Source organism: Mobula hypostoma, chromosome 21, assembly GCF_963921235.1.
Source record: "Mobula hypostoma chromosome 21, sMobHyp1.1, whole genome shotgun sequence".
Lineage (NCBI taxonomy): Eukaryota > Metazoa > Chordata > Chondrichthyes > Myliobatiformes > Myliobatidae > Mobula > Mobula hypostoma.
The window spans coordinates 51,148,641-51,292,819 of NC_086117.1; the positions used below are offsets into that span (position 1 = coordinate 51,148,641).

At 45.2% G+C, this 144,179-nt stretch overlaps 2 protein-coding genes, 1 long non-coding RNA gene and 1 other non-coding gene across 6 annotated transcripts; 3 read left to right on the forward strand and 1 right to left on the reverse strand.

Annotated features, from left to right (window-relative positions):
- Window positions 1–17,213: 17,213 nt before the first annotated feature.
- On the reverse strand, window positions 17,214–65,736 carry cops6 (COP9 signalosome subunit 6). 2 transcript variants are annotated; one of them, XM_063073199.1, is made up of 10 exons: window positions 65,585–65,736; window positions 64,486–64,611; window positions 47,560–47,691; window positions 46,140–46,228; window positions 37,631–37,693; window positions 31,880–31,927; window positions 27,728–27,842; window positions 26,533–26,625; window positions 20,000–20,100; window positions 17,214–17,692 (listed from the first exon to the last, which is right to left on the reverse strand). In XM_063073199.1, the coding sequence occupies exons 1-10, from the start codon at window positions 65,616–65,618 to the stop codon at window positions 17,552–17,554; spliced, it is 942 nt and encodes a 313-aa protein (XP_062929269.1). In that variant the 5' UTR covers window positions 65,619–65,736; the 3' UTR covers window positions 17,214–17,551. The 2 variants fall into 2 exon arrangements, with proteins under 2 accessions (XP_062929269.1, XP_062929270.1); XM_063073200.1 differs by lacking the exon at window positions 64,486–64,611 and having other exon boundaries at window positions 65,585–65,647.
- A 4,611-nt stretch (window positions 65,737–70,347) lies between these two features.
- Window positions 70,348–70,419, forward strand: trnae-cuc (transfer RNA glutamic acid (anticodon CUC)). Its single transcript has one exon. It is a non-coding gene; the product is annotated as a tRNA-Glu (tRNA).
- Window positions 70,420–95,322: 24,903 nt separating this feature from the next.
- LOC134359712 (uncharacterized) lies at window positions 95,323–138,865 on the forward strand. 2 transcript variants are annotated; one of them, XR_010021183.1, is made up of 4 exons: window positions 95,326–95,461; window positions 118,911–119,014; window positions 130,630–130,769; window positions 138,843–138,865. It is a non-coding gene; the product is annotated as an uncharacterized LOC134359712 (long non-coding RNA). The 2 variants fall into 2 exon arrangements; XR_010021182.1 differs by lacking the exon at window positions 118,911–119,014 and having other exon boundaries at window positions 95,323–95,461.
- Window positions 95,586–95,981, forward strand: LOC134359694 (syncollin-like). The gene has a single exon (XM_063073201.1). It carries the CDS (start codon window positions 95,586–95,588, stop codon window positions 95,979–95,981), a length of 396 nt encoding a protein of 131 aa, XP_062929271.1.
- Window positions 138,866–144,179: the final 5,314 nt, after the last annotated feature.

The following is a 144,179-nucleotide window of genomic DNA, read 5'->3' on the forward strand; positions in this document are numbered from 1 at the left end:
CAGAGGGAGAATGTGCAGACACAGACAGTGCTGGAGGTCGGGATTGAACCTGCGGATCTGATGCTAGAAAGGAGTGGCATTGCCTTCTGCTCTGCTGTGGTGCTTGAAACTTTGGGGCATTAGTCTACATTCCAACATGGAAACTTGTGTAGAGTCTCCCCCTCCCCCCACCAAACCCAGACCCGCATAGTGCAGCCTGTCCCCTCTCCCTCCCCACCCCAAACCACTGGGGGATGGTGTCCCTCGGCACCTTGCTAAAGTCCATCTCAGCAACTTCTCCCACCTTGTCCTCATCCAGTCTCTACTTCAGGATACTTTGTCAAATTCTTTGACAGGGTTCCTCATGCACGATGCCACGCTGAGTGTCCCTGATCCATCCTGGCCTTTTGAGGGTTATATTTTGCCCTCCTGATTTCCCTTTGGTCTGCTCCTACATTTATAACACTCCTCATAACACTCACTTGACCCAAGCTACCTGTAGCTGACCACTACCTCCTTCACCCTGATCAGGATCTCAGTATCCCTCATCAGTCCAGGTTCCCCAGCCCTGCCATCCTTGCCCCTCACTCTAACAAGTCATGGAGAAACTGTCAGAAGTGGGGATCTGCTGGACCTCAACGTTGGACCAGTGTCAGGGGCTCGGTGGCAACAATCTCTCAGCCTTGGGACTAACCCCATGCATGGAAGACATGTCTGGGATGCCCAGGGAATTGTGCCCCTGCAGATCAGGAACTATACCTCTGAAATTTACATAACATCCAACCACATTATTTGGGAGCAGGTCATCAACTAGTGATAGACTCTGACCCTTCTGTGTAGACGTATGAGGTGGAGCTTTGAGAGAAGCAGCACAAACAGTGGTTGATGGAAGTGTGGAAGCGGAAGTTCCTCGGATTGGAAGTACTGATATTTAGGTTTGTGGAGTTGAGCTCAAATGTTACAAGTTACTGGTTTACATTGTGGAGATTTAAGCACGAGTCGGTTCAGAGTCTCTGGATGCAAATATCACTTTGGCACTAAATCACACACCACAGCCGACTCTGAAAGTTACTAACGAGGCCAAGAGTTTCTAGTGTGAGTTTGGGAAAACCTTGTCCCTGACAGAGATGAGCTGATCCTTATGGACATCTTCAATGATTGATCAGGTTGGATTTATCCCTCCAGAATTGCCTAATTGACAAAGAGGAGAGCAGGAAAAGTAACTCATCCATAAGACATGCAGTAGTTGAAGAATTAAGCTATTCAGCCCATCGTCTGTCTGCCACTCAATCATACTGATTTATTATCCCTCTCAACCCCACTCTCCTGCCTTCTCCCCATAACCTTTGATGCACTTACTAATCAAAAAACTATCAACTTCTACTTTAAATATATCTGCAGTTGTATGTGCCACTGACTTCCTCTGGCTAAGAAACTTTTCCTCATCGCTGTTCTAAAGGAACATCCTTGTATTCTGCGCCTGTGTCCTCTGGTCCAAGACTCCCCCACTATTTGAAATATCCTGTCTATGTCCACTCTATCTAGACCTTTGAATATTCAGTAAGTTTCAATGAAGCATCCCTCATTCTTTTAAACTCAGCGAGTACTAGCCCAGGGCCATCAAATGCAAGTCATAGATTTCATTTCCAAGATTATTTTCACGAACCTTCTCCAATGCCAGCACTTTCCCAAACCAACTAGATGGAGGAGGATCTTTTCAGAACCAAGAGCTTGTTTCATCAGAGAGACAGGCACAGATTCTCATGGTTCTGGCATTCCACCTATCAGACAGTGTTAGTGTCCAGACAGACAACATTGTGTCAGGATGGAAGGTTAAACCATAGGACACAGGAGCAGAATTAGACCACTGGCTATTGTGTCTGTCTTGGCCTTCCATCCTGGCTGGTTTATTATCCCTCTCAACACTATTCTCCTGCCCTCTTCCCCTAATCTTTGACACCTTGCTAATCAAGAAACTATCAAACACTCTCAGACATTAATGTTTTTATTCCCACAATTATCCTTTTGAGCCTCCTCCAATGCCAGAACATTTTTTTCATAGATAAGGGGCCCAAAACTGCTCACAATATTCCAAATGTGGTCTGACCAATGCCTTATAAAGCCTCAGAATTACATTCTTGCTTTTCTATTCTAGTCCTTTCAAAATGAATGCTAACATTGTATTTATCTTCCTTACCACCAACTCAACTTGCAAGATAGCCTTTAGAGAATCCTGCACAAAGACTCCTAAATTCTCTTTGCTTCTCTGATTTCTGAATTTTCTCCCTGATTAGAAAATAGTCTATGTCTTTATTCCTTCCAGTAAAGTGCATGACCATTCACTTCTCATAATCCTGATCGATAAGTTGCAGAATCTGGGCCTCTGTACCTCCTTCTGCAATTGGATCCTCGACTTCCTAACTGGAAAACCACAATCTGTGCAGATTGGTGATAATATCTCCTCCTCACTGACGATCAACATTTGTGCACCTCAGGGGTGTGTGCTTATCCTACTGCTCTACTCTCTCTCTACCCATGACTGTGTGGCTAGGCATAGCTCAAATAGCATCTATAAATTTACTGATGATACAACCATTGTTGGTAGAATCTCAGATGGAAATTAGAGGGCGTACCGGAGTGAGATATATCAACTAGTGGTGTGGTGTCACAGCAACAATCATGCACTCAATGTCATTAAGATGAAAGAGCTGATTGTGGACTTCAGGAAGGGTAAGACGAAGGAACACATACCAATCCTCTTAGAGGGATCAGAAGTGGAGAGAGTGAGCAGTTTCAAGTTCCTGTGTGTCAAGATCTCTGAGGACCTAACCTGGTCCCAACATATCGATGCAGCTATAAAGAAGGCAAGATAGTGGCTATACTTCAATAGGAGTTTGAAGAGATTTGGTATGTCACAAAAAACACTCCAAATCTTCTACAGATGTACTGTGGAGAGCATTCTGACAGGCTGTAGCAGTATCTGGTATGGAGAGGCTACTGCACAGGACTGAAAGAAGCTGTAGAAGGTTGCCAATTTAGTCAGCTCCATCTTGGGTACTAGCCTACAAAGTACCCAGGACATCTTCGGGGAACGGTGTCTCGGAAAGGCAGCGTCCATTATTAAGGACCTCCAGCACACAGGGCATGTCCTTTTCTCACTGTTACCATCAGGTAGGAGGTACAGAAGCCTGAAGGCACACACTCCGCGATTCAGGAACAGCTTCTTCCCCTCTGCCAACTGATTCCTAAATGGACATTGAACCCATGAACACTACCTCACTTTTTAAAATATATATTATCTATGTTTTTGCACAATTTTTAATCTATTCAATATACAGATACTGTTTATTTATTTATTTCTATATTATCATATATTGCATTGAACTGTTGTTGCTAAGTTAACAAATTTCACGACACATGCCGGTGATAATAAACCTGATTCTGATTCTGACTTCCCTACGCAGTATTTCATCTGCCACCTCTTTGCCCATTTTCCTAATCTGTTTATGTCCTTGGCCAAAAAGCCATCAATTCTGCCATCTAAATCACTGCAGGAAATATGGAAATCAAAATATGGAAAGAAGCAGTCCTAACACAGACCCCTGCACAACACCACTAATCACAGGCAGCCATCCAGAAAAGTCCTTTTTTATTCCCACTCTTTGCCTTCTGCCAGTCCAGCCAATCTTCTGTCCATGTTAATACCTTTCCTGTAATACCATGGTCTCTTATCTTGTTAAGCAGCCTTGTGTAACACCTTGTCAAAGGCCTTCTGAAAATCCAAGTAAGCAACATACACTCCTTTGTCTATCCTGCTTGTTATTTTCTCAAAGAATTCCAACAGATTTCAGGTAAGATTTCCCCTTAAGAAAACAATGTTGACTTTGGCCTACTTTATCATGCGCCTCCAAGTACCCCAAAACCTCATCCTTAACAATGGATTCCAACATCTTCCCAGTCAGGCTAACTGGTCTATTTCCTTTCTTTTGCCTCCCTCCTTTCTTAAAGAGTGGAGTGACATTTGCACTTTTCCAGTTCTCAGTGATTCTAGAATCTAGTGATTCTTGAAAGATCATTACTTATGTCTCCACAATCTCTGCAGCTTCCTCTTTCAGAACCCTGGGGTGTAGTCCATCTGGTCAAGGTAATTTTTCTACCTTCAGACCTTTCAGTTACCCAACCAACTTCTCCTTAGTACCAGTATCTACACTCCTGACACTCTTGAATTTCTAACATACTGTTGGGGTCTCCCCGTGAAAACTCATGCAAAATGCTTATTAAGTTTCATCTGTCATATCTTTGTCCCCAATTACAAACTCTCCAATCTGCAATAATCATTCCAAGCTGGGACTGAGGACCCTCACTACTCCCTACAGTCAATGGCTTGGCAAGCCTCTCTGCTCAGGGCAGTAAGGGATGGTTAGTAAACACCAGCCTCACAAACAATACCTGTCCCACATGAAATGGAATAAATTAAGAATAGCTGACCATTGAGTCAGCTTCTTAGCCCCAAAACAACGTGGTCAACAGGGTCATTGCCTCCAGAAGAGTGCCAATACTGCCGATGCTCTCCTCATTTGGTAACCATCAGGGAAATCCCAGAGTCACAGAATTCCCACCACAACCTGAATCTGTGAAGGAAGCCTCAGCTTCTCTCCTGGGAAACACCAGTACCATTTGATGAGAATGACCAGGGAGTTTTATCAAGGACAAAGGAGAGGTGTCCTTGGATTGGAAACTCCCCTACACTGCAGGGGAAGAGAACAGCTCGACTGGCACCTGAAGGTTGATGTCCAATGAAAACCCAAGACTAGAAGAGCAAATCTGGATAGAATGGGCAGGTTGTCCAGTGTCTCACTAACAACACGACTTGTGCAGACTCTTTGCCTCAACCTCCTAAGGATACAGACCAGTGAAAGAGGGGGCCCCTTCATGTGAGCATTCTTCACTCCCAGCAGAGAATCAATGATCCAATCAACAAGGAGCTGAAAAGACCACACATCAATTAGATGGCTGGTGTTCTGGCTGAGATCTTTAAACCTATCAAGTGAGGTACCTGATGACTGGAGGACAGCAAATGTGGTCTCCCTTCCAAGAAGTGCACCAGGAAAAAGTTAGGTAATTACTGACAAGTGAGCCTCACATTAGGAGTAGGCAAATTACTTTTTAAAGATGAGGAACAGAATTAACAATCACTTGGAAGAGAAAGGCTGATTAGAGCTAGCCAGCATAGCTTTGTCAAAGGCTGACCTATATGATTTAATTTTTGAGGATGTAACAAAGTGTACTGATGAGGGCAGTGCAGGAGCTTTGACTTAGGAGGACTTCAAAGTGATTTTCAACAAGGTGCTACATGGTCAAAAAGATTAGGTTAGCATGGGATTCAAGGTAAGTTGGCAAACTGGATGCAGTAGGAGACAAGGTGATGGTAGAGATTTACTTTAGTGATTGGATGCCTGTGTCTGGTGGTGTTCTACAGGCATTGCTGCTGGGATCCTCAGTGTTTGGAAATGGATTTGGGAGGCAAGATAAATAAGCTGATAGATAACACGAAGATTGTGGAGTTGTTCACAGTATGGAGGATAGTCTTGGGTCATGGTGATATTGATGTGTTCGTGAAATAGGCTGAGAAATGGCAGATGGAGTTTAATACTGCTAAGTCTCTCCAGCATTAATGGATTTCCCCCATTTCCAGTCACCTACCCATGCTTCCTCTACCCTGCACACCCAGGGTTCCCTTTACTCACCACACTTGTCCTCCCCATAATGGGAACACCTCCATCCTGAACTCTTTCACTTTTAGGGTATCCTCCATCCCAAATGAAGATTTTCTGCATTACTACCTGTGTTTGTCAGGTTGTGTCTAATGACACTGACATCATCCTTCCCCCGATTCTGATACTTGCAATGTCGAACAGTACAACACAGGAACAAGCCCTTCGACCCATCATGTTGTGCTGATCATCATACCAAATTAAATTAGCTCCATGAACCTTCACATGGTGTACATCTTTCCCCCTTTCACCTATTCTCTACTACCCTCTACTATTTGACATTTCTACCCTGGGAAAAAGACTGCCCCATCTCTGCCTCTCATAATTTTATAAACTACTATCAGGTCTCCCTTCAGCATTTAATACTCTGCTGAAAACAACCAAAGTTTGCAGCTGACACACTCTAATCCAGGGCACATCCTAGTGAATCTCTTCTGTGCCCTGGATTAGAGAGTGTTAGCTTCACATCTTTCCTGTAACAGGGCAATCAGGATTGCACGCAATATTCCAAACTGTGACCTATCCAAATTTTTTACACATTTGCATCATGATTTGCTAACTCGGTGCAACATACACAAAATGGTGGAAGGACTCATCAGGTTCCGGGCTGAGACCCTTCATCAGTAATGGAAAGGAAGGGGAAGGTGTCATGGCCTCTCTTTTGCCATAATGAAGCCACTCTCAGGGTGGAGGAACAACCACCTCATATTCCATCTAGGTAGCCTCCAACCTGATGGCATGAATATCAATTTCTCTTTCCAGTAATGTTTCTCCCTCCCCTTCCCTCTTCTTCTATTCCTCACTCTGGCCTCTCACCTCTTCTCTTCTGCCAATCTCCTCTACTTCTTCTCTTTCTCCCATGGCTCACACTCCTCTCCTATCGGATTCCTTCTTCTCCAGCCCTTCGCCTTTCCCACCCACCTGGCTTCACATTACCTTTTGGCAAGTCCTTCTTCCCCTCCACCCACTCTTTATTCAGGCATCTTACCAACCCCCCCCCCCACCTCCCCTTCCAGTCCAGCAGAAGGGTCTTGGCCCAAAACATCAACTGTTTATTCATTTCTATAGATGCTGCAGAACCTACTGAGTTTCTCCAACATTTTGTGTGTGTTGCTCTGGATTTCCTGCTTAGAATCTTAGAAAATTACAGCACCAAAACAGCCCTGTGGCACATCTAGTCTGTGCCAAAACCATTTAAAATGCTTACTCCCATGTACCTGAAGCAGAACCGTAGCCCTCCACGTACCTATCCGAACTTTGCTTAAATGTTGAAATCGAGCTTGCAAGCACCATTTGTGCTGGCAACTCGCTCCACACTCTCATGACCCTCATGCTCCTCTTAAACCTTCCACCTTTCACTCTTAACCCATGACCTCTGGTTGTTGTCCCACCCAACCTTACTAGAAAAAGCCTGCTTGCATCTACCCATCTATACCCCTCTTAATTTATATACCTATATAAAATCTCCCCTCAGTCTTCTACATTCTAAGGAGTAAAGTCCTAACCTATTCAATCTTTCCTTATAATTCAGGTCCTCCAGACCCAGCAACATCCTTGTAAATTTTCTCTGTACCCTATCAACCTTGTTTACACCTTTCCTGTAGGTAGGTGGCCAAAACTGCATATAATACTCCAAATTAAGCCTCAGCAACATCTTAGACAACTTCAACATAACATCCCATCTCCTGTACTCAATACCTTGAGAAGGCCAATGTGCCAAAAACTTTCTTACAACCCTATCTCCCCCCGATGCCACTTTCAATAAACTATAGCCCTGTATTCCCAGATCCCTTTGTTCTACCACACTCTCCAGTGCCCTACCTTTACCTGTGAAAGACCTACCCTGGTTGGTCTGACCAAAGTGAAACACTTTGCACTTGTCTGCATTAAATTCCATCTGCCATTTTTCAGCCCATTTTTTCCAGCTGATCCAGATCTCTCTGCGAGCCATGATAGCCTTCCTCACTGTCCACTACAACCCACAAACTTGGTGTCATCCACAAATTTGCTGATCCAGTTAACCATATTATCATCCAGATCATTTATATAGATGACAAACAATGGACCCAGCATAGATCCCTGGGGCACTTCACTAGTCACAGGCCTGCAGTCAGAGAGGCAGCCATCTACTACCACTCTCTGGCTTCTCCCACAAAGCCAATATCTAATCCAATTTACTATCTCATCTTAAATGCCAAGCAACTGAAACTTCTTGATCAACCTTGTCAAATGCATTGCTAAAGTCCATATAGACAATATCCACTGCCTTACCTTCATCGACTTTCCTGGTAAATTCCTCAAAAATCTCTGTAAGATTGGTTAGACACGACCTACCACATACAAAGCCATGTTGACTATCCCTATCAGTCCCTGTCTATCCAAATACTCATATATCCAGTCCCTTAGAATATCTTCGATAAATTTCAGATATCAGGCTCAAAGGTTTATAATTTCCTGGTTTATTCTTAGAGTCTTTCTTAAACAACAGAACAACTTCGGTTATCCTCCAGACCTCTGGTACCTATCCTGTCGTTAAGAATGATTTAAATATCTCTGCTAGGGCCCCAGCAATGTCTGCACTTGCCTCCCGCAGTGTCCGAGGGGACACCTTGTCAAGCTCTGGAGATCTATCCACCCTGATTTGCTTCAGGATAGCAAGCACCTCCTCCTCTGGAATCTGTACAGGGTCCATGAAGTTGATGCCACTTTGCCTCAGTTCTATACACTCTATGTCTGTCTCCTGAGTAAATACAGATGCAAAAAAAAAAAAATCTTAAGATCTCCCCCATCTATCTTGGCTCCACACATGAATTACTGATTAAGGAAACTTTCCTGAACACATTTGACAAACTCTATCCCATCTAGTCCTTTTATAGTCCCAGTCAATGTGGAAAGTTAAAATCACCTACTATAACAACTATATGTTTCTTGCAGCAATCTATGATCTCTCTACAAATCTGTTCCTTTTAAATTCCTGCAGACTGCTGGGTGGTTTGTAATATAGCCCCATTAATGTGGTCGTACCTTTCTTATTCCTCAGTTCCACCCATAACACCCCACTAGATGAGTTCTCCAGTCTGTCCTGATGGTGCACTGCCGTGACATTTTCCCTGACTAGTAACACCACCCCTCCTCCTTTAATACCCCACCCACTCTGTTACATCTAAAGCAACAGAACCTTGCAATATTGAGTTGCCAGTCCTGCCCCTCCTGCAACCAAGTCTCACCAATGGCTACAATATCATAATTCCAGATGTTGATCCATGCCCTGAGTTCATCTGCCTTTCCTACGATACTTCTTGCATTGAAATATATAACAGCTCAGGTCCCTAGTTGTACCATGCTCAACCTTTTGATTCCTGACTTTGTCTGAGGTCTTATCAACATCTGTCTCCATAACCTTGGCACCAACTGTTCTCATCACTCAGCCTACACACGTCATTGGTACCTACATGGACCACACCTCTGACTGTTCACTCTCCTACTTAAGAATGCTGAGGACTCGATATGAGATCTCCTGGACCCTGGCACCCGGGAGGCAACATACCATCCTGGAATCTCGTTCTCATCCACAGAATCTCCTTTCTATACCCCTAATTAAGAAATCCCCTATCCCTACAGCTTGCCCCTTCCCTTCTGAATCGCAGTCAGATTCTGTGCCAGAGACTTTCCTCTGCTACGTTAAACCCCCCAGAACCGTATCCAAAGTGGTTGTTGGGGAGGATGGCCATAGGGGTACCCTGCATTGAATTTCCCCTTCCTGACGGTCACCCAGTTTCCTTTGTGCAACTACCTCTCTCTGTGTCCTGTCTATTACCTCCTCAGCCTCCCGAATGATCCGCAGTTCATCCAGTTCCAGCTCCAACTCCTTAACACTCAGCTGCAGCTGCACTTCTCTCAGATGTAGTTGTCAGGGACACTGGAGGTCTCTCTGCCTTCCCACACCCCACAAGAGGAGGATTCCACTATCTCTACTGTTCAAGGGGGAGGTTACTCTATTTTTTTTGCCTTCTCTGCCTGAAGCCTTTCCTGGTCGAAGTGTTAAAGAAATGAAGTCTGAAAATCTCTTCTCTAACTCTGGTCGTTCTGCCTGGCCTTACTTTCCATTGTCCTTGTCAATCAATCCCGAATGCTGACTGCAGAACCTCTTGTGTTTTGTACTCTCTATCCTGACCAATGAAGGCAAGAATGCTCTGTCTCTATAGAATAGGTTTTAATGGGAATAAGGGGAAATGTGAGGGAGATCTAGCCCGTGGGCTGGGAGAAGGGAACCTGAGATGCCGAGACCTGTGCTGAGGAAGCTTCAGCTTTCAATGTGAACCCTTCCCCCTTGCACAACCGCTACCCGACCCACTGAGCCTTTCCGGAATTCTCCTAAAGATTCTGCGGATTTTGCTGAACGGAAGGTGTCATCTTTGTTACAAGACCCTGAGCGCCCTGACCTTGTCATCAGAGGGAATGCTGAAGAAGGGAGGACAGAATGATTCAGGAAGATGGCTGTAGTGGAGGAGAGAAGAGGAGGGACACGGGCAGGACAGGGTGCAGCTGAGGAAAGGCAGCGAAGTGGGGGGGCAGGGGTGATTGGGAAGGTGAAAAGTACAATTCTAACGGCGGATTTTCCCTGTTATGGTGAGGGTAAAGGGAACCCTTAGGTGTACCGAAAAAAGTGCAGAGCGTGTGGACAATAAGGGCTACGACAGGTAGATTGGGAGAGCAAGAGTAAATCGGAGATATGGTGGGGCAGATGCGCGGATGGAGAGGATGGTTCTCTAACTGTTCCCCGGCCCCCGGTCTTCCCTTCATCTCCCCAGCTGTATGAAATCGATCGGATTCGGTTGACGTACCTGCAGATGCGGCAGCTGGAGAGTGTGTATGGGAAGGATGCGCCCTATCAGTACACCACCGGCATGGCCCCAGCGCCCGTCAAAGCCAAAACCTCATGTGACCCAGAGAAAGATGGAAGCTGTAAACCTCGGCCTTCGGTCCCGATGGTTCCCGTGGCTCAGCCGACCCCTGCTTCCCCCGAATGCCCCTCCCCAGCTCTCCTGTAACCCGCAGGATCCAGCGTGTCTTCTACGCTACTTCTGTGTCTTCCTGGAAAGGTTTTAGGGAGACTGTGATCCCAAAACTGACCCCAAGTGCTCTCGACGGGGAATCCTGCCCTGTGACCCCAAATACGACCCAGCTTGTGTTCCGTCCGCATTAGCACCGCACCCCTACACTCCAGCGGAGCACCGATGTAACCCCGTGTACGGCCCGGACTGTAATGAAGGTGACCACAGAGAGAATCAGCGACATAATCCGACTTACCACGAAGATGATGGTGACTCCGAGGCAGACGACGATGAAGTTGATCCATACGATCTAAATTATCATGGTTACTATAGGGATCCGAATTATTATCATCGTCATACTAATCCGCATAGATCGTCCTCAAATCCGAATCATTACAATTCCCCAAGTCCAAATCCATACAACTCTCCGAACCCCAATCCGTATGATTCTCCGAACCCGAATTCTCACTATTCCCCAAATCCTTATAACTCCCCGTACGGATCTCCCTATGGCCCTTATTATGGACGTGAAGATGATGACGACTATTAACTCTGCCTTTGTTACCGGACTCCAAGACGACAGGACAAGGGACCAGGAATTGGCTCCCATCTTACTTCTCACCAGCATGTGGGAATTTTAGTAGTTTAACAAGAGCAGGCTCCTGTCCAAGATAGAAATCAGTAAAAGTTCAGAATTAGTTGGAACGGAGGGAAGTGTGACCAGAGGACGAAGGGGTGCAGGTGAAAGAGCAGCCGGATTTTACTGAATGGCAGAGCGATCATGACCTATCCTACTACTTTGGAACAGAAAAATCGGGTTCCACTCCCATGCAGAGTCAAATTATCACCTTGAGATCAACAGTGTTACGTCCTCTGCTCATGGGCTTGATCTGGGATTGCAAGACAGAAAAAAAGTCCTCTTTCCATATTTCCTCGCAACATAGGACACTTCGGCCCAGCTAACTCGTAAAGCAATTTCGTTCCCCACTAGCCTCCCCTGTGATCTCTCCACCTCACCTACGTATTAGGGGTGGGTACAGTGGCTGATTAACCAGTAACACTACTTTCTCTGGAGGAAACCGGAACACCCTGTCTAATCCCATGCTAACTTTGCACAGCACAGTAGCGTCAGGACTGTACTCGCTGCACAGACCTAGTTTAAATAAATCTAAATTTAAATTGGCACTGACCGAAGGAGAGGTATGCCACGAACAATTGGCTCCTATAATGTTAAACAGACCAAACGGGACAGTGGAAGGCGAAAAGGCTCCAGAACAAGGCAGCTATAGACACAATAGAAAGGTGCGATGATTCAATTAAATGGGGAACTTAACTAAAGCACAGTGAGCACATAAGCGGGAGGCCAACTGCCCGAGTTAACGGCAGTGTTCGCGCCTCGGACCCGAGGCGTTCCAGTCTTTGAACGGACAGTGAATTTGTCGGAGCTTCCGGGAAATCCGAAGCCGAACACTCGCAGCCCGGAATGGGTTATCGCATAAGAAGCTGTGATCTGCCATCCCAATCCAACAGATCCATTTCCCAGGTCTGACAGATCCTGTCTGTACAAGTGTTGACACGGGCGCTCGCTGCAGAAGTGTGGCCTGTTGAACGTTTCCTATCGGTTCCGTTTTATTGCTTCGGTCTCCGGCCGCCTGATTTTGTCCAAGCGATGCAGCTCAGAAACTGAGAACATTTCATACCTGGAAAGTCCTCCTGACATTCTGGTGTGTATACGGAGACAGGTGAGAGGATAGAATTAATGGACACTGCCAGTGCACCACTAACGGGAAACCCCGGAAACACCGAAGATGTCGCCCTCCGGGTCCGTGCCTCCCTCCGGGGTCAGTGCCACATCCGCCTTCCTACCGTCCCAGCCCCCTCAACGCCCTGTCGGCTAGTGAAGAATACGTCTACCTCCCAACCTCATGGGTTCCCCACAGCGGGAAGAGGGAGGAGTCAACCTGAGCAAAAATCGCGGGGATTAATGGATGTGACCAGGGTTGAAGAATTAATTTCCTGTCTGCCGTCCATAAAACGCTCGAGTAGAATTAGGCCATTCGGCCCGTAGAGTCTGCTCCGCCATTTGGTCATGGCTGATCCATTTCCCTCTCAACCCCATTCTTCTGCCTTCTCACCGTAACCTTTCACGCACTTATTTTTCAAGAATTCATCAACCACCGCTTTAAACACACTTAATGGCCTGGCCTCCACAACCGCCTGTGGCACCGAATTCCCCAGATTCAACACCGGGTGGCGAAAGAAATTCCGCCTCATCTCCGTTCCATATAGCCGTGCCTTTATTCCGAGGTTGTGCCCTCTGGTCCTACATTCCCCACTACAGGAAACCTCTTATCCACATCCACTCTATAGGTCTTTCAACATCCGATAGATTTCAATGAGATCCCCCTCCCCCATTCTTCTCAGTAGTAGGCAGCCGTGATCCCAGGGGATCATGGGTTTGCGCCTCTGCTGGACTGTGTCCTCTCCAGGGCCGGAAGATTTGAAGAACCGTCTGTTGCCCCTGCAGCGAGTTACCCCTCTCCACGTCACTGATGTAGTCCAAGGGAAGGGCAAGCAACGATGCAACTCGGCACCGGTGTCGTCGCAGAGGCTGCCAGAGTGAGGTTGTAAACAACATCAAACTGCCTTAGGGACCCCGGCTCGGAATTTCTTCCTCGGGGTTTATTCCCGAAGCCTCTCCCATGAGTGGGTATGGCCCCAAGGCAGCGGAGGTTTAAAATCAGAGTTTTCCTTCCCCAAGGCAGGATGCCGAGCCCCACCCGCCCGAAGCAACTGGGTTTGAGGAGCCAGTGGTCCGCCTTTGCTCCTTCTCTGCAAGTACAGCAGGCAGTGAAGAAAGCTAATGGCATGCTGGCCTTCATAACAAGGGGAATTGAGTATAAGAGCAAAGAGGTCCTTCTGCAGCTGTACAGGGCCCTGGTGAGACCACACCTGGAGTACTGTGTGCAGTTTTGGTCTCCAAATTTGAGGAAGGACATTCTTGCTATTGAGGGAGTGCAGCGTAGGTTCACAAGGTTAATTCCCGGGATGGCAGGACTGTCATATGTCGAAAGATTGGAGTGACTGGGCTTGTATACTCTGGAACTTAGAAGGCTGAGAGGGGATCTTATTGAAACATATAAGATTATTAAGGGATTGGACATGCTGCAGGCAGGAAGCATGTTCCCGTTGATGGGTGAGTCCAGAACCGGAGGCCACAGTTTAAGAATTAGGGGTAGGCCATATAGAACGGCGTTGAGGAAAAACTTTTTCACCCAGAGAGTGGTGGATATATGGAATGCTCTACTCCAGAAGGCTGTGGAGGATAAGTCTCTGGATGCTTTCAAAAAAGAGATGGATAGAGCTCTTAAAGATAGCGAAATCAAAGGTTATGGGGATAGGGCAGGAACTGGATACTGATAGTGGATGATCAGCCATGATCACAGTGAATGGCGGTGCTGGCTCGAATGGCCTACTCCTGCACCTATTGTCTATTCTCGTGTCAGTAGAAATAGTCCCGCCGAACCTAAACCACACTTGAAGGACTTGGTTGTCAGAGGCTGTTAGAGACGTATGCCATTTGGAGCACTTTATAGTGTGACGAAAGAGGGTTACAAAAAGTACACATAGACTAAGATGTTAACTGTCCTCTGCTGGCACCAGTGGGATCAGCAGTTGATCTGCCACCTGTCTTCAGGAGAAAGAGAGATAAGGAAGACAATGGAGCAGCATTTGGAAATGTTAATGAAGAGACGGGAGAGTTTAACGAAAGGAGACACGGTCTGAGAGCTGTCAAGATCGGCTCCTTTTTGAACCCTGAACTGTTTGAAGTGATGGACAGGCGATACCCCAGCAGGGGGATAAAAAGGGACAGGTTCGCTAAGGCAGGACACACACGACACCCCGAGGTAACGAGACCCTGGAAGCGGTGCGTCTCCCACAAGTCGGTGGGGGTTTTTGGAGGGCTGGTCGCGGGACCAAGCCGTAGACGCACAGGGTGGAAAGGTACGATCGGCGGGAACCTGGTGTGTGTCCGCCCTTGCCTGGGTGCCAGGTTCACTGCAGAGGAACGATTGTATCTAAAACGGAGGGGGTCACAGTTGGTGACCTCAGAAGATATTACAAAGGGCTCGCCCGAAAGCTGACTGCGAATAATATCGAAGGTCTGTGTGGAAGCCGTTTTGAATATTCATTCGCTTTCGCTCTCTCTCTCCGCCCCCCCGCGTCCACCGCCACGGCAGTGATTACGGTGAACTGAACTGAACTCAATTGAACTGAACTTTGTGTCACTTTGAAACTGGTCATTTACCCCTAGACGACGATAGAGCTTGATTGATCCTGTTATCCTAGTTCTGTGTACATGTGTGTTTATCATTGCTGAACTGTTGCATTTATTATCTTTTTGATTAGAGTACTGTGTTGCTTATTTCTTTAATAAAACTTTCTTAGTTCCAGTAATCCAGACTCCAACTGAGTGATCCATTTCTGCTGGTTTGGCAACCCAGTTACGGGGTACGTAACAATAGGTAGTGGAACCACTACCACCCCCGGCTATGACAACCTTAGGCACCCATTCTTCTAAACTCCACTGAATGTAGGCCCAGAGCCATCAAATATTCCTCATATGGTAAACCTTTCATTCTTGTAATTAATCTCGTGAGCCCCTTCTGAACCCTCTCCGATGTCAGCACATCCTTTCTTAGATAAGGGGCCCAAAACTGCTCACAAGCGAGGCCGCACCAGTGCTTCAGCATTCAATCCTTGCTTTCATATTTTAATCCTCTCGAAATGAATGCTAACACTGCATTTGCCTTCCTTGCCAACGAATCAAACCTGCAAGTTAACCTTTAGGGAATCATGTACGAGGACTCCCAAGTCCCTTTGCACCTCAGATTTTTAAATTGTCTCCCGTTTAGAAAATAGTTACGCTTTTACTCCTTCTGCCAAAGTGCATGACCATACACTTCCCGACACTGTATTTCATCGGCCACCTCTTTGCCCATCTCCCAATCTGTCTAAGTCCCTCTTCAGGCTGCCTGCTTTCTCAAAGCCAAACAATTCCCTCATCCAAATAATTGACAAACGTTAGAAGCGGCTGCGATGCAGACCCTCTGCGGAACACCAATAGTCACCAGCAGCCAATCAGAAAACACTCTTTATTCCTAGAGTTCGGTTAGTTTTATATTCCCCTGATGTTAAAATGTCACAATAAACAGCAAATACTGGCTGTTTAGAAGTTGATTTACTCTCTTCGTGGGAAGTACAAAGCATTCTGTCTCAGTTCAGTTTGATCAACAACTCTGCTGCACCACAACTAACTGCTCTACCGCCCCCAGATCAGGTCTTCTGACAGATGCCCGAGTCAGAATGCTGTTTACTCGATGGTAGAAGCAGCCCGCTTCGCTGCTGCCTGTCGTTGCTGTATCTGTACCTGACTTTTGTTGAAATCAATAATAATTCTGCTGCACATTAGCACTGCCTGTCTGCTTGGGACTGAGTCCTTCCCGGTGGTGCCTCCTGCCCAGTAAGGTGGTAGGACAGAAGGTGCTGCCAGATACCCTGGGGAGAAGGGACAGTTGTGAAACTTGGGAACCTTTTTAAAAAATCCTCTATATACCCGGTACCAAACACTTCAAAAACAATGGAACACTTTTGAAGGGGGGAGTTTGAAAGTAGTGAAGAAGCCCACACCAACACCAGCTCCCCGTTCTGAGGGGTCCCAGAATGTCGCCGCGTCTCCTAACTGACATCTCTTCCCAAACATCACTCACTGACCACGTTTAACACGTTTTAAATGCTGCAGACTGCAGATGCTGGAAAATTTTAAACACAGAGAAAAAAAACCCTGGAGCATCTTCAGCCTGGCCTCAGAGTTCCTGCAGCATCTTGCGCGGGTTTTAAAATCTCGTTCTTGTCAAATGTTCCAGTCTCGTCCATGACTAACTTTACAACTATCCTGGGATGTCTGGTTCATCCTTGTACACATCAAACATTGGGTCAAACACGAGAAAATCTGCAGATACTGGAAATCAGAGCAACACACAAGATGCTGGAGGAACTCAGCAGGCCAGGCAGCGTCTAGGAAAACGGACCGAAACCCTTCGGCAGGACACGGGGTCAAGCAGTGTGGGCACAGGGACACTAACGGCTTTGATCTTATGTGGAGAGAAAAGGGACTGCAGATGCTAGAATCTGGAGCGACAATCGGTCTGCTAAAGGAACTCAGCACGCCGAGCAACACAGATGGGCTGGACACTCGGCAGTTCGAGGCGTCATTCCACCCCCTTCCCATCCACAGACGCTGACCCAGGCGTTGAGCTCCCTCGGGGGGGGGGGGGGCGGTAGTTTCAGGTGAAACTGGTCTGAGCTGAAGGGATTGTCAACACATCCAGAGCAGATACATACAACTTGTTGAAACTTTATTTCTCCTGCATGGGGCCTGGCTCTGTCACACTTGTCTGCAATCCTGCTTTCCAGGGGTAACATCAGACACACAGGCTCACAGTACAAACACAATGTCAGGTTTCACTAACCACTGACAGGAAAGCAGTAAACCCAGAGAGGGCGAAACCTGGCAAATAACATCAGGCAGTCAGGAGCACAATCCCGACTCTAACATCCCGGAAGGGGCGGGAATACAGGAGGGGCTTGGAGACACGGCGGAGAATCTCCACTGGGTACAGTCATGTTCAGCTGTCAAACAATCCCAACAACAGTTCTGGGGGTCCAGCCCTGCTCAGCAAATCAAAAGAAGAGACCTCGCATTCGGCGGCCAATGCCCTGGCGGTCGTACAGGATGTTGAACTTGTTCACAAACTGGTTCATGGTGTTGCAGGTTTTGGTAATGGTACCCAGGTAAGCCATCAATCCCACGTCATTACATTGCTGAGGGAGAAAGCAAATGTTAACCTTGTAAGGGTGAATTTGAAGGCAGAATAGGTTATTGGCAGGAATCATAGCAATGTGAAGGAATGGAGGGATCTTGAGGTCCACGTCCATAAACCCCTTAAAGTTGCAGCATAAGTTGATAGGTTATTAAGAAGGCGTATGGTGCGTTAGCCTTCATTAGTTGGGGGATTCAGTTCAAGAACTACAAGGCAATGTTAAAGCTCTATAAAACCCTGGTTAGTCCACATTTGGAATATTGTGGTCACCTCATTATAGGAAGGACGTGGAAGCTTTAGAGAGGATGCAAATTTTTATCTGGATGCTCCCCAGATTAGGGGGCATGTCTTATGACGGTAGGCTGAGCAAGCTAGTGCTTTTCTCTCTGGAGCAAAGGAGGACGAGAGGTGACTTGATAGAGGTGTACAAGATAGAGGCATAGATTGAGTAGATAGCCAGAGACTTTTTTCCAGGATGGAACAAGGTGACTGGAGGGAAGTATGGGGGGAGGGGAATATCAGTTGTTTTTTTTTTAATATACATAGTATGGTGGGGGTATGGAATGTGCTGTCAGGCTTGGTGGTAGAGGAGATACAATAGGGGCACTTAAGAAACACTAGGCACATGGATGATAGAGAAATGGAGGGCTATGTAGGAGGGAAGGGTTAAGTTGATCTTAGAGTAGGTGAAAAGGTTGGCACAACATTGTGGGCTGAGGGGCCTGTACTATGCTGTAATGGTCTATGTTAACCAGGGAGGCATACTTGGGGAACGGTGCATACCTATCTGCCTGCCACCACTATTGCTTTCCCGAAACAAAAGCACAACTTGGTGCTAGCTTCACAAGTGACTCAGTTAGCCACTGAGACACAGGGTAGAGAACCAAACATTTGACACAAGGTAAAAATAGGCAGAGAAGAGGATGCTAGGTACAAAGGAAATATTTGAAAACAAGTATTTAATCCTTTTGAACTGGGGAACTGCAAGTCACAGAGCAGCAGGGCTGATGTAATGACAGCAGGGCTTTGGAGTGTCAGCAGGCACAGAGGATAGAGGGAGGGAGTGTTTGGAAATCACAGGGCCATGGATGGTTTTCCTTGGGATGAAATGATTCAACACTGGAATCAGCAATGTTATAGAGGCTCCTGAGAATGCTGGTGGCAGCATCAGTAAGTTTGCTGATGACACCAAAATAGGTGGTGTGATGTACATTGAAGATGCTTGTCTCTGGTTACAACAGGATCTAGATCACTGGGATAACGGGTTAAGGAATAGCTGGTGGGATTAATTCGAGCAAATATGAAGAATGCATTTTGGGATGTTAAACCAAATCAGGATTTAGAAAGTGAGTGGAAGGATTCTGTGAGTGTTATGCTGTTAGATCTCTGTCTTGCATCTACATAGTTTCCTGGGAGTGTCAACACAGGTAGACAGGGTGAAGGCAGCATTTGGCATGCTGGCCTTCATCAGTTGGGGCCTTGAATACAGGAGCTGGGATGTCATATTACAGCTACGCAAGATATTGGTGAGACCCCACCTGGAGTATTGTGTACAGTTCTGGTTGTCATATAGCGAAGGATATAGTTAGGATGTAGAGAGGGTCCAGAAAAAATTCACAAGAATGTTGCCAAGACTGGAGGGCTGAGTTAGGAGGAGTGACTGGGTCGGCTGGATCATGACAGGCATGGATAAGATGGTCAGTTTATTTCCTCGGGTGGATCAGACCAGAGGTTTAAGGGGAAAAATTTGGTGGACCTGAGATTCCTCTGTTACCACCACCCCTCCCCCCCCACCTCTCAGAGTGTGGTGGGAATGTAGAGCAGGCAGCCACAGGAAATGGTAGGAGGGGTAACAGTCATAACATATAAAAGACATTTGGACAGGTTGATGGGAAGGATGTTCAGAGGGATGTGGTTCAAATGCAGCCAAACAGGACGAGCTCAGGAATGCATCTTGGTTGGTATGAATGAGTTGGGCTGAAAGGCCTGTTTCTGAGCTGTATAATTCTGACTCTATAAATCTGGACAGTTGGGGAGTTAAGGATTACAAAAAACAGGCAGGAAAGTAGCTGGGATCACAACAGAGCAAACTGGAGGAGTCATTAGTTTACCATTTCTGTATAGCCTAAAACTTTGGGTGAGCAACTGACAGCAGCTAGGAGTTCCCCGCCTTCCAGCCTCCCAGGAAATTCTCCAGTGTCGTGGGTAAAATTGTGAGTGTCACTTTGTGAAGTGGAGCTGCAAATGGTTGAGACATGAAGCAGTCAGGTTCCCCGGGCAGTGAGCTGAACAACCAACTTTGACTTACATCATAGAAGTCTGTCTTGAATTTGTCCGTGCTGAGGACTGGCAGCCGGTGACACAAAGCATAGGCCTCTCGCAGAATTTCATGGTTAAATGGCACTTCACCTGTCAACAACATGGAAAGAGTCACTGACAAACAAACAGCCAACCATCCGAGGCTGTAGCCTGCACACATGTCTCTATACCCGTCCTGGGCTAACTACTAACCCAAAGCCACAAGCACGTTTTAAGCCCATGGAGAGTTTATGGTCCATATTTCCCTGTTTGATACTCCCTCACACATTTCCACCCACACCAAGGGAAGTGCCAGAGGCGACGAGTGTGGCTGCAGCTGTGAGCTGTCAAGGGGGAAGTATAAATGGAGCGCTGGGTAGAGTCAGGGGCGGCCATTCTGAGAGGGGCCACAAGGCTGAAGAGTTGCTGATAAGTTCAAAGTCTGGGTTTTGGTGAGGAGAGAGAATGGGAATCAAATGAGGCTTTAGCAAGAAAATGCAGATGTTGGAATCTAGAGCAAAATACTAACTGTTGGAGAAACTGCATCTGTGAGTGACTTTTCAGAACATTCTGTGCTGTACTTCTCTATCACTATCTGGGATGCAGAGTGTGTGGTAGGTCATACAGCAAGTTGATCATCCTGCAGGTGTAAGGAAACGGGCGACCACTGAAAAGGGCAGTTAAGGTAGGTAGGTAGTGCAGGACTCCTGTGGTCATTTCATGAACAAATACTTGTTGGATCTGACTGTTTAATTCTTAGATTAGACTGCTTAATTGTTATTTTTTTTTGCAATTTAACAATTAATTATCTGCTTATATTTTAGGTGGCTCTTATTTGCATATAAAAGTTTAATATGCCTCAATACAAAGTATAATCCTGGAAAGCTCCGGGAGCTTCTTTGCTCTGCATTATTTGAATAAGTGTTTTCTAATTGATTAACTTGGTACTGCAGTATTTGAACAATAGCTAATTGGTTAATTCTTATCTATATATTAGAATGGAATTTTCCTTATCTTTGTGGTATAAAAATATCCGTTCTGTGCTAGCATTTTGATCTTAGCTTCCTCTTCACTTAGTACACCTCTGTCACGGCCTGTTCAACTTTCCTTTGTTCTATCAACACTTAATAAAGTGATTTGGAAGCAACAAGTTTTATGCCTCAAAAATATCAGGATCCTGTATGTACAAGACAAGCTTTTCACTGTATCTTGGTACATGTGACAATCATAAGCCAACACAAAAAACAACCCTATACCCTTCTCAAATGGGCATATAGATTTGATACTGTTGGGGGGGATGGGTGGAAAGAGCCTCAGAGGAAAGCAGCAGCAACCTGTCTGCCATCAGGGTTTGGTCTGATGGGGACAGGAGGGAAAAGTCTAGACGAGCTGTAGTTGGGAAGGGGAACACACAGACTTTTTGTGGCAAAGAGCAGCAAAACTGAAGAATTGTGTGTTGTCTCCTTGGTGCCAGTATCAGGGATGTTTTGGAGCAGATATCAAATATTCTGAAGGGGCAGGGAGAACAGCTGTAGGTCTCAGTACTGGTCCTTGTGGAACATCACTGGTCACCTTCAGTCAAAATAATGACCCCCACCACTAACTTCAGTCTACGATGATAAGATCAATGTTGAACCCAATCCACCAAGTTTCAAATGAAAGGTCTTGACCCAAAATGATGATGTCCATTGCCCTTCACATATGCCATTAACCCATGTCCTTCTCTGTGAATAGTGAAGAAATACTAATATCCTAGGGCACATTGATATCAAAAAGGAGGCAGTATTGGGGTTCTTCTATATCACTGAGCTGGATAAGTTCACAAGACCAGATGGGATCTACATCAGGTTATTGAGAGAGGCAAGGGTTTCTCCAGCATCTTATTTGTTGCTATCAAGTCTCCATAGATCCCATGCACCCTAATCTCTGGGTTCGTCTGCATGAGAGACCTTGTTGGAAGCTTTACTACGATGCACGTAGACAACATCCACTGCCCTATCTTTATCAATCACCTTCGTCACCTCAAAAAAAAATTGTTTATGAGACATGACCATGCTGACTGTCTCTAGTAAGTTCACGCTTTCCCAAATACAATTAGATCCTATTCCCAAGGGTCTTCAATAATTTCCCAAACAAAGATGTAAAATTTCCTGCTTTGTCTCTAGTGCTCTCCTTAAACAGCGGAACTATTGGGTATTATCCAGTCCTCTGGAACCTCGCCAGTACTATAGGGTATACAGATCTTTATCAAAGCCCCAGCGATCTCCTCTCCCATTAACCTGATGTAAATTCCATTTGGCCCCCCGTGCACGCAATGGCCAAAGCATCAGATCCTTGGTCTGCATGGCAGCAATGCCACCTGGCCTACATTTTGGACTTCACAACTGACATACAGCACACATGGATGGGAAAAATAATGTTGTGGTTGATTGCCTCTCATGGCCCACCACTGATGCCATACACATCGGAGTTGACAATGCCGGCATGGCAGCCGGTATGAGAGGCTGACCCCGTGTGAGTCAGCACACCCCCAGACGAGCCTGCTGTTACTCCAACCAAGGAACAGAGCAGCCGAACTGGGTGGCGTCTACGAGCTCCGGACAGACTCTCAGTGTCATTTTTGGTGAATTCTGTGTATGGCAATGTAATGGGTGACAGATGACACATATTGTTCTTAACAGAAACTGTTCTACAAAATTCACAAACACCAGTTGTAGTGTTCACCTTAAGAGACTGTGTCTGATGTAATGACGTCTATGTAAGGCCTGAAGAGAGGTCCTGGCATGAAACACCGACTGTTTACTCTTTTCCATAGATGCTGCCTTGTCTGCTGAGTTCCTCAAGCACCTTGTGTGTGTTACTTTGATTTCCAGCATCTGCAGATTTTCTTTTGTCAGTGTAAGGCGACTGCTTTTGTTTTGGTTGTAAGGGAAGTAAAGAGCTGCGACATGTTTTATTCTCAAAATCCTACATTGGTAGGACTATCCACCTTAGTGACCTAGAACAGCCCAATACTGTCTCTTTTTTGATATCAACATGCCCTAGAATATTAGTATTCCCTTCACTATTCACACGGAGAACATGAAGAATATCACTGTTCTCCATGTGCTTCGCCTTGGTGAATACCAAGGCAAGATTAACCCTGGCATTCTACAAGTACAGCAGGAGCAAGAGAATCAATAGGAAAGAGCCCAAAAGGGGGAAATCTGGGCATGTTGCTGGGGACATGGGTGAGGTCTTAAATAAATACATCTTGCTGCATTCATTAAGAGAAGGAAGTAGAAGAGAAAGAGTTGATGGAGAAGGATTTTGATTGTTTGGAGCGTGCCAGCATTAAGAAAGCATTCAATGTCAGAATGCTTAAGGAAGGATAAATCCCTGGGTCTGCACGAGATTGATCCCAGAATGCTGTGGGAGGAAATCGCTGGGTCCTGATAGAGATTTCTGCTTCATTAGCCATAGGTGAGGTATCAGAAATCTGGATAGCTGACCTTGTTCCTTTATTTAAGAAAAGCAGCAGATACACCAGACAGCAAAAGGCAGTCAGCTTTACATCAGCGATAGGGAAATTATTAGAGAAAATCCTAAGGGGTAGGATATATATATATATATATATATATATATATACCTGAAAAGGCAGGAGCTGACCAGGGATACTCAGCATGGCTCTGTGGGAGAAAAGCTGTCCCACTAATTTAATAGGAACACACATAAAATGCTGGAAGAATTCAGGTCAGGCAGCATTTATGGAAATAAACAAACAGCCAATGTTTCAGGTCGAGACCCTTCTTCAGGACTGGAAAGAAAGGGGGAAGGGGACAGAATAAATAGGTTGGGTGTGGGGAAGGAGGATAGCTAGAAGGTGATAGGTGAAGCCAGGAGAGTAGGAAAAATAAAGGGCCAGAGAGGAAGGAATCTGATGGGAGAGGAGAAAGGGAAGGGGGATGGGACCAATGGGGAGGTGATAGACAGGTGGGAAGAGTTAAGGAGACAGAGTGGGGAATACAAGAAGAGGAGATGGGGAGAGAATTTTCTTTTGCTGGAAGGAGAAATCGATATTTATGCCATCAGATTGGAGGCTACCCAGATGGAATATAACAGGAAATGGAATTAAAATGTTTGGCCACCAAGAAGTTCTGCTTTTGGCAGATGAAGCTTGATGAAGCGGTCCCCCAGTTTACAATAGATCTCACCAATGTAGAGGAGGCCGCATTGGGTGCACTGGATACAGCAGACAACCCCGACAGATTCGCAGGTGAAGTGTTGCCTCAGCTAGAAGGACTGTTTGGAGCCCTGAATGGAGGTGAATGGGTAGGTGTAGCACTTTGGCCACATGCAGGGATAAGTGCCAGAAGGGAGATTAGTGGGGCAGGATGAATGGACAAGGAAATCACGGAGGGAATGATTCCTGCAGAAAGCAAAGGAGTAAAGGTATGTTTGGTGATGGGATCCCTTTGGAGTTGTGGAGAATGATGTGTTTGATGTGGAGACTCATGGGGTGGTAAGGAAGGACAAGAGGAACTCCATCACTGTTGAGACAGTGGGAAGATGGGATGAACACGGATGTTCAAGAAATGGAGGAGATGTGGATGATGCATCAATGGTGAAGGAAGGGAAACCCGTTCTTTGAAGGAGGAAGACTTCTTGATGTCCTGGAAAGGAAAGCCACATTCTGGGAACAGATGCAGTGGAAACAGAGGAACTGAGAAAAGTGAACAGCATTTTTACAGGAGACAGGGTGGAAAAGAGGTATAGTCAAGATAACCAGGGGCATTTGTAGGTTTATAAAAGAAGTTGGTCGACAGTTTGTCTTTAGAGATGGAGACAGATCAGGGGGGTTGGGGGGGGGGCGGTGTTAGAAATGGACCAAGTGAATTGAAGGGCAGGGTAGAGTTTGGAGGCAATGTTGATAAAATCGACGAGCTCAGTTTTGGTGCATGAAGCAGCACCATTGTAGTCGTCAATGTAGTGGAAGAAGAGTTGGGGAGAATTACCTGGAAAAACATGGACTGTTCTATGTAGCCAACGAAAAGGCAGGCATGCCTGGGACCCATGTGGGTGCCTTGAGTCTGGAGAAAGTGGCAGGAGCTGAAGGGAAAAATTGTGGAGGACGAGGACCAGTTCTACCAGACAGAGGAGGGTGGTGGAGGAGGGGAACTGGTTGGTGAAAGAAATGGAGAGCTTTAAGACCTTCTTTATGGAGAATAGAGTGTATAGAGATTGGACATCCATGGTGAAAATGAGGTGGTCAGGGCCAGGGAACTGAAAGTTGTGAGGAGATTGATAGCATGAAAAGTGTCGCAGATATAGATGGGAAGGGACTGAACCAAGGCATGGTAAGCTGGTGCAGAAGATGGGATCCAAGGCGAGCTGCCTAAATGGATCCAAACGGCAAGGATGTTGGCGATTCAAGGCAGGGTGTATTGGTACTGGTTTATTATTGTCACATTTACCAAGATACAGTGAAAGGATTGTCTTGCATACCGTTTATACAGATCAAATCATTCCACAGTGCATTGAGCTAGGATAAGGTAAAACAATAACAATGCAAAATAAAGTGTATTACTAGGGACAGAGAAATTAGATTTAAAACCATAGAATGATTATAATAGAAGTAATGAGTAATGAGAAGTAATAGAAGTAAGGAGTCGATATACTCCGGTGCCAGATACGGCTTCTCCAGATTGGAAGTCTGAGACTAATGGTGCATGTTGCTACATCGGTTTGGCAGATTGGATTACGTTGGGACTCTGCTGTTTATGATACATAAATGATTTGGATATGAACGCAGGATGCATGATTAGTAAGTCTGCAGATGACATAAATACTGGTGTTGTGGATAGTGTGCAAGGTTGTCTAAGGCTACATAGGAGATGGATCAGATGACAGTAAACTAGGTGGAGTGTTGGGAGACAATGCAGAGGAGAGTCATTGGGATGTTGCCTGGATTGGGGAATCTTAGTTGTGGGAACAGACTGAATAGGTTGGGTTTGTTTACTGGATTAAAGGAAGTCGAAGGATAATAAGTGCATAAAATTATGAGGTAGAATTATGGTGTAGTCGAGGTAGAGATATGAAAAACATAGGTTTACTCTGAGAAGGAGGAGATTCAAAGAGGATCTGATTTTATTTAAAACACATACTGGTAGATACCTGGAACATATCACAAAAGGAGATGGTGGAATCAGGTCTAATCGCCACCTTTAATATGTATTTAGACACTAAATAGGCAAGGCATAGAGGATAAGGACCTGATGTGGGGAAATAGGATTCATGTAAATGGGAAACAGGTCAACACGTAAGATGTGGGCTAAAGGGTCTGTCTCTGACAGATCTCAACTCTTGCCCCCCAGTGACACATAAGGGCTTTGACAATAACCAGTTAACCTCAGTGCCCTTACGTGGGATATAGGTGGTCAACGGGAGGACATGAGAACTCCATGCAGATAGCATGGCAGGTCAGGACTGAAACTAGTTTCTAAAGTTCCCCTGTCTGTTGTTTTCAGTCCCTAGAGAGTGGCAGTTGGGAGCTCCGTCTCCTACCTGACTCCACAGCTTTGACGTACTCCAGGATGACACGGACTCGACTATGCAGCATTTTGATGGCACTGTGCTGAGCAATGAGATGTTCAGCCACTGTAACAGGAAGAGGACAGGGAATTCAGACAGGTAGAGTCTAGGTGGAGGGCTCAATCAGACACAGGGTGGATGCTACATGATATGTGGGACTGGGGCCAGGAGGAGATGACATTGACTTCCCAAAAGCTCCATTCGACACAAAGAACATTAAACCAATAATTACGTAGTGAGTGCTCAAGGCATCAGGGCCAATGGGCAGAATGTAGAACAACTGACAAAGATATTCCTAGGAACGCCCAGAACCTGGGATTCATCTGCCGAGGAAAGGTCTGAGGAAGGTGGGGAGCCAGACAGATGGGACAGGGCTAGAGGTGTTACACTATCTCTGCTCCCTCCCCACGGTGGGGGTCTGTGTCTTCAGCGGGGAGACAATTCCTTCACTCACCATGAAGGGAGTTCCGCAGATTTAGCTAGGGGGTGAGAAATGAGCTATCAGTGAATGAGGGGTGAATTTGATGGGGCGAGGGCAAAGGTCAAGGTGAGGGGATCAGTGTCCTTGTAGCCAAACGTTTTACAAACAGGAGTTCGATAGCAGCGCCCCCGCCCCACTGAACTGTCACTCATACTCACAGGCACTATCCTCAAACCACCTCACCCACCCTACCTCCCCTCACACAAGACACCTTCCTTTCACCACCCATCCCGGAGATCATCCCTCTCCCCGCTTCATCATCCAGCCATCCCAGAAACCACCCCCCCTCCATCTCCCCTCACCCTGGGGACTCCCAAACCTACATCCCCACTCATCACAGGTCCCCCCACTCCATCCACCCCTGTTCCCTGTGGACTCCTCACCCTCCATCTCACCTGCATCCCCCGGGAACTCACCATCCTATATCCTACTCACATAACTTGGGGCATCCACTGCTTTATCACCCCCTCGATCCACTTCCATCCAACAGGTGTCACCCTCTCCATCCTGGAGATTACACCCCGCACCCCCAGCTCCCAGGAGACTCCCCCAAACAAACCACCCACCCTAGAAACACCTCCCACTCCATTCCCCCCCCCCACCAAACACTACAGGGATCTGAAGCCCTTCATCCCAACCCCCGAGGACTGCCCTCAACGCCTGTTGGAAATGCGGGCTGGTCCTTGCCTGTGGAGCTCTCCCCTGTGCCGGTTGCTGTCATTCGTGCTACGTGATCCACCCCGATGCGTTCGGCTTCCTCGGTGGCTAGCGTGTAAGTCAGCTCTGCAAACAGCACCGTGGCCTGGTGAACAGAGAGAGCGGTGAGTACAGGGAATCGTTGGCAGTGTAGCCAGAGGGAGCCCGGTCACGCCATCACCCAGGGGGAGGGGGGAATCGGCAGGGTGAAAGAGAGGGCAGTGAGCACGGGGAACAGTCGGCAGCGTGGACGGGGAGGAGTCTGGTCTCTTTCCCCATAGAAAGGAATAAAACTGGAAATGTTAGTAATATAATGTTGTACATTATCCCACTGTTGTAAGACTATCAAATATTGCCCTGCTATGGTAAGATGAACTCTTGACCTACAATCTATCTTATGATTTTGCACCTTATTGTTTACCTGCACTGCATTTTCTTTGCAGCTGTTATACTTTATTCTGCATTGTTATTGCTTTTACCTTGTTCAACCTGAACAATGATCTGTGTAATGGTCTGATCTGTATGAACATTATGCAAAACAAGTCCCAGTACATGTGACAAAAATAAACCAGTTCCAATAACATTGTCAATGTACGTGGCATACAGACTGGATAGGGATGTTGGGGAAACAGGTCAGTAGTGGACATGGTTTAAAGGGCTTTAGATAAAACAAGCATTAAATACTGTACAAAAAAGCAGATGAGCGGTGAATTATTATGAAATCATAAAATCCACATGTACCTATTTATCACAAATACTATAAGTTGGTGGAGGATGTTTGAATCAGTAGAGTACCTTTGAGTTGCCACTTGAAGTGCACCCCACTGTAACAGGCCTGAATCAACAGAGTTGTTTAAGATGTCCACCATTGCTGTACGAGGAGTTTTCTTCTTGTGAGCCATAACTAACATGATGACTGTGTCCTTGGTGTAAGCCAGATTCTGGGTGCAGGTCAAACACACAAACCCCGTCCACCAGCAGGCAAATACTGCTTTAGCTCTCCACACACAGGTGGAGGGGTACTGAGGTTGCAGATGATACACTGACAATGGGACTAGATGAGATTGTCCAGGACTATGGGAAGATATTAGCTTTGGATATACAAACCCCATTTCCAGAAAAGTTGGGATATTTTCCAAAATGCAATAAAAACAAAAATCTGTGATACTTTAATTCACGTGAACCTTTATTTAACTGAGAAAAGTACAAAGAAAAGATTTTCAATAGTTTTACTGACCAACTTAATTGTATTTTGTAAACATACACAAATTTAGAATTTGATGGCTGCAACACACTCAACAAAAGTTGGGACAGAGGCATGTTTACCATTGTGTTACATCACCTTTCCTTTTAATAACACTTTTTAATTGTTTTGGAACTGAGGATACTAATTGTAGATTTGCAATTGGAAATTTTGTCCATTCTGGCTTGATATAAGACTTCAGCTGCTCAATAGTCCGTGGTCTCCGTTGTCTGATTCTCCTCTTCATGATGCGCCATACATTTTCAATAGGAGATAGATCTGGACTGGCAGCAGGCCAGTCAAGAACACGCACTCTGTGTCTACAAAACCACACTGTTGTAACCCGTGCAGGATGTGGTCTGGCATTGTCCTGCTGAAATGAGCATGGACGTCCCGGGAAGAGATGTCGCCTTGATGGCAACATATGTCTCTCTAAAATCCTAATATACGCCTCAGAGTCAATGGTACCTTCACATACATGCGACTCACCCATGCCGTGGGCACTGATGCACCCTCATACCATCACAGATGCTGGCTTTTGCACCTTTCGCTGATAACAATCTGGATGGTTGTTTTCATCTTTGGCACGGACAACGTGACGCCCGTTTTTTCCGAAAACTAGCTGAAATGTGGACTCATCTGACCACAGCACACGGTTCCACAGTCTTTCGGTCCATCCGAGATGAGCTCGGGCCCAGAGAACTCGCCGGCATTTCTGCATAGAGTTGATGTATGGCTTCCTCCTTGCGTAATATAGTTTCAAGTTGCATTTCTGGATGCAGCGACGGACTGTGTTGAGTGGCAATGGTTTTCCGAAGTACTCCCGAGCCCAGGTGGCTATAATTGTGACAGTAGCATGACGGTTTCTTAGGCAGTGCCACCTGAGGGCTCGAAGATCACGCGCATTCAACAGTGGTTTCCGACCTTAACCTTTACGCACTGAGATGTCTCTGAATTCTCTGAATCTTTTCACAATATTATGTACTGTAGATGTTGAAAGACCTAAATTCTCTGCAATCTTGCGTTGAGAAATGTTCCTTTTGAACTGACTAACAATTCTCTCACGAATTTTGGCTCAAAGGGGTGAGCCACGACCCATCCTTGCTTGCAAAGACTGAGCCTTTGATGGACGCTACTTTTATACCCAGTCGTGATACCTCACCTGCTACCAATTAGCCTGCTTAATGTGGAATCTTCCAAACCAGTGTTATTTGAATATTCTGTGCACTTTTCAATCTTATTTTAACTCTGTCCCAACTTTGGTTGAGTGTGTTGCAGCCATCAAATTCTAAATTTGTGTATATTTACAAAATACAATTAAGTTGGTCAGTAAAACTATTGAAAATCTTTTCTTTGTACCTTTGTCAGTTAAATAAAGGTTCACGTGAATTAACATATCACAGATTTTTGTTTTTATTGCATTTTGGAAAATACCCCAACTTTTCTGGAAATGGGGTTTGTACATAGTCCTACAGGGAGGAGTGTGGCAGTTACACTAGTGCAGAGCAATGGAGAAACAGTGGATATGGGGAAAGGGGAGGGTGATGGAGAGTTGTTCACTTTCCATCTGCAAATAAGTGGTTTAGGCTCAAGGCTAAAAAGCCCTCTTCTGCAATAAACACCGAATGAGTAGAGGCTGCCTCAACATACTGGAGCTCTTCTCTTCATATCATATCAATGATAGAATGGATGGTTAGGTGTAGATTTCATTATTATACAAAGGTCTATAGCACACGACAGGGAAGGGGTGAAATAGGTACCTTAGGGGAATCAAAGCAAACACACAGGCAGATGGGAATCGAACTGTACTGCATAAAAGCTTGGGATGGCTAATCAGTGATGAAGTGGTTGCTCCTGACCTAAAAATATGCAACAGTCTTGGTGGCTTGTGTTTCCTATTTTCAGATGTCTAAAGCAGAGACTGAACTCTCACTTTGAAAACTTATTAAGTATTTTACAGAATTCAAAATAATTGGGTGCAAATGTCTAACCCACCAGTGGAAGGTGGAGGAGTATTTAACTGCTTTTTTTCCCAGTAAGAAGACAAAGGTCTGCACTGATTGGCAACTCTCCACATCTCTGACTGCACAGTATGAGTTAACAGGTCTGCTGCATTACAAGGCTCCAGAGCGGCTCAGAATCTTGGCACCTGTGTGCCAACAGACAATCTGTGTTGCCCCCAATCAGGGCAACGTCCGGGTTTTTCAGACAGATGGTCCCTGGCTCAGGGAGACCCCGTGAGCAGTCCTCTGCTCAGTCTGGCTGGGGTGGGGGCTGAGCCCATTCACCAGTTCCCTTCTCTCCACTAAAGGGAAAAGCTTCACCAATGACTAAGCTTCCTCTTTATGTAAAAATCAACCATTTCCCACTCCTCCCAATATCTGGAGGGATCACGGCCATGCCTTTCACTCTGCTGAGGTGTTTCCCAGCACTTGTGCATACTAATCCACTGCTCAACCCTGGAATGTCACCAGCATAACACTTGAGGAACTCAGTGGGTCAGGCAGCATCTGTAGGGAAGGGAAATGGATAGTCATCATTTTGGATCAAGACACACTCTGCACGGATCCCAATCTGGAATGTTGACTGTCCATTTCCCTTCCACAGATGCTGCCTGACCTGCTGAGTTCCTCCAGCAGTGTCTTTTTGCTCCAGATTCCAGCGTTTGTCGTCTTTTAGGTCTCCAGTGTAAAAGTAATCGCAACATCAAATCACTGATTTTATGCTGATTGCATAAAGTCGACAACAGCACCCCACGGAGGTATCTTGTAGTGTGGAGCACGGAAATGCACTACCAGGAGGAGACTTTACACCGGGTGACAGAATCAGACAGACCAGACCGGCCACGTCACAGCATCCAGAAACACAGAATGAAAACTGAAGCCAGTTAACTTACATACCTCTCCAGCGATGATATCGATGACCGACTCATAAACACTAACTGGAAGCTGTAAGATAAGACAAAATGTCAGATGTCAGAAATTTGTTATTAGTCTTTCTTCTGCAGCCAAATATTTCCCAATTAAGTGTTACAGGGCAAGATCAAACTGTGGCCCCCTTATAACAGACACGTTTCCAATTTTCAATCTGGTGTGTTTTATACTTCCTGCAATTAAACTGCTGTAATATCAAATGTAGCTTCCTGCTGGGTTCACTGGAATCAAACATTCACTACTTTTAATTTTGTTTTCCAAAACCCCCTTCACTTCATTCCTTTCCAATCCTTCCATGAGCTTCAAGTTTTTTAAAGAAATATATCCCCATCTAATCACTGCTGATGTATCTCATCCCACTCTTTGCTGGGGTGCTGGGCTGACGACCTTCCTTGGGTGTAGGCAGTGCAAACCCAAGTCAGTGGCTGTCTGGTATGTCTGCGTGACAGGACAAGAATGTTGGTGCCTTACACAATTTGAACACACACAGAACTATGAAGAGAATGCTCGTGGAAGATCCTCTGCACACTCAGGTTGTTGGATTTGTCTCTATTTCAAAAACAATTATGAATTGTAAAATGGTTGTAAAATGTTTTGAAATACAAAACTGAAACAGGGTTATTATGCCATCTCTATATAGATGTAATTCTTGCTTTGCTGCAATATACCTCATTTGGTAATATATTAAAAACCATGCATCAACTATGAATTGTTCAGCCCATTTACCATCACGTTTGCTATTGGGTTTCAAACCAGAAACAGAGGTGCAACACATCAAATCTCTCCCTCCCAGCTCTGACTGCCAAGACTGTCTGCATGAAGTCCACACATTCTTTGAGTGTCCCTGACGTTTCCAGCCACCAGGTGCTCTGGTTTATTCCCACATTCCAAATACACATGCACTGGTCACCATAAATTGTCGCTAGTGTATAGATGAGTGGTGGAATCTGTTGGGAATATGGGAAGAATAAAACGGAAGAGAACAGGATTGGTGTAAATGGGTTGTTTGATGGGTTCAGTGGACTGAAGGGCCTGTTCCCATGCTGTAGCTCTTCATGAATCTGACCCAAAGACCCAGACAGTAGCGTAGAGGGCTTCAAAAATAAGGCAATCTGTATATCAGAAATAACCAAAGTAACCAGTCCAGAGAGACAGAAAATTGAATTAATGACTGTTTATTGAACTATTTCAAGAAATCAGAATGGTTTCTTACTGAGTTCTCTTTCAAGTTCAAAGTAAAATTTATTATCCGAGTACATACACGTCACCACACACAACCCTCAGATTCTTTTTCTGCAGGCATACTTAGCAAATCTATAGAACAGTAACTGTAAACAGGATCAACGGACAACCAACGGTGCAAATGCAGATATAAATAAATAGCAATAAATAATAAGCATGAAATAACAAGATACAGAATTTATAAAAATAAGAGTATAAACAAAATAAAGTCAAGGACCTATCTTACTTCACATTAACCTGATTGAATTTGCTTTGAGAATTCTTTTATGCATTTTAGTAATTTAACTAACTTTCCCTGCTCAAAGCCTCAGTTCACTCCCAGACAACATACATCAAAGTTGCTGGTGAACGCAGCAGGCCAAGCAGCATCTGTAGGAAGAGGTGCAGTCGACGGTTCAGGCCGAGACCCTTCGTCAGGACAGTTCACTCCCAGAGCCTGGGCTAAAACTGCAAACAGATTACCAATCACATTTTCATTGTCACCATTTCTATAAATTCCCAACAAGTCATACTAACTTCTTCGCCAAGAAAAGATGAGCATAATAACACATCGTGCCCTGAAACAAGCTGGAGGTGGAATGCCTATCGTTCTACTCCAGGCAAATTTCAGATATAAAATATTAACAAGGGTTCTGTTTCTCTTTCAAACAGCTGTAATGAGCAGCATCTGCGGTTACATATATCCACATTTAAATGGAAGAGATTAACTTTGTTTGTCACATGTAAATCAAAATATTGAAACCGTTTGTGTCAACGACCAAGACTGAGGTAGTGCTGGGGGAGCTCACAAGTGTCGCCAAGCTTCCAGTGCCAACACAGCATGTCGACAACTCATTAACCCAAACCTGTACTAGCTTGGAATGTGGGGAGAAGCAGAAGGACCTGAAGGAAATACACACAGTCACAGAGGGAACGTACAAACTCCTTACAGACAGTGGCAGGAACTGAACCAATCACCAGCGCTGTAAAACGATATGCTGACCATCCCGCTACCATGCTGGCCTCAGCAGAAGAGCAAGGGTGATGTGTTATGAAGAGATTTACTTTTCCCCGGCTGAGAAGTTCAATGACATTTCACTATTCTAAGTCAGCTTGAAAATGAAGGCAAATATTTGGTTTCTTTCTTATTTGTGGCTAGTTGTGTTCTGTGTTGTTCTGCCAAGCACTGTGGGGCATGCTGCATGCTACGTTGGCACTGGAATGTGTAGAGACACTTGCGAGTGGTGTTCTGGTTGTTAATGCAAACAACGCATTTCGCTATATGTTTTAATGTACATGTGTCAAATAAACTTGAATCTTCAAGGCATCTCAGGTTGCTAGTATGGTGAAAAAAACTGCTTTAGCCTTCATCAGTGCAGTACTTTGTACAGGAGTTGGGACGTTATGATGCAATTGTACAAGTTGCTTGGAGTACTGTGTACAGTTTTGGTCCCTCTGTTATTGGAATAACATGATTAAACTGGAAAGGATGTAGCTAAGATTTACAAGGATGTTTCCAGGATGAGAGGGAAAGGTTGGCTAGGCCCTATATTCCTTGGAGTAAGAAAATTAAGAAGCATGATCATTTTTAACATCTTACAGAAATATTTAAAATTATGAGAGGCATTAAATAAGGATGGCAGCAGCCTTTTCCCCAGGGAAGAGGATTCCAAAACTAGGAGGTATAAGTTTAGAGTGCAAGGGCAAGATATAAAAGGGACCTGAGGGGCTAGTTTTCTACGCAGAGGGTGGTGAGTATACGGAAGGAGATATCAGAGGAAGTAGTTGAGGTAGGTACAATAGTATCATTTAAGAAGCACTTGGATAGATACAACGGGGAAGGCCTCAGAGGGATATGGGCAGAACACAAATTAAGACTAGCTGGGTGGGCTGGAGGGTCAGCTTCTGTGCTACGACTACATAAAACTACTCTATGTTGTGTTTTGTGTGGAGGAGGAGGTTTTTTTAGGGGGGTCAGCATTCTTGTTGCATTTTTTGAGGGGGAGGGGTGTTGGAGTTGATGATCACGTTGCTGTTCTTTTTTTGTGCAGGAAGGGGGTGGGTTTGATGTTTTTCTCCTGAACTACTTTCATGCTCTTGCTTTGTTTCATGGCTATCTGGAGAAGACTAATCTCTGAGTTGTATATGGATGCATACTTTGATAATAAATGAACCTTTGAAATGGAGGAAAGAGATGTACGATGTAAGGGGAATGAGGTTACAGAGATGGGGAAGGCCACAGCCAGAGAAGAATGTGCAAGTCTTAAAATTGAAATATCGCAATGTAGTAGCATTTGCTGCCTGAATAGAGATGAACCTGCAGGTTTTGGTAGAGGAGACCAGCCAGCAAAGTGCTGGAACACTTGCATTCAGGAGGTGGCAGAAGCACTAGTACCCACTGCCATGGATAAACCGTGGTTGTACAACAATACTAGTGGACTTTGTGTCAGGGAGCTATCAGGACCTCAGGAGGGACCAAACAGAACAGGTCTTTGCATTCAACACACATCAAAGTTGCTGGTGAACGCAGCAGGCCAGGCAGCATCTGTAGGAAGAGGTGCAGTCGGCGTTTCAGGCCGAGACCCTTCGTCAGGTCTTTGCATTCACTCAAGACAATAAGACTAGAGGTAATTGGTGGCAAGAGCATGAAATTTGTGATCAGTGTAGAGAAGCTTTGATTTTCCCAGTGCATAACTGAAGGAAACTGATAAATGCTCAGAAATAATGGAGGGCTAGAGAGAGATGATGGCAGGGTAGGGCTCAATGCACATGTAGAAGCACAGGCCCAAGATAGTACGGATGAAGAAAGGATGAGGGTGGTCAGGGTTTAAAGCAAAACATCTAATTTAAATATTAACTCATCTATTAGTTTTACAAAAAGGGCAAGGTGAAAGGCCACAAAGCTAATGTTAAGCCAATTCTTCTGTTTCATCTGATTGCAAAAGCAATGACTATTCTTTTATTTCATCTAATTTACTGCTTGTGGGAACTGCTGACTTCAGAATTCTGCATTTATAGCTATATCTCCCTGAATTCACAACTAAAGAAGGAACTAAGACATTAATAAGCACACGTTAAAACAATGTGTTTGTTCAAGGCAGCTTGGCCAAATCTCAAACTTAAATTAATGCAAGATTTTGATAGCAGGTTTTCAAACTAATTTATGCATTGTGATTAATTTATAGGGACAGCATCAGCTGAAAGAAAAGGTTACAGATTCTACTAGAAGAAACATCCTGTCCACATCTTGACAAGAACCCCTCCAGATATTGTGCATTTCAATGAAGTTCTCTCTCACTTTCCTGAACTCCAGTGGATGCAAACCTCATCATTCAATGTTTCCTCATCAGACAACTAGTCTGGAAAACTTTCTCTGAGCTGCTTCCAACACATTTATAACTTTTGATAAACATGTCACCCAATACTTGAGATGTGGTACCATCAATGCTCCATATAACAAGTAGAACAAAGGAAGATGGAATTAATAAATAAATAAGGCATCCATTAGTCTTGTGAGACCTTGGATCTGTGCCTGGAAAGTCTTCACTCTCCAGGGCACAGGCCTGGGCAAGGTTGTATGGAAGACCAGCAGTTGCCCATGCTGCAAGTTTCCCCTCTCCACGACACCAGTGTTGTCCAAGGGAAGGGCATTAGGACCCATACAGCTTGGCACCAGTGTCGTCGTGTGATTAAGTGCCTTGCTCAAGGTCACAACACGTTGCCTCGGCTGGAGCTTGAACTCACGACCTTCAGGTCGCTAGTCCAATGCCTTAACCACTTGGCCACATGCCCACTACATGGAATTAATAGGAGTCTGTATAACTGACCAATGGGATTTAACCAATAAAATGGCACAATTTGATTTTATAATGCTTGGTATAACAATACAACTGAACTGGAAAACTGTACAGAGGAACTTAATAAAGAACAGACTGTACAGTTGAAAGTAAAGATGTTGAAACAGGAGAGGGTTCAAAGGAGGTTCACGAAAATGATTCCACGATCGATTGGTTTGTCATATGAAGAGTGTTTGATAGCTCTGGGCCTGTAGTCACTAGAATTCAGAAGAATGAGGGGTGACCTCATTAAAATCGATCAAATGGTAAAAGGCCATGATAGAGTGGATGTGGAGAGGATGTTTCCTATGGTGGGAGAGTCTAAGACCACAGGACACAGCCTCATAATAGAGTGGTGTACTTTTAGAATGAAGATGAGGAGGAATTTCTTTAGCCAGAGAGAAGTGAATCTGAGGAATATGTTGCCACAGGCAGCTGTGGAGGCCAAGTCTTTATGTATATCTAAGGCAGAGGTTGATAAATTCTTGATTGGTCATGGCATGAAGGGATGGGGGATGGTGGGGATAGGCAGGACTTTGGAGTCGAGAGGAAAACTAGATCAGCCATGATGAAATGGCACAGCAGACTCGATGGGCCAAACGGCATAATTCTGCTCTTATATCTTATGGTCTTATCAAGTCCAGTAATGCTGCTTACTTACATCAGTGTGTTTTGTCATGGGGTTTAACTTCAGGAAGAGAGGGCTTTCAATAATTTCACACACCTGCAAATGAGAAAAGTAAGGATTAGTGGGATGTTGGTCAATACCCAATGAAGAAATCCCAGAAACAGTAGCCATCCATGTTGCTGCTGTACTGTAGCACACACAGAGCCAACAGTGCCATCAACACAGGAGACTAAAGCACTCAACGACGCTCTCATATTACTGGGGCACTGCCTATCTATCCTACCCAAAACCCCACTCCAAATCCTAACACAACATTGTACTATCTTCTGAATGAGGCACTCTCAGTGGGCACATTAACTACTCAGTCTAACGTGGGAAAGTACTCTGAGCATCCTGGCCAGATATCTATTTTGGACCAACCCTCAGTAAAGAGAATTATTTAATCAGCTTCTCATCTACAGTGGATTCTGGTTTAATTGTACCATCGGCTATTCGGGCAGCCGGTTATTCGGGACAACTCTTAAAGAACAAAATCAAATTGAGAAAATAGCCGTGATTCCTGTCATTTATCTGAGACACTGAGACAGGAGACTGTTGCTGAACAGTTTCTAACTAGTGTCACATGCAAGTACTTGTGCAGCCGTTAGACATTACACAGTGCTTAGAGAGAAGTTTTTTAAAATAGCATCAGTTGTGTGTGCTTGTGTTCAAAAAGACGTGTTTTTTGTTATTGGCAGCTGGCAAGAAATAAGCAGAAAGACAATTCAGAACTGTTTTGCTTACTATGGTTCAAGCATTCAGCCTTGGAGATGCCAGAAATGGCTGGGAGTGAAAATGAAACAATTTCACTTCTTTAACAAGTTAGGACCTATGAAGAATTCGAAGGTTCGACAATCATCTTGAACATTACAATGGAAATGAAGATTTGAAGCAACCAATCGTCAGTAGCATTATACGAAGGCAGTCCATTATTTATACTAGGTGTCTGCATTGATTTTGTTCATTTACAGCCAGTCAAAAGTACATAGCAGCAAACAGGTACACTGGATGAATTCCTCCATCAAAAACAATTAGGAACTATTGGTCTATCGTACTGTAGTAGTATTGATAGTATTCAAAGTTGTTCTGTATTTCATTTAAATACATAATTTGTTACTCAGTTAAATGGTAGTTTGTCTTTTTATACCTTTTAAACTATTTCCAGGAAACTTCGGCTAATTGGGGCAGCTACTTAATTGGGCCAAAGTGTACTGGTCCCAATGTGTCCCAATTAATCAGAATCCACTGTGCTTGTTTACTGTAACTCACTAAATTACCACAGGTCGCCATGGATGAATTGGGCTGAAAGGCCGGTTTCTGTGCTGTACAACTCTATACCAAAGTAATGGAAGCTGTCATCACCACTGACTCACCAATGCAGACTGACGCCAATCTGAGCTTCAACAGGATGATTTGGCCCCAGACTTCGTGGTTTTGGTCCAAATATGGAGGTGAGAGTAACTGTCCATGATAATCAAGGCAACATCTGACTGAGGACAGAATCAAACAGTCCTGGCAATACTGAAATCAGGCTACAAAATGCACTGCAGTGACTTGACTAGAAACCCAATACTTCCCACACCTGTCACCTCTACCACCAAGAAGGGCAAGGGTAGTAAAGAGCATGGGACACAGCCATCTGTAAACTCCCCTGTAGATTTAGAACTGTCAGCCATTTGACATTACAGAGTGTAAATCCTGGGACTGACTCTCCAACAGTGGTGTGGGAATCCCTACAACACAGGGACCCCAGGTTTGAGGTTGCTGCAGTTCACCACCTGACAACCTGTGACCCAGAGCACTTAAGGAAATGGCCTGAGATGTATTGGATATGTTGCCGGTCATTTCCCAACATTCATTAACCTTCAATTAGTTCCAATAACAGCAGTTAAATTTAACCCAACATTTTATAACAGATTTTCAGATAAAAGGAAGTAACAGGCCAGTCAACCTACATGACAAGATGCAATAGCAAATCACTAGGAGGAGGAGGAGCTACGAATGGAGAAACCATAGTTGACCAGACTTGAAGTGGAGAATGAAACAGGAGTGATGAAGGAGAACCAGTGGATGTGTGGATGCTTAGATTTCCAGAAGGCTAAGAATTCAATGTGAAAAATTAGAACACATGGAACTGGGGGAGAAGATACTGGCAGCTGGTTAGCTAAAACAAAATGAACAGTTGGAATCAGTGAAGCTCCAAGAGTATGATCTCCAAATGCAAACCATGATGGCTCAGCAGCTGGCACAGAGGGCCCCATTTCCTGTACTTCCCCCGGACCCACCAGGGCCCCATTTCCTATACTCCCCCGGACCCACCAGGGCCCCATTTCCTATACTCCCCCGGACCCACCAGGCCCCATTTCCTATACTCCCCCGGACCCACCAGGGCCCCATTTCCTATACTCCCCCGGACCCACCAGGGCCCCATTTCCTATACTCCCCCGGACCCACCAGGGCCCCATTTCCTATACTCCCCCAAAACCCACCAGGGCCCCATTTCCTGTACTCCCCACCAGGCCTCCATTTCCTATACTCCCCCGAAACCCACCAGGGCCCCATTTCCTGTACTCCCCCGAACCCACCAGGGCCCCATTTCCTATACTCCCCCGAAACCCACCAGGGCCCCATTTCCTATACTCCCCCGAAACCCACCAGGGTCCCATTTCCACATTCCCCTGAAACCCACCAGGGTCCCATTTCCTGTACTTCCCCCGAAACACACCAGGGTCCCATTTCCACATTCCCCTGAAACCCACCGGGATCCCGTTTCTCACACTCCCCCTAAACCCACTATGGCCCCATTTCCTGTACTCCCCCGGAACCCACCAGGGTCCCATTTCCTGTACTCCCCCGAAACCCACCAGGGCCCCATTTCCTATACTCCCCCGAAACCCACCAGGGTCCCATTTCCTATACTCCCCCGGACCCACCAGGGCCCCATTTCCTATACTCCCCCGGACCCACCAGGGCCCCATTTCCTATACTCCCCCGGACCCACCAGGGCCCCATTTCCTATACTCCCCCGGACCCACCAGGGTCCCATTTCCTATACTCCCCCGGACCCACCAGGGCCCCATTTCCTATACTCCCCCAAAACCCACCAGGGCCCCATTTCCTGTAATCCCCACCAGGGCCCCATTTCCTGTACTCCCCACCAGGCCTCCATTTCCTATACTCCCCCGAAACCCACCAGGGCCCCATTTCCTATACTCCCCCGAAACCCACCAGGGCCCCATTTCCTATACTCCCCCGGAACTCACCAGGGCCCCATTTCCTGTACTCCCCCGAACCCACCAGGGCCCCATTTCCTATACTCCCCCGAAACCCACCAGGGCCCCATTTCCTATACTCCCCCGAAACCCACCAGGGTCCCATTTCCACATTCCCCTGAAACCCACCAGGGTCCCATTTCCACATTCCCCTGAAACCTACCGGGATCCCGTTTCTCACACTCCCCCTAAACCCACTATGGCCCCATTTCCTGTACTCCCCCGGAACCCACCAGGGTCCCATTTCCTGTACTCCCCCGAAACCCACCAGGGCCCCATTTCCTATACTCCCCCGAAACCCACCAGGGTCCCATTTCCTGTACTCCCCCGAAACCCACCAGGGTCCCATTTCCTGTACTCCCCCAAAACCCACCAGGGCCCCATTTCCTATACTCCCCCGAAACCCACCAGGGCCCCATTTCCTATACTCCCCCGAAACCCACCAGGGTCCCATTTCCTATACTCCCCCGGACCCACCAGGGCCCCATTTCCTATACTCCCCCGGACCCACCAGGGCCCCATTTCCTATACTCCCCCGGACCCACCAGGGCCCCATTTCCTATACTCCCCCGGACCCACCAGGGCCCCATTTCCTATACTCCCCCGGACCCACCAGGGCCCCATTTCCTATACTCCCCCGGACCCACCAGGGCCCCATTTCCTATACTCCCCCGGACCCACCAGGGCCCCATTTCCTATACTCCCCCGGACCCACCAGGGCCCCATTTCCTATACTCCCCCGGACCCACCAGGGTCCCATTTCCTATACTCCCCCGGACCCACCAGGGCCCCATTTCCTATACTCCCCCAAAACCCACCAGGGCCCCATTTCCTGTAATCCCCACCAGGGCCCCATTTCCTGTACTCCCCACCAGGCCTCCATTTCCTATACTCCCCCGAAACCCACCAGGGCCCCATTTCCTATACTCCCCCGAAACCCACCAGGGCCCCATTTCCTATACTCCCCCGGAACCCACCAGGGCCCCATTTCCTGTACTCCCCCGAACCCACCAGGGCCCCATTTCCTATACTCCCCCGAAACCCACCAGGGCCCCATTTCCTATACTCCCCCGAAACCCACCAGGGTCCCATTTCCACATTCCCCTGAAACCCACCAGGGTCCCATTTCCTGTACTTCCCCCGAAACACACCAGGGTCCCATTTCCACATTCCCCTGAAACCTACCGGGATCCCGTTTCTCACACTCCCCCTAAACCCACTATGGCCCCATTTCCTGTACTCCCCCGGAACCCACCAGGGTCCCATTTCCTGTACTCCCCCGAAACCCACCAGGGCCCCATTTCCTATACTCCCCCGAAACCCACCAGGGTCCCATTTCCTGTACTCCCCCGAAACCCACCAGGGTCCCATTTCCTGTACTCCCCCAAAACCCACCAGGGCCCCATTTCCTATACTCCCCCGAAACCCACCAGGGTCCCATTTCCTGTACTCCCCCGAAACCCACCAGGGCCCCATTTCCTGTACTCCCCTGAAACCCACCAGGGCCCCATTTCCACATTCCCCTGAAACCCACCAGGGCCCCATTTCCTGTAATCCCCCGAACCCACCAGGGCCCCATTTCCTATACTCCCCCAAAACCCACCAGGGCCCCATTTCCACATTCCCCTGAAACCCACCAGGATCCCATTTCTCACACTCCCCCGAAACCCACCAAGGCCCCATTTCCTGTACTCCCCCGAAACCCACTGGGGCCCCATTTCCTGTACTCCCCCGGAACCCACCAGGGCCCCATTTCCTGTACTCTCACGGGACCCACCAGGGTCCCATTTCCTGTACTGCCCTGAAACCCACCAGGGTCCCATTTCCTGTACTCCCCCGGAACCCACCAGGGTCCCATTTCCTGTACTCCCCCAGAACCCACCAGGGTCCCATTTCCTGTACTCCCCCAGAACCCACCAGGGTCCCATTTCCACATTCCCCTGAAACCCACCAGGGTCCCATTTCCTGTACTCTCCTGAAACCCACCAGGGCCCCATTTCCTGTACTCCCCAAAACCCACCAGGGCCCCATTGCCTGTACTCCCTAAAACCCACCAGGGTCCCATTTCCTGTACTCCCCCGAAACCCACCAGGGCCCCATTTTCTGTACTCCCCCGGAACCTACCAGGGTCCCATTTCCTGTACTTCCCCAAAACCCACCAGGGCCCCATTTCCTGTATTCCCCAGTAACCCACCAGGGTCCCATTTCCACATTCCCCTGAAACCCACCGGGATCCCATTTCTCATACTCCCCTGAACTTTTTCAAGGAATAGCACTGAAAGACACTGGGGCCCTGTTTCCAGCACTCCCTTGGAAACCCGCTGTGGCTTTGTTTTTTGAGCTTCAAGACTTAATTTTCTAATTATATTTTTTATATATTTATGCAATAAATTAAGGCAAGTAGAAGCTGCTTTTGGAGTAATCACCTTCCTAACAATAACCACCACATAATTTGGTGTACTACGACAACAGAAAGATCAGAAAACATCAGAAGTGAAATGCTCAGCTGTTAAATAGCAAATCAAGAGTATCCTCAAAGTGGAGAATGACCGAAGGAAATATGAGGTTAGGAATGAATTTGAGAAACAAATGGAAAATCAAGAAGCTAGAAAATGTATTTACCAATAATCATTAAAATAAATAATGGTTTGCAGATAAATAACAAACATCGACACAATAGGATAGTGAAATAATATTTTTGCTGATACTGAAGGCCAGTGATATGGAGATGCAGGCAAAAGGCAGTGATACCATGACATTGATGCAGGTTGCAACAGGCTCAAAGGAATGAAAAACCTCACTTACACCCATTTCTCATACACTCAGGCTCATAGATAAGAATTGGGGACAGCAGAGAAATTGGGGTATTTTCAGAAAAGAAAATAATTCTAGAGTATGCACATTCAGCTAAAGTTATTTGAAAGGAACACACAGAAAAAGACTAGAGAACTTGAATAATTCTTAATGCTAGCAGAAGGAAAGAAATCTTGATTTGAAAATGTAGAGAAACAAATAAATTGAAGTATGACAAAGAGCAGTCAATGCAGGGGACGATGCTTGGACACATTAAATTCGATAAGAGAAACAGGGTGGGGGTGGGGGTAGACAGCAGATATCAGAGTGCAGAAGCTGTGTGGCTAGCCAGCACTTGGTAAGGCTGCACCCACCTCCTAAAGCTTCCATACCACTGTGGGGTGCTGAATTGGCCTTTCCCCCACACTTGTAGGATGGGTGAAGTGAAACAGGAATCTTCAAGCCCAAGTCTGTGGGATGTGGTGGTGGGTTTTATGACCATAATTTGAGAGGGGAAGGTTTCAAGTCCTTACTTGGGATCCAAGTGAGTGGGATTGGAGCAGGCAGTGATAAGCCAGAGGGATAGGAAGATGTCTATGTCATGCAGACAAAATGGGGGGCGGGTTCAGAGATTGGGTGAGGTTCACGTGCTGTGTGCGTGGATGAGCCAAGTGGTCCTGAGGGAGTGCAGTTGAGTAAATAAATGGGTACTGTTGCACTGTCTGACGGTAGAAGAGTCACTGTGTCAACTTGCAACAAAACTTTCCAGAGTGGCAGGATTCAATCCAAAACCATTGCCCCACTCTGTACAATTACTGAAATTACCTTACAGAATGAATGTATAATTTACAAATGTAGCTCAATGCAAATAATGTGAAATATAAACACAAGAGATTCTGCAGATGCTGGAAATCCAGAGCAACACAGACAAAATGTTGGAGGAACTCAGCAGGTCAGGCAGCATTCATGGAAATGTTTCAGGCCGCGACTCTTCTTCAAGACTGGAAGGGAAGGGAGAAGATGCCAGAATAAAAAGGTGAGGGAGGACGAGGAGGATATCTAGAAGGTGATAGATGAAGCTGGGTGGGAGGGAAAGGTAAAGGGCCGGAGAAGAAGGAATCTGACAGGAGAGAAAAGTGGACCATGGGAGAAAGGAGGAGTACCAGGGAGAGGTGATAGGCAGGTGAGGAGAAGAGGGCAGAAGTCAGAGTGGGGAATAGAGGAGGAAAGAGGGAGGGAAAAATACAGGGAGGAGAAATCGATGTTCATGTCATCAGGCTGGGGACTACCTGGATAGAACATGAAGCATTGTTCCACTCAGAGTGCCCCATCTTGACAAAAGAGGCGGCCATGGACTGACATGTCAGAACGGGAATGGGGATAGAAATTAAAATAGCTGCCCAGTGGGAAATTCTGCTTTTGGTGGATGGAGCAGAGGTCCTCAATAAAAGTGGTTCTGCAATTTACTAATGTAGAGGAGGCTGCATCAGGAGCACCGAATATGTAAAAGAATTAACTTTAGTAGAATAATAAAGCATACACTTTGTAGAATCAGTAGAAATAGGGTTGGAAACCAATAGTACCAAACTATTAATAATCAAAAGGTAATACTGCAGTTCTAGAAGGACAACCGAACAGCACAAAAATGTTAAATACATAAATCTTGTCAGACTGCATCATTAACAAAAGTTCACAGATGATTCACTATCTACATCATTTATCTGCTGCAATATCCTTACCTATCTCATGTATCAAGTTAGTCAAACATGATCTCTTTGGCAATCTGTACAGACTGCTCTTTATAATATTTTAATTTGAGGTATTTCTGATGACATCTTTAAAGAGTTCATCCACATTGAACTTCCTTTACTGAAATCACAAATGAAAAGGTAATATATATCAGGAGATGTAGAACAGGTGGGGCTTTTCTCTTGAAATGATAAGACTGAGTGGTGACCAAACAGGATACGTTAAGGTTAAGAAAAGAATGCTGTTGGGAAGGCACTACCTCCTTGTTGATATCAGATTAAGGAGCATTAAAGTGAGGTGGCTGCAAATCTATATGCAAAAAAGGAAAAAAAATGATCTGAGGACTGTAAAACTCTCACAGGGTACTGTTTAAGGGGAATCTAGAGATAAACATGAGAAAGGAATGAAAGGATCTGTCAATAATGCTACATGAAGAGAAATGGAAGAAAACTTAAAACGGTGATGTAGACATTCTTGGCTGAACATGTAATTGATCTATATTTTATTATATTTTTTACATTGTTACCTCCCAGAATAAATAACAGTAAATTAATAAATTTGTTCCAGACAGAGACAAAGATATTATCCCACCACTCAGAATGAAATGAAGTCTATGTTTAATCAGAGTTGGAGTTGGGAGAACAAGGTACAATTGTCTTCCATCGGATTATCGACTGCAGTACACTGACCTGCTTGTGAACATGGATATCAGACTCATCTGGAGGACCCCCGGTGGTATACCAACCTAGGAATTCCATGTCCTTGAACACCTGCTTAACTGGAGAGGAGAAAACAATCAGAGAGACCATCAATTCAGTGAGCGGAGGGGTAAAAAGCAGTTGGGTAAACAGTGAAAGCTTCTAATGCATTGAGAAGGTACAGGTGCAGGGGAAGCATAGGGGACATTGTTGAACCTAAGTGTGCTGTGTTAGCAAATAACCTGTCCAAGGATGCAATGTCATTAAGAGACTATTGCATGTGTTTATAGAAATCATCATCATCGTAGCTTGTCACACCAGACAGCCAGCCATTTTAGTGTTGTTTAGTTGATGTTGAGCAGGTCAGTGTCAGCTAAACCAGGTGAGAATGGGCAGTTGTGCAGAACGTGTTCAACATTCTGCACTCTTTTGCCACACTCACAGGATTTGCTGGCCTTTAAACCCCACTTCACCATATTGTCTTCCATCCTACAAACTCCCACTGTCTCCCGTCCTACAAACTCCCTCTTTTATAGAAATGATATGGTAAAAAAAGATGGATCTACAACAATATGGTGAGAAGTTGTTTGAGGAAGGCAACAGGAAGCAGAGGAAAAGTTGGTCAAGTGGCATTCCCACTAAAGTCTTGTGCCACAAAGGCAACAGTCCCTGAGAGCCAAAGATGACATGTTCTGTGGGTTCAGACACGACAGACGAGGCCAGTGTGGGACTTGCAAAACTGACCACAGATAAGGCAGGAGGGAATAGGTCTGAAGTGGAGTATGTGCCCTCCTTCTGCCAGTTACACTGGGCTTGAGAGTGTTCCCAACTCATGAGCACCAGGATCGCCATCCATAAAGTTCCTTCACCAATCAGAGATCGTAGGCTAGGGATTCCCACAATCAGTAGCAACTTTGAATTTTTCCACAAGGAGGTTTTGCAAACATTCTCGGATTTTTTTCCCTGACTGGCAAATACTCCTGGATGGAGAGGTTGGAATATTGCCCATTTTGGGAATTAGAATTAGCAACGAGGCCTGCCCATCGGAGCCAGCCAAGTGTAATTGCAGTTTCAGGTTGGGAATACTGTACTGTGAGAGGTCACAGAGGTCGGCTCAGCACTAGTTCCGTTACAAGATATGGAGGATTTTCCAAGTAAAGTACTGATGGTGTCCCTCCAGTCCTGAGGTACATGACATTGCAAGTCTCAGAAGCTGACAGGATGAAGATCAGTGCTATATGGTTGGGCTTAGTGCCCAAGAGACACGAGGATTGCAGATACTGGAATCTGGAGCAACACCCCAAGAGAATTACAGGGACATTGAATTCTGGTGCGGTGCCAAAGTCCAATTCAGAATCAATGTGATCAGGCAGAATGTAGGTTGTATGATGCTCCAAAATGTAATACTCACATTGTTCCTCTTTAGTGTAGTAATATTCTTTATCAATAACTATCTTTTCCTCCACTGTGTGTGACAGAAGCTCAAATGAGTTCATCACTTCAATGTTTCTTCCTTCTTGTTTTCCAATCAATGCACCAATTACTGAAAGCAGAAGTGTAAAGAATCAGTTTGCAAGAAAACTTTGTTAAAGCAGTAATACCATAGTAATGTATCTAGAACACAGAATAGTACAGTACATGAACAGGTCCTTTGGCCTACTGATGGTGGATCTTTGTCCACAGTCATACCACACACCACAGTCAGTTGGGCACCACAGTAGTGTTGCAGAGTTCCTCCTCCGCAGCCACAGTGACCTGGTTCAACCCTCACCTTGGGCTAACTGAGGTAGAGGTGCAAAATCAGGTTAAAACAAATGGTGCTGGAATTCAAAAGCAGGAAGCAGAAAATAGGGGAAGCACTCAGTAGGCCATGCAGTGTATCTAGAAACAGAATTAACGTTTCAGGTTGAAACCCCTTCATTGGAACGAGGAGTCAGAGTGATAGAGCACTGCAGCACAGAAACAGGCTATTCAGCCCATCCAGTCCATGCCAACTTGTCTTTCTGCCTATTCTTACCTACCCGCACCTGGACCAAAAACTATACCCTCACCTATTCAAACTTCCCTTAAATATTGCAATTGAACTATCATTATTCTCTTTATTCCAGGGAATAAAGTCTTAATGTCATCAACCTTCCCCTATAATTGAGGTCCTCAAGACTCAAAACACCTTTACATGAGGAAATCTGCAGATGCTGGGATTTCAAGCAACACACATAAAAGTTGCTGGTGGAACGCAGCAGGCCAGGCAGCATCTCTAGGAAGAGGTACAGTCGACGTTTCGGGCCGAGACCCATCGTCAAGACTAACTGAAAGAAGAGCTTGTAAGAGATTTGAAAGTGGGAGGGGGAGATCTGAAATGATAGGAGAAGACAGGAGGGGGAGGGATGGAGCCAAGAGCTGGACAGGTGATTGGCAAAAGGGATATGAGAGGATCATGGGACAAGAGGCCCAGGGAGAAGGTAAGGGGGGGGGAACCCAGAGGATGGGCAAGGGGTATAGTGAGAGGGACAGAGGGAGAAAAAGGAGAGAGGGAAAAAGAATGTGTGTATATAAATAAATAACAGATGGGGTACGAGGGGGAGGTGGGGCATTAACGGAAGTTAGAGAAGTCAATATTCATGCCATCAGGTTGGAGGCTACCCAGACGGACTATAAGGTGTTCCTCCAACCTAAGTGTGGCTTCATCTTTACAGTAGAGGAGGCCGTGGATAGACATATCAGAATGGGAATGGGATGCGGAATTAAAATGTGTGGCCTCTGGGAGATCCTGCTTTCTCTGGCGGACAGAGCGTAGGTGTTCAGCGAAACGATCTCCCAGTCTGCGTCGGGTCTTGCCAATATATAGAAGGCCACATCGGGAGCACCGGACGCAGTATATCACCCCAGCCGACTCACAGGTGAAGTGTCACCTCACCTGGAAGGACTGTCTGGGGCATTGAATGGTGGTAAGGGAGGAAGTGCAAGGGCATGTGTAGCACTTGTTCCGCTTACAAGGATAAGTGCCAGGAGGGAGATCGGTGGGGAGGGATGGGGGGAACGAATGGACAAGGGAGTCGCGTAGGGAGCGATCCCTGCGGAAAGCAGAGAGAGTGGGGGAGGGAAAGATGTGCTTAGTGGTGGGATCCCTTTGGAGGTGGCGGAAGTTACGGAGAAATATATGTTGGACCCTGGCCTGTTCCCTGGCCCCCACCGCTTTATTTTCACCATGGATGTCCAGTCCCTATATACTTCCATCCCCATCAGGAAGGTCTCAAAGCTCTCCGCTTCTTTTTGGATTCCAGACCAAACTAGTTCCCCTCTACCACCACTCTGCTCCGTCTAGCGGAATTAGTCCTGACTCTTAATAATTTCTCCTTTGGCTCCTCCCACTTCCTCCAAACTAAAGGTGTAGCCATGGGCACCCGTATGGGTCCTAACTATGCCTGCCTTTTTGTTGGCTTTGTGGAACAATCTATGTTCCAAACCTATTCTGGTATCTGTCCCCCACTTTTCCTTCGCTACATCGACAATTGCATTGGCACTGCTTCCTGCACGCATGCTGAGTTCGTTGACTTCATTAATTTTGTCTCCAACTTTCACCCTGCCCTCAAGTTTACCTGGTCCATTTCTGACACCTCCCTCCCCTTTCTAGATCTTTCTGTCTCTATCTCTGGAGACAGCTTATCTACTGATGTCTACTGTAAGCCTAATGACTCTCACAGCTATCTGGACTATTCCTCTTCTCACCCTGTTTCTGGCAAAAATGCCATCCCCTTCTCGCAATTCCTCCGTCTCCGCCGCATCTGCTCTCAGGATGAGGCTTTTCATTCCAGGATGAGGGAGATATCCTCCTTTTTTAAAGAAAGGGGCTTCCCTTCCTCCACCATCAACTCTGCTCTCAAACGCATCTCCCCCATTTCAAACGCATCTCCCCGCTCTCACTCCATCCTCCTGCCACCCCACTAGGAATAGGGTTCCCCTGGTCCTCACCTACCACCCCACCAGCCTCCAGGTCCAACATATAATTCTCCGTAACTTCCGCCACCTTCAACGGGATCCCACCACTAAGCACATCTTTCCCTCCCACCCCGCCTGCTTTCCGCAGGGATCGCTCCCTACGCGACTCCCTTGTCCACTCGTCCCCCACAACCCTCCCCACTGATCTACCTCCTGGCACTTAAGCGGAACAAGTGCTACACATGCCCTTACACTTCCTCCCTTACCACCATTCAGGGCCCCAGACAGTCCTTTCAGGTGAGGCGACACTTCACCTATGAGTTGGCTGGGGTGATATACTGCGTCCGGTGCTCCCAATGTGGCCTTCTATACATTGGCGAGGCCCGACGCAGACTGGGAGATCGTTTCGCTGAACACCTACGCTCTGTCCACAGGACCTTCCAGTGGCCACACATTTTAATTCCACGTCCCATTCCCATTCTGATATGTCTATCCATGGCCTCCTCTACTGTAAAGATGAAGCCACACTCAGGTTGGAGGAACAACACCTTAAAAATTCCGTCTGGGTAGCCTCCAACCTGATGGCATGAACACTGACTTCTCTAACGTCCATTAATGCCCCACCTCCCCTTTATACCCCATCCGTTATTTATTTATATACACACATTCTTTCTCTCTCTCTCCTTTTTCTCCCTCTGTCCCTCTCACTATACCCCTTGCCCATCCTCTGGGTTTTCCCCCCCTCCCCCTTTTCTTTCTCCCTAGGCCTCCTGTTCCATGATCCTCTCATATCCCTTTTGCCAATCACCTGTCCAGCTCTTGTCTCCATCCCTCCCCCTCCCACTTTCAAATCTCTTACAAGCTCTTCTTTCAGTTAGTCCTGATGAAAGGTCTCGGCCTGAAACGTCAACTGTACCTCTTCCTAGAGATGCTGCCTGGCCTGCTGCATTCACCAGCAACTTTTATGTGTGTTGCCCAAAATACCTCTGTAAGTTTTCTTTGCAGTCTTTAGTGCATATTGATGTCTCTCCTGTAAGTAGACGACAAGAGCTGCACATAATACTCTAAATTTGGCCTCATCAATGCTTATACTACTTCAATGTAACACCTCAACTCCTGTACTCAAAGCTCTATAGAACAGTATAGCACAGAAGCAGGCCCTTCGGCCCACAATGTTGTGCCAATCCAGCAAAAAAATCTTTAAAACCCCAAGAACTAATCCTTCTTACCTACACAATGTCTATATCCCTTCATCTCCCTCATATTCATGTGCCTATCTAAACGTCTCTGAAAAGCCTCTAAGCATCCATGGATTCTCTGAGTAAAAATCTTATCCTTCACATTCCCCTTGAACCCACCCCTTATCACCTCCAATGCATGCCCTCTGGTATTAGACATTTCTACCCCGGGAAAAAGATATTCCTGTCTACTCTATCTCTGCCTCTCATCATCTTATAAACCTCCACCAGGTCTCCCCTCTGCCACTCCAGAGAAAACAACACAAGTTTACCCAGTCTCTCATGGTAGCACATGCCCTATAAACTAGGCAGCATCCTGGTAAACCTCTTCTGCACCCTCTCTAGAGCCTCAATATCCTTCCTATAGTGGGGTGACCAGTACTGTATGCAATCCTCCAGCAGGTGGCCTAACCAGAGCTCTATAAAGTTGCAACATAACTTCTTGACTTTTGAACTCAATGTCTCAACTAATAAATGCAAGCATTCCGTAAGCCTTCTTAACCTCCCTATTGACCTGTGTAGCCACTTTCAAGGAGATATGAACTTGAACTCCAAGATCTCTCTGTTCAGCAACATTGTTACGGGTCTTGCCCTTAAAAGCATACTGTCTCCTTGCATTTGTCCTATCAAACTGCCACACCTCACATTTATCTGGGTTAAACTCCATCTGCCATTTCTCTGCCCATATATGCAACTGATCCATATTGTGCTGTATTCTTTGTCAGTCTTCTACACTACCTACAACTCCACCAACCTTGGTATCATTCACAAACTTACTAACCCACCCACCTACATTTTCATCCAGGTCATTTATATACATCACAAACAGCAGATGTCCCAGCACAGATCTCTACAGAGCACTATTAATTACAGACCTCCAACTTGAATAAGTCCCTTTGACTACTGCCCCGTCTTCTTCGTCAATAGCAGGGAATACGCAGAAGAACTTGGGTAGTTTGGGAGAATGGACAAAGAAGTGGAAGATAGAATATAGTGTATAATGTATGTTCATGCATTTTGGTAGAAGAAATTAAGGCATAGGTTATTTTCAATATGGGGAAAATTTTTTTTAAAAAAGGTGTAAAGGGTCTCGGGATACCTTGTACAAGATTCCCTAAAAGGTTAGCTTGCAGATTGAGTTGGTGGTAAGGAAGGCAAATGCAATGTTAGAATTAATTTTGAGAAGACCAGAATATAGGAGCAAGGATTTAACACTAAGGCTTTATAAGGTATTCGTCAGACCACATCTGGGAGTATTATGCGCAGTTTTGGGCACCTTATCTAAGAAAAGATATATTGGTATTGCAGAGCATCCAGAGGTGACTCATGGGAATGATTCCTGGAATGAAAGGGTTAACACGAGGAATGTTAGATGGCTCTGGGCTTGTATTCACTGGAGTTAGAGAGTGGATGTGGAGAGGGTGTTTCCCATACTGGGTGAGTCAAGGACCAGAGGGCACAGTCTCAGAATAGAGAGATGTCCATTTGAAACAGGGATGAGGGGGAGTTTCTTTAGCGGCTGGAGGGTGGTGAATCTAAGGAATTAATTGTCACTGGCAGCTGTGGAGGCCAAGTCATACTGAGTGTACTTAAGGTGGAGTTTGATAGGTTCTTGGGTAGTCAGGGCATCAAAGGTTATAGGGAGAAGGCAGGAGAATGGGGTTGAGAAGCATAATATATTCCAGCCATGATGGAATGGCAAATCAGATTCAATGGGCTGAGTGGCTTAATTCTGCTTGTATGTCTTCTGGTCTTTTTTTAGCCCTCCTGATTTCTCCCTCAAGTGTTTTCTTGCATTTGTTACACTCCTTACGTAGCTAATTAGATCCTGATTCTCAATAATTCACTCTTGAAGGTCTCCTATTTACCAAGCATCGCTCTGCCAGAAACAATCTACCCCAATCCACACCACAAGATTTTGTACTGCAGCGCTCTATCGCTCTATGTTTCCCGATGCCATCAAAATTGGCCTTTCTCCAATCTTGAATCTCAACCCAAGGAACATTCTTATCCTTCTCCATAATTATCTTGAAACTAATGGAATTATGATCACTACATCCAAAAAGTGTTTCCCTACAAACACTTCTGTCTCCTGCCCTGTCTCATTCTCATAGAGGAGATCAGTAATACACCCTCTCTAGTGGGTACTCTGTGTATCACTTAAGGAAACTTTCTTGAAAACATTTAACAAACTCCACCCCATTCATTCCTTTTACATGTAGGAGTCCTAGTCAATATATGGAAAATTAAAATCACTATTGGGAGGTCTATAATATACATCCATTAATGTGGCCATCCTTTTCTATTCCAAACAAGAGAAAATTTGCGGATGCTGGAAATCAAAGTAATACACACAAAATGCTGGCGGAACTGAGCAGGCCACACAGCATCTAGGATGAAGCGCCTCGGCCTGAAACGCTGATTGTATACTTTTTTCCATAGATGCTGCCATCTCTTTCATATTATCCAGTTCTCCCCATATTGCCTCAGTGGAGGAGCCATCCAATATGTCGTTTCTGAACACTGCTGCAACATTTTCCCTGATGAGTAATGCCACCCTTCCCTCTTTAATATCTCTCTATGTCTACAATAAAACAGAACACTGAGCTGAGTCCTGCTCCTCCTGCAACCAAGACTCACAAATGACTAGAACATTGTAATTCATTCTCTAACTTATCTGCCTTGCCTACAATTCTCTTTGCATTGAAATCAATGCACCTTAGAACATTAGTTCCATCAAGATCAGCCTTTCAGCTTCTTTCTTTACAAAGCCTTAACATTTACAGTTGCAAGAAAGTTTGTAAACCCTTTGCAATTACCTAGTTTTCTGCATTAATTACTCACAAAAGGGGTCTAATCTTCATCTACGTCACAATAATAGATAAACACAATCCGCCTAACTAATAACACACAAACAATTATACTTCTTCTTGTCAATACCGAGTACACCATTTGAACAATCAGTCTAGTTTCAAAAAAAGTATGTGAACCTCAGGATAATGCCTTCTACAAAAGCTATTTGGAGTCAGGTGTTCCAATCAATGAGATGAGATTGGAGGTGTGGGCTGTAGGGTGCCCTACCCTATATAAAAAAAGACACACAAAGTCAGGTTACTGACAGAGCCTGCTCTTCTCAAGAAAGATCTGTTTATGTGCACCATGCCTCGATCAAAACAACTTTCAAAAGACCTTAGAAGAATTATAGAGATGCATAAAGCTGGAAAAGGCTACAAAAGCATTTCTGAAGACCTGAGTGTTCATCAGTCCACAGTAGGAGAAATGGAAGAAATTCAGTAGTGTTGCTACTCTACCTAGCAGCGGGCACCTCCTGCAAAAATCACACCAAGAGCACAACATGCAATGCTGAAGGATGTGAAAAAGAACCCAAAAGTAACTGGAAGAAAAATGCAGAAATCTCTAGAACTTGCTAAAATCTCCGTTTGTGTCCACTATAAGAAAAACACTGAACAAGAATAGTGTTCATTGAAGGACGCCATGGAGGAAACCACTGTTCTCCAAAAACCATGTCTTAAGTTTGCAAGAGACCACCTGGATGTTCCACAATGCTTCTGGGACAATGTTTTGTGGACAGATGAGTCAGAAGTTGAACTTTCTGACAGAAATACACAGCTATGTTTGGAGGAAAAAAGGCACGGCACACCAACACCAAAACCTCATTCCAACTGTGAAACATGATAGAAGGAACATTGTGGTTTGGGGCTGCTTTGCTGCCTCAGGGCCTGGACACCTTACAATTATTGAGGGAACAATAAATTCAAAATTGTATCAAGTCATTTTACAGGAGAATGTCAGCGTAGCTGCCTGTCACCTGAAGCTTAATAGAGTTGGATGATACAACAGGACAAAGATCCGAAACACAAGAGTAAATCAATAACAGAATAGTTTAAAAAGAAGAAAATTTATGTTTTGGAATGGGAAAGTCAAGAGTCCAGACCTTAACCCAATTGAGATGTTGTGGCTTGACCTGAAGAGGACTGTTTATGCTAGGTATCCCAGAAATATTGATGAACTGAAATTTTTTGGATGGTGGAATGGTCTAAGATTCTTCCTCACTTTTATGCAAGTCCGATCAGCAGCTACAGGAAATGTTTGGTGGGGGTTATTGCTACTAAATAAGGTTCTAGCAGTTATTAAATTCAAGGGTTCACATACTTTTCGCAGCCTGGACTGTGAATTATGTGTTTAATAAAGACATGAAAAGTACAATTGTTTGTGTGTTATTAGCTTAGGCACATTGTGTCTATTATTGTGACTTAGATGAAGATTAGACCACATTTTATGAGTAACTAATGCAGTAACCCAGGTAATTGCAAAGGGTTCACAAACTTTTTCTTGCAATTGTACTTTCTTATTGACCCACAGCTACTTCCTTACTGACCCACTCTGCTGCAATTCTGGTTAAAACTAGAGTGAGGACAACAAGTTAGCTTTATATTGCAGAGGAGGTTGGGTGGGGTATGTATAAGATAACAGGGTTACCTGTGAAATGGGAGGGCAGCGTGAATAGGCCTGCCTATGGCACGTATTGCTAGCAGGATTGTGGGACAAGCCCAGGTCACGGTGCACTAACGGACTCATCTGTGACTTACTGCATAAGTGGCTGTTTTGATTTAGACTGAGAAAGACTGCTACCTAAAGCCAAAGAGCTTAATATTGAATCCAGGAGGCTGCAACAGAATATGACATATTGTTCCTCAAAATTGGTCTGGTTGTCACCATGCGGGAGCCTGTACACTGAGAGGTCTGCGAGGGCTTGAGAACTAGACACAAGGGATTCTGCAGATAGTGTAAATCTGAGCAACACACACACACACACACTAAGTGCTGGAGAAACTCAGGTCAGGCAGAGTGCAGACCTATGGAAGGAAACAAACAAGTCAATGTTTTCAGCTGAAACCATTCATCAGGACTGGAAAGGAAGGGGGCAGAACATAATTAAGAAAATGGAAGTAAGAAGATGGGGGAGGAAGAGGATTACCAAGTTGGCACCCTTTTACCTTCCCCTTACCTGGTGATAACTATCACCTGCCAGCTTGTGCTCCTCCCCACTCCCCCAACTTTTTATTATGGTGGCTGCCGTCTTCCTTTCCAATCCCAGTGAAGGGTCTGGGCCAGAAATATCCACTGTTTATTTCCTTCCATAGATGCTGAGTTTCCTGACCCGCTGAGTTCCTCCAGCACTTTGTTTGTGTTTTTGGAGAATTAAAGGGTTGGTGCTTCGGACTGAATGCAGGTGGTTCTGCTAAGTAATTACCCCAACAGTCTTTGGTGTTCTCAGTATAGAGCTGACTGCATCATAAACAGCAAGTGCAGTCAACAGATGACCTCTCATAATTCCGCCAGTTCCGACGAAATTCAACCACCCGCTCCCCTTTCACCATTTTGAATGGAGCATTCGCATCACAATTCCTTGGTCTGTTCTGTCTCTATCAACCATTCCTCATCCAACAATAACTCATTTACACCAGCTCTTCCCAATATCTGTCTGAAACAGTTCTGCAGGTGAAGCAGGAAATCACTGGCACATGTCCTAAACTGGTATACTGCATTTGGTGTTTATAATGTGGTGACCTTTACACTACAGAAACCAAACTCTAATTGGGTGATTGTTTTGCATTGTGCCTGTGTTCAGTTCAATGTCCAATAAAAGCTTGAGGAGCAACATCTCATCTTCAGTTGCAGTCTTCCTGACTTAACATCAGATTCTCCGACTTTCTCTGACATTATCATAACTGACTAATTTTGTTCCAAGTCACCCACTGCGATATTCACTCAGTTTCTCTTTCCCCAAAAGTACAGCCTAATCTACAGGGCATGTCTCACAAACACGTACACGTACACAGAAATGTAACACCATCCAACTACCGTCTCTAACCTGGACTCCACCAACTTTCGCCTTGCACGCTCTGCAACTTTAAACCAACATGTATTTTGTCCTGCCAATTCTGATAGAGTGTACTCAGTCACATACGTTACTGTGTTGTGTTTTTTGCAGAAGCTGCTGACCTTCTGAGTGTTTCAGACTGTGTGGAATTTCCATGTTCTGCCCGTAGCTGTGTAGGATTTTCTGTATGCTCTGGTCCTTTCACAAAGATATGCTGGTTGGTAGATTTGCTGGCTTCTGTTAGCTGCCTCCAATAGAGTAGTGGCTGGTGAAAGTGGGAAACTCCATTGGGAGTTTGAGGAGAGTTGATATGTAACCAAAGACTCTGGCAAGCTTTTACAGATGTATGGAGGAGAGCATTCTGCCTGGATGCATCACCATCTGATAAGGAGACTCCAATACACAGGTTTGCAAGTTGCTGCAGAGGGATGTAGACTCACCCAACTCCATCACGGCACAACCACCCCCACCATCAAGGACACCTTCAAGAGGCAGCGCCTCAAGGCAGCATTATCAGCCATTCAGCCCATCAAGTCTGCTTCATCAAGGCTGATCCAATTCCCTCTCAGTCATTCCCCTGTCCTCTCCTCATACCTTTCACGCACTGACTCATCAAGAATCCATCAACCACCACTTTAAATACACCCGATGACTTGGCCTCCACAGCTGCCTGTGGCAATGAATTCCACAGATTCACCACCATCTGGCTAAAGAAATTCCTCCTTATCTCCATTCCAAATGGACATCCCTCTATTCTGAGGCTGTGCCCTCTGGTCCGAGACTTCCCCATTATAGGAAACATCCTTCCAACATCCATTCTATCTAGGCCTTTCAATATTCGATAGGTTTCAATGAGAACACCCGCACCCCCACCGCCATTCTCCCATTCCTCTAAACTCCACCGAATACAGGCCCAGAGTCACCTCATATGATAATTCATTCCTAGATTTAATCTCGTGAGCACCCTCAGAACCTTCTCCAATGTCAGCACAGCACACCCTTTCTTAGATAAGAAAAACTGCTCACAAGTGAGACCACACCAGTGTGTTATAACGCCTCAGCATTAAATCATTGCTTTTATATTCTAGTCCTCTCGAAATGAATGCTAACATCACAACTACCTTCTTCACCACAGACTCAACCTGCAAATTAACCTTTAGGGAATCCTGCATGAGGACTCCCAAATCCCCTTGTGCCTTGGATTTTTGAATTTTCTTCTGATTTAGAAAATAGTCTATGCTTTTATTTCTTCCATCACTATCACCTATCCCTAGGAGCCTTCACCATTTCGGACATTCCTTCTTCTCACTATGGTAATCAAGGAGGAGGTGCAAGAGCCTGAAAACACACAATTAATATTTTAGGAACAGTTTCTTCCTCTCTGCCATCACATTTCTGAAGGGTCCACGTTGCCATAAACACTACCATTGAACTCAATGTAGGACTGCCTTAGGGACTCCAGCTCCGGATTTTTTCCTCAGGGTTTACTCCCAAGTCAGCGGAGGTTTGAGATCAGACTTTTCCTTCTCCTAGGTGAGCTGCCAACCATGGCTGGTGAGCCCCATCTGCCGAAGCAACTGGTTTTAAGGTGCCACTAACCCACCTTTGTCCCTTCTCCTGTCAATAGAAATGGTTCCACTGAGCTTATCAGCTAAGCCACCTGTGAAGGCCTGGAGCTGGACTTGGTCATCAGAGGCTATTTGAATTGTAAGGACCATCTGGGTTGTAAGGACATAAATAACACACCGATTCTTTAAGTGATGAAAGTGGTGGAGATAGAAGGCTGTTGACAGAATTGTACTGCTCTTGTAAAGAAATCGTTCTGGGACCTCCAACCTGCTGGCATGAACATCAACTTCTCTAACTTCCGCTAATGCCTCACCTCCCCCTTGTACCCCCTCCGTTATTTATTTATATACACACATTCTTTTTCTCTCCTTTTTCTCCCTCTGTCCCTCTCACTACACCCCTTGCCCATCCTCTGTGGTTTTTTCCCCCCTCCCCCTTTCCCTTCTCCCTGGGCCTCCTGTCCCATGATCCTCTCGTATCCCTTTTGCCAATCACCTGTCCAGCTCTTGGCTCCATCCCTCCCCCTCCTGTCTTCTCCTATCATTTTGGATCTCCCCCTCCCCCTCCCACTTTCAAATCTCTTACTAACTCTTCCTTCAGTTAGTCCTGACCAAGGGTCTCAGCCCGAAACGTCGACTGTACCTCTTCCTAGAGATGCTGCCTGGCCTGCTGCGTTCACCAGCAACTTTGATGTGTGTTGTTTGAATTTCCAGCATCTGCAGAATTCCTCGTGTCTGGGACAACATCAATTGCATTGACTGGCTCAGCCACTGTGCTAATTGGATCAGACCCAGTGATGGAGCAACAGCCTACAGGGAAAAACTGCATACACATTCTGAGGCAGAGCTCTAAGTCACCACTGGCTTGTTTCCTAAAGAAACAAGAGGGTGGATGTTACAGTTAACATCCTCAAAACAGAGGTGTTCTGTCAATCTGACACACAGAACAACAATCTGCATATCAAGTACCTCCTGACAGAAATACACAAAATTAACTGCAGCATAAAATAGATAGGGTGAGTAGTAAGAATTTTCCCCACGTAAATGGAGGTGTCTGAAGCCCGAAAGTATTGCTTTATACCGTACCTCACAATTCAGTGGCACACATGGCTTCAACCAATGGCGAAATTTCTCACCCTGTTTGTCTTTTCTATGATCAAGAACACTGCTGAAGAACACTAAAATCCGCAAGTCTATCTGGCCAGCAAGCTAGATAATGAAGGTGCTGTGCAGTTACGGGCTTATGCATGGAGTGGGCCCTTGCACTGCACTGCGGACCACAACAGCAACTTGTGAAAGCAGAAGCAGCACTCAAGGATGCAGAAGTGTGAAAACCGGACCGTTATTAGAGCGAGACTTAAAGCGGATCCCTCCAGACCCGCGCTCCGATGAATTCACACACTAACGTCTGATCACCAGAAAATAAATTGGATTACCTGCATCCGTGTCTGAACCAGGAGATGAGAGACTGCTGTACACTTGTCCTGACAGAAACATGGCTCCAGGACACCACTCCAGATTCGACCATCCAGCTAGAAGGCCTAATGTCCTTCTGGATGGACAGAAATGTTGTGACCTCTGGCAAGAGCTGCAGAGGAGGTCTGTATGTCTACATCAGTAAAAACCAGTGTGTGAACGCCCCACTGCTCACCACACACAGAACTTTTAATGGTGAAGTGCAGGCCCTTCAACATAATAAGGAAGTTCATTGCCATTGTCATTGTTGCTGTTCATAACCCCTTGAGCCAGTGCTGGGGAAGTGCTACAGGAGCTCAATGGCGTCATCTGCAACCTCGAAGCCACTCAACCAATGACGTCTTCATTATTGCTGCTGACTTCAATCATGCCAACTTAAAAACAGTCCCGCCAACGTTCTACCAGCATGTCAACTTCCCAACCAGGAGAGACTATATTAGACCTGATCTACATCAACGTTCATTGAACTGACAAGGTTGTCCCCTGCCCCCACCTCAGATACTCAGACCACATATCCATTTTGCTAACCTCTGCACACAGACCACTGGTTAAACGAGTCAAACCAGTTTACAGGGAGATCAGGACCCAGCCAAAAGGTGCCACCTCAGTGCAGCAAGACTGTTTCAAAAGCATGGGCTGAAGCATATTCAGAGAGGCAGCTACCTATGATCATCACGTCAACATTGATGAATATGCGGGCGAGGTGAATATGTGGGCTACATAGGAAACTGCATTGAGGACATTACCGTGATTAAACACTACACTGCCAAGGCAAATCAGAAACCACGGCTGACTGCAGTAGTTCATTCACTTAAGGATCCGGATGTTGCTTTCATATCAGGGATAAGAAGGCTCTAAGGTCAGCAAGACCTACACTTTCCTGTGCCATCAGGAAGGCAAAGCGAGAATACTCACAGACACCTTTGTGACAACAGAAAAAAGCAGCAAGATAAACAAACTGTAATGGATTACTAGTCTACCTTGCATGCCAACAACAGCAACACCTCCCTCCTATGCACCATTTGATGCAATGAATGATGTGACATCACGGAAAGCCCCCCCTCCCCTTGAGGAACAGGTACCCTGTCTGGCCTCAGCCAAGTTGAGGATCCCAGCCAGGGTAAACGCACGCAAAGACGTGGGGCCAAACAAAATACCGTCAGGTGCTGAGGGATTGTGCGGACCAGCTAAGAGGTCTTAACAGATATCTTTAATATCTCTTTGCAACAATCCACTGTCCACGTAGGCTTCAAGGTTGCCATCTTCAGTCCAGTGCCCAAGAGAGTGAAGATAAATGATTACCGCTGTGGCACTTACCTCAACCATCATGAAGCACTTTGAGTGGCTGGTAATGGACCGTATAAAATCCCACCTTCCAGCTACATTGGACCCTTTCCAGTTTTCCTACAGCTCTAACTGGTCCACTGTTAATGCCATAGGCTTGATGCTCCACTCCGACTTGAACGACCTAGAAAATTATGCCCCATAAACCAGGATATTGTTCATCAACTTCAGCTCGGCTTTTAAAAAGATCATCCTTCAGAGGCTGATTGGTAAACTGTCCTTGCTGGCTCTCAACATCCCTCTCGATAACTGAATCTTGGACCTCTTGACAGAAAAACTCTAGTCAGTCCAAGTTGGCAGCAACATCTCAAGCTCCATCACATTGAGCACTAGGGCTGCATGCTCAGCCTGCTGCTGCTCACGTTGATAACTCATGACTGCACTGCCACATCCAGCCCAAACTGCATCAAGTTCATCTATGATACAAGTGGGTGACCTCATCTGCAACAAGTCAGCATACGGAAAGGATGTAGAGGGGCTTGTTAAATGGCATTTGAACAACTACCTGAGAGATGACTATAGACTTCAGAAAGGCGCTGATCAACCACTCTGCATTGCATATCAATGTCTCTACCTTGGAGAGAGTGAAGAGCACAAAGTCCTTTGGTGTGCTCATAACAAATGATCTAGCCTGAACCCACAACACCTCCTCATTAGTCAAGAAGGCACAGCAACATTTACACTTTGAGAAGATGGAGGCGTGTGTACGGGGTCTTTCTTTTGTTACATTTAAAATGGCGATTTTGTTATGTTAATCTGGGGAATGCGGCTTTGTTGTGTTTTAACGCTGCAGAGAGTTTGCGTTAACAGTTTGTTTTACTTTAAAATGAGATAACAAGGTTCTACTAGCCAATGGGTGGTTATGTATCGTTTTGTTTTCGGATGCCATGCTGTATGATATGACTGTGGACTGGGTTTTGGCGGGGAGTCGGAGGAGAGACGAGGAGGACGGCGGACGTGTGGAGAGGCTCCGGTCGATCACTCAGGGTGGTCCTGAGCAGTGAGTCGACGGAATTCGGGTGGTCGTCTGAAGTCGAATTGAGCACCAACGGTAGCGCGCGAAGAACTTGGACTTTGATAAGTGTTGGCGCCTTTTTTTCCCATTACTTTCCTCTCTATATCAAATGCATATTAATGTCATAGAATTAGTAATATCTATAAAGTGTATTCGTTAAAATTTACTGGGTGTGCTGGCTGATGATTGATGTTTGTGATTGATTCGGGCGGCGACTGACCCTGAGGGGAATGTTGAAGCAGGTGCTGGGCGGGATTTCCCCTAGACATACACGAGCCAATATAACAGAACGTTACACGTGCAAGGCTTCCCATCACCATTCTAACAACTTTTAACAAGAGCACTATCAAGGGTCCCGTTTGGCCACATCATTGTGCGGTACAGAAGCTGCAAAGCATCAGAATCTACAGAGCAACATTAGAACTGCTGAGGGGAACACCGGGGTCTCTTCCTCCCTATTTGTGACATTCACCGTAAGTGTTGTATATGAAGGGCCCAAAGCATCATTGAGGATTCCTACCACCCGTACCACAGCCTCTTAGACTCACAACTGTCAGGAAGAAGGTACAGGAGCATCAGGACTAGGACTGCCAGAATGGGGAACAGCTTCTTCCCCTAGGCTGTGAAACTAAATACCCTGCCACCACCAAGGTCTCATGACTAGGAAAATAAGCTGCTTACTCTCCTGTATACTATTTACTGTGCTGTTTGAATTATATTTATTAACTTATTTGTGGTAACGTTTTGTTTTATGTGCTGCATGTGATATATATATATATCTGGAGGAACATTGTTTTATTTGGTTGTATATAGGACAATAATCTTGAACTTGAACTTTATATGGGGAACAAGAGGATCCCAGGGAATCTGATGAAAAGTATTTTTCTCCCCCACCCAGAGGATGGTTTCAATTCGGAATGCACTGCCTATAAAGGTGAAGGAGGCAGACTCTCAACTCTTAAGATATCTAGGTACGCACCTGAATCAACAAGGTATAGAAGGCTACAGACCAAGTATTAGTAAATGTGATTAGTGTGGATGGTAGCTGATTGTCAGCACAGTGGGAAGAAGGGTTTGTTAATGTGCTGTATCATTCATCATTTTACAATACAGCCCATTCAACCCACCTTGTCCATGCAGACTGTAACACCACTACGCTAATCACATTTGGCTCCAACAGACCCTTATTTCTCCATGCCTTTCCTATCAAGCACCTTTTAAATGTTGCAAATACACCTGCTCTGGCAGATCATTCGCAATAACCACCGCTCGGTACATGTGACAACTTACCCCTCAGATTTCTCTAAAGAAACAGCGCTATCCCACGAATCAGACCCACTAGTGTATCATTCATTCAGTTGGAAGGCCAGATCTATGCACAATATTCCAGCTAGGAATCCTATCAGGGCTCTATGTAATTGAGACTAGAGAAATTTCTTTAGCCAGTGGGTGTTGAATATATGCAATTCTTCATTATAGAAGGTGGTGGAGGCCAAGTCACTGACAATGTGCATGCAGAAAGTAGATATATCCCTTAATGTTAAAGAAATCTTGGAGGCGGCAGCAGCTGGGCTCTTACTGAATGGTTAGCAGGCTAAGTAACCTACTCCTCTTCCTACTTTTAACAGCTCATTACTCTTGCATCTGCACAAAGTTCACTCACTTGATGTACCTGCATGTGAACTTCCAATAATTCCTATACAAGGACCCCCAGATTTCTCTGAACACAAAGATTCAAAAAAACCCCCCAAAACTTTGTTTTATCTTAATGTTTACACCAAAAATGAAACATAATACAGTAGAGTTCTGTACACCTCACAAAACATTCCCCTCTACTGTAGACTCAACATACCCTGAACAGGCCTCCCCTCCTGAGAGCGCATCCGAATCCAGTGATCGGAGATGTTGAGAATAACTAACGGATGTAATGCCACTGAGACACTTCCTGTCACTCCAGAGGCCATCACACCAGGTGTTGCTGTAGTGAAAGGAAACAATAAAGAATGTTCATTCTTCTAGTACCTCTTACATTATTTTATTCAGATAGGGAGAGGCTGGATGGGATGGGACAGGAAGCCAGAGGGCAAGTTTTTCCTCGTATTTAGTACTTGGACTGCTTCATGGAGGCATGTATAGATGGAGGCAGGTTTGGGTCTTATCTGTCAAGGAAACAGGTTCACTGGGGATGGGATAAAGCTGGAGTTGGACTGAGGAAAGTTCAGGTTGGGGGAATTTGAAGTGGGGAATGTCTGTGGTAGAGCTAGTACTGGTGCATTGTAGTGTAGGTAAGCGATTGTATTGAACTATTCTCGGGATGGGAGTATTTTAGGATAGGGAAGTGATGATAATATGGTGGAGTAGAGGTCAGTGTGGGGGTAATTTGGAGAGGGAAATAGCTCTGTGGGAATGGAGCAGAAGACCAGTGTTAGGGTAGAACCCTTTTCTGGGGTAAAATCATAGGGTGCAGAAACGACGGTAGCCCTATTTACCAGACTTTTGCGGGGTGGATGCTGGGTAGGAGCCCCAGCATAGAAGATGTTAGAGAAGTAGGAAAGAACCTAGTGTTTGGGAAAGGTATCTTGGGGATGGAGTGTGTCAGAGTCAGTGGTGGCTACATTTGGAGTTGGATAACGTGGGCAGCCGGGGTGCATAGGGATACTGGAGGTGGATTAGAGCCGGTGTGAAGGTGGGAAGGGCTTGCTGCGGGATGTGTGTTGAGCTTGGAGCTCCGTTCTGGGGGAAACTGAGCAGGTGTGGAGTTCACAACAAACAGGCCTCTATCGGTAACAACCAATCCGCCGTCAGATGGCGAGGAGAACAACCTATCAGATAGAGAGAGGGGGGGGAACTTCCAGCGAGAGTTTCGGTTTGCCGGGTACGGACCTCCGACTTCCACCACACCAACACCCGGCATAGTCAGCCTGCAGAATGGTGACAGGACATTTACTTACCAGCCGGTTCCACCTCCATCCCGTTCGTCGCCATGTCGCCTGACTGCACAGTACGCTTGCGCACCAGACCCGGCACGCTGGTGACGCATTCATCCGGCTCGACCAATTAGGTGCTTCGCCGCCGCCATATTAGTAAAGGCGGGTAAAGCAAAATCCTGTAGCTGCTGGACGTCTGAAGTAAAATCAGCGAAGGCAGCAGTGCTCAGGGAGTCTCTAGTGTCTGTGGAGAGGAATCGGAACACTTCTGTCATTTAACTGTCAGAGTTATATGGCACGCAGGCAGGCCCTTTGGTTCAAGGTGTCCACCTGAGCAACTCTGTGTTTGCTCCGTGCCCCTGCAAAACTTTTGTCCACGTGTCTTTTAAACATCGGGACTACGATATACCCACCTCTACTCAACCACATCCTCTGAAAGTTTACCTGCTACCTTCTGTGTGGAAAATTTGACCCCCCCTCAGATCTACTTAAAATATTTCCTTTCTGGCCTTACACCTGGGGAAAAAGAACTATGACTCTTCGTCTTTTCTGTGCACTTTACGATTTTATAAAACTATATAAAGTCAAAGTCGAGTTTGTTGTCATATGCACAAGTAAATGCAGGCACACGTGCAATGAAAAATTTGCAGCAGAATCAAACGAGCAAAGGCAGCATTGACAAGAAAAACATAAGCACGTTATACACAATTCTTCCAAGAGAAAACAATGAGAAGAAGAAACAATATCCATTGTGGAGCAAAGTGATGAAAATTGTCAGAGCTCGTTATATTCAGTTTATCAGTTATATTAGTACTGTGCAAGTTAGTTCAAGGACTGAATGGCTGAAAGGAAGTAGCTGTTCTTGAACTAGGTGGTTTGGGAATTCAGGCTTCTGCACATTCTGCCTTAAGGTAGCTATGAAAAGACGACAAGGCCCAGATGCTGGGGATCTTTGTTGATCCCTATCATCTCTTCAGCCTTATTTGCTTTAGGAAAACAATCCTAATGTTATGAATCAAGCCGTATAGTCTGATAACACATCTGTGAACCTTTTCTGAACCCTTTCCAACTTATTGAACTCACACAAGATACTGGAGGAACTCAGCAGGCCAGGCAGCATCTATGGATAAAACTACAGTTGACGTTTTGGGCCAAGACCCTTCCACAGTACTGGAGAAACTAAATTAATCACACATTGTTTTTATAGCTGGATGGCCTGAACTGTACACAGAACTCCAAGTATGGTCACAGAAAAGTTTTGTAGAGCTGTAACATGACAACTCTTGTACTCAATGCCTAAACTTAAGCAAGCAAGTGTGCCACATGCCCACTTGAGTTTACTTGTCATTTAATCTTTTTTGTGTCACTACTTTTGGGGGACTATATCTTTCTACCCCTGGGTCTCTCTGTTCTACACCATCTACAACACCCATATATTTATCATGCAAGTTTTGCCCTGGTTTAACATCACAAAATGGAGACCTTCATACTTATCCAAGTTAAATTCCATCTGCCATTCCTTGGACCTCTTTCCAAAGTTGATCTAGATCCAGTTATGTTTTCCACCTTTCCCTACAAATGTTCTTAGGCAGCCCCTGTGATTACATTCTGCTACAGTATAATGAATTGTAGTATGGTTCAAAAGCTGAAGTCCATGTCAACCATATCAACTGCACTACCCTCACTAATTAAAATTTTTTACCACTTTGAAAATTTATTTCAAGCTTGCCAGACAGGATCTACCCCACTTATTCATCTTGAGGTGTTTGGGTCAGTAAAAGCCTCTCTTACCTCCTACAGTGGCTTGGAATACATGTCATTAAAACCTCAATATTTCTCGACTTTCATATGCAAACTAGATACAGAGTTATAGAAAAGTATAGTATAGAAGCAGGCCCTTCGAACTGCCTACTACCATCGACTTGCACCGGGACCCCAGCCCTCCATATCCCTACCATCCATGTACCTATCCAAACTTCTCTTAAACATTGAAATCAAGCTTGCACGCACCACTTGTGCTGGCAGCTTGTTCCACACTCTCACGACCCTCTGAGTAAAGAAGTTTCCCCTCATGTTTCCCTTAAGCTTTTCACCTTTCATCCTTAACCCATGCCCTTTAGCTGCAGTCCCACCGAAACTCAGTGGAAAATGGCTGCTTGCATTTACCTATCTATGCCCTTCATAATTTTGTATATCTTTCTCAAATCTCCCGTCAATCTTCTATGCTCCAAGGAATAAAGTCCTAACCTATTCAATCTGTCCTTATAACTCAGGTCCTCCAGTCCCGGCAACATTCTCGTAAATTTTCTCTGTACTCTTTCAATTTTATTTACATCTTTCCTGTAGGTAGGTGACCAAAACTGCAAACAATACTCCAAATTAGGCCTCACCAACGTGTTTTACACCATCAACCTGACATCCCATCTCCCGTACTCAATACTTTGATTTATGAAGGCCAATGTATCAAAGGCTTTTTTAATGACCCTATCTACCTGTGACACCGCTTTCAGTGAATTATAGACCTGTATTCCCAGATCCCTTTGTTCAACCACTCCTCAATGCCCTACCGTTTACTATGTAAGACCTACCCTGGTTGGTCCTACTGAAGTGCAAAGCCTCCCATTTGTCTGTATTAAATTCCATCTGCCATTTTTCAGCCAATTTTTCTAGCTGGTCCAGATCCCACTGAAAGTTCTGATGGTCTTTCTCACTGTCAACTACACCCCTATATTAGTGTCATTTTCGAATTTGCTGATGCATTATCATCCAGATCTTATTTCTTAAACTTCACACATGCTGCAAGTGAATATCAGAAATAATCTCCAACTAAAAAATCTTCTTAGTGAAGGAGGATCAGTTTTAGGTTTACTGTAAATGTAAAATAAATAGTGCAAAAAAACAATAATAGGGAGTGCAATAATAAGGTAGTGTTCATGGATTCTTCAGAAATCTTAATAGTAGTGGATCATAAGTTGTTCCTGAATCATTGAAGGTGGGTCTTCGGAGTGTTGTACCACCTCTCTGATGGTAGTAGTCAGAACAGAACATGTCTCTGATGACGACGTTCATTAATGATAGCTGCCGCCTTGTTAAAGCTCCGCTTTTTGAAGATGCCATGGATGATGGGGAGTTTTATGCCTGAGTTTACAGCCCACTGCAGCATCCTGCAATTCTGCACATTTCGGTATCCCTACTGGTGCCAATGCAACTAGATGAAAAGTAATAAGACCTCAACCAACACACATCAAAGTTGCTGGTGAACGCAGCAGGCCAGGCAGCATCTCTTGGAAGAGGTACAGTTGACGTTTCAGGCCGAGACCCTTTGTCAGGACTAACTGAAGGAAGAGTTAGTAACAGATTTGAAAGTGGGAGGGGGAGGGGGAGATCCAAAATGATAGGAGAAGACAGGAGGGGTAGGGATGGAGCCAAGAGCTGGACAGGTGATTGGCAAAGGGGATACGAGAGGATCATGGGACAGGAGGCCCAGGGAGAAAGACGGGGGGGGGGGGAACCCAGAGGACGGGCAAGGGGTATAGTCAGAGGGACAGAGGGAGAAAAAGGAGAGAGAGAGAAAGAATGTGTGTATATAAATAAATAACGGATGGGGTACGAGGGGAAGGTGGGGCATTAGCGGAAGTTAGAGAAGTCGATGTTCATGCCATCAGGTTGGAGGCTACCCAGACGGAATATAAGGTGTTGTTGCTCCAACCTGAGTGTGGCTTCATCTTTACAGTAGAGGCGGCCGTGGATAGACATGTCAGAATGGGAATGGGTTGTGGAATTAAAATATGTGGCCACTGGGAGATCCTGCTTTCTCTGGCGGACAGAGCGTAGGTGTTCAGCAAAGCGGTCTCCCAGTCTGCGTCGGGTCTCGCCAATATATAGAAGGCCACACCGGGAGCACCGGACGCAGTATATCACCCCAGCCGACTCACAGGTGAAGTGTCGCCTCACCTGGAAGGACTGTCTGGGGCTCTGAATGGTGGTAAGGGAGGAAGTGTAAGGGCATGTGTAGCACTTGTTCCGCTTACAAGGGTAAGTGCCAGGAGGGAGATCAGTGGTGAGGGATGGGGGGGACGGATGGACAAGGGAGTCGCATAGGGAGCGATCCCTGCGGAAAGCAGAGGGTGGGGGAGGGAAAGATGTGCTTAGTGGTGGGATCCCGTTGACATGTCCTCTGGCTTCATGTGTAGATCGCCTTTTCGTCCCTAATAGGTCCCATTTTTGGTCTTGTTAGCCTCTTGTTCTTAACTTATTATTAAAGTGCTTTGGGATTCTGCTTAATCCGATTTAATAGTAATACAGCATGTCACAACCCCTCCAAATTTATTTTATAAGTGTTCCCCTACACTCCCTGTACTCCTGATGGGCTGAAACATTTTGTTTACTGTGTTAATTTCCGATTCCCGCTTCTGCAATTTATCGTTTTCTTGGTGATGACTTCTGCCAAGTGTCTGGAACTTTGCTCACTGAAAGATCGTGAAGAGGGTGAGGGGTGGGGGGAGACCGGTCGCCTTGTGCGGGGACAGTGCAAAGGTACAGCGGGATGAGGGAGGAGTGAAAATAACGTGGAGGCTGCGGTCAGTGAGGATGTTGGCGGTGGGAGGGATGCGGACCGGACAGTAGCGAGTCCGGAGCAGGCGGGCAGTCCGTGCAGCGGCACAGCGATTGGACAGCTGGTGGTGACGTAATGCGGAACTCCCTCTCGTCGCGAACCGCTCATATGTCACCGAAAGTGAGCGATGGCCGCTGGTGGAGTTGCAAAATGAGTTTGTTAACTAGCAGCTTCCCTGGTGGTCTAGTGGTTAGGATTCGGCGCTCTCACCGCCGCGGCCCGGGTTCGATTCCCGGTCAGGGAAGAGTTCGTTTTGCTTCCGAATTTTTTTAGTATCCTAATATTTGTGCTTGGCCTAATACAGTAGCTGGTAACGAGCTTCTCTTTAATCTAGACATTGAGTCCAAAAATCAGGAAGTTACAGCACGTTAGAACTTTATAAAACTCTAGTCGGTATGCCTCTGCTGGATTATTGCATTGAGTTCTGATGGCTTTGGAGAGTGTGGAAAAGGTTCACCAGAATTATAGGGCATTAAAGAGAGAGGCTGAGTGAATATTTTTAACACAAGTTTATATTTTTAACGAATAACCTTTATACATAATAAAAACTGTTTACAAGAATAAACCATTGAAGGGCTTGTTTATTCTTTATATATATGGTCCCTATTGTTCTATTACATTCACGCACATTAACAGCAATGCCGCCACTTCCGTGTCATCTTTGATGGAAGTTTATAAATTTATGAGAGAGGTAGGGGAGCTAGTCAGGATATTTTTTCCCCCAGGCTCAAAATCTTTAATGTTATGCAGCACACGTTTAAGTTGAGAGAGGGTAAGTTCAAAGAAGATGCCCGGGTCAGTTTTTATACGCCGTGCTGGGAACTTGCTGACAGCAGTGGCAGTGGAGTACGATAGATGTCTGCAGGAGATCGAACAACACATGCACTCATGATTGTGCGGATAGGCACAGCTCTAATGCCATCCATAAATTCGCCAGTGACACCGCTGATGGTGGCAGTTCTCAGATGGTGACAAAGAGGCATACAGGAGAGAGATAGGTCGGCTGGTTGACTGGCGTCACAACAACAACCCGAAATCCCAAAGCTCGAGGTAAATTTATTACCAAAAAACGTATATGTTACCACATAGCATCACATAGGCATTTATAAGAAGAAACGGAAATACTATAGAATTACATGAAAAACTATACATAAGCATATGAAGATTGTCAATCAAGCAATGCGCAAAAGAAGACAAATTGTGCAAATAAAACAATAATACCGAGTACAACACACATCAAAGATGCTGGTGAACACAGCAGGCCAGGCAGCATCTCTAGGAAGAGGTACAGTCGACGTTTCGGGCTGAGACCCTTCGTCAGGACTAACTGAAAGAAGAGATAGGCCCCAAATCTCTTACGATCTCTTCTTTCAGTTAGTCCTGACGAAGGGTCTCTGCCTGAAACATCGACTGTACCTCTTCCTAGAGATGCTGCCTGGCCTGCTGCGTTCACCAGCAACATACATGTGTGTTACTTGAAATTCCAGAATCTGTAGATTTCCTCGTGTTTGCACACGTATTCAGCCATTTCTTGTTCCACATTACTACCTCGCCAGTGTCATTTTCCAGAAGTCCAATATTCACTCTTGCCTCTTTTTTAACTCTTTAAATATCTGAATAAAACTTTTGGAATCCTCTTTTATATTATTGGCTATCTTTCTCTCCCTTTTGATTTGTTAGTTGTGTTCTGTTGGCTTTTAAAAGCTTCCCAATCCTTTAGCTTCTCACTAATTTTTACTGTAATATATGCCCTCTCTTTTGCTTTTATGCTGTCTTTGATGACCTTGTCAGCTACAGTTGCCACACCCTCCTTTTAGAATGCTTCTTCTTTGGGATGAACCAGTCTTGCATTTTCCGAATTCCTTCCAGAAACTCTAGCCATTGCTGCCATACTGTCATCCCTACTGGTGTCTCCTTCCAATGAAATATAGTCAGAACCTCTGTAGTTACCTTTACACAACTATAATACCAATACATCTGATTTCAGTTTCTTTCTCTGGAATTGTAGGGTGAACTTTATCATATTGTGATCACTAATCAAATCTAGTTCATTGCACAACATCCAATCCAGAATTGCATTTTCCCTAGTGGGCTCCACCGTAAACAAGAGAAAATCTGCAGATGCTGGAGATGAACTCATTGAAAATGCCGGAGGAACTCAGCAGGCCAGGCAGCATCTATGGAGAAGTGTACAGTCGACGTTTCGGGCTGAGATCCTCCAGCAGAACCTGGTGCTGAAGGGTTTCGGCCCAAAATGTCGACTATACCTTTTTCCATTGATGCTGTCTGGCCTGCTGAGTTCCTCCAGCATTTTGTGTGGGCTCCACCGCAAGCTGCTTTAAAAACCATCTTGTAGGTATTCTAAAAAATCCTTCTGTCAGTATCCCACAACAACCTGATTTTCACAATCGACCTGCATATTGAAATCCCCCGTGACCATCGTAACTTTGCTGCTTTTACATGCCTTTTCTACCTCCTCTCGTAACTTGCACCACACCTCCTGGATACTGTCCAGAGACCTACATATAACTCCCACAAATTTATACTGTGAAGAGCTTCCTGACTGGTTGTTTCTCAATTTGTTATAGAGCCTCCTGGGTTGAAGGGACTGCAGAGGCTGTAAACTCAGCCGCTCCATCATGGCAAAATCCTCCTGCCATCAAGGCGATCTTCAGGAAGCATTGCCTATAGAAGGTAGCATCCATCGAAGTTCAAAGTCAATTGAATTGACTTTATTTCTTACATCCTTCACGTACATGAGGAGTAAAAATCTTTACATTACGTCTTCATCTAAATGTACAATGTGCAATTTATAGTAATTTGTAATAAATAGTATGCACAATAGGACAGTCAATATAGCAGGGAAATACAATTGTATCAGCATGAATTAATCAGTCTGATGGACTGGTGGAAGAAACTGTCCCGGAGCCTGTCGGTCCTGGCTTTTATGCTGCAGTACCGTTTCCCGGATGGTAGCAGCTGGAACAGTTTGTGGTTGGGGTGACTCAGGTCCCCAGTGATCCTTCAGACCCTTTTTTACACACCTGTCTTTGTAAATGTCCTGAATAGTGGGAAGTTCACATCTACAGATGCGCTGGGCTGTCCGCACCACCCTCTGCAGAGTCCTGCGATTGAGGGAAGTACAGTTCCCATACCAGGCAGTGATGCAGCCAGTCAGGATGCTCTCAATTGTGCCCCTGTAGAAAGCCCTTAGGATTTGGGGATTCATGCCAAACTTTTTCCACCGAGTGAGGTGAAAGAGATGCTGTTGTGCTCTTTTCACCACACGGCCGGTATGTACAGACCATGTGAGATCCCCAGTGATGTGCGTGCTGAGGAACTCAAAGCTGTTCACTCTCTCAACCTCAGATCCATTGATGTCTATAGGGGTGAGTCTGTCTCCGTTCCAACCTCTCGAGGGAGAGGTTGTTTTCTTGACACCACTGTATCAGGGTGATGACTTCTTCTCTGTAGGCTGTCTCATTATTATTTGAGATAAGGCCAATCAATGTAGTATCGTCAGCAAATTTAATTAGCAGATTAGAGCTATGGGTGGTGACACTGTCATGGGTATACAGAGAGTAAAGGTGAGGGCTGAGAACACACCCCTGAGGGGCACCGTGTTGAGGGTCAGAGGGGGAGAGGTGAGGGAGCCCACTCTTAACATCTGCCGGTGATCTGACAGGAAGTCCAGGATCCAGCTGCACAAGGCAGGGTGAAGGCCGAGGTCTCTGAGTTTCTTGTTGAGCCTAGAGGGAATTATGGTGTTGAATGCTGAACTGTAGTCCAAGAACAGCATTCTTAAGCATCTTTCTTCTCCGGATGTGTAAGGACGGTGTGTAGAGCTGTGGCTATTGCATCATCTGTCGATCGGTTGTGTCGGTAGGGGAATTGTAGGGGGTCCAGTGTGGGTGGTAGCAAGCTGCAGATGTAATCCTTGACCAGCCTCTCAAAGCATTTGCTTATTATTAAGGCAAGTGTGACAGGGCACCAGTTGTTCAAACATATTACCTTGGTCTCTTTAGGTACAGGAACAAATGTGGATGTTTTGAAGCAGGAGGGCACTCTACACTGGGAGAGGGAGAGATTAAAAATTTATTATCAACATACATATATGTCACCGTATACAACCCAGAGATTTATTTTCTTTTAGGCAATTACAGTAAATACAAGAAACACAATGGAACCATTGAAATCCACCCAACAGGACGGACAACAACATTATAAAATAGAGCGGCAGGATACAGTACAACCGATGGATGAATATGAAACATGTAGGTATCTGGGATATCAACAAGCAAAGAAGATAGATCATAGTGCAATAAAGGAAAAACTTCCAACAGAATTTACTTCAAGGCTTAAGAAAATCTGCCAAACAGAACTAAATAGTAAATATTTAACAAAGGCAATAAACACTTTCCCATATTAATGTGTTCTTTTGACTATCATGGCTTGCAGTGGGATCTAGGCCAGCTGGAAAAACGGGTTGAAAAATGGCAGATGGAAATTACTGCAGACAAGTGCGAGGTGTTGCACTTCTGTAGGATCAACCAGGGTAGGTCTTGCACAGTGTACGGTGGGGCATTTAGGAGTGTGCTAGAACAAAGGGATCTGGGAATACAGGTCAATAATTCATTGACAGTGGTGGCACGGGTAGGTAAATCACAAAGGAAGCTCTTGGAACTGTAATAGCTACTTGAACAAACCAACGCCATTGTTAGAGAGCAAACACAGGAAGTCACTTCTTTGCCCATTCTCCTAATCTGTCTAAATCCTTCTGTAGCCTCTCTACTTCCTCAAAACTACCTGCCCCTCCACCTATATTATTATTGTCTGCAAACTTTGCAACAAAGCCATCAAATTCCATCATCCAAATCATTGACATGTAATGTAAAAAGAATTGGTCCCAACACAGACCCCTGTGGAACACCATTAGTACTGGCAGCCAACCAGAAAAGCTTCCTTTATTCCCATGTTTTGCCTCCTGCCAATCAACCAATGCTTTATCCATGCTAGAATATTTCCCGTAGTATCACGTGCTCATCCTTTGTTAAGCAACCTCATGTGTGGAATCTTGTCAAAGGTCCTCTGAAAATCCAAGAACACTACATCAACCAGTTCTTCTTTGTCTATCTTGCTTGTTATTTCTTCAAGAATTTCCAACAGATTTGTCAGGCAAGATTTTCCCCTGAGGAAACCATGCCGTCTACGGCCTGTTTTATCATGGTGACTCCAAGTACCCTGAGACCTCATCCTTAATAATCAACTCCAACATCTTTCTAAGATCAAACCAACCAGCCTATAGTTTCCTTTCTTCTGTCTCTCTCTTTTCTATTTGATTCTTTATTAGTAACTAGCAAAATAAAGTACATTGAAGCGATAAAACTAATGAAACCAAATCTAGCAATATTAAACATGCTTAGGTAGACTTAATCAAAGTTAAGTGAAGTTAAACAGTCAACAAAAGATATCACACCTGGTGGTTTCCACTTCTAAACTGCCCAAGACAAGTTGTGAATATATAATTAAACCCTTCACTTTTGCCATGCCCCACCCATGTCACTAGCCACCATAATAAATGTGCAACACAGAATATAATCCAGACAGAGAACAGATGCATGGCTCCTATATCCCAGCATTCTAATTACTATACTATAATAATTACAATTACATACTTCCAAAACACAGGAACACGAAATCTTAACATTCACACTAGTGCCCTATTTTTTTTTCCTTCTTCCAGACAAATAATGCAAAACTTATCCAGGCCAGAGGTTACCAACACTTAGCCCAGTACAGAGTGATCTTTACCACCACTCTCTGACAACATAGAATCATGAAGCTTCTAGAGCTGTATTTCCTCAAACTTCTACATCCTGTGGAAGATTTATTAGATTAGATTAGATTATGAGGACACTCAGTCCTCGTTTATTGTCATTTAGAAATGCATGCATTAAGAAATGATACAATGTTCCTCCAGTATGATATCGCAGAAACACAGGACAGACCAAGATTAAAACTGACAAAAACCATATAATTATAACATATAGTTACAACAGTGCAAAGCAATATTGTAACTTGATAAAGAGCAGACCATGGGCACGGTAAAAAAAAGTCTCAAAGTCCCGATAGCCCCAACATCTCACACAGAGGGTAGAAGGGAGAAACCCTCCCCGCCATGAACCTCCAGCGCCACAAACTTGCCGATGCAGCATCCTGGAAGCACCCGACCACAGCCGACCCCGAGTCCGCCCGAAAACCCCGAGTCTCCGACCAGCCCTCCGACACCGAGCACCGAGCATCATCTCTGCCCAGCGCCTCGACCCTGCCCCGGCCGCCGAGCAACAAGCAAAGCCGAGGACTCGGGGCCTTCCCCTCCGGAGATTTCAGACCACACAGTAGCAGCAACAGCAAAACAGGCATTCCAGAAGTTTCACCAGATGTGCCTCCGTGCTCTCACATCTGCCTCCATCAAATCAGAATTGTGCGCGGAAAGATCTTGGTTAAAGGCTGAACCAAACAGCTGTTCTTGGCCTTGATGCGTACTTGTTGCACAAATTCTTTTCTGTCTGGAAAAGCTTGAATGATTCTTCCCTTGATCCATGAGAACTGAGGCACTGTGTCATCAACTAGCAGCACAATATCTCCCTGGAGGAAATTTTGTCCTATACTTGACCATTTCTGACATTCCTATAACTGGGGTATATGGACCTTGAACCACCGTTTCCAAAACAAGTCTGACATATACTGGACTTGCTTCCATCCACAATGAGCGTAAACATCTTCTTTTCGGAACTCTCCTGATGCTAAGGATGGTGAGGTCTTCAGAAGCAGCAGATGATTGGGTGTTAATGCTTCTAAATCATGGGGCTGAATGACTCTTTAGTAATCAGATGGCCATTGACAATAGTCTCTACATAAAGAACTGTGTGGAGACTCTTTGTCAAGATTCTGCACCTTCATGGTAGAATTGAGAACCTTCCTTGCCGACCTGATCAAATTCTCTCCCATGCTCCTCCATGATGTGAGTCAGCCGAGCGTTAAAAATCCACTTAACTCCTTTCTGAAGAAGGTCATCATTGATCTGTGAATGATTCCACTTCTCAATGGCTTCTCTCAACTCCTGCTCAGCTCCAACAAGGTTTGTCACATTATCAGGGCGCAATTCATGAACTTGTCCTCGTCTTGCTATGAAGCATCGAAGTGCATTAATAAAAGAATCTGTGTCCAAAGAAGATGCCACCTCAGTATGAAAAACAAGAGAAAACCTGCAGATGCCGGAAATCCAAGCAACACACATAAAATGCCGGAGGAACTCAGCAGGCCAGGCAGCATCTATGGAAAAGAGTACAGTCGATGTTTCAGGCTGAGACCCTTCATCAGGACTCTTCTTGATGTACGCACTTTAGAATGAGATCTGAGATATGAAGACCCTTTGCCAGTATAACAGGATGTAAGCGTCCTTGACTTATAGATCATCTGGCAGAAGTGCTTCAGAACAATCAAGGTTCACAGGCCATTCACTTTCATGCTGAAACAATATTGAGGCCCTGACATCTAAGTCTTATTCTTCAGAAAGGCCTTCACACTCAACCCTCTAGAGGCCACATCTGCTGAGTTGCTTGAAGTATTCGCATACCTCCACTGAGAAACGTTAAGAATTTCTGAAACTCTGTTAGTGAGGAAGTTTCATTTTTAATATACTTCAGCACAGATGTACTATCAGTCCAAAAACCTGAGCCCTGAAGCTGCGTATGCAGCTGTGTCCATACAGCTTGCCGCCATAGCAACAATGCACTCCATATAAAGGATGGAAGCTGACTTCAGTGGAGCCACCCTAGATTTTCCCATGATTAAAGCTCTGCACATGCATGACCATGTGTCATGCAACAATAGGTAGGTCACTACTCCTTAGCCACCTTCACTTGCGTCTCTAAAATGCTACAACTGTGCAACAATAACTTCACCAAAATCCAAAGGTTTCAAACATCTAGCTACCTTGAAGTCTTCCATTTGGCAAAGGTCTTCCAACCAACTTGTCCACTCATACGCAACTGATGTTGGCATAGTGTCATCCCAACCAGGCTCTCTCTTGCATAGGTGTTGTAGAACCTTCTTAGCGGATAACACCACTGGACTCAAGATTCTTAAACAGTCATAGATGGAACTAACTGTGGAGAGGATCCCCCTTCTGGTAAGTGGTCTATCTTGGATTGTGATCTTAAACTTGGAAGTATCAGACCGGACACACCATTTGCATACACATAGTACTTTCTCCACCAAAGGAATATCTTTATCTGAATCCAAATCCAAATCCTTCATGTTTTTCATTCTGCTCTTCTGGTATCACAGTGAGCACACTACCCACTTTGTGAGTTGAAAACCGCCCTCAGCACAAATGGATACAGGGCCATGCTAAAGAAGACACTGACACCAGGCAATCATCAACATAGAAGGAATGCAAACCCGTATCCACCATTTCACAGCTGGACTATCCTTCATTGTCTTCTGCACAGTTCCTTTGAGTGAATTTGGCACAAATCAATGATGAAGTTGCTCCAGAGAGATGAACCACCATTCTAAAGTCCACCATATCTTGGCTGAAGTCATCATCAGGCTACCAAAGAAAACTGAGGAGGTCTGCATCTTCCACTGGCACCTTAACCTAATAAAACATTGATTCAATATCCACCATATTCACCACTGGTTCCTTTCTGAATCTGGTTAAGACTCCAATCAAAGAACTAATGAGATCAGGCCCCTGTAACAACTGAGGTTTCAGTGATACTCTGAAAAATTTCTCCACAGTCAAACACAACATGAAATTTCTCTTTTCTGGGGTGATATACAGACCTTCCCATCACTGCGTTCCAGGTTCTCAGCTGGCACTCTGTTGGTATAACCTTTAGAGACATCTTTCATGTAAACTTTGTAGCCAGTATGAAACACCAAATACTTCTTGAACTTCTTCCTTCGATTCAGAGCATCCTGCTCAGCAACTTCCCTGTTATTAAGCTTGTTAACATCTTTCTCAGAAGTAAACTAATCTGCTAGTGACTATCTACCAGTCTTGCAGCACTTGCCACCAGCTCCATAAACTTGTGATCTTCTCTTGACAAACTGGGCTGTTTGACCTGGCAGCATTCAAGGAAACCTGTCTTGAATTTCTGCTGGCAAAGCTCATCCAAGTTCAAAACTGGAATCCTGTTAACCGTCAGCTCTGGCTGAGCACAGTCTCTTCCATCACCATAGTCTTCTTTCAGTCGTCCATTACAGGCCAACCCAATGCTGTTCTGGTTGCATCATTAACACTATCAAGTACTTGCAGTGGCTCTAATACTTCCGGCACATTTGCCTCTATCAGCATCTCAATTTCTGAATCAATTTCCGGCAAATGAACATGTTTCAGGTGAGACCTCTTGACCCATAGCGCATAAAGAGAATGTGTGTTCTTTTTTTATTGGGCTGAGTTTGTTTATGAGGCTTACTGTCCAGAAAACTGCCGTACTTCCTTGATCTAGGAAAGTGTAAGTAACCACTGTCTTGTTGCCCTTCTTAAACTTCACCTGAACTGTAATTATAGGAAGTTTACCATCTTGATCGCCAGCCCCCTTAAGGCCGTTAGATACCAACGTGTTACCTGCTGATGTGTTTGCTTCATTCACGGCTTGATTCGAATCTGCACCTTTTCATCAGAGTGAATATGAAGTACGCTGGGATGTTTGCCTCTGCACACGTTGCATGAAAAATGCTTCCTGCAATCCTTGCTGATGTGTCCCATACACAAACAACCAAAGCGGACACCATTTTCTTTTAGGAAGGCTATCTTCTCATTATGAACATCTTTCTCCAGCTGAGTGTTCGAATCCAAAGTATGTTTACCCTGGTGAACAGACAACTGCTTGCATTAGTCCTGGGCTCAGTTTTAGCCTTACTGTTCACAGTAGCCACAGTAATGGCAAAGCTGCTTCCTTTAGCTATAGAACAAATCTGTTTACATTTTTGCTTACTACTGATGATGTAACATCCTGTATATTCCCAAACACCAGGTGTGTAGCAATCTTTACTTGCCTTTCAATGAAATCAACAACATCAGTGAAAGTAATCTTATGGTTTTGCCTTTCTTGCAGTTTGCAGTCCACTGTTCTCCATTTATCACTAAGCACGTAGGGCAATTTCTTTATGACAATCACTTTATTAGCAGGCATGGCCAGCTCTTGCATGTACTCCACTTCTTCCATGACACTGCAACATCCTCTAAGAAAAGATTGTGGTCCTGAAGAGCCTTCAGGCCTCCAGATTTGATATGCGGCCAAGAAAGAACCTTTTCCATGTTGGCCACTGCAGTTTTCTGCTTATCACCAAAATGTTCCAGCAGTAAAGCTTTGGCCTCTAGATATCCTTGCTCTGGGTTGGCTTGCTGGCAACTTTTGACAAGCTCTCTATGGTGACCTCCAACAAACTGTTCAAGAAAATAGAGATGGTCACTTTAATCACCAGTCTTGCCTACAACGTTATTCTTAAAGGTCCTCACAGATGCATGATACTGTAATGGATTATCAACAAAGATTTGAATCTCCCTTTTAGGCAGAGATGCAATGCACTGTTGTTGCATCAGTAAGTTTGCTATCTCCTTTTGCACACTTACGGCCTGTTTAGACTTCTGTCATCTGAAACACAAGTGACACTATACTTGTGTACCATACTGAGGACTGTAAATTAGTGTCCTCAGAAGCACCCTGTGCTATTGATAAAGCATAGTCCAGAGTGCCTCCTGCACTCAGGCTGCGAGTGAACACCCTGAACTACCTCATGGGGTCCAAACTCATGGCTCATAGGTATTTGAAAATCACATGTATCTACCTTGACATTGAGACTTTCTCTGTTCCGTGTCAACACAGGAGCTCACACCATAGGACTGTCCTGCACCCTTAGCACCCACAGCACCTGAAGCCTTCAGTTCTTTATCTTTGGCCATCTTGGCTGCAATTTCTTCCTGCCACTTAAGCTGCTCCATCTTTCTTCAAATCTGCTCCTTTACTCTCTGTAAAGATGAAGCCACACTCAGGTTGGAGGAACAACACCTTATATTCCGTCTGGGTAGCCTCCAACCTGATGGCATGAACATTGACTTCTCTAACTTCCGCTAGGCCCCACCTCCCCCTCGTACCCCATCTGTTACTCATTTTTATGCACACATTCTTTCTCTCACTCTCCTTTTTCTCCCTCTGTCCCTCTGAATATACCTCTTGCCCATCCTCTGGGTCACCCCCCCCCCGTCTTTCTTCCCGGACCTCCTGTCCCATGATCCTCTCGTATCCCCTTTTGCCTATCACCTGTCCAGCTCTCGGCTCTATCCCTCCCCCTCCTGTCTTCTCCTATCATTTTGCATCTCCCCCTCCCCCTCCAGCTTTCAAATCCCTTACTCACTCTTCCTTCAGTTAGTCCTGACGAAGGGTCTCGGCCTGAAACGTCGACTGCACCTCTTCCTACAATGCTGCCTGGCCTGCTGCGTTCACCAGCAACTTTGATGTGTGTTGCTTGAATTTCCAGCATCTGCAGAATTCCTGTTGTTTTCCTTTACTCTCTGAAGCTGCTCTTCATTTCTCCGAAGATGCTCTTCCACCTGTTCTGCTTGTTCTTCCAACATATGCTTTTCTGCAATGTTTGTTTCCTTGCACAAAACTCAGCTAAATCAGCTTCCATTCTAATGCGCGCCAAGGAGGTGTCAGACGCACGGACGCTTTGCTAACAATAGAACCTATTGCAGACACATTAGATGCACTGTTGTCTAGGTATACATCATCTTGAAAGTTGTCAGCTTTATACATAGTCAAAGCATGTCTTGAAGTTTGATAAATATCTTCATTCGCTTCAGCAGCTTGACCTTCAACATTGCATGTTTGTTTCAGTCATTGTTTACCCTTTGCTATGACTGTATTAATAAGAGTCTCAATATTTGCAATGCTTTCAGTTTGTTTACCTTGCTCTGAGATAGGAATTAAAGACAACACATTATGTTGCTTAGCAACACTTCACAAAGATTTTTCAAATCTTCCAACTGAGACTGCATTTTGCTTGTCTTCCAGAAAACTTCCAATTAATGTATTAAATCTATAATCTTCTTAACAATTTTATTATATTTTTTGAACACTGTCAATCTTACTCACCAAGGATCTCTCAATTCTCTTTTAGTCCTGATTTCAAGGTCACTTGACTCGTGTTGTTTTTCTTTTTTTTTGGCGTGTGCGTGCATGTGAGCCTGTGCGTGCGTCCGTGCGTGTGCGATGTTGGCGGGACAATGTCTTTTTCATGCCTTTACAAGGCGCGAAGCGAGAGAGAGAGAGAGACTGTGGGGCACGCCATTCCTCACACAGACTTTTCTTAGTATCTTTCCCTTTTATTTTATGAGGTCGAGTTGCGATCTGGCCACTCAACCCGGCACGGATGGAAAGTGTACTCAGGAGCGGACCCGACTGGGTTCGAACCCGGGAACCTCCGTTCCAGAGTCCGGCGCTGATGTCACTGCGCCACCAGCCGGCCCAGACTCATGTTGTTTTTCAAGTGCTTGAACCAGATCAAACAACTGAGTTCAATTCAAGTGTCAGCAATTGAAGTATTTCAGCATTTCAACAGAACCAAGCGATGAATTCTTAGGCAAACACCACCCTATAGAGCTTATGGTCAGCAATGACCATTCCAAACTGTGTTTCAATCCCAAACACACAGCATGAATTGACAAAACATTGTTACTGGCCAAAAGCTACTCCTGGCTATGCTGCTCCCAATTTCGCCGACACGTCCAAATGCTGATATTCATTTGGTATAATTGTCAAAATCTTTTGTTGACAAAATGTAGTGGCTACTCGAACAAATCAACGTCACTGTTAGAGACCAAGTACAGGGAGTTATCCTGTATGACGTGCCATCTGATCCAATCTAATAAGTGTTCAAAATGAGGGTAGAGATAGGGTTAGTGCAAGCAGCCTTCTTCCATTGAGGTTGGGTGGGACTGCAACTAGAGGTCATCACTTAAGGGTGAAAAGTGAAAAGTTTAAGGGGAACATGAGTGGAAACAACTTCACTCAGAAGGTCACTGGAGTGTGGACCAAGCTGCCAGCGCAAGTGGTACATGCCAGCTTGATTTCAACATTTAAGAGAAGATTGGATAGGTACATGGATGGCAGGGGTGTGAAGGGTGGGTTGTTGGGAGTAGACAGTTTAAATGGCTACACATGGACTAGATGGGCTGAAGGGCCTGCTTCTGAACTGTAATCTTTTATGATTCTATGACTCTAATATCTTAGTCTGAACTGATCTGGAAAATTTACAAAGAAAAATAAGAAATGAAATGACAGATTTTAGAAAACACTATGTTGCACTCAAATGCCTGGGACAGAAGGAGGGTCAGATAAAACTTCTAAAGATATACTTTCATCAACGGAAACAGGATTCAGTTCTCCACGTAAGTACATGAAATTCTAAGAAGAAATACATTCCACTAAACTGAAACGAAAGCACAACCCAGAATAATGAAGACATTATCAATACTGAAGAAAAAGTTAACCAGTGGAAGAACATGACCCTCCATGGAAGACATCCCCACGTCCTGAGCAGACTAGATGTTGACAAGGAAGCATCGAATGCCTGGCTCAGAGTTGGAGACACTTCCCAGAAACAGAGGAGTTCCTTGAGGCAATACCGGACCAGGTGGCTAACACAAAAATGATCTAAAATACATAATAAAAGACAAACAAATTCAAGACAATAAATGCAGAAAATGCCAAGGGAAACCAGAAGGAATCCTACACATTACGGGATCATTCAGCAGCTTAGCTCAATCTGATTACTTACATCCGGACAATCAAGTGGCAAACATCATTCACCAAAAACTTCTTTAAAATACAAACTCATAAAAGACACCAGACCTTACTATTAATACAAGCCTTTAGAGTCAGAGTCTGACAAATTATATAACAACTGATCCATTATTACAAATAGGACAATCTATAATATTCACCTGGATATAATATTACAGGATAAACAAGCAAGAACAAATTACTTAATAGATATAGCCATTCCAAACACACATAGCATACAGAAATCAGTAAGTGAAAGACACCAGAAATATGCTGAATTAAAAGACTATGAAACTGAAAGACTATGAACAGGATATACATTGTCCCAGTAGTAATATCTACAACTGGTATCATCCCGAAGTCATTACACAATAGCATTAAACACTTAGGCCTACACAAGTGAGTCCAGTTCAGTGACGGGGCAAGTGAAGAAAGTTGAGTGAAGCTACCCTGTCCGGTTCAAGAGCCTGATGTTTGAGGGGTAATAATTGTCCCTGAACCTGGTGGTGCAGGTCTTGAGGCTCCTGTACCTTCTTCCTGATGGCAGCAGTGAGAAGAGACCATGGCCTTGGTCATGGGGGTCCTTGATGATGGACGCTGCTTTCCTGTGACAGTGCTCCTTGTAGATGTGCTCAATGGTGGGGAGGGGTTTAACTGTGATGGAGTGATTGGTATCCATTGATTTTTGTCGTATTTTCCATTCAAGGGCATTGGTGTTTCCATAGCAGGCTGTGATGCAACCAGTCAATATACTCACTGCTACACATGTATATTATAGAAGTTTGTCAAACTTTTAGATGTCATGCCAAATCTCCACAAACTTCTGAGAAAGAAGAGGTACTGCTCTGCTTTCTTCATAATGGTGATTACAGGTACGTGCTGGACCCAGGAAAGATCCTCTGAAACGCTGACACCGAGCAATTTAAAATTGCTGACCTTCTTCGCCTCTGATTCTCCAATGAAGACTGGCTCATGGTCCTCCATTTTCCTCCTCCTGAAGTCAATTACCATTTTCTTGGTCTTGCTGACACTGAGTGAGAGGTTGTTGCTGTGGCACCACTCAGTAAGAATTCCACTCTCCCTCCTATGCTGATTTGTCTCAATGGTGTCATCAGCAAACTTAAATATGGCATTGGCACTGTGCTTAGCCTCACAGTCGTAAGTATAAAGCAAGAAGAGCAGAGAGTTAAGCACAGAGCCTCCTGATGCACCCTGTGCTGAGGGAGATTGTAGAGGAGATGTAGTTGCCAATCCAAACTGACTGGGGTCTGCAAGTGAGGAAATCGAGGATCCAGTTGCACAAGAAGGTATTGAGACCAAGGTCTTGAAGCTTATTGATCAGTTTTGAGGGGATTATTGAATGCCAAACTATAGTCAATGAAGAGCATCCTGATGTATGTATCCTCGCTGTTCAGATGTTCCAGGATCGAGTGAAAAGCCAATGAAATGGCATCTGCTGTTGAACTGTTGTGACAGTCGGCATATTGGAGTGGATCCAAGTTGCTTTTCACCACCAAAACACTTCATCACAGAGGTTGTAAGTGCTACTGGATGATAGTCATTGAGGTAGATTACCATGTTCTTCTTAGGCATTTGTACATTTGAAGCCTGTTTGAAGCAGGTAGGTACCATTAATGATCCTCATCACCCACTGCCTCTTCTTGTTATTACATTGGGGAGGAGGCACAGGAGCCCGAAGACCCACACTTGACATTTTAAGAACAGCTTCTTCCCCTCTGCCGTCTGATTTCTGAATGGTCCACGAACCCTGTTATGTTTCGTAACTTCAAAACGTTAAAAAAATTGAAAGGAAGATATGGGAGTCCAAAATATGAGTCTAACTTCAAGTTTACTTTAAGTGAGGCGTGCCTATATCACATGGTAGTGTAATGACATATGCAATTCATGTATTTATACATATAACCTGTAATGAGTTATTTAAAGGAACAAGAATGCTTAATCAAAGAATACATGCATATATATCCAAAATTACTCAATATTACTTAAATGTTAAACTCACAACACTCCTCCCTGTTTAGTTACTAACTCCAATTCAATAGGGAATGCATCTCAACTATATACAGACATCTCATTGGTTTTTGTCAGACCACTCCTCCAGCTCATGGCCACATCGACGGATCGTGGCAAAACCATCTCGAATTTTGGTGAGGGAGCATGTTTGGACCAGGTGGAGAACATCCTGAGTTGGGGCAAGCTGGGGTTTGTTGGGCACCCCGTCAGTGTAGAGTTTGCACTGGTTCGGCATGTCAACTTCTGAGTCTACTTGCGGCTGTCCACTTTTTCCTGGTAGCCCAGGAGGAGTGAGGTGGAGTTGGCGATCAGATCTCCGCTCCGAACTGGGGCAGAGGAAACGTTGGAGCTATTCAGCAGGATCTTGCTGAGGTAGAGTGGGTGGGATTGTTTGCAGGGAAAGGAGCATTTGTCAAGTTGGGAGGCATTTAAAGATCTGATGTCAAGCGTTCAGGGCTTGCCTGTTCCTATTAGAGTGAAGGGCAAGTCTGGCAGGTTCTGGAACACTGGCTGTTGAGTGATATTGAGACTCTGGTTAAGAATAAGAAGGCATATGCTGCGCATTATCAACTGGGGATCAGTGATCCCTTACTGACAAGAGAGTGATGGTCTAGGGTTGTTTAGCAGAGTGGGGACCTGTGTCTAGTGGTGTGTCACAGGGCTCAGTAATATTTTTTGTGTTTGTTGTTTGTGATTTAATAACTTTCCAGTATTGATTAAAGAGGTAATACGATTGTTACTGAGATAGGGAAGCCTGAGTTACTGGCTCAGTCATTTGTTGCAATTCATAATCAAGGTAACTTAAGTGAGGAGGCTAAACAATGTAAGTATAAGGCTCTAAATGAATACCCTGATGTGTTGAAGCCAGCTGCAGCAATGATGGTATTAGTGATGTTGAGTTTTCTTTATATGAATTTAAGAAAGCTATTAATAGTACTGGTCAGACGGCTCCAGGAAAGAATGATATATGTTATTGTATGTTTAAACATATGGCTGACAACACTCTTGAGATAATACTAACAATTTTTGAATCATATTTGGAGTTTAGGCCATCTTCCTACCTCATGGAAAATGGCAGTAGTAGTGCCTATTCTAAAACCTGGAAAACTCCCATCGGATCCTTCTAATTATAGACCAATATCTTTAACGTCCCATTTGTGTAAACTTATGGAATATATGGTAACAGAGTGGTTGAAATACATTTCGGAAAAGAGAGGTGATATAGTGTTTTATCAGAGCAGATTTCGGAAGGGTAGAATGACATTGGATTCAGTTTTATGTTTGGAAGATGATATTAGGAAAGCACGGGTAAATAAAAAAGATGTAATTGCAGTATTTTTTGATATTGAACAAACATATGATATGTTATGGAGGGAAGGTCTTTTGATTAAATTATGGAAATTAGGAGTGAGAGGAAGGCTATATAATTTTTTTCTGAGTCTTTTATTTGGACCGTCCATGGAGGTTAAGGGTAGATAAGGTATACTCGGGCTCCTAAGAGATAGAGACTGGGGCCCACAAGGCAATAATTGTAGCCCTTTATTGTTTAATATTATGATTAATGATATTTTCTCTGAGATGGGTACTGGGGTGGGCAAATCAATTTTTGCAGATGATGGAGCTTTATGGATTAGAGATAGAAATTTCAATTTAACAGTATGCAATCTTCAATGCAAATTTCAATTTAACAGGATGCGATCAGCAACTAATAAGATCAAACAGTGGGCAAATAGATGGGGTTTTAAGCTTTCAGTAGCTGAAACACAGATTATGTGTTTTATAAAGAGGATCAAAAGACCTGCATTTGATTTGAAATTATATGGTCAAACTCCTCAGAAGTGTCAGTGGTAAGATTTCTCGGCATGTGGCTGAATAATAATCTGACCTGGAAGCACCATACCAGTACAATAATCGATAAATATAAAGGAGCATGAAATTTCCTTAGGTGTCTATGTGGGTATGCTTGGGGTGCTACAGGAAAATCTCTGATGACCATTTATATTTGTTTACTTAGATTGGTACTTGATTATGGTTGTGTGGCTTATGGATCAACTTCATCTTCAAATTTAAAATGTTTGGATGTGATACAAGCACAGGCTTTAAGACTGTGTTGTGGTACAGTAAGGTTGTCTCCTGATTCAGCTTTACTGGTTGAAATGGGATGAATACCCTTACAGTTGTGGAAGTTGAAGTTGTTGTTAACAAACTGGATTAATTTCAGGGGGCAGAGAAATGATCACCATGTTAAAAGTGGGTTGCAAGACTGTTGGGAACATCACAAGCAGAGATTTTCTAGTTTTGGCTGGCTGGGATCATGCTAGGAATATGAGTTTGCTGGATTATATAATGTATCCCTCTGTAGCTTTCTCGGTAACCCCACCTTGGTCTTTTCCAATGACTTTAGTTGATTTTAGGTTACATAATTTACTGAAGTCCAAGGATCCTGATATGCCTGAGAGTCTGTTGGTTCATCACTATGTTAAGGAAAATTATTGTGATATGTTAATCATTTTTACTGATGGATCAAAATTTAACTGAGAATGTTGGTGTGGCTGTTTTTGTGCTTGAATTACAGGTAACAATAAAGAAACATCTTACTAACCGTTTATCAGTATATACAGCAGAATTGGTTGCCATCGTTTGGGCTTACAGTGTGTGGAGGAAATCTGTCCACGTAAAGTTGTAATTTGTTCAGATTCATTTTTGGTTTTGATTAGCCTTAAAACAGGTCATTCTAGTAGTAGGTCAGAAGCTCTTCAAACTTTATTTCATATTCAAAGTATTGGTCTACATGTTCTCTTCTTATGGGCCCCTGCACATAGAAGTGTTGAGGGGATTGAGTGGGTTGATTGTTTGACCAAAAAAGCTGTTATAAGTTCAGCTGTGGACATAGACCTTCCACTTAGCAAATCAGAAGCAAAGGGGGTGGAGAGGTTAATAATTAGGGGATTGTGGCAGGACCTGTGGGATAATGAGCATAAGGGAAGACCCCTTTACATAATACATCAAACTGTTGGATTGATGGGAGAAGGGGGTAAAACAAAAAGGGAAGGAATTATATAGACTCAATTTAGAATTGAACGTAGTATGCTTAATTATTCCTTATACCTTGTTGGAAAACATCACTCTGGGGTGTGTAGGTTTTGTCATTGTTATGAAACAGTTGAACACATTCTATTACAACGTGAAGCATATACTGTAAGCTTGAAATAAATCAAATGCAGGCTTCTCTACTACATTGAAGGGTTGATAGTTTTCATTCAAAAACTTTACTAAGTTATGGAAGTGACTTTAATTCACAATATTGCAGGGGCAGCGCTAAGGTGGTGCTAGCTGGGGCTATAGCCCCAGCAGAAATTGCAATAGCACCACCATAGCACCACAAAGAAATTAACTGCAGCTGCTTTGCTTTCTCTGTATAGTTTTGAATACAGCTTGTTTCTCCAGCTGATCTAGTGAAACAGCGCCCCAATTACCATAGCACCCACGCAGCAATAAAGTTATAAACTCTGTCAGATCCACTCTACACTTCTGCTTATTCGTTCGATGTCAATGTCTTGCCGTTGCTGTCCTCAGATCAGTTAAGCTGATCTAAGATCACTTAAGGTGGTGATGTCACTCACTCTCACTCACGCGAGAGATTGATAGTATACATCCAGGCGCAGATGCATGGTCTCGCGAGACTAATGGATGCCACACACACACACATTCTGCTTTTACAAGCGAGCGTGGGCCTGGCATGTGCATTATTTTGGCCGGCGTGAAAAATGGATTGATTTTTAGTCAGAAAACGACCTCATCCAGAGGAATCAGTGGTGTCCCAGCCTGAGCATGTCTTAATTGAAAGTGACATGCAGAAAGAACTAAGTGGGGATGAGGACGACAGCAGTTCATCGAAGGAGTGTGAGGGCAAAGTAGAGGAACAAGAAATGGAGCAGAATTCGAAAGAGAACATGGATGAAGCTACTCTTAGTGCGAGTGGGAATACTGTTAGTGATGTTAGCCAGCAGCCTGAGGAAGGACCCCAACGGCCAGCATTGAAAAAGTACCCTTCGCACCAGTTTGGCAATCAGCAAAGGAGTTTTATTCGTGGCTGGTTTGACCTGTACTCCTGGCTGGAATATTCAATCACAAAAGATGCTACATTCTGCTTCGCATGCAGGCGTTTCCTGTGTGGAGGACATGGGTTCCATTCTGAGTCTACCTTCACTGTCACCGGTTACCCCAACTGGGGGAAAGCTACAACAGCTTTCAAAACCCACCATGTAAGTGCAGCTCATAAGTTTGCGATGGAGGCATGGGCCGAATTCAGATTGAGAAAACAAGACGGTTCAAGATTGGGAAACATGCTTGACAAAGGACATGCAAAGATTGTCCGAGAAAATCGTGAGTATATGAGAGCAGTGGTTGAGTCTCTACGCTGTACTGCGTGCCAAGGCATTGCCCAGTGAGGACACCGGGAGAATGATGGATCTGGCAATAGGGGAAACTTTGTTGAGTTGCTCAGTGTAATTGGGCAGTTTGATAAGACTGTAGCTAAAAAAATAGAGGACAATCCTGGAAATGCAAAAAACACCCATCACGATATTCAAAATGAAATTATGGGTATTATGGCAGATATGGTCAGATGTCAAATAAGTGCAGAAATCAAGGAGGCTGGACATTTTGCCATCATGGTGGATGAAAGTAAAGACTTGAGTAAAAAGGAGAAAATATCAGTGGTGGTGCGGTATTTGAATAATGAAACAGTGCTTGAAGAATTCTTGCACTTCACTCCAGCAGAAGGGTTGGATGCAGAGTCGCTTCTTAAAAGCATTGAACAGACACTCGCCCAGTGTGTTATTGATAAGAACACGTGTATAGGTTAGTGTTATGACAGGATGGCAGTGATGTCCGGGTCCAATAACAGGGTACAAGAGAGGTTCAGGAAAGAGGTCCCGCAGGCATTATATATACACTGCCATGCTCACGGACTTAAACTTGTTTTAGTGGATGTTGTGAGCAATGTACCACAAGCGGGAGGGAGAGTTTTTTGAAACTGTGCAGCTGCTTTACAACTTAATTTCAAACTCTGTTGCCCATGATCTTTTCATGAAGAAACAGAGAGAACTGGAATCGACTGCACAGCCCGTGGAGTTGAAGAAATTGTCAGATACACACTGGGCATGGCAGTATACAGCTTTGTGGGCCATAAGGAAATCACTCCCTGCCATTCTAGCTACACTACAGGATATTATGGGTCAAGCAAATACACGGAGGAAAACGGAGGCCAGAACTGTAAATGGACTGATTGACGAGCAGTTTGCTTTATTTCTCACTCTGTTTGAGGATTTATTCCGAGTCACCAAGTTCATGTCAGACCAGCTACAATCTCCCAGTTTGGAGCTTTCATCCGCTGTGGACTTGGCTCAGTCTGTTATCGATGCACTTTCGGTAAAACGAGGAGAGGAATCATGGAGTGAAATTCAGACAAGAGCTAGGGACCTGTGCGTCAAGGCCGGTATACAGAGCAGGCCACATGAAAGGAGACAGGCCCAGCCACCCCGCCGCCTACATGATTTTGTTGTTGAGGCCCAAACTGAATGCACACCTGTCACATCCTCTGATGACCTTCGCAACCACTGTTTCTATCCAGTAATAGACAGACTTCTGACTGAAATGAAAAGACGGTTCTCAGTTGAGACTGGGAGTGTTCTGACTGGAGTCTCAGCACTGAATCCCAAACACAAGCTCTTCCTAGACAAGAATTGTCTTTGGCCAATGGCCCAATACTATGGAGTGACTGAAGTGAACCTGACTGCAGAGCTACATCAGGTTCGGTGGAAACAAAACAAAAGCAAGGACAGACAGTGAATGACACAGTGGAAATTCTAACTCTAATGAGACCCTACCGCGATGCATTTATTAATTTATACAAACTAATTTGCATATCACTGACTCTGCCTGTGACATCTGCCTCATGCGAACGGAGTTTCTCTTGCCTCAGACACGTCAAAAACTACTTAAGGAATAGCAGCGGCGATGCTCGGAACAGCAAATTGGCCCTGTTGGCCATAAACAGCCGGAGGACCAAAGCACTTGACATCCAGAAAATCATTGACGCTTTTGCCACCAATCACAACAACAGACGGATTGTGCTTCTCTGAAAACATTAATGGTGAGTGTAGTTGATTTTTTAAAAACTTGGGCCAAGACTAATGCTGATTATTATTATTATTATTTTGTGGTGGATACCTCATAGTCCTTATGTTTCCTGCAAATCCTAAAATATTACATTTACTGCTGTTAGGCCTACTGGTTTAAGCGGTGAATCTGTTGATTTTTGTTTTAAATTCAGTAGCCGAATTAATTGAGGTATTGCATGGTCAGAGTACGAGTTGTCCAACTCCTGGTAAAGCCTTGCATCTGTTGTTTGCCTTATTTGACTTTAATAACGGTGTATCTTTTGGCATTGTTGTCTATGTAATACGAATAGCAGTGGGTTTGTTTTGTGTTTTTCAGTTGAAAAGCATGCATTTGACGCTGACTGCGGGATCGTTGCGTGATTCACGTTGTTCGTTGTTACTCAGATGTTCTGTTTGTTTTTTTGTTTATGCTCCGTGTAGCCCAGGTTGTCTCTGATGCTGTTGACACTGTAACAGTTCACTTCTATATTAGATCTAATTGCTGTTGCTTGTGAATCAACAGAGGCATTTATAGTAGGCACATAATGCTTGAAACTGACTTTTTAACACCACGCGTCTGGCCTTGCGAATACATATTACCATACAGTGCATCCCGCAGCACATCACTGAATAATTCAGCCCCTCCGTAGCACCAGCAAGAAAAAAATCTCTGGCGCCGCCCCTGCAATATTGTCTTTCATTATTTACAATCTATAGGGCTTTTGGGATAATTTAGTTTTCATTTGATAAAGAACTGGAAGGGTTTTATTTCCCAATTCTGTACACCACACTCTTGTTCAGTTGGCGGCGATAATGCACCTTTAAGTTGGACTGCCAGCCTCCATTACAAGTCAGAAGAAGAAGAAGAAGAAGATTTGGTGCTCAATTATAGCCTACTCGTGATTTTGTCTAGTGTTTGTTTTGTGCTTAGATTCTCAATCCAGTTTGAAACTGTGTCTCAATCCTAGCCTCGGATACTCCAGCATATGTGTCCGAGCCATTTTCATCAAGGAATCTCATCACAGTACGTTGCAGTTATTTAAGACATTGGTGGGGCCTCACTTGAATGTTCTGTGCTGATTTTGTCATTCTGTTAGAGGAAAGAAGGTTAGTAAACTAGAAATAGTGCAGAAAAGATTTACCAGGATGTAGCCTGGACTTTGGGGTCTGAGTTAAAGGGAAAGATTGCGAAGACTAGGACTTTTACCCCCTGGAACTTAGGAGATTCAGGTGTTATTTGATCGAGGTATTTTAGATCACGAGGAGCATAGAGAGGATGAAAGCAGATAGCCTTTTTCCCAGGGACGCCCCTGTACAGGAGGGCTATCCTCCACCTCACAGGAAATCTGCCCCAAGCACATGTCTTGCTGCCAAATTCTCCAAATATCGATTGCTCACCGAAACAGGAGTACTGGACAAAGTCAGTCAGGTAGGTTGTACCTGAGGAGAGAGACACCCACCGTGGGTGATGGGAATACTGAGGAGCAGAGGGACTTTGTTGAACAAGGGGAGGATACCCAACGTGAATCGTAGAGAGAAATGAGATTGAGGAGTAGAGGGACCTTGTTGTACAATAATAGGACACACACAAACACAATAAATAGTGGGGAATTCTAAAGAATAGAGGGACCCAGTTGTACAAGAATTCCTGAGAGGCGGAACAGCTAGGTAAGGTGGTGAAGACTGTGTACAGGAGACTTGCTTTCATAAGTTCAGCCACAGAATACAAGAGTAGGGAAATTATTGTACAACTTTATAAAAAAAATTGTTCAGTCCACAGCTGGAGTTCTGATACCACACTACAGGAAGGAGGAGACAGCACTACGCTGTCGGAGAGGCAGTGAGGAGGGAACTCCACACTGTGGAAGGGGAGTGTGGAGGGGGCACCATGCTGTGGGAGGGGTGGTGAGGAGGGAGTGCTGTATTGTGGGGGCGGCAGTGAAAGGGAAGAACTGTGTTGTGGGAGAGTCCAAATCTTTAGTCCTCTCACTCCTGCCCCGCCCCCTTCTCCTTTGGCTTCCTTTTTCTTTTCAGCTTCCCCTTTCCACTCTCTCGCCTGTTCTTCCTCCTGCCGTTCCCCACCTCTCTAACCGTCACAATATCCTACCCAACCAGTCCCACCACGTTGCTCTCAGCCCTCAATGGGAACTTCTCAATGACTATGTCCCCAGGGACTTCAGGATCCAGCGGCCAGATTCCACCATCTTGTCCATGATCGTCCACGCCTGCACCAGGAGCGGCGCTGTCACCCGGGTGACGGGCTTCGAAGTGAAGAAGAGCACCAACCCGGTGTGTTTCCTGGCCCTGACCGTGCTGGACTTGACCTGTTGACTCTCTGTCCCCTTCCAGTCACCCTCCATCTTTGTTTGAAGAGCCTTTCCACAAGCTAACTGTGTGTTCCTCACCTCTACAACCAATCTCACCATACCCATCACCACCTTCCAGTGGACCCAGTTATAGAAATCTCTGAAATTATAGGAGACATAGACAGTTGGAATCTTTTTCTTAGGGTAGAAATGTCAAACACCAGGAGCCATGCATTTAAGGTGAGAGGAGAAAAGGTTAAAGAGAATTGTGGGGTAAGATTTTCACAGAGTGATAGGAGCCTGGAACGGGCTGCAGGGAAGATGGAAAGAACAGACACAATAGTAGTGGTTAAGACGCTGTTAGCTACAAGCAGGGAATGGAGGTATCATGTCCAGGCAGCCGGCATTCAGTTCATTTCGCCATCGTTTGCGGTGTAGATAGCTGTCGACAATGCCTCTCTCTGATGTTCAAAACCAGTTCTGCAACATGTGAATGTCTAACCCGAGGTCGTCATCGGGTACCTGGGTACTCTCCTGAGGGAGACGTGGACAGACTGATCCTTTAGCGGGGATGAGAGACAAGTAGAAATCAGTAACTTTCTGTTCTTGATGTTTTCAGTTTTTGATCAAATTGTGCCCTGTGGTTTTATACTGGGAATAAACACGCTTTAACATAAAAAGAGTTAGTCATGGAGTGAATTTCCCTCCACCTTGTCCCATTACACACTGCCAAGGTCAGATACAGAGTGCAGCTTGCTCTAACCAGTCCCATGACAAACTGCTGAGAAATCGACAGGTGCGTCCCCACAGTCTGCACGCCCCGAAAGCCGGTCCCTTTCCCACGGTGGGACACGACTGCCTTAAGTCGGAGGGAGGGCGAGGGGAGTTCAAGGTCGGACCCTGCTGGAGCAGTGGTTGGTTGCAAGGTGAGTGTGTGTGTGTGTGTGTGTGTGTGTGTGTGGGTTGTGGGTGGAGAGAGCCTGGGGTGATATAAGTGGGACAGCCCACACCTAGCCCCATTTCCAGCGAACTCCGTGTATCTCTTGCGCCATGGTGGGACTGCCGTTGGCTGTGTGGGCCCTCTGTGTGGTGGGGGCCCTGTCCCAGTGTCCCGAGCCGAGCGTCCTGCGAGACGTGAACGGGGTGAGGGTGTGCGCCCGTTTCTACCGGGACAGCCACACGCTGTACGATCAGTGCTGTGGCGGTGGCTACTTCGACGTCAAGTATCCAGCTGACGTCCCGTCCATCCAGAAATACTGGGACGACCGTGTCTCCTCGCTGGTGGTGGGACCCCGATGTCAACTCACCGTGTGGGACAAGAAGAACAAGGAAGGCCACCGGAGAACATTCCGTACTGGAGTGCAGTTCCGACTGGAGGAAGTTTCCAGGGGATTTTTCGGGAACTGGGACAACTCCATCAGCTCCTACTACTGTGAATGCTCCTGAGGCAGCTCATGTCTCCCAACCCCTCCCCTCTCTCCTCCTCCCTTCTCCCTTCTATCACCAAACCCCCACCCCTGTCCTCAATGGTCATCGCAGCTCTCCCCACGTATGACAGCTTCTACCTCTCCTCTCTTCTTCCCTTTGTCTGTTCCTTCTCTGCTTCATCTTGCCCTTCCCTCTCTCCACCCTTCTCTACCTCTGCGTCTTATGTTCATGTTTTCCATTTCACTTCTCTCTCGACCTCCTTCCTTCTCTCCTCCCTATTCCTTCTCTCTTCTCTCCATCTTTACATCCTTCCCTTACTCCCCCATTTCTCTCTTTATTCCCCTTTCCCTCTCCCTCCTACCTTTCACATTCTGCATCTCTCCCCCCTTCCCCTCTCTACTCTGTCCCTCCCACCTTCTCTCTCTCCCCCTTCCTCTATCCCCACCCTAACCCTCAAACATAACCTCAGGATGCGACTGCCAGATCGCGCAGCCCCTCACCTCAGGAAGTGACCGGACCCTGATACTACGCAGGAAGGTCCCACAGACAACTCTGGAAAACCAGTGGGCGACCCAGCCAGACTGCATACGGGACATGGTGGTGGGAGGCAGGGGAGGGTGAATGTTGGCGGAATAGGCAACGCTGGGTAAATCTCCTCCACTACCATCGAGCCGACCTCCATCCATCCTACTCCACCATGACTCAGAGGCCCCCACTCTCGTGGGACGTTCCATCTTTTGTTGTCGGGGCAAGGCGTGTCTGGGATGGAATTGGGGTAGGGAGACTGAGAGGGAAGAGGGACAGGAGTCTACCTTCTGAGCTCCTCAACCAGGAGGTGGGGCTGTCTCTTAAACAAAATCCCCCCACACCACCAACCTTCACCCCTCACACCTCCAAACCTCACCCCCCACACCACCAACTCTCACCCCCCACACCTCCAACTCTCACCCCTCACACCTCCTACTCTCACCCCCCCATACCACCAACCCTCACCCCCACACCTCCAACCCTCATCCCCCACACTTCCAACCCTCACCCTCCACACCTCCAACCCTCACCCCCACACCACCAACCCTCACCCCCCTCCACCAACCCTCACTCCCCACACCACCAACCCTCACCCCCCCTCCACCAACCCTCACCCCCACACCACCAACCCTCACCCCCCACACCTCCAACCCTCACCCCCACACCACCAACCCTCACCCCCCACATCTCCAACCCTCACCCCCACACCACCAACCCTCACCCCCCACACCTCCAACCCTCACCCCCACACCTCCAACCCTCACCCCCCACACCACCAACCCTCACCCCCTCCACCAACCCTCACCCCCCACACCACCAACCCTCACCCCCCACACCTCCAACCCTCACCCCCACACCACCAACCCTCACCCCCCACACCTCCAACCCTCACCCCCACACCACCAACCCTCACTCCCCCTCCACCAACCCTCACCCCCCACACCACCAACCCTTCAGACAGAAACCCTATGGATATGAACCAGAAAGACCCCCCCCTCACTCTTCTACCCCCACCTTGTCGTAGCAAACTCTCTGTCGGAGTGAAACAGCCTCTCTCCAGTATCGGCTTGCTTTATTCTCCCTTCCCGTCTGAGATATCATAGTTGGGAATTTGGTGAGAGGGTCGGGAATTCGCCAGGAACTGGGAGAGGTTGTGAAGCGAGTCACAGACTCCCCACATCAATTGTCCATTTGTTTATTGGGGAAAGAGAAGCAAATCGGCCACTGACGGCAGTTCTTGGTCCCTGAACACTCAATCACTGCCATCTTATCTCTCTGATTGTGTGGAATAAAAATTACGGATTCTGTATAAAAGATTCACTGGTCAATAATCAGTTTTGATCTTGTGTCAATCTATTTTGAAAAAGAGGTAAAATCTTGGTGTCCAAATGCATTGCTCCTTTTCTCAGCGGGCTTCGATCTTAGTGAACACTTGCTAGTTAGAGTGGCGGAGTGAGGTTTAAAAAGAGTTCTGGGTTTTTCGGGACTGTTTGATGGCCTTCAATCATAGCGATCTATTAGGCGTTTGTCAAAGGCCAATAAGAAGTAGTTAGGTTTAAGCTGAGTGGCCACTGTGGTAACAGTGTGACTTTGTCTCAAGGCTTACATGAGAAGAGGAGAAGGCTCGAAGTAAGTTTCCAGTAAGTTTCTGTCTTTGTCAGTAGTACATAGCTAGGGAGGTGTGAATGGGTCCAGTAGTATGTTCTTTATGTGAGATGTGGGAACTCTGGGAGGCCTCCGGTCTCCCTGATAACTACATCTGCAGGAGGTGCATCCAGCTGCAGCTCCTGACAAACCCTGACAGGGAACTGGAGCTGCAGCTGGATGACCTTTGCCTCGTACAGGAGAATGAAGAGATGATAGATCAGGACTCTAGGTTAGCCCTAAGCTGGGTGATTCTCAGGAAAGGGAAATGGAATAGGCACCCAGTGCAGAGTACCCCTGTGGCCATTGCCCTCAATAATATACTGCTTTGGATACCGTTGGGATGGGGAGGGGTCAGTGTGGGGTGGAGACAACCTATCAGGAGCAAGCTGCAGTGACCAGGCCTCTGACATTGAGTCTGGCTCTGTGGCTCAGTAGGGAAAGGGGATGAAGAGTGCATTTAGAGGAATAGACAGGAGATTCTGTGGACGTGAAAGAGACACCCTAATGTTGCCACCCAGGTGCCAGGGTCCACAGCATTTTCAAGGGGGAGGGTGAACAGGGGAAGTTGTGGTGCATATTGGTACCAACAACATAGGTAGGAAAAGGAATGAGGTCCTGAAGATATAATATAGAGAGTTAGGTAAAGACTGAAGGGCTGAAAAGCAGGGCCTGAAGGGTAGTAATCTCTGGATTGCTGGCTGTGCCATATCCCAGTGAGGGTAAGACTAGGATAATTTGGCAGACGAATGTGTGGCTGAGGAATCTGTGCAGTGGGCAGGGTTTCAAATTTCTGGATCATTGGGATCTCCTCTGGAGAAGGTATGACCTGTACAAAAAGGATGGGTTACACCTGAACTTTAGGAGGATCAATATTCTTGTGGGTGGGTTTGCTCCAGTGGTTGGGGAGGGTTTTAACTAATATGGCAATGGATGAGAACTGGAGTGACAGAGCTGAGGGTGGTTTACCAGTAGATGCAGTGCACAGTGAGACTGTGAGGAGTGATACAACAAAAATGCAGTCACTGGGATGAATTGAGGTGTAACATGTCTGCAAAATCGAAAAGGATGATGAATACAGGACTAAACATGTTATATATAAATGCACACAGTGTACAGAATAGGGTTGATGATCTTGTAGTGCAGTTAGAAATTGGCAGGCACGACATTGTGGGTATCACTGAGTTGTGACTGACAGGAGATCATAGTTGGGAGCTGTTGGATTCTGATAGTTTAATCCAAGGTTCTTTCAGAAGTCAGGAAGAGGCACAAAACGTGTTGCTTCACAATTGTTTGATAGAACAAAGGAAATTTGAAATGGACAGTGGTAGAGGTTTGCTAAGAGGTAAGCAAACAAATGGCATTGCCCTTTTATACTACATAGATAAGAAAAATTCCACTCAGACTTGTAGATAAGAGTCAGCCAATCTGAAAATTCCTATTCAAATAGTACTCACCATGTGAAGTTTCTAGAATCACACAAATGTAACCACTAGGGGACACACTGAACAACCACATATATGCTGTGACCACTAGCAAACATATTAAACTGTTACATGTACATATTGTAAGAACTACAGTTGCAAGCAGCTAGATAATTGTTAAGCTTCAAAGAAAATAACAATTAAACAGTCTAATCTAAGAATTAAATCGGTACAACAAACCCATCTTTGATTCTATATCACACATTTAGAATCACAGGTTTAAAAACTTGTAGTATCTACTACATTAAGTATAAAATAATCAAAAACCTCTTAAGTAATAAACTATCAAAGGGATATAAAGTGGATTCTGGTTAATTGGACCATCGGTTAGTCGGGGCAACCATTTATTTGGGGAAATTGCTGAGATTCCCTTCATTTGTTTGGGACACTATGCTGCTTAATTGTGTTAGGAGGCTGTTGCCAAACTGGTGTCAGTCACGCACACTCGTGTGGCCGTTAGATGCTACACCATACTCAGAGCAAATAGTTTTTAAACAGTGTTCATGTTTAAAACGCAGTGATTTTTTGTCACTGATAGTTCCTGAGAAAGAAGCAGCAGGAAAATTCCCAACTGTTTTTCTCACTGCAGTTTCAAGCATCCATGCTTGGAGATGCCACAAACGGGCCAGGAGTGAAAATGAAACAATTTCACAAGTTTGGAATAAGTAAGAATTTTAAGTATTGATGATCATCTTGACTGTTACAATGACAATGAAGATTTGGCGATGCAGTTGTCAACAGCATTGTAAGAGGGCAGTCCATTATCTGCACTAGGAGCCTGTGTTGATTTTGCTCATTACACACACTGGATGATTTCCTCCATCAATGACTATTAGGAATTAATACACAATTTTACAGAACTGTAGTACCATTAGTAGTGTTCTAATTTATCCTGTATTTTATTTAAATACACAACTGTTAACTGTTCAACCCTCCTCTTCTTCATGGACACCCCGCTCTGGTCTTCTACCTGCTCTGGATCTCTTTATTGCCAACTGCCGACGGGACATCAACCGTCTCGACTTCACCGCACCTTGTCCCCATTCCAACCTCACTCCTCCGGAACGCTCTGCTCTCCACTCCCTCCGCACTAATCTTAACATTATTATTAAACCCGCTGATAAAGGGGGTGCTGTTGTAGTCTGGCGTACTGACCTCTACCTTGCCGAGGCACAGCGACAACTCGCGGATACCTCCTCTTATTTACCCCTCGATCGTGACCCCACTAAGGAGCACCAGGCCATTGTCTCCCACACTATCAATGACTTTATCCGCTCAGGGGATCTCCCATCCACTGCTACCAACCTTATAGTTCCCACACCCCACACTTCCCGTTTCTACCTCCTACCCAAGATCCACAAACCTGCCTGTCCTGGCTGACCTATTGTCTCAGCTTGCTCCTGCCCCACCGAACTTGTTTCTGCATACCTCGACACTGTTTTATCACCCCTTGTTCAATCCCTTCCGACCTATGTTCGTGACACTTCTCACGCTCTTAAACTTTTCGATGATTTTAAGTTCCCTGGCCCCCACTGCTTTATTTTCACCATGGATGTCCAGTCCTTATATACTTCCATCCCCCATCAGGAAGGTCTCAAAGCTCTACGCTTCTTTTTGGATTCCAGACCTAATCAGTTCCCCTCTACCACCACTCTGCTCCGTCTAGCGGAATTAGTCCTTACTCTTAATAATTTCTCCTTTTGCTCCTCCCATTTCCTCCAAACTAAAGGTGTAGCTATGGGCACCCGTATGGGTCCTAGCTATGCCTGCCTTTTTGTTGGGTTTGTGGAACAACCTATGTTCCATGCCTATTCTGGTATCTGTCCCCCACTTTTCCTTCGCTACATCGACGACTGCATTGGCGCTGCTTCCTGCACGCATGCAGAACTCGTTGACTTTATTAACTTTGCCTCCAACTTTCACCCTGCCCTCAAGTTTACCTGGTCCATTTCCGACACCTCCCTCCCCTTTCTAGATCTTTCTGTCTGTCTCTGGAGACAGCTTATCCACTGATGTCTACTATAAGCCTACTGACTCTCACAGCTATCTGGACTATTCCCCTTCTCACCCTGTCTCTTGCAAAAACGCCATCCCCTTCTCGCAATTCCTCCGTCTCCGCCGCATCTGCTCTCAGGATGAGGCTTTTCATTCTAGGACGAGGGAGATGTCTTCATTTTTTAAAGAAAGGGGCTTCCCTTCCTCCACTATCAACTCTGCTCTTAAACGCATCTCCCCCATTTCACGTACATCTGCTCTCACTCCATCCTCCCACCACCCCACTAGGAATAGGGTTCCCCTGGTCCTCACCTACCACCCCACCAGCCTTCAGGTCCAACATATTATTCTCCGTAACTTCCGCCACCTCCAATGGGATCCCACCACTAAGCACATCTTTCCCTCCCCCCCTCTCTCTGCATTCCGCAGGGATCGCTCCCTACACAACTCCCTTGTCCATTCGTCCCGCCCATCCCTCCCCACTGATCTCCCTCCTGGCACTTATCCGTGTAAGCGGAACAAGTGCTACACATGCCCTTACACTTCCTCCCTTACCAACATTCAGGGCCCCAAACAGTCCTTCCAGGTGAGGCATCACTTCACCTGTGAGTCGACTGGGGTGATATACTGCGTCCGGTGCTCCCGATGTGGCCTTTTTTATATTGGTGAGACCCGACGCAGACTGGGAGACCGCTTTGCTGAACATCTATGCTCTGTCCGCCAGAGAAAGCAGGATCTCCCAGTGGCCACACATTTTAATTCCACATCCCATTCCCATTCTGACATGTCTATCCACGGCCTCCTCTACTGTAAAGATGAAGCCACACTCAGGTTGGAGGAACAACACCTTATATTCCGTCTGGGTAGCCTCCAACCTGATGGCATGAACATTGACTTCTCTAACTTCCGCTAGGCCCCACCTCCCCCTCGTACCCCATCTGTTACTCATTTTTATGCACACATTCTTTCTCTCACTCTCCTTTTTCTCCCTCTGTCCCTCTGAATATACCTCTTGCCCATCCTCTGGGTCACCCCCCCCTTGTCTTTCTTCCCGGACCTCCTGTCCCATGATCCTCTCGTATCCCCTTTTGCCTATCACCTGTCCAGCTCTCGGCTCTATCCCTCCCCCTCCTGTCTTCTCCTATCATTTTGCATCTCCCCCTCCCCCTCCAGCTTTCAAATCCCTTACTCACTCTTCCTTCAGTTAGTCCTGACGAAGGGTCTCGGCCTGAAACGTCAACTGCGCCTCTTCCTATAGATGCTGCTTGGCCTGCTGCGTTCACCAGCAACTTTGATGTGTGTTGCTTGAATTTCCAGCATCTGCAGAATTCCTGTTGTTTACTGTTAACTCAGTTTGTCTTTATATATCTTTTTAACTATTTCCTTGAAACTTCAGCTGATTGGGTAGCTGCTGCTTAAATGGGCCAAATGTATTGGTCCCAATGTGTCCCAATTAACCAGAAACCACAGTATTCTGCAAAGTATTCATAGGATTATGTCATGGTTAGGCAGATTAGTAGTCTCACTTACATGAGTTTAAACTATTTTAAATAATGATCATGCTTATCCAAGTAAAAAAGAAATAAACTCTGGAAAAAATTAGTGTGAATATTAGTACACATTGTTAGTAGGAAAAATTGGCAAAACTATAACAACAACTAATATAAGAATAACCTTCATGATATCCAGTAGTTAGTGACCTACTTGAAGTCTTCTGGCTGTTAGTAACTGATTGTAGCCCACCAGAGTAGGCACCGGGTCCAGAGGTACTCATGTGCTAACCACAGCACTTACTCTGATCGGGTACCACTTTAGCTCGATTGCAGTGGCTGGAGAGTATCCACTTACTTTTGCCTTGTTCTTTTCCCGCAAAGTTCATAACTAACAACACTAGATAAGGACCTTCCCGTCCCGCTCCCAGTGGCTCCTTATATGGTTTCTTAGTCAGGACCCACTCACGAGGATTCAGGGTGTCTCCTCCTTCTGCTGGATTACTCTAAACTCAAAAACATGTTGAAAAGCCGACTGGGCAGCTTGTGTTAATTCCACACGATGGTTAGCTAAACCGTCTGCCATAATGGGTATATCAGCCTCTCTGAGACTGAGGGCTCTCAGCAGAGACCCTGTTACCAAATGGAATGGACTTAAATTTAGCTTACTTGTTTGAAGTTGCTCTGATACTGCATAAGTCCATAGGAAGAGCCACAGGTTACGGTACACCTTTCTCACTATAATTAGTTATTGTTTGATGGTTCCATTCATTTGTTTGACTTGCCTTAATAACTCTGGGTGCTATGGATAATGAAAAGACCATTTAATGTTCATCTGTCAACATAATTCCTGACAATCATTCTCAGCGAAATGTGTTGCTTGATCAGAGCCGATATGACAGGGCGATTCCTGTTGAAGAACATCGTCCTTACTCAGGGTATTTGCTGTGTCTGTGGCAGTGGATTTCCCTGCTGGAATAGCTTCCACCCCTCTTGAAAACTTGTCCACTATTACCAGTACATTTGAGTATCCTTGGCATTTGGCAATGTAACGTAGAGCACTTGTAAGTGAAACTGGACCACTTGGGGCAGGAACTTAATTTTGGTTGCTTTTCCACTGCTCCAAGAATTTTTTTCTGGAGTGTCAAGCATTTTTGCTCTGAACTTTGGATTCCATCACCACTGGAAGAATCTGTGATCACCTTTTGCTCTCCAGTGTATCTACTGTGACAAAGTCGTAAGAAATGTAGTTAGAGCTACTAGTCTATGACTGGTACCATACCTCATACTTCATCATTGTTTATTCTCCCACAATTTTCCATCCAGAACCACATTTCCTGGCCAGAACATTGAACTTGAGTCTCTTGAATATCTTGTATGTTTGCCTATGATACAAAGTCCAACTTTGTTTCCATATTTCCAGTTGTTGGGTTCACAGTATATGTTCTTGGAAATTATTTTATTTGTTTTACACCTTCCTGTGCTGCCTTTTTTGCATTTCAATGGGTTTCCATTATAGTCATTTTGGAATGGATCTGCCACTAAATGGCTTAGCCTGTCCAACATTGATTAGCAATGGGTTCATCTTCAGTCATGCATTTCTTCACTTCCTTGGTCCTTATTGGAGCAAGCTGTAATGTACAGTAGCTATCAATCTCAAACAAGAGAAAATTTACAGATGCTGGAAATCCAAGCAACACGCACACAAAAAGCTGGAGGAACTCAGCAGGCCAGGCAGCATCTATGGAAAAGAGTACAGCCGACATTTTGGCTGAGACCCTTCAGCAGGACTGGAGAAAAAGAGATGAGGAGTAGAGTTAAAAGGTGGGGGGAGGGGAAGGACCTGAGTTACATACAGGCCTATGAACACCAGGGTACAAATTGCAATGGGAGGTAGAAAAAAGCATGTAAAAAAGGCAAGTTACAATAGTCATGGGGGATATCAATATCTGCGTAGATTCTGAAAATCAGGTTGATGCTGGATCCCAAGAGAAGGAATTTATAGAATGCCTATGAGATGGACGTGTAGAGCAACTTGTGGTCGAGCCCACTAGGGAAAAGGCAATTCTGGATTGTGTGTTGTGTAATGAACTTGATTTGATTAGGGAGCTTAAGGTAAAGGAACACTTAGGAATCAGTGATCGTAATATGACAGAATTCACCTGCAGTTTGAGAGGAAGAAACTAAAATCAGATGTATCAATATTACAGTAGATTTACAGAGGCATGAGAGAGGATATGGCCAAAGTTTGATTGGAAGGGGACACTAGCAGTAATGATGGCAAAACAGCAATGGCTGGAGTTTCTGGGAGTAATTTGGAAGGTGCAGGATAGATACATCCCAGAGAAATATTCTTTCTTTCTTTTTAAATCTTTTTATTGAATAAGTATACAAAAAGGTAAGCCATAAAGGCACTAATACACTGTTAGAATATAATAAAATTACAGGAAATATTAATACAGAAAAAAAAGTGGTACAAACAATGTAATTTAAACATAACATACTAAGGTAACATAATAGTATACTAATTTTTATATATACATATCAATAGAGAAAAGGAAAAAAAAAACCCAAAAAAACCCCACCGTGCAACTAACTAAAAGCAAAGCAAACCAATGGGCTAACTTGAAACCAAACAGAGTTAAAGAACTTAAAATCACGTCCTCAAACCTGACCTCCATTAAAAACAGTAAAAAAAAACAAGAAGGGTATATAAATATGGAGCAAAAAAGAGAAAAAAAATTACATTAAATGAAAATATTGAATAAAAGATCTCCAGATCTGTTCAAATTTAAGCGAGGAATCATAAAGATTGCTTCTAATTTTCTCCAAATTCAAGCATAATATCGTCTGAGAAAACCAAAATAAGGTGGTTGGAACATTAAGCTCTTTCCAATGTTGTAAGATACATCTTTTCGCCATTAAAGTAAGAAATGCAATCATTCTACGGGCTGAAGGAGAAAGATTACTGGAAATTTTAGGTAGTCCAAAGATAGCAGTAATAGGATGAGGAGAGATATCTATATTCAATACCTTTGAGATAATATTAAAAATGTCTCTCCAAAAAGTTTCCAGAGTAGGACAAGACCAAAACATATGAGTTAAAGAGGCTATCTGCCCCGGACATCTATCACAAAAAGGATTAATATGAGAATAAAAGCGAGCTAATTTATCTTTGGACATATGTGCTCTATGAACAACTTTAAATTGAATTAGGGAATGTTTAGCACAGATAGAGGAAGTATTGACTAATTGTAAAATCTGCCCCCAATCATCCACGGAAATGATAGACCCCAATTCCTGTTCCCAATCTACCCTAATCTTATCAAATGGAGCTTTCCTAAGTTTCATAATAATATTATAAATCATAGCCGATGCACCTTTCTGACATGGATTAAGGTTAATTATAGTATCTAAAATGTATGTAGGAGGATGCATTGGAAAAGAAGAAAGTATAGCACTTAGGAAATTTCTAACTTGTAGATATCTAAAAAAATGTATTCTTGATAAATTATATTTATTAGATAATTGTTCAAAAGACACAAGGGAACCATCTAAAAATAAATCCAAAAACCGTGAAATACCCTTAGTCTTCCAAATTTGAAAAGCACGATCCGTAAAAGATGGAGGAAAAAATATATTAGCTAAAATAGGAATCGCTAGCCCAAATTGGTTAAGATCAAAAAATTTTCTGAATTGAAACCAAATACGTAAGGTATATTTAACTATTGGGTTAGATACCTGTTTGAGGCGTTTCAAATCAAAAGGAAGAGAGGAACCTAAAATAGAGCCAAGTGTATAGCCCTGAACAGATTGTAATTCCAATGCTACCCATTTAGGAATGGATAGTATATCCTGGTCAAGTAACCAAAATTTCATATGTCGAATATTAATTGCCCAATAATAGAATCTAAAGTTAGGTAATGCTAAACCTCCATCTCTCTTAGCTTTCTGTAAATGTATTTTACCCAGTCTCGAGTTTTTATTTTGCCAAATAAATGAAGAAATTTTTGAGTCAACTTTATCAAAAAAAGATTTTGGAACAAAAATCGGTAATACCTGAAAGATATATAGAAATTTTGGCAGAAAAAACATCTTAACTGCATTAATACAACCAATCAAGTTAAATATAAAGGAAACCATTTAGATGAAAGTTGAATAATATGGTCAATTAAGGGTAAAAAGTTAATCTTAAATAAATCTTTGTATTTACAAGTAATTTTAATCCCAAGATATGAAAAATAATTATTAATCAATTTAAACGGAAAGTTATGATATAAGGGAAGTTGTTTATTAATCGGGAAAAGTTCACTCTTACTAAGATTTAATTTATAATCTGAAAAGAGACTAAATTGTGCTAATAACTCTAAAACAGCAGGGATGGATTTTTGAGGATTAGAAATATATAAAAGTAAGTTATCAGCATAGAGTGATATTTTATGGGACTTTAAGCCCCGAGTTATCCCAGTAATATTTGGAGATTCTCGAATGGCAATTGCAAGAGGTTCTAATGCAATATCAAATAATAAAGGACTAAGAGGACAACCTTGTCGAGTACCTTGAAAAAGAGGGAAAAAAGGTGAGCTTAGAGAGTTAGTACGGACTGAGGCCACAGGAGAATGATATAACAGTTTGATCCAGGATATAAATTTCGAGCTAAAATTAAACATTTCAAGCACCTTAAATAAGTAAGGCCATTCTACTCTATCAAAAGCTTTCTCAGCATCTAAAGAGATAACACACTCAGGAACATTTTGTGAGGGGGTATAAACAATATTTAACAGTGTGCGAATGTTATAAAAAGAATAACGACCTTTAATAAAACCCGTTTGGTCTTCCGAAATAATAAAAGGAAGTACTTTTTCTAATCCGTTTGCTAATAACTTAGAAAAAATTTTAGAATCAACATTTAATAAAGATATTGGTCTATAAGATGCACATTGAGCAGGATCTTTATCCTTCTTTAATATTAGAGAGATTGACGCTCTATTGAAAGATTCGGGAAGTTTACCAAGTTTTAATGAAGCCTGGAAAACCCTACAGAACCAAGGGATTAATGAAGGTGCAAAACATGTATAAAATTCTACGGTAAACCCATCAGGGCCAGGAGCTTTCCCCAAGTTCATAGAGGAAATAACATTCTTAATCTCATCAGTGGTAATGGGAGTATCTAGCATAGAAGACATATCCTGTGAAATCTCAGGGAAGTCTAGGTTATCTAAAAAATCATTCTGATTCTGATTGATATAAGGAAGAATAAAAATTAAAGAAGGTTTGATTAATCCCCGCATTATCAAGTATCAGTCGGTCATTTTGATTATAAATCTGATTAATTTGAGATTCAGCATAATTAGACTTCAATTGGTTAGCCAACAGTTTGCCAATTTTGTCACTGTGTACATAAAATTCACTTCTTGTTTTCTTTAATTGGTTTACAATTGAGGACGAAAGTAATTAACTGTGTTCCATTTGAAGTTCAGTTCTTTGTTCAGAGAAATATTCTAAAGGGAGGGTGGTACAACTGTGGCTGACAAGGAAGGCAAAAAAAAAGAAAAAAGTGAAAAAGCAATAAATATTGAGAACATGAGATGAAGAGTCCTTGAAAGTGAGTTCATAGGTTGTGGGAACATTTCAGTGATGGAGCAAGTGACGTTATCTTCTATGGTTCAAGAGCCTGATGGTTGAGGGATAATAACTGTTCCTGCACCTGGTGTTGTGGGTTCTAAGGCTCCTGTACCTTCTTGATGGCAGCAGCAAGAAGAGAACATGGTGGGGTTCCTTGATGATGGATGCTGCTTTCCTGCAGTAGCACTCCTTGTAGATATGCTCAATGGTGGGGTGGGCATTACCCATGATAGACTGGGCTGTATGCACTAGAGTTTTCTATACTGAGTGGTTCCATACCAGGCCATGATGCAGCCAGTCAATCTACTCCTCACCACACATCCATAGAAGTTTATCAAGGTTTAAGATGTCACTCTGAATTTTCGCAAAATTCTAAGGAAGTAGAGGCACTGTTGTGCTTTCTTTGCATAAAGGCACTTACACAACAGCAATGACTGGAGTTTCTGGAAGCAATTTGGAAAGCACAGGATTGGTATATTCCAAAGACAAAAGGGTGGATGAGGCAACAGGGAAGTAAAAAAAAACGTGCATATAATATTGGTAGGAAGTTGGGAAGTTTTCAAAAACCAACAGAATGCAACTAAAAAAAACAGCAGTTGGGAGAGGAAAGATGAAATATAAAGCCAATAATATAAAAGAGGATATCAAAAGTTTTTCAGATATATAAAGAGTAAAAAAGAGCCAAGGGTGGACATCAGTCTGTTGGAAAATGACATTGGTGAGTTAGTAATGGGGGACAAAGTAGTGGTGATTGACTTAATAAGTATCTGTGTCAGTCTTCATGGTGGACAACGCCAGCAGTATGCCAGAATTTCGAGGGTATCAGGGAACAGAAGTAAGCATCATTACTGAGGAGAAAGTGCTTGTGAATCTGAAAGGTCTTAAGGCAGATAAATCACCAGGACCAGATAGATTACACCTAGTGTTCTGAAAGAGCTAGACTGTAGAGGCACTAGAAGTGATTGTTCAGAAGGCCTTTGATAAGGTGCTACACATAAGGCTATTAACAGAATTACAGCCCGTGGTATTACAGGAAAGACACTAACATGGATAGAAGATTGGCTGACTGACAAGAGGTGAACAATGGGGAAAAAGGGGGATCTTTTCTAATTAGCTGCTGATGACTAGTGGTGTTCTTCAGGGGTTGGTATTGGGACCGCTTCTTTTGATATTATATGCAATGATTCAGATGACAGAATTGATGGCTTTCCAGCCAAGTTTCTGAACGGTAAAAAGATAGGTAGAGAGGCAGGTAGTGTTGAGGAAGCAGGGAGTCTGTAGAAGGACTTAGGTTAGGAGAACGGGCAAAGAAGAGGCAGTTGGAATATAGCGCAGAGAAGTGTATGGTCATGGACATTGGTGAAGGAATAAAGGTGTATACTGTTGTAAACAGGGAGAAAAATTCATAAATTAGAGTCCTTGTGCAGGATTCTTTAAAGGTTAACTTCCATGTTGAGTTGGTGGTGAGGAAGGCAAACGCAATGTTAATATTCATTTGAGAGGACTGGAATATAAAAGCAAGGATGCAATGCTGAGGCTTTTTAAGGTATTGGTCAGATCATGCTTGGTGTATTGTGAGCAGTTTTGGGCCCTTTATCTAAGAAAGGATGTGCTGGGATTGGAGAGTCCGGAAGAGTTTCGTGACAATGAGCCCAGGAATGAAGGGGTTAATGTATGAGAGGTATTTGATGGTTCTGGGCCTGTACTCACTGGAGTTCAGAAGAATAATGGGGTCACATTGAACCCTATCGAATATTGAAAGGCCTAGATAGGTTGGATGTGCTGAGTGACGTCCCATTGCGAAGGGGTCTAGGACCATGTGGTACGATCTCAGAAGGACGTCCCCTTAGAACAGAGGTGAGGAGGAATTTCTTTAGCCAGAGGTGGTGAATCTGTGGAATTCGTTGCCACAGTTAGCTGTGGAGGTCAAGTCATTGGATATATTTAAAGCGGAGGTTGATAGGTTCTTGATTATTTGGGCATCAGAAGTTATGGAGTGGGGGGAAGGCAGGGGTATGAGGTTGAGAGGGATAATAAGTCAGCAGAGCAGACTCAATGGGCGAAATGGCCTAATTCTGCTCCTATATCATCATCTCGGAAAGTGGCTGCACTAGTCAACAGGACGGTAAAGAAGGCAAATGGCATGCTTGCCTCTATTAGTGGAGGGACTGAGTTCAAAGTTCAGGAAGTTGTTGCAGCTTTATAAAACTGGTGAGGCTGCATCTGGAGTACTGCATTCACTTCTGGTTGCCTCGTTATAGGAAAGATGTGGAGGCTTTGGAGAGGCTGCAGAAGAGGTTTTCCAGGATGTTGCCTGGATTAAAGGGGGAGGGAAGGTCGACTCAGACCATGAGAGGCCTGTGTCGGGCATTTTCATGCCTTACAAGGTGCAGATTGGAAGTCTGTGTGGGGCGCCACTCCTCACACAGACTAGAGCAATGTGTGAATAAGTGCCTTGCTCAAGGGCACAAACACGCTGCCATAGCTGAGGCTCGAACTAGCAACCTTCAGATCACTAGACAAATGCCTTAACCACTTGAATTAAAGGGCTGGTGCAATAAGGAGAGGTTGAACAATCTTGGGATTCTTTTTCTCCAGAGGAGCGGAGCCTGAGGAGAGACCCGATGCAAGTTTATAAAACGATAACAGGCATAAATCCCAGCATCATCTGTAAGGAGTTTGTACATTATGACTACACGGATTTCCTCCAGGTGCTCTGCTTTCCTCCCACAGTCCAAAGACAAACTGATTGGTAGTTTAATTGGTCATTGTAAATTATCCCGTGATTAGGCTAGGGTTAAATCGAGAGTTGCTGGACGGCACAGCTCAAAAGTCCGCACTGCATCCCAGCAAATAAATAAATAACAGTGTGTAAAGTTAGTAGCTTTCTCAGAGAGCCAACATGTCCCACACTGTAGGGCTTACACTTAGATTGAGATAGTTGAGTTCAAAGGAGATGCACGGGGCAGTTTTTTCTTTGCAGAGTGCTATGTGCTGCCAGCAGTGATGGAGGCAAATATGTGCTCCCTACCCTCGTACACTGAGGTCCTTCTGTTCTCCAGTAATCTCCACCATCTAAATGGAGTAGCTCCAACCCACACAGGCTTTTCACATAGCTGTAGCTTCACACACCAGGCAACAGCTCACAGCTCTCCTCTCTACACTTCCCCAGAAACATGGAAAAAGTAATTTACAAGGGTGTTACCGGGACCTAAGGGACTGGGTTGGATGTTATTGCTCTGAGCATGGGAGAATGGCGGGGGGGGGGGTGATTTTCGGAATGACGAGGGGCATATACAGGGAGAATGCACTGTCTAAATGCATTCACACGTCGAGTCTTTTTTTTGCAGGACTGGGGAATCAGGAGTGAGAACATAGGTTTAAGGTGAGAGGGAAGAGGTTGTACAGGAACCCAAAGGGCAACTTGTTCACACTGGAGGTGACACACGTATGGAACGAGCTGCCAGAGGAAGTGGTGGAGGTAAATACAACAACACTTAGAAGGTTAATGGACATAAAAGGTTTTGGGGGATAAGAATTAAATGCAGAAAAACTGGGCATTTTGGTCAGCATGGACGAGTTGGCCCAAATGGCCTATTTCTGAGCAGCATGATTCTGTATCTCTACACACCCAATTCCTTTAATGCTTAGATATCTGTCATTCATGTTTCGAGTGTACACAAGCTTCTCCAGGCTCTAGGATCGAGAACTCCACTAAGTGAAGAAATTGTGCATACCTCCATCCTCAGCAGCCTATTTCTTATTCTGAAGGCACGTCCTGGGTCCTAGACTCCTCAATGAGGGAAAATGCCCTCCGTTCATCTCACCGTGTTGAGGACCTGGCTGGTGACCTGCACTCTGGGTTATGGTGACCCAGGAGGTCTTCCGGGAGCAGTGACGGAGCCCTGGGATGTTTGCTCTCTCTGCTTAACAAATTATTCAAACCACTGGAAGCATGGGGGTTAGTGCAGAGGGGGGAGTGAGTGGTGACACATCCCCAGGCCAATGTTCATCCCCAGGCAGGGAATCAGAATGAGGATCAGGTTTAACATCACCGGAGTATGTCACGAACTTTGTGGCTGCAGTACAATGCGATACATGATAACAGAGAAAATTACTGTGGATTACAGTAGGTTTATATATATATTAAATAGTTAAATTAGATAAGTAATGCAAAAAAAAAAGAAATAAAAAAGTAGTGAGGTAATGTTCATGGGTTCAATCTCCATTCAGAAATCAGATGGCAGAGGGGAAGAAGCTGTACCTGAATCACTGAGTGTGTGACTTCAGGCTCCTGTACCTCCTCCTTGATGGTAGCAATGAGAACAAGGCATGACCTGGGTGATGGGGGTCCTTAATGATGGATGCTGCCTTTCTGAGGTATTGCTCCTTGAAGATGTCCTGGATACTATGGAGGCTAGTGCCCATGATGGAGCTGAGTGAGTTTACAACTCTCTGCAGCTTACTTTGATCCTGAGCCATATCCCCCCCCCCCCCGCCACCCCTATAACAGACAGCGATGCAGCCAGTTAGAATGCGGTACAACTGTAGAAATTTGGGAAGATTTGGTATGTCACCAAAAATACTCACAAACTCCTAATGAAATATAGCCGCTGTCTTGCCTTCTTTATATCTTCATCAATATGTTGAGTTTAGTTAGGTCCTCAGAGATATCGACTCCCAGAAATCCTTGTAGGCAGGTTTGCTAGAGTTGTTCAGGAGGGTTTAAAGTAAATTGGCAGGGAATAGGAACCAGAATGATAGTTCTGAGGATGAGGCAGATGGTTTAGAGATAGAGGCAGTGTGTAGTGCGACAGCTAACAAGGAAAGGGCAAATTGCAGTCAACAGGATGAGTAGCAATGTAAAAAGCAGACAATTGAAAATGGTGAATACAGGAGTGTAGGTATTATACTTGAATGTGCTCAGCGTACGGAATAAGGTTGATGAGCTTGTAGCACAGTTATAGGTTGGCATATATGATGTTTTGTGCATTGTGCAGGATTCCTTAAAATTTAATATGTAGATTGAGATGGTGAGGAAGGCTAATGCAATGTTAGCATTCATTTTGAGAGGACTAGAATATAAAAGCAGAGGTGTAATGTTGAAGCTTTCTAAGACACTGGTGAGGCCTCACTTGGAGTTTTGTGAGCTGTTTTGTGCACCTTATCTAAGAAAGGATGTGCTGAAACTGGAGAGGGTTCAAAGAAGGTTTACAAAAATGACTCCAGGATTGAAAGGCTTGTCATATGAGGAGTGTTTGATGACTCTGGGCCTGTACTCACTGGAATTCAGAAGAATGAGGGGTGACCTCATTGAAACCTATCGAATGGTGAAAGGCCTTGATAGAGTGGATGTGGAGAGCATGTTTCCTATGGTGGGGGAATCTAAGACTAGGGGACACAGTCTCAGAACAGAGGGACATCCATTTAGAACAGAGATAAGGAGGAATTTCTTTAGCCAGTGATTAGGCAGGTGGGTGATCTGTTAATTTTTTGTGTGTGAGAGGTGGGGTTGTGGATTTGGTGATACTGTTACTGTTTTTTTCTGTGAGTGAGGGGGTTGGGGATTAATATTGTCACTTTTTTTCTGTGAGTGAGGGGGTCAGGGATTGTTATTGTTGCTATTTTTTCTGTGTCTGAGGGGGTCAGGGGTTGATATTGTCGCTGTTTTTTTCTGTATCTGAGGGGGTCGGGGACTGTTACTGTCACTATTCTTTTTCTATGCATGGGGGATTAAGGACTGTTATTGCTTTTTTTGCTGTGGGGAAGGGGTAGATTTTGGAGTCTGTGAGTTCTATTTCTTTTCTTTTTCAAGCTGGTGGGGGGGGTGGGGAGTTGATGTCTCTTCTTTCATCGACGCCCATGGTCCTTCTGTATTTAATGGCTATCTGGAGCAGACAATTTTCAGAGTTGTATTGTACTTACATACTTCGACAATAAATGAAGTTTTGACCTTTGAATCTGTGGAATTCATTGCTGTGGAGGCCAAGTCATTGGAGGTATGTAAGGCAGAGTTTGATAGATTCTTCATTAGTTGGGTGACGAGGGATACCGGGAGAAAGCAGGAGATTGGCTCAGAGAGGGAAAATAGATCAACCATGATGAAAAGCCAGACCAGAGTCGATGGGCCAAATGCCCTAATCCTGCTCCTCTGTCTAATGAACTTATGGACTCTTACTCTTGTCCCGAATCCTTTAAATATGAAACTTAGCCAGAACTTTTTTGCCAGGAGCATAGGAGACTGAGGGATGACTTTATAGAATCATGATGGACACAGATAAGGTGTCTTAACTTATTCGACTTACCTTATAAGTCAAAGTGATTTCCCAGGGTGGGCGAGAATAAACCTAGAGAACGTTGGTTGAAGGTGGATGGGGAAAAGTTTAAAGGAAACCCAGGGGCAGGTTCATACAGCAGGTGGTAAATGGAATAAGTGCCAGAGGCAGGTATAATGAGAACATTTAAAAGACATTTAGGCATGTACCTACACGTACAGTATAGCAAAGGTTCAGAGGGATATTGGGCAAATACAGGCAGAAAATATTAGAATCAGAATCAGGTTTAATATCACTGTATATGTGTGAAATTTGTTGTTTCGAAGCAGTGATTGTAATACATATTAATAAATTAATATAATGTAATGTAATGGCTCCATCTGTCTAAGCAGACAATGGATGCACCCAGTTTTCTAGGGCGCAGACCTGGGCGATAAATATGGAGATCTTGGGCTGCCCAGACATCAAGGTCCCCCTCTCGGCCTCGCGGATGTGGTCCGAAGGAATGCGAAGCAGTACATTTGGCATCAGCTTGGCTGCAGGAGCTGCCGGGAGGGGACGTGATACATCATCCAACCGCCTTAGGGGCTCCACTCCGGATTTGTGTGGGATTTACTCCTTAGCCTTCTCCTCTCCCGAAGATACCCTCAAGGCAGTGGGATCCGTGACCCTGGATAGGGGCCCATACCAGGTACTGTCAGCCGGAGCCAGCTGGGCCCGGGACTCGTGTAAGGCAGGGTCGTCACGCCCTGTAGTAGTGACATATGGAGCCACTACCCACTACCCAGATTAATAAATTACAACAAGACAAAATAGAGCAAAGAAAAAGAAGAAAATAGTGAGGTAGTGTACATGGGTTCATTCAGAAATCTGATGGTGGAGGGAAAGCAGCTCGTCCTAAAACATTAAGTTTGTGTCTTTGGGCTCTTGGACCTTCTCCTTGACGGTAGCAATGTGAAAAGGGCACATTCTGGGTGTTGGGGGTCCTCAATGATGGATGCCGCCATTTTGCAGCATTGTCTTCTGAAGATGCTGGGGAGGCTGGTGCCCATGGTGGAGCCTCCTGAGTTCTGCAGCTTTTTCCAGTCCCGTGCAGTGGCCCCTCTGTACGGGACAGTGACCCAATGCTCTGTACCATACTTCAGGAGTCATAGAGTCATAGAAGAGTACAGCACAGAAACAGGCCCTTCAGCCCATCTAGAGCTTGCTAAACTATTTAAACTGCCTACTCCCATCGAGCTGCACAAAACCCTCCAAACCCCAACCGTTTCCATGTACCTATCCAAATTTACCCTAAACATTGAAATCGAGCTCGCATCCAATACTTGTGCCAGCAGCTTGTTCCACACACTCACCAACTTCTGAGGGAAGAAGTTTTTCCTCAAAGTCCCCTTAAACTTCTCACCTTTCACCCTTAGCCCTCTAGTTGTGGTCCCATGCAACCTCGGTGGAACAAGCCCACTTGCATTTACCCTATCTATACCCCCTCAGAATTTTGTATGTCTCTATCAAATCTCCTCTTAATCTTCTATGTTCCAAGGAATAAAGTCCTAACCAGTTCAATCTTTCCTTATAACTCAGGTCCTCCAGACCTGGCAACATCCTCGTAAATTTTCTCTGCACACTTTCAGCTTTATTTATGTTTCCTGTAGGTAGACGACCAAAGCTGCACACAATATTCCAAATTAGGCTTCAGCAACATCTTAAACATCTTCAGCATAACATCCCATCTCTAGTCCTCAGTACTTTGATTATGAAGATCAATGTGCCAAAAGCTTTCTTACGACCCCATCTACCTGTGACGCCACTTTCAACAGATTACGTACCTGCATTCCCAGATCCCTTTGTTCTACCACACTCCTCAGTGCCCTACCGTTCACTGCGTAAGACCCACACTGGTTGGTCCTACTGAAATGCAAAACCTCACACTTATTTGCATTAAATTCCATCTGTCATTTTTCAGCCCCTTTTTCCAGCTGATCCAGATCCCTCTGCAACCTATGATAGCCTTCCTCACGGCCCAATACATCCCCAATCTTGATGTCAACCGCAAATTTGCTGATCTAGTTAACCACATTATCATCCAGATCGTTGATATAGATGACAAACAACCATGGACCCAGCACTGATCCCTGCGGCACACCACTAGTCACAGGCCTCCAGTCAGAGAGACAACCATCTACTACCACTCTCTGGCTTTTCTCACAATGCCAATGTCTAATCCAATTTACTACCTCATCTTGAATGCCAAGTGACTGAACCTTCTTGACCAACCTTCCATGTAGGACCTTATCAAATGCCTAGCTAAGGTCCATGTAGACAACATCCACTGCCTTACCTTCATCAACCTTACTGGTAACTTCCTCAAAAAACTCTATAAGATTGTTTAGACATGACATACCATGCATGAAGCCATTTTGATTATCCCTAATGAGTATCTATCTTATATGTCCAGTCCTTTAGAATACCTTCCAGTAACTTTCCCACTACTGATGTCAGGCTCACCAGCCTATAATTTCTTGGTTTATTTTTAGAGCCTTTTTTAAACAGTGGAACAAAATTAGTTATCCTCCAATTCTCCGGCACCTCACCTATTGTTATGTATGATTTAAATATCTCTTCTAGGGACCCTGCAATTTCTGCATCTGACTCCCACAGTGTCCCAGGGAACACTTTGTCAGGCCCTGGGGATTTTTCCACCCTAATTTGCTTCAAGACAGCAAACATCCCCTCCTCTGTAATCTGTATAGGGTCCATGACCACACTGCTGCTTTGCCTCACTTCCATAGATTTTGAGTCTGGTTCCCGACAGATACAAAAAATCCATTCAAGATCCCCCCCTTTAAGATCTCCTCCATCTCTTTTGGTTCCACACATAGATTACCATTCTGATCTTCCAGAAGAATTTCTTTCTTCAATAGAAAGTTGTGAGAGGCTTTGGTGACAGACCAAGTTTCCTCAAACCCCAATGAAATACAGCCGCTCTGTGCGTTCTTTGTATTTGCATCAATATGTTGGACCCAGGATAGGTCTTCAGAGACGTTGACACCCAGTAACTTGAAACTGCTCACTCTTTCCACTGCTGATCGCTCGACGAGGACTGGTGTGTGATCTCTTGTCTTCCCCTTCCTGAAGTCTACAATCAGTTCCTCGGTCTTACTGATGTTGAGTGCAAGTTTGTTGTTGCTGCACCTCTCAACCAGCTGATCTATCTCATTCCTGTACACCTTCTCGTCACAATCTGAAATTCTTACAATATTTGTGTCTGGATGATAATGTGGTTAACAGGATCAGCAGATTTGCAGATCACACCGAGACTGGGGGTGCAGTGGACAGCAAGGAAGGCTATCAAGGCTTGCGGAGGGATCTGGATCAGCTGGAAAAATGGGTTAAAAAATGGCAGATGGAATTTGCTGCAGGCAAGTGTGAGGTGTTGCACTTCTGTAGGACCAACCAGGGTAGGTCTTACACAGTGAATGATAGGGCACTGAGGAGTGTGATAGGACAAAGAGATCTGGGAATACAGGTATATAATTCATTGAAAGTGGCATCACAAGAAGATAGGGTTATAAAGACAACTTTTGACACATTGCCCTTCCTGTATTGAGTACAGGAGATGGGATGGGATACAATGTGTAGTAAGGAGTGTCTGTTGATAGGACAAAATGCAGTCAACAGGGTGAGTTGTAACATAAATGGCAGACAAAATCGAAAAGGGTGAATACAGGGCAGAAGGTGTTATATTTGAATGTGCGCAGTATATGGAATAATGTGGATAAACTTGCAGCACAGTTACAGATAGAAGGAGATGAGTTATACAGCTCTCGTTACATGCACGTGCAGTTCAACTCTTTGAGTGAAAATGCAGAAAGTTTGAAGTTAATAACTCATCTCCTTCTACCCTAGGCCACGAACTTATCAATCACCCCTGCTGTGGACCACTTTCTGGAGGTCCAAGACGCCGACTTCTACAAAGAAGGGATCCGTATGCTCCACGACCGCTGGACTAAGTGTGTAAATGTAGGAGGGGACTATGTTGAAAAATAAATGTGCTAGGTTTTCTAAAATTGACTCCTTCTACCTTAGGCCACAAACTTATCAATCACCTTTTATTTTATCCGGTCACTTAGGATACAGTCCAATGACTTTCCCACAACTGATGTCAGACTCACCGGCCTATAATTTCCTGGTTTATGTCTAGAGCATTTTTTAAACAGAACAACATTGGCTATCCTCCAATCCTCTGGTACCTATCACTAAGGATGGTTTAAGTATCTCTGCTAGGGCCCAGGCAATTTCTGCAGTTGCCTTTCGGAGGGTCTGAAGGAACTCCTTGTCGGGCCCTGAGGATTTATCCATGCTGATTTGCCTCAGGATAGCAAACATCTCCTCCTCTGTAAGCTGTACAGTGTCCATGAAGTCGATGCTGCCCTGCCTCACTACTATAGACTCTCTGTCTGTCTCCTGAGTAAATACAGATGCAAAAATATTTATTTAAGATCTCTCCTGTCTGTCTCTTAGCCAGGGCCTCAACATCTTTTGAAAACCAAGGTTCTCTAACCGGGTACTTTTACCTTTTATTCTTTTAGGCACATACAAGCTTGGTACTCTTAAGATTTCCCTTTCGAAGACCTCACACTTGCCAGAAAACAACCTGTCCCAATCGACACTTGCCAGATCATTTCTGATAGCATCAAAATTGGCCTTTCTCCAATTTAGAATCTCAACCTGCGGACCAGACCTACCTTTTGTATATTTACTTTGAAACTAATGGCACTGTGGTCACTGGATGCGAAGTGTTTCCCGACACAAACTTCTGTCACCTGCCCTGTCTCATTCCCTAATGGCAGATCCAGTATCACATGCTTGCTCTAGTTGGGGCTTCCAAGTCCTGATGAAGGAAACTTTCCTGAACACATCTGGGAAACATTCCCATCCAGCCCTTTTAAAGTTTGGGAGTCCCAGTTATTATGTGAAACAAGTCACCTACTGTAACATCTTTATGTTTCTTGCAACAGTCTGTGATCTCTCAACAAGTTTCTTCCCCTAAGTCCCTAGGACTGTGGAGTGGTCCGTAATATAGCCCCATTAACATGGTCATACATTTCTTATTTCTCAGTTCCACTCATAACACCTCACTAGGCAAGTTCTCCAGTCTGACCTGACGGAGCACTGCTGTGACACTTTCCCTGGCTAGTAATGCCACCCCTCTTTCCTTAATCCATCCACCCTGTCATGTCTAAAACACTGGAACCCCAGAATATTAGATTATGAGGACACTCAGTCCTCGTTTATTGTCACTTAGAAATGCATGCCTTAAAAAATGATACAATGTTCCTCCAGAAAGATATCACAGAAACACAGGACAGACCAAGACTAAAACTGACAAAACCACATAATTATAACATATAGTTACAACAGTGCAAAGCAAAACCATAATTTGATAAACAGCAGACCATGGGCACGGTAAAAAAAGTCTCAAGTCCCGACAGCCCCATCATCTCACGCAGACGGAAGCGCCGCAAACTTGCTGATGCATTGGAAGCACCCGACCGCAGCAAACTCTGAGTCCATCTGAAAACTTGGAGCCTCCGACCAGCCCTCCCACACCGAGCGCCTTCTCTGCCGAGCGCTTCGACCCCGCCCCGGCCGCCGAGCAACAAGCAAAACCGAGGACTCGGGACCTTCCCCTCCGGAGATTTCGGATCACACAGTAGCAGCGGCAGCGAAGCAGACATTTCAGAAGTTTCACCAGATGTTCCTCCGTGCTCTCATGTCTGTCTCCATCAAATCAGAATTGTGCACGGTCCCCTACTTGACAGATAACAGATATCATTCACCGGAGAGGCCACGCGCGCTGAGTCGCGCCGCCATCTTCTCCTCCTCCTTTGGAGAATATTGAGCCCCTCCTGCTACCAAGTCTCACTAATGGCTACAATGTCATAATTCCAGGCATTGATCCATACCCTGAGCTCGCCAGCTTTTCCGATGATACTTGAAATATTCACAGCTCAGGACACTAGTCACACCATATTCAACCTTTTGATTCCTGATTTTGTCTGAGGTCATATCAACATCTGTCTCCACAACCTCTCCACTAACTGTTCTGACACTCTGGTTCTCATCCCCCTGCAACTCCAGTTTAAACCCCACCGTGAATTAGTAGCAAACTTTCCCATTAGGATATTAGTCCCCTTCCAGTTCAGGTGCAAACCGTCCCTTCTGCATAGGTTCCACCTTCCCTGGAAGAGAATCCAATGATCTAAAAATCTGGTGGCCTCCCTCCTTAGCCACGTGTTAAACTGTATAATCTTCCTGTGTAGATTGGGACAGACTTTTTTCTGGCAAAGGTGTACTTGGTAAGTGGGAGGCCTTCAAAAGTGAAAAATTCAGAGTATATAGTTTCTATGATTCTGTCAGAATTAAATGCAAGCATAAAAGGTTTAGGGAACCTTGGTTTTCAAGAGATATTGAGTAAAAAAGGAGGTGCTTGGCAGGTATTGGCAGGAAGGAGAAAACAAAGTACTTGAGGAGTATAAGAAATGCAAGACGTCACTTAAGAAGGGAATCAGGAAGGTTAAAAAAGGCATGATGTTGCTCCAGCATGCGAGGTGAAGGAGAACCCCATGGGATTCTACAGATATATTAAGAGAAAAAGGATAGCAAGGGGCAAAACTGGTCCTCTGAAAGATCAGAGTGGTGATGTATGTGTGGAGCTGAAAGAGATGGGGGAGATTTTAAGTGGAATTTTTTGCATCTGTGTTTACTCAGGAGACAGACACAGAGTCTATAGAAGTGAGGCAAAGCAGCAGTGAAGTCATAGACCCTGTACAGATTACAGAGGAGGAGGTGTTTGCTGTCCTGAGGCAAATCAGGGTGGAAGAGGGGAATGAGTGTAGCGTAGCAAAGTTTGCTGATAACACTAAACTGAGTGGAAAAGCAAATTGTACAGAAGATGTGGAGAGTCTGCAGAGGGATATAGATAGGTTAAGTGAGTGGGTCAAGGTCTGGCAGATGGAATGCAATGTTGGTAAATGCGAGATCATCCACTTTGGAAGGAATAATAGAAGAGCAGATTATTATTTAAATGGTGAAAGATTACAGCATGCTGCTGTGCAGAGGGACTTGGGAGTGTTTGTTCATGAATCACAAAAGTTGGCTTGCGGGTACAACAGGTTATTAAGAAGGCAAATGGGATGTTGGCCTTCATTGCTAGAGGGATTGAATTCAAGAGCAGGGAGGTCATACTGTAACTATACAGGGTACTGGTGAGGCCGCACCTAGAGTACTGTGTGCAGTTCTGATCTCCATACTTGAGGAAGGAGATACTGGCTTTGCAGGCAGTGCAGAGGAGGTTCACCAGGTTGATTCCAGAGATGAAGGAGAGATTGAGTTGCCTGGGACTATACTCTCTGGGCTTCAGAAGAATGAGAGGGAATCTTATAGAAACATACAAAATTTTGAAAGGGATAGATAAGATAGAAGTAGGAAAGTTGTTTCCATTGCTAGGTGAGACTAGAACTAGGGGACATTGCCTCAAGATTCAGGGGAGAAGATTTAGGACGGAGATGAGGAGAAACTGTTTTTCCCAGAGAGTGGTGAATCTGTGGAATTCTCTGCCCAGGGAAGCAGTTGAGGCTTCCTCACTAAATATATTTAAGAAGCAGTTAGATAGGTTTTTACATGGTAAGGGAATTAAGGGTTATGGAGAAAAGGCAGGTAGATAGAGCTGAGTTTACGGACAGATCAGCCACCATCTTTTGAATGGCGGGGCAGGCTCGATGGGCCGGATGGCCTACTCCTGCTCCTACTTTTGATGTTCTTATGCTATTGTCCGGGTGCAGGTCGATAGGGCTAGTCAAATTAATGGTTCTTCATGGACTAGATGTGCCGAAGGGCCTGTTTCTGTGCTGTAGTTTCCTATATTTGTATGACCACTAATGCTAATGCCAAAATGACAGGTGCCTCCCTCCCCCATGGACAATACTTCCACTTGGCATCCCCTTCCCCTGTGGACAACACTCCCACCTGGTGGTGTTCAGCTGCAATGGCAGGTCCCCTGTGGACAACACTCCCACCTGGTGGTGTTCCCCTGCAATGACAAGGCCCCAAGGTGGAGAGAGGGATGGGTCCAGGTGTTTTGAGAGTCTCATGGCCAGTCCTCTGTCTCCAACAACCACTTACTTTCCAATTGCTTTACGTTCTCCCCACAGATGTGGCTGCCTTCCTTAGTTATAAATTATCTCTTAGTGTTTTTCCATCAGACCTCAGGGAAGCATAATGACATCTCTGACATTTTCCCACATCTCATCAGGCAGAAAGTACAAAGGACTGTAAGCATATACCAACAGACTCAAGAACAGCTTTTACTCTGCTGTCATACGACTATAAAATGGTCCCTTGTCTTACAATTTTCACTTTATTGTCTAACTGTGATACACTTTGTCTGCACCTGTTACACTTCATCATGCATTTTGTTGTTTCATTTTGTGCTACCTCAATGTTACCGTTGTGACGAATTGACCTGGAGGCCAAGTCATATTTAAAGCAGAGGTTGATAGGTTCATGATTCGTCAGGACATCAAAGGCTACGGGGAAAAGGCAGGAGAACGGGGTTGAGAGGGATAATAAATCAGTCACGATGGAATAGTAGAGACTCAATGGGCCGAATGGTCTAATTTTGCTCCAATGTCTTATGGTCTTATGCTCAGTGTGAAAGGCAAGTTTTTCACTGTTCCGCGGTACATGTGACAATAATAAACAAATTCTAGTTGCTGGCACTGTCTTACCTGCCTACACTGCACGACAAAGACGAGCCCCTTGTTTGAGAACCTTTCCTGGTTTTTGTTGGGATTGAACGTTTGGGAAGGTTAACAATGATTTACACCAATTGTTTCAAGAATCCAGATTGTTTAATGTGTACAGTGTAAAGGAGAACAAAATACCTGTTACTCCAGATCCAATGCAGCATGAAAAAAAACCACAATAAAGATAAAGAACACAATAATAATGATCAAAACACAATAAATAGAAATACATAAGATAGGTTGATTGTATGTCCATAAAATGACACTGGGCTGTACATAAGGTGACTGACAGGCAATAATGAAGTAGTGGTGGAGTTAGTGGGTGGAGGTGTTGATCAGCCTTACTGCTTGGGGAAAGTAACTGTTTTTGAGTCTGGTGGTCCTGGTGTGGATGTTACGTAGCCTCCTCCCTGATGGGAGTGGGACAAAAGTCCATGGGCAGGGTGGGTAGGATCCTTCATGATGTTTCTGGCCCTTTTCCGGCACCTTTCTGTATATATGCAAACAACAGAAATTCTGCAGATGCTGGAAATTCAAGCAACACGCATCAAAGCTGCTGCCTGGCCTGCTGCGTTCACCAGCGACTTTGATGTGTGTTTCTGTATATATGTCCTTGTTGGCAGGTAGGCTGGTGCCAGCGATGCGTTGGGTAGTTTTGACGACCCGTAGTAGTCCTGTCCTGTCCGTCGCTGCGCAGTTTCCGTGTGGCGCAGTGATGCAGCTCGTCAGGATGCTCTCTACTGCGCGTCTGTAGAATGATGTGAGTATAGATGTGCAAAGCCCAGCTCTCTCCAGCCTCCTCAGAACGTGGAGGTGCTGGTGAGCTTTCTTGACTGTATAGGACCATGAGAGATCGTGTGAGATGTGCACTACAGGGAGTTTGAGACTGCTCGCAATTTCCCCTGCTGTGTCACCGATGTAAAAGGAGTTCTCCTGAAGTTGATAACCATCTCCTTTGTCTCGTTGACATTGGGGAAGAGGCTATTTGCCCAGCACTTAACCTCGAGCTCTTCCACTTCCTCTCCGTAGGCCATCTGTTAGGGAAATTAATTCGCTAAGGAAATTCAATTAAAGTTGATCGCAAGTAAATTAGACACAGGGGCTGAAGTGAAGAGAGCTTTATTGACGATATTGTGGGGAGTTGAACCTCTAACAGTGGTTTCGAACTCCCAGTAATACAGAGAGCACAGCTCCTTTTATACATTACAAATCAATTGCAAAAGCAAAAGCCGTTCGATTAACCTTATGAATTAGAAAAGATAAGCCAGGTTCACTACAGTTCTCTTGTGATAAACTATACCCTTAGCAACAGCCAAAAATTAAAAACTCGGTCCTGAGTACAACGTTGTATTAACAAACATGCTGTCTCTTATCCTTGAGTCTAATTCTTAGAAGATAAGCAACTGCAAGTATTTAGTCTAAGAGTCGTCTCTGCTGAAAGCCAAGGCCATCCCCATACTACACTAAGCTGCAAACTGGGTCCCGTACTCAGAGGGCCAATATTAACCCCTTGTTGAGTAAAATCTTTAACTTCTAATATTTCCCTCCGCACCATCTCATCGTTGTTGGTAATGAGTTTTACCACTGTCGTGTCATCAGTGAACTTGACAATGTGATTGCTCGGGCGTTTGACCGTGCAGTCATAACCCCCTCTGAGTACTAACCTCCTTTAAAGACGTCCCTTCCACTTTGGTGATGGTACGGACTGTGTTCAGGGGATAGGGTTGGGACGGGGTGTCAGACTGCAGGCAGCAGCGCTGGTGTTGGCTCCTGCCACTTCATTAGTAGCCACACTGGGACTTTGATCAGGCCATACCCAGCCATATTTCATTCCACATGGAATGCAGGCCCTCGGGCCCGGCTGACCAAGACACCCCATCCAACCTCGACCCATTTGTCATCGTTTGGCCCCCGACCCGCTAAACCTTTCCAATCTCGGTTTTAAAATGTTTAAAAGGTACAAGTTGTTATTGGGTACCTGCCTCAGCACTCACTACCTCTGGTGGCTCATTTCATGTACAGTACATTCCACTCGCTGAATTGCCCCTCAAGTTCTTATTTTGTCTTTTCCCTCTCACTTTAAACCCGTGCCCTCTAATTCTTAATTCCCGACCTCTAGAACGAAACAGTGTGCAATCCCCGTTCAATGCCCCTCGTTGTTGTGTACACCTGTATGAGATCACCTCTCACTTGAAGGAATAAAGTCCCAGCCTCTCCGATCTCCTCCCATAACTCAGTCCCTCAAGTCCCGGCAACATCCTCACAGATCTCAGCTGTGCTCTTTCCTGTAGCAGGGCAAACAAAACCGAGCGTGGTACTCCAAGCATCACTCACAAAGTGCTGGAGGAACTCAGTCGGTCGGGCAGCATCTATGGAGGGGGATAAATGATCACCTTCCAGCTTGTACCCCTTCCCCCCTCCTCCCCAACTTCTTATTCTGGCTTCTCTCCCCTCCTTTCCAGTCCTGACGAAGGATCTCGGCCCAAAGTGTCAACCATTTATCCCCCTCCATAGACGCTGCTCGAGCTGCTGAGGTCCAACGTGTTGTGTGCGTTGCTCTGGACTTCCGCATCTGCAGAATCTCTTGTGTTTATGAAACTTCAAGTGTGGCCTCACCAGCGTCCTAAGCAATTGCACCATAACCTCCAAACATTTCTCCTTAATGCTCTAATTTATGTAGGCAAGTGTGCTGAATCCTTCTTTACCACTCTGCCAACCTTTAACTCCAAGTTTCACTAAGTCATGCACGTGTAGTCTAAGATTTCTCTGCCTTGTAACACTCCCCAGGGCTTTACCATTCACTATAAAATTCCAACCTGGATTTGACTTTCCAAAATGCCACATCCCAGACTTATCCGAAGCAAACAGCACTTGCTATTCCTAGCCCCATGCACTCATCTGACCAAGGTTGCCCTGTGGTTTCTGATGATCTTCTACACTGTCCACCACATCACCTATTTCAGTATCATCTGCAAACTTACCAACCTCACCACGTACATTCTCATCCAAATCATTGCTATAGGTGACATCTGACAACGTGTTCTGTGATCAACCTCGATGGCTCAGCGCTGGCTAGGGGTCTCCAGTCAGAGAAGTAGCCTTCTCCCTTCACCGTCTGCTTTCTGCCATCGAGCCAACTGTGCATCCGATTAGTCAGCTATCGCTGGATCCCTTGTGTTCTGTACTTCCAGATCAGTCTACCTGACGTGGTACCTGACTGGAGCCCATATAAAGCACATCTCCTGCCCTGCTCCTGTTGCCTCTCTGGAACGTACCTGCCACAGAGTTCGATGGAGTGTTCTATAATTCCCAGCACTTTATTAGCTGCCACTCTTAAGGCCAATTTATACTTGTGCGTCAAATCGACGCCGTAAGTACAGCGTAGCCGCGAACCGTACACCGTACCCTACACCTAGCCTGACGCGCAACTCCCCAAAAATGTAGCCACACATCGCGTAGTACCTTGCACAACTGTGATTGGTCCGCTTGGTAGCGTCGCATTTCCTCCTACACTGCAATAGCTTCCCATTGGGCGACTGAAGGGCAAGGAAGGAACTCTGGCTGCAATGCTTTCCATAAAGCTTTACAGACCTCCGAAATTATGGAGGACCCTGTGCTTGACGCCAGTTTGTAGCTGGCTGCTACAGTCTGTTGACTTCCACCTGAAGCTAAAACTCGAATGGTGATTGCCAGTCTCTGAGTATACTGTGTGTACACTGATGCAAAATAAATGGTTGGAGACGATGAACCAAATCGTCAAATCTACCTGCCGTCATCCGAAAATATTTGAAATGCATTTCCTCGCCCATGTCTCTCAGTGGCCGGACAAACACAGAAAATTCACCCTCCTTCAGTTTCAGTCGCCATTGTTTGAAGTTTGAGTTTCTTCGTGTTGAGTTTCAACACGAAGAAACTCAACACAGTGCATAGAAACCCCACCGCCAACTAGCGTTTTGGCGGTGAATTGCAGAGCGACGCAGACACACCAACGCACAAGTATAAATGCTCACAACGGCGTAGCCCACGTGCGTAGGCTGCAGCGTAAGCTAGCACACACAAGTATAAATGAGCCTTTACATCAAGGCATGTCTGCAACCCTCCAGTCTGCCAACACCTCACCTGTTGCGAATAGTGAATCCATATTTCATTCTTCTCATAGACTCCTTGTACTGATCCAGCAAGGAAACAGGCCATTCAGCCCATTGGGTCTGCACCAGCCCACCCGGACTAATCCCACCCCCACTGCATTTTTGTTCTTTCGTCAGGCCCAGAGTGGAATTCCCATCGCTGACAGTATGGTGTTTGTATGTTCTCCCCGTGACCGCGTGGGTTTCCTCCGGGTGCTCTGGTTTCCTCCCACAGCCCAGTTGGTAGGTTAATTGGTCATTGTAAATTGTCCTGGAATTAGGCCAGGGTTAAACCTGGGGATTGCTGGACAGCGTGGCCCGGGGGCTGACTCTGCGCAGTAGCTCAATAAATAAATTAAATAAATAAATTGGTGGGTTGATGGTGTGTGTGTGTGGGGGGGGTGCTCATTGGCCCCAGAAGGGCCTGTACACACCGTATCTCTAAATAAACTAGACAACGGGGTGACCCATTGGGGCACCCTTTGAGAGAAGGGTGGTGCAGTCTGATGTGACCAGAATGAACATTAAATTTTCCTGAATGCTATTGGTATCGCTTTGCTTTGGAAATTGAAGAAAACCTCAGTTTATTAAAGAAGAACGACACGTAGCAAGGCAAATATAGCTGCTCCTCATCTTATACTTATATTTTACTTTATTGTCGCCAAACAATTGATACTAGAATGTACAATCATCACAGCGATATTTAATGAAGGACACTTTTGATGACATCACTTTATCTACCATCCTCGTGCCTCTCATTGTCATTCTGGAGACGTGCAGTCCTTTCATCCCCCGTCTCTTCAGCTCTTCTGCTGTTTGTTGTTTGTCTCTGATCCTGGAGATATGCATGCCTCTCCTCCTCTGTCTCTTCTTCTCTCATTTCTTTTGTCCTGACTCTTTGATCCTGGAGTAATGCGGCCCTGGCTTCATCCGATTCTTGTTCTCTCCCTCTCCTTGCAGTTTCCCGACGACGTTTGACGTCATCTCTTGATCATAATCTCCTCCTTCCCTTTCCACGCGGCATAATTAGGCTGACCATTTTTTTTTACCCTAATGCTGGATAGAAGATACGAAGCACTAACACCAAAGGATGCTGATTATTCTTGTTGATGTGGTTGGCGCTCTCGTAAATGGACGTGATATAGTCACCGCTGTCCTTTGACTGCAGTAAAGGGTTTTATGGGTGTCTGGAAGTACGTCATTACAATAAGATTTAATTATCTCTTATTGATGGGTGGCTGTTAGATCTGTCCCAGTCCTGCACATGCTGATGGTGATTAGCAGAATGTGACCCCTCGAAATAGAGCTGCCCTGCCCTTTTGCTCTGGTAGGTGTCGTTGCTGAGACTGGCCGTGCGCATGGGTCGGGCTGTCGCGTCCCGATTTCCATGATGGCCGATCGGGTCTCGGGTTGAAAGCCAGCCTGTTGATTTTTGTGAATGAGCAATTTTATACAAATATATAACCCTGAACTTTGCCTCCATTCAGTAAGTTAGCACATTTTAATTCAATGCAGCCAAAAAAAGTGGCACTGTAATGCACCGTTTGCACTAACCGGAGGTCACAAACAAAGAGCATGAGAGTTTTAGTAGTATACTAGATTAATAACCAATTTCTGTAGCTGCTCACCACAAAACCCTCAGTCACCCACCAACCCAGTAAACCTGTGCACCCACCCTGCCCTGGAGGTCGGTATCGGAATTAGAATTGGTTTATTATCACCTCCTGTGCCAAGGTATAGGGAAAAGCTTGTCTTGTATACTGTGCCTACATCATCACACAGAGCACTGAGAGAGAACGAGGTAAACCAGTAACAATGCATGATGAAAGGTGCAGTGTGATAAGGGGCAAGATCATAAGATAGAGGAGCAGGAAGGCCATTTGGCCCATCAAGTCTGCTACAGTGAGACAAAGTACTGATTACTTCCATTCCTTCAGGGGACAATGATTAGAGTGATTGTCTTTGGGAGGGAAGATAGCTAAGTTGTTGAGTTTTGGGGATCCGCCTGGGGTAAATGTGGGTAATTACTGCTTGGAGAAGTAATTACCCATGAGCTGGGAGCAGTTCCTTAGCAACGATCCACTGTCCTTGTTGTTCCTGACTGTTGCTAAGGAGATGCTCCCAGATCATCCAACCAGGGGTGATGTCAAAGATCTTTGAGTGATGTCAGATGGTGCCCATTGTCAAACCACAGACCAGGGAACCTGTCACATTTAATATTCAGGCAGTGATTCACACTCCGTCTGAATCTATAAGTGTAAACAGTCTGCAGTTTGTCACCTGTTAATGACTTGGAGGAGGATGTGGGTGTGGTATAATTAGTTTTGTGGATGACACTGAAATTGCGGAGTGGTGAAAGTGAGGGTTGTCTAAGGTTACAATGGGATGCAGACCAGATGGGAAATGGGCCAAGGAATGGCAGGTGGGACAAGTGTGAGGTGATCGATTTGGGACGTTGAACCAGAGCAGAACACACAGAGTGAATGACAGAGCCCTGGGAGAGTTGTAGAACGGAGACACCGAGGGATACAGGTACAGAGTTCCCTGAAAGAGCCTGCACAGGTAGACAGTGGGGTGAAGAAGGTGTGGACGGGTTCCCATGCTGTGTAAATCTGTGACCCTAAGTGTAAATGGTCCTGTCGTTGTCTAACTGTAAGCCGATGAACCTACACCTGCTCTTTCTTCTCCCAGAGGGACATGGCTGCTGGAAACTGGCATCTGGGTGGTGTGCAGGAAAACTGAGGCTTTCACCATATGAGCCAGCGATGAAGACACCAGCGACCAGTCCAAGATACAAGCCCGAGGCAGCAGATCCTGATGATGCTCCTCAAGTAAGTTCCTCTGTGTCCCATCTGCACCATCAACAGACACAAATAAACTGAATCGGTGTAAAAGCACCTCTCCACCCTCAGGATCATTTCCGTCCCGTCCATCCTGGGGTCTGAGACATCACCCTTCCACCTCTGCATTTGTTTTGACGTTGATTTACTTCTAATTTTAGAAGTTGCCATTTCCGTGTGCCAATGGGTGTTTGTCATCCTGACCAGTTCTGCTTGAAGCTGATAGTTTCTTGGTGAAATTCGACAACGGGTTCTCCCCCGGGTGGGATCCTTACGTCCAGTCTCCGTGTTCCCGCATCGGCGACAGGAACTTTTCCTGCTCCAGCTCCAGGCTCGGAGTTTCTGCAGGGGCTCTGGAGAGGGCCCAGCCCGTGCGGTCAATGGCAGCTGGGTGACCACCCTGGTACGGAAGCAAAGAGTGTCTCAGAGGCTCCCCCAGTGGTTCCAGCCGGTGGTGCAGGGTGGGAGGGCCAGGTTAGGACAACTCGGTAACCAGTCACCGCCCTCCCAGGCCACATGGCCAAGTAAACCCTGGTACACACACTGATACCGAGAACCCCCCAGAACAGAGAAAGGAGTCTCTGCCTAGCCAACAGCTACTGTTGGTGAGCCCTTCCCCAGGGGCACACATCATGCTGACCGGCGAGCCCCGGGACCCTGACTGTTGGTTGGCGCCAGCTCATTTGCGGGGGGGGCACCATCTTGGACCGCAGCCCACTCAGGGGCTCCATGTTGCGAGTGGCTCCCCTCCCATAGCTACTCAGCACAAATCTTACGGGGGGGGGGCATCTGTGTTCCTGGGACCCAGGGAGGATGTATGGGCCCCAGCCGCACCTTCCTCGAGTGACAGGGCCTCACGGTGAGGGTCAAACTCCTTCGGCCCTGCAGTTGTGAGCTCGGAGCTGGATAGCTGCCCTCATTCCTGTCCCTAGGGATTCCCCCTCAACCTCCCCTCCTCGCTGGCTCACCCACAGGAACCTTCCCAAGGGCTGCCTGCCTTTGGAAGCCCAGTGGGAGCCTGAGTCGGTCACGATCCGGTAGTTTCGGCTGATGTGTTGAACACAAGGGCAATACAAGTCTGGAACTGAAGTCCCTCCATTCACCCTCCAATGTTCCCTCCTGATCCGCTCCCTCCAGCAGCTCAGGTCTTCCCGGTAAGCTGAGGCAGAAACTGATGCCGGAGCGAGGACCACCTTCTGAGAGAGCCCACTGCTGCAACAGGCTGTGAGACCCTCGGTGAAAGAGCGAAGTCCCTCGTCCCGGTCACCACTTCACCTCCCCTTCCACCTCGGGGCCTCCTGCACGTCGCGGGCTGCTACAGCAAAACATTCAGAGATCCCTCACTGGCACTCACGGAGCAGGGACATGACTCACTAGTAGCCATTATCTCCATCCCCGACCCCTCCACCACCCTCTCCGAGGCCGTGCTGGACCTCAATATCCTTTGCGCCTCGCTGGCCTGTCATTCCGGATTAGGAACGAGGGGCCAGATTTTGCAACTATTCACCTCCGACAGCTTCACTTTCCCCAGCACTGATGCTGCCTTGTTCACCCAGATGGGGTGGGCCACTACCAGCGGTAGTGAGGACCCTCTTCCCCCCGCCCCCATGTTGCTCGCAATGCGGGTTGGATTGGCCCTGAGCAGGACCCTCCGCTGGTGGATACACTCCCACCATACACACTCGGGGAGAGTCATCCCGACGTCCCAGGATGCCAGGAACGTGCCCACGGATCTCCTGCACGCAGCATCTGAATGAGCTGGGGTCCTGGGTGCCCGGCCTTCTCCAGGCTCGCTGCTGCGGACCTTGGACCCCTCAGATGCCCCGGCACCCGGATGCAGGATCACGTACAGCACCAGTGGGCTCCGGGCCACTGGACGTGGACATGGTCACCTGGCTCGCAGAGTGGAGGGTACAATGGACATTGTCCAGTTCTGGACACAGGGCGGGCTTACATCAGTGTGTCTCCAGGCAGGCAGTACATCCCGAGTCCGGGGCTCTGCACATACGCTGGGACCCCTCCTGGGTCTCTCTGTCTCTCTCGGTGACACACTGCTCCCCACTGGTGCCTGAGTGACGGGGTGACACTCTGACGGGGTCGGACCATCGAACAGCTGCTCTGAGCTCCACCCTCACGAGTGGATGATCCTCGCGGAGGCAGTCCAGCTCCTCCCTGGACTCGGGAGGGGTTACCGCGCCCTACGAGCTGCTCACACCCCCGGACAATCTCCGTTCTGCTTGGACCTCGGGCAGGTGGGGAGGAGGCTCCCCAGGCTGAGGTTTGTTCCCAGCTCCTGTTGCTCGGGGCTGCCTGATCTCCAGGAAGCTACTGGAAAAGTAGCAGTGGATGGTGGTCCAGGTTAACCCTTTCCTGGCCTCACAAACCGTCCGCAAACACCCTTACGTTTCACTGCCGTCGGGCTGGTTCGGGAGCCCCAGGAGAATGCCAAGTCACCTGACCTTTAAAGACAAGCCTACCTTCATTCCAACATGACCACACACTGCTGGACACTGCCCAACTGGACCTCAGGGTGAGGAGGACGGACCCTGTGAGGGAACAGATTCTGGCTCCTGGGGCAAACTGATCAAAGTGAGGGTTATTCCGGAATGCCATCACCAGACCCAATGGTCCTGAACCGGCGTGAATAACTTCACTCACCACAACCCTGAACTGACCCTAGGATCCCACACCACCAGGTTCAGGAACAGTTATTACTCCTCAACCCTCAGGCTCCTGAACCAGCGTGGATAACTTCACTCACCGCAACTCCGAACTGATCCCAAAAACTATGGACTCACTTTCAAGGGCTCTACAATTCCTGTTCTCAGTCTTTAACGTACTTGTTTATTTGCACAATTTGTCTTATTTTCAGTCTTTGTCTATGTATAGTTTCCATAAATTCTATTGGATATCTGTACTTTTCCTATAAAGGCCAACCTCAGAAAGGTGCTGCCAAAGTTATACCAACATGCCTCCTGCCCCACTAGAGGCCCGAATATACTTGACCACTGCTACACAGCAGTCAAGGATGCCTACCGTTCCGTCCCACGACCTCACTTCGGAAAATCGGACCATCAGGCCGTACTCCTCCTCCCGGCTTACAAACAGAAACTGAAGCGGGAGGTCACGGTGTCAAAAGTGGTATTGTGTTGGACAGAGGAAACGGATGAGGTCCTCCGTGACTGCTTTGAATCGGTGGACTGGTTAGTATTCAAGGACTCGGCAGCTAACCTCGATGAGTATGCCTCAGCTGTCACGGACTTTATTTGGAAATGCACAGAGGACTGTGTGTCTCTCAAGACGATCCGGAAACCTTGGATGAATTATGAGGTCAAGTCCCTTTTGTAGGCTAGAGCTGCGGCTTTTAGGTCCGGGATACCAGTCGCTACACGGAATCCAGGCGTGATCTCTGGAAAGACATTAAGGGCGCCAAGAGGCAATATCGAGCCAAGTTGGAAGCCCAGGCTAACCAGGGGGATGCCAGTAGACTATGGCAGGGTCTAAATGAGATCACTGGGCGCAAAGAAAAGGCTGGGAATATCAATAACTGTGGCGCTTCTCTTCCTGACGAACTTAATGTATTCTACGCAAGATTCGAACAGAAGAGGAGCGTCCCACTCCCTCCGGATGAACCGGACCTAGTGGCATCGAGATTCATCGTCACCGAGGAGGACGTTAGAAGGGCCTTCCTGAAGATAAATCCAAGGAAGGCGACGGGCCCAGATGGCGTCCCAGGACGGGTTCTCCGGGCCTGTGCAAGTGAGCTAGCTGGAGTGTTTGCTGACATCTTCAACTGCTCCTTGCTTCAGTCTAAGATCCCCTCGTGTTTTAAGAAGGCAACGATAATCCCAGTGCCGAAGAAGAGCAAGGTGGCATGCCTGAATGACTATCGACCTGTGGCTCTGACATCAATTGCTATGAAGTGCTTCGAGAGATTGGTTATGGCACACATCAACCACAGCCTACCGGTCAACCTCGACGCTTTGCAATTTGCCTACCGGCGCAACAGGTCAATGGCAGATGCCATCTCTCTGGCCCTACATTCCTCCTTAGAACACCTGGAGAATAAAGACGCATACGTAAAGCTCCTTTTCATTGACTACAGTTCTGCCTTTAATACCATCATTCCAAATAAACTGATTCCTAAGCTCCGGAACTTGGGCCTTAGCACTCAGATCTGCAGCTGGATCTTCAACTTCCTCACAGACAGGACCCAGGCTGTAAAAATAGGGGACAGGCTCTCCTCTACAATCACTCTGAGCACCGGTGCCCCACAAGGCTGTGTACTCAGCCCCCTGCTGTACTCACTGTACACCCATGATTGTGTAGCCAAGTTTCCATCAAACTCAATATATAAGTTTGCTGATGACACAAGAATTGTAGGCCGTATCTTGGGTAATGATGAGTTTGAGTACAGAGAGGAAATTAAGAACCTGGTGGCATGGTGCAAAGACAATAACCTATCCCTCAACGTCAGCAAGACGAAGGAATTGGTTGTTGACTTCAGAAGGAGTAGCGGACCGCACGACCCAATTTACGTCGGTGGTGCACAAATGGAACAGGTCAAAAGCTTTAAGTTCCTCGGGGTCAATATCACAAATGACCTGACTTGGTCCAACCAAGCAGAGTTCACTGCCAAGAAGGCCCACCAGCGCCTTTACTTCCTGAGAAAACTAAAAAAATTTGGCCTATCCCCTAAAACCCTCACTGATTTTTATAGATGCACCGTAGAAAGCATTCTTCTAGGGTGCATCACAACCTGGTATGGAAGTTGTCCTGTCCAAGACCGACAGAAGCTGCAGAAGATCGTGAACACGGTGCAGCACATCACACAAACCAATCTTCCATCCTTGGACTCACTTTACACTGCACGCTGTCGGAGCAGTGCTGCCAGGATAATCAAGGACACGACCCACCCAGCCAAGACACTTTTCGTTCCTCTTCCCTCCGGGAGAAGGTTCAGGAGCTTGAAGACTCATACGGCCAGATTTGGGAACAGCTTCTTTCCAACTGTGATAAGACTGCTGAACAGATCCTGACCTGGATCTGGGCCGTACCTTCCAAATATCCGGACCTGCCTCTCGGTTTTTTTGCGCTACCTTGCTTTCCATTTTTCTATTTTCTATTTATGATTTATAATTTAAATTTTTAATATTTACTAATTTTACTATTTTTAATATTTAATATTTGTAATCCAGGGAGTGGGAAGCGCAGAATCAAATATCGCTGTGATGATTGTACATTCTAGTACCAATTGTTTGGCGACAATAAAGTAGAAAGTAGAAAGTAGAAAGAAAATGACCTCAAGGTAGTGTATAGTGATACCTATGTCCTGTGATAATAAAATGACTTTGATATTAGTTTTGGGGTGATGACTTTGCCGAAAGCCCAGGTGTCTGTGCAACTTCGGATAACTCCACCCTCTCTGCCTCTCCTGAAGAAGGCACTCGCCCAGTTCCTCCTGCCCTTCCACTCACCACAGCCCTCGGGCTTAAATCCAGTTTGCTGCAGGAAGTTCCAGTGGGTAGAATCAGGATCACAGTGGTTTCTGTAACGCCTTCGCCAATAATTCAGCAACTACACTGTCCATTTCTGGGACAGATGAGACCAAGGGCACCTTCAAAGACCCTGCACTGCAGGGAAACCTGATTAAGCAAGATGCAAAATATGTCCTTGAATTGAAGATTGGTAGCAGACTGCCGTGTAGAAAAATTAGGACTTATTTCGGTGAGACTGTGAATTGATGTGGTGGAATTTGGTGAGCAGGTTATTGGTGATATTTGGGGTGGAAAGGCTGAGATATTTCAAGTTCAAGTTTATTGTCATCCGACTGTACATATACACAAACAAATGAAACTACCTGCTTTTCACCTGGCACCTACCAGCCTTCTCCTTCCCACCCTCTTTATAGGGCCTCTGTCCCTTCCCTCTTCAGTCCTGACGCAGGGTTCCGGCCCGAAACGTTGACTGATCGTTTCCACGGATGCTGCCTGACCTGCTGAGTTCCTCCAGCATGTTGTGAGTGTTCCAGATGGAATGCTGTCTCCTAGGTGTCAGAGTTAGGGACATCTCAGACCATGTCCACGACATGAGGGTGAGCAGCCAGATATCTTGGTACATATTGATACCAATGACATAGGAAGGAAAAGAAGAGGGGGTCCTCAAGAGAGAATTTAGAGCGCAAGGTTGAAAGCTGACCTCCAGGGTAACAATCTCTGGTTTGCTCCCTCTGCCACATGCCGGTGAGGGCAAGAACAGGATGATTTGACAGATGAATGCATGGCTGACCAACTGGTGCAAGGGACAGGGCTTCAGATTTCTGGATTATTAGAATCTACTCTGGGGAAGGTATGACCCGTACGAAAGAGACAGGCTACATCTGAACCCAAGGGGGACCAATTGCAGGTTTGCTGGAGCTGTTGGGGAGGTTTTAAACTAATTTGGCAGGGGATGGGAACCAGAGTGATAGGGCTGACGATAGGTATGTTGGTTCACAGGCAGAGGTAGTGTATAGTGAGACTGTCGGGAAGGACAGGCAAATGATAGGGCAAAATTGCAGTTCGTATAAAAGGGGAATGATATTGAAAAGGGTGACAAACACAAGACTGAAGGTGGTATATCTGAATGCACGCAGTATACAAAATAAGGAGATGATCCTGTAGCGCATTTAGAGATTAGCAAGTATGGTGCTGTGGGTATCACAGTGTCATGGCTGAAAGATGATTGTAGTTAGGAGCTTAATATCCAAGGATACACAAGGACAGGCAGGTAGGCTGAGGAGGAGGAATGGCTCTGCTGGTAAAAAATGAAATCAAATCTTTAGAAAAAAGTGACATAGGATTGGAAGATGTAAAATCCTTGTGGGTAGAGTTAAGAAATTATATAAAGTCACAAATGGGAGTTATTTGCAGGCCCCTGAATGGTAGCCAGAATGTGGTCTACAAATTACAGCAGGGGATTGAAAAAGCATGTCAAAAAGGTAATGTTACATTTGTCATGGGGGATTTCAATATGCAGGTATATTGGGAAAATCAAGTTGATACTGGAACCCAAGAGAACGAATTTATGGAATACCTCTGAGACGGCTTTTTAGAGCAGCTTGTGGTTGAGCCTACCAGAGGATCAGCAATTCTGTACAGTATTGGGTGTTGTATAATGAACTGAATATGATTAGGGAGCTTAAGGTAAAGGAACCTTTAGGAAACAGTGATCATAATGTGATAGAATTCACCCTACAATTTGAGTGGGAGAAACTAAAGTCAGATGTATCAGTATTACAGTGGAGCAAAGGGAATTACAGAGGCGTGAGAGGGGAGTTGACCAAATTGATTGGAAGGGAACACTAGCAGGGATGATGGCAGAGCAACAGTGGCTGGAGTTTTTGGGAGCAATTTGGAAGGTGTGGGATAGATAGAAGAACAAGTATTCTAAAGGCAAGATGAGGTAACTGTGACTGACAAGGGAAGTCAAAGCAAATATAAAAGTAAAAGATAGAACATATAAAAGAGCCAAACTTAATGGAAATTAGAAAATAGGGAATTTAAAAAAAAAATCCAACAGAAGGACCATTAAAAACCCATGGGGGGGGGGGAGATGAAATATGAATGTCTATAAATATGGGCAGAGGAGATTCAGTGCCTGTACAACCAGACTGGGTGCAAGGTTGGATCGCTCTGGGTGCCAAACTGATTTGAAGAGCTTGAGAGTGGCTTTGGGCTAGGTGACAAAATCTGGGCCCACCCAGTCGCTGAGTGGCATGGTCAAGGCCTAGAGCCTTTTGCAGCATTGATGCCCAGGTCCTAGTGTGAGGTACAATACGCTGTTTTAACAGTTTAAACGCCGGCCCAGATTGGAGACGAGAGCCAATTTAGCTCGCTCTCCACCGCGTTCACTCCTCTGTCCAGGCACTGGAATCTTTCACTGCTCTGTTGTTTGGTCAATTTAGACACTGGCCCAGACAGACTGAAAAGACGGGGTGTTGGGATCTGGGGCGAGGGCAGATTTCGCTCATTCTCCGTGATGGTCACTCCTCTCTCTCTCTCTCTCTCTCTCCATGGTGCTGAGGTTATGAAGACTGCCCCAGCTGCTGTGCTCTGTGCCTGCTAATATGATGAACTGGTAAGCAAGGCTTTGGGCCTGCTCTGGGGGTCGTATCTGAGGACTCAGTGTTTGGTTCAGATTGTTGTTGTTTGCTTCAATTGTTTACATAGTTTGTGTTTTTGTTCTTTCGCTTGCATATCCGAACTGGTCTTTTATTTTTTATTTTATTTTGCTTAATTGGGTTCTTTTGGGTTTTCTTGCCTTGTGGCCACCTGTGAGCAAACAATCTTAAGGTTGTATAAATTCTACATTCTTTGATAATAGATGTATTTTAAGCCAGCAAATAACAGCAAAAATGATACCAAATTTTTTTTCAGATATGTAAAGAGTAAAAAGAGAGGTGAGAGTAGATTTTGGACCACTGGAAAATTACACTGGAGAGATAGTAATAGAACATAGAATAGTACAGCACAGTACAGGCCCTTCGGCCCACAATGTTCTGCCCTCAAACCCTGCCTCCCATATAACCCCCCACCTTAAATTCCTCCATATACCTGTCTAGTAGTCTCTTAAATTTCTCCAGTGCATCTGCCTCCACCACTGACTCAGGCAGTGCATTCCACACACCAACCACTCTCTGAGTTAAAAACCTTCCTCTAATATCCCCCTTGAACTTCCCATCCCTTACCTTAAAGCCATGTCCTCTTGTATTGAGCAGTGGTGCCCTGGGGAAGAGGTGCCGGCTATCCACTCTATCTATTCCTCTTATTATCTTGTACACCTCTATCATGTCTCCTCTCATCCTCCTCCTCTCCAAAGAGTAAAGCCCTAGCTCCCTTAATCTCTGATCATAATCCATACTCTCCAAACCAGGCAGCATCCTGGTAAATCTCCTCTGTACCCTTTCCAATGCTTCCACATCCTTCCTATTGTGAGGCGACCAGAACTGGACACAGTACTCCAAGTGTGGCCTAACCAGAATTTTATAGAGCTGCATCATTACCTCGTGACTCTTAAACTCTGTCCCTCGACTTATGAAAGCTAACACCCCATTAGCTTTCTTAACTACCCTATCTACCGGTGAGGCAACTTTCAGGGATTTGTGGACATGTACCCCCAGATCTCTCTGCTCCTCCACACTATCAAGTATCCTCCATTTACTTTGTACTCTGCCTTGGAGTTTGTCCTTCCAAAGTGCACCACCTCACACTTCTCCGGGTTGAACTCTATCTCCCACTTCTCAGCCCACTTCTGCATCCTATCAATGTCCCTCTGCAATCTTCAACAATCCTCTACACTATCGACAACACCACCAACCTTTGCGTCATCTGAAAACTTGTCAACCCACTCTTCTACTCCCACATCCAGATTGTTAATAAAAATCACGAAAAGTAGAGGTCTCAGAACCGATCCTTGTGGGACACCACTAGTCACAATCCTCCAATCTGAATGTACTCCCTCCACCACCACCCTCTGCCTTCTGCAGGCAAGCCAATTCTGAATCCACCTGGCCAAACTTCCCTGGATCCCATGCCTTCTGACTTTCTGAATAAGCCTACTGTGTGGAACCTTGTCAAATGCCTTACTAAAATCCATGTAGATCACATAAAATGCATTACCCTCATCTATATGCCTGGTCACCTCCTCAAAGAACTTTATCAGGCTTGTTAGACACAATCTGCCCTTCACAAAGCCATGCTGACTGTCCCTGATCAGACCATGATTCTCGACATGCCCATAGATCCTATCTCTAAGAATCTTTTCCAACAGCTTTCCCACCACAGACGTAAGGCTCACTGGTCTATAATTACCCGGACTATCCCTACTACCTTTTTTGAACAAGGGGATAACATTTGCCTCCCTCCAATCCTCCGGTACCATTCCCGTGGACAACGAGGACATAAAGATCCTAGCCAGAGGCTCAGCAATCTCTTCCCTCGCCTCGTGGAGCAGCCTGGGGAATATTCCGTCAGGCTCCGGGGACTTATCCACCCTAATGTATTTTAACAACTCTAACACCTCCTCTCCCTTAATATCAACATGCTCCAGAACATCAACCTTACTCATATTGTTCTCACCGTCATCAAGTTCCCTTTCATTGGTGAATACCAAAGAGAAGTATTCATTGAGGACCTTGCTCACTTCCACAGCCTCCAGGCACATCTTCCCACCTTAATCTCTAATGGGTCCTACCTTCACTCCTGTCATCCTTTTTTTCTTCACATAATTGAAGAATGCTTTGGGGTTTTCCTTTACCCTACTCGCCAAGGCCTTCTCACGTCCCCTTCTTGCTCTTCTCAGCCCCTTCTCAAGCTCCTTTCTTGCTACCCTATATTCCTCAATAGACCCATCTGATCCTTGCTTCCTAAACCTCATGTATGCTGCCTTCTTCCACCTGACTAGATTTTCCACCTCACTTGTCACCCATGGTTCCTTCACCTTACCATTGTTTATCTTTCTCACCGGGACAAATTTATTCCTAACATCCTGCAAGAGATCCCTAAACATCGACCGCATGTCCATGGTACATTTTCCTGCAAAAACATCATCCCAATTCATACCTGCAAGTTCTAGCCTTACAGCCTCATAGTTTGCCCTTCCCCAATTAAAAATTTTCTTGTCCTCTCTGATTCTATCCTTTTCCATGATAATGCTAAAGCCCAGGGAGCGGTGGTCACTGTCCCCCAGATGCTCACCCACTGAGAGATCTGTGACCTGATCCGGTTCATTACCTAATACTAGATCTAGTATGGCATTCCCCCTGGTCGGCCTGTCCACATACTGTGACAGGAATCTGTCCTGGACACACTTAACAAACTCTGCCCTGTCTAAGCCCTTGGAACTAATCAGGTGCCAATCAATATTAGGGAAGTTAAAGTCACCCATGATAACAACCCTGTTATTTTTGCACCTTTCCAAAATCTGCCGCCCAATCTGCTCCTCGGTATCTCTGCTGCTACCAGGGGGCCTATAGAACACTCCCAATAGAGTAACTGCTCCCTTCCTGTTCCTGACTTCCACGCATACTGACTCAAAAGAGGATCCTGCTACATTACCCACCCTTTCTGTAGCTGTAATAGTATCCCTGACCAGTAATGCCACCCCTCCTCCCCTTTTCCCCCCTCTCTATCCCTTTTAAAGTCATAGTCATACTTTATTGATCTCGGGGGAAATTGGTTTTCGTTACAGTTGCACCAGTTACAAAGCACTGAAATCCAGGAATATTGAGAATCCATTCCTGCCCTGGTGCCAGCCAAGTCTCTGTAATGGCCACTACATCATAATTCCATGTATGTATCCGAGCTCTCAGTTCATCACCTTTGTTCCTGATGCTTCTTGCATTGAAGTGCATCCACTTTAGCCCTTCTACCTTACTACCTTTACACCATTTATTCTGCTTCTCTTTCCTCAAACCCTCTCTATATGTTAGATCTGGCTTTACTACATGCACTTCTTTCACTGTTCTATCGCTCCGGGTCCCATCCCCCTTGCAAATTAGTTTAAACCCTCCCAAACCGTGCTAGCAAACCTACCTGCAAGGATATTGTTCCCCCTCGAGTTCAGGTGCAACCCATCCAATCTGTACAGGTCCCACCTTCCCTAGAAGAGATTCCAATGATCCAAAAATCTAAAACCCTGCCTCCTGCACCAACTCCTCAGCCATGCATTCAACTGCCATCTCCTCTAATTCTTACCATCACTATCACGTAGCACTGGCAGCAATCCTGAGAACGCCACCCTTGAGGTCCTGTTCTTCAGCCTTCTGCCTAGTTCCCGAAACTCACACTTCAGGACCTCATCCCTCTGCCTGCCTATGTCGTTGATGCCAACATGTATCACGACTTCTGGTTGCTTTCCCTCTCATACCAGGATATCATGCACCCGGTCTGAGACATCCCGGACCCTGGCACCCGGGAGGCAACAAACCATGTGGGTGTCCTTCTCACGTCCACAAAACCTCCTGTCTGCTCCCCTGACTATAGAATCTCCAATGACGACAGCTCTCCTCTTCTCCGTCCCACCCTTCTGCCCCACAGGGTCAGACTCAGTGCCTGAGGCCCTGCCACCATGGCTTGTAATGGGGAACAAGGAAATAGCTAACAAATTGAATAAGTATTTTGCATCATTCTTCACTGTGGAAGACACTTGTAGCATGCTGGAAATTTCAAGAGTGTCAAGAAACAGATGTGAGTACAGTTGCTATTGCTAGGGAGATTGTGCTTGGAAAACTGAAAGGTCTGAAGGTAGAAAGATCACCTAGACCAGATGGACTACACCCAGGGTTCTGAGAGAGGTATCTGAAGAGATTGTAGAGGCATTATCCATGATCTTTCAAAAATTAAAAGATTCTGGCATGGTTCGAAGACTGGAAAGTGGAAAATGTCACTCCACTCTTCAAGAAGAGAGAGAGGCAAAAGAAAGGAAATTATAGGTCAGTTAGTCTGATCTCAGCGGTTAGGAAGATGTTGGAGTTGATTGCCAAGGATATGGTTTCAAGATACTCGGAAGCTTATGACAAAATAGGCCAAAGTTAGCGTGGCTTCCTTAAGGGAAAATATTGCCTGACAAATACATTGGAATTCTTTGAAGAAATAACAAGTAGGATAGACAACGGAAAATTGGTGGACGTTGTGTATTTGGATTTTCAGAAGGCCTTTGACAAGGTGCCACTCATAGGGCTGCCAAACAAATTAAGAGCCCAGGGTATTATAGGAAAGATACTAGCATGGATAAAGCATTGGCTGATTGGCAAAGAGCAAAGAGTGGGAATAAAGGGACTTTTTTCTGATTAGCTGCCAGTGACTAATGGTGTTCCACAGGGTTCTGTGTTGAGACTGCTTTTTTTTACGTTGTATAATGATTTGGATGATGAAATATATGGCTTTGCGGCCAAGTGTGCTGATGATACGAAGATAGGTGGAGGGACAGGTAGTCTTGAGGAAACATAGAGGCTGTTGTAGGATTTGGACAGATTAGAATAGGCAAAGAGGAGGCAGATGGAATACAGTGTTGGTTAGTTTATGGTCGTACACTTTGGTAGAAGGAATAAAAGGCCTATTTTCGAATCTGCAAGAAAATTCAAAAATCCAAGGTGCAAAGAGATTTGGGAGTCCTCATGCAGGATTCCCTAAAGGTTAATTTGCATGTTGAATCAGTGGTGAGGAAGGCAAATGCAATGTTAGCATTCATTTCAAGAGGACTGGACAGAAATTCCCAACCTGGGGTCCATGACATAAGAAAGCTTGGGAACATCTAGACTAGAACATAAAAGCAAGGAGGTAATGCAGAGCGTATATAAGGCATTAGTAAGGCCTCACTTGGATAATTGTGAGCAGTTCCACCTCCTCCTCCACATTTCTT

What these genes read in the sequence shown, in the direction of transcription:
- LOC134359694 (XM_063073201.1), top strand. Translation starts at nt 95,586, where the DNA reads ATGGTGGGACTGCCGTTGGCTGTGTGGGCCCTCTGTGTGGTGGGGGCC.
- cops6 (XM_063073199.1), bottom strand. Translation starts at nt 65,618, where the DNA reads ATGGCGACGAACGGGATGGAGGTGGAACCGGCTG. An exon ending in CTACACTAAAGAGGAACAAT is followed by an intron (nt 46,229 to 47,559) that starts GTGAGTATTACA and finishes TCTCCTCTCCAG; the next exon opens with TTAAGCAGGTGTTCAAGGAC. An exon ending in TCGATATCATCGCTGGAGAG is followed by an intron (nt 27,843 to 31,879) that starts GTATGTAAGTTA and finishes TCTGTTCACCAG; the next exon opens with GCCACGGTGCTGTTTGCAGA.